Source organism: Elgaria multicarinata, chromosome 13 (genome assembly GCF_023053635.1).
Source record: "Elgaria multicarinata webbii isolate HBS135686 ecotype San Diego chromosome 13, rElgMul1.1.pri, whole genome shotgun sequence".
NCBI lineage: Eukaryota > Metazoa > Chordata > Lepidosauria > Squamata > Anguidae > Elgaria > Elgaria multicarinata.
Genome location: NC_086183.1, coordinates 27,103,663 through 27,225,558, shown reverse-complemented (window position 1 = coordinate 27,225,558; position 121,896 = coordinate 27,103,663). Strand labels below are relative to the sequence as shown.

At 46.7% G+C, this 121,896-nt stretch overlaps 9 protein-coding genes across 15 annotated transcripts; 7 read left to right on the top strand and 2 right to left on the bottom strand.

The window, feature by feature from the left end:
* Positions 1-215: 215 nt before the first annotated feature.
* LOC134408091 (zinc finger protein 239-like) lies at positions 216-3,969 on the top strand. Of its 3 annotated transcripts, XM_063140177.1 has the most exons (4): positions 216-348; positions 755-860; positions 1,903-2,001; positions 2,602-3,969. In XM_063140177.1, the coding sequence occupies exons 2-4, from the start codon at positions 782-784 to the stop codon at positions 3,168-3,170; spliced, it is 747 nt and encodes a 248-aa protein (XP_062996247.1). In that variant the 5' UTR covers positions 216-348; positions 755-781; the 3' UTR covers positions 3,171-3,969. The 3 variants fall into 3 exon arrangements, with proteins under 3 accessions (XP_062996247.1, XP_062996249.1, XP_062996248.1); XM_063140179.1 differs by lacking the exon at positions 755-860; XM_063140178.1 differs by lacking the exon at positions 216-348 and having other exon boundaries at positions 767-1,031.
* A 2,457-nt stretch (positions 3,970-6,426) lies between these two features.
* ZNF576 (zinc finger protein 576) lies at positions 6,427-9,991 on the top strand. Of its 3 annotated transcripts, none has more exons than XM_063140343.1 (3): positions 6,427-6,470; positions 7,526-7,751; positions 9,263-9,991. In XM_063140343.1, exons 2-3 carry the CDS (start codon positions 7,532-7,534, stop codon positions 9,769-9,771), a joined length of 729 nt encoding a protein of 242 aa, XP_062996413.1. In that variant the 5' UTR covers positions 6,427-6,470; positions 7,526-7,531; the 3' UTR covers positions 9,772-9,991. The 3 variants fall into 3 exon arrangements, with proteins under 3 accessions (XP_062996413.1, XP_062996414.1, XP_062996417.1); XM_063140344.1 differs by lacking the exon at positions 6,427-6,470 and adding an exon at positions 6,477-6,528; XM_063140347.1 differs by lacking the exon at positions 6,427-6,470 and adding an exon at positions 6,561-6,598.
* Positions 9,992-14,302: 4,311 nt separating this feature from the next.
* Positions 14,303-22,148, bottom strand: LOC134408186 (interferon-inducible GTPase 5-like). Of its 2 annotated transcripts, none has more exons than XM_063140337.1 (3): positions 22,077-22,148; positions 19,758-20,460; positions 14,303-17,723 (listed from the first exon to the last, which is right to left on the bottom strand). In XM_063140337.1, exons 2-3 carry the CDS (start codon positions 20,450-20,452, stop codon positions 16,556-16,558), a joined length of 1,863 nt encoding a protein of 620 aa, XP_062996407.1. In that variant the 5' UTR covers positions 20,453-20,460; positions 22,077-22,148; the 3' UTR covers positions 14,303-16,555. The 2 variants fall into 2 exon arrangements, with proteins under 2 accessions (XP_062996407.1, XP_062996406.1); XM_063140336.1 differs by having other exon boundaries at positions 22,057-22,120.
* LOC134408187 (interferon-inducible GTPase 5-like) lies at positions 22,091-26,910 on the top strand. 2 transcript variants are annotated; one of them, XM_063140338.1, is made up of 3 exons: positions 22,091-22,250; positions 22,884-23,514; positions 25,175-26,910. In XM_063140338.1, the coding sequence occupies exons 2-3, from the start codon at positions 22,922-22,924 to the stop codon at positions 26,376-26,378; spliced, it is 1,797 nt and encodes a 598-aa protein (XP_062996408.1). In that variant the 5' UTR covers positions 22,091-22,250; positions 22,884-22,921; the 3' UTR covers positions 26,379-26,910. The 2 variants fall into 2 exon arrangements, with proteins under 2 accessions (XP_062996408.1, XP_062996409.1); XM_063140339.1 differs by lacking the exon at positions 22,091-22,250 and adding an exon at positions 22,280-22,377.
* Positions 26,911-31,538: 4,628 nt separating this feature from the next.
* On the top strand, positions 31,539-42,293 carry LOC134408190 (urokinase plasminogen activator surface receptor-like). Its single transcript, XM_063140342.1, has 8 exons — positions 31,539-31,827; positions 32,240-32,398; positions 34,795-34,914; positions 35,670-35,804; positions 37,515-37,655; positions 39,589-39,729; positions 40,796-40,933; positions 41,430-42,293. The coding sequence occupies exons 2-8, from the start codon at positions 32,350-32,352 to the stop codon at positions 41,645-41,647; spliced, it is 942 nt and encodes a 313-aa protein (XP_062996412.1). The 5' UTR covers positions 31,539-31,827; positions 32,240-32,349; the 3' UTR covers positions 41,648-42,293.
* A 1,723-nt stretch (positions 42,294-44,016) lies between these two features.
* Positions 44,017-56,829, top strand: LOC134407795 (urokinase plasminogen activator surface receptor-like). The gene is made up of 8 exons (XM_063139741.1): positions 44,017-44,060; positions 45,294-45,355; positions 46,737-46,856; positions 48,847-48,981; positions 50,547-50,687; positions 51,789-51,932; positions 55,661-55,802; positions 56,585-56,829. The coding sequence occupies exons 1-8, from the start codon at positions 44,017-44,019 to the stop codon at positions 56,793-56,795; spliced, it is 999 nt and encodes a 332-aa protein (XP_062995811.1). The 3' UTR covers positions 56,796-56,829.
* A 9,171-nt stretch (positions 56,830-66,000) lies between these two features.
* On the bottom strand, positions 66,001-76,643 carry LOC134407794 (urokinase plasminogen activator surface receptor-like). Its single transcript, XM_063139740.1, has 7 exons — positions 76,528-76,643; positions 74,089-74,217; positions 71,245-71,382; positions 69,970-70,113; positions 68,692-68,838; positions 67,380-67,511; positions 66,001-66,218 (listed from the first exon to the last, which is right to left on the bottom strand). Exons 1-7 carry the CDS (start codon positions 76,577-76,579, stop codon positions 66,001-66,003), a joined length of 960 nt encoding a protein of 319 aa, XP_062995810.1. The 5' UTR covers positions 76,580-76,643.
* A 5,485-nt stretch (positions 76,644-82,128) lies between these two features.
* Positions 82,129-93,823, top strand: LOC134407793 (urokinase plasminogen activator surface receptor-like). The gene is made up of 7 exons (XM_063139739.1): positions 82,129-82,239; positions 83,686-83,721; positions 84,339-84,485; positions 86,781-86,918; positions 89,052-89,228; positions 91,860-91,991; positions 93,621-93,823. Exons 1-7 carry the CDS (start codon positions 82,158-82,160, stop codon positions 93,821-93,823), a joined length of 915 nt encoding a protein of 304 aa, XP_062995809.1. The 5' UTR covers positions 82,129-82,157.
* Positions 93,824-102,356: 8,533 nt separating this feature from the next.
* On the top strand, positions 102,357-116,319 carry LOC134407792 (phospholipase A2 inhibitor gamma subunit B-like). Its single transcript, XM_063139736.1, has 5 exons — positions 102,357-102,405; positions 112,470-112,589; positions 113,649-113,804; positions 115,121-115,264; positions 116,098-116,319. The coding sequence occupies exons 1-5, from the start codon at positions 102,357-102,359 to the stop codon at positions 116,298-116,300; spliced, it is 672 nt and encodes a 223-aa protein (XP_062995806.1). The 3' UTR covers positions 116,301-116,319.
* The last annotated feature ends 5,577 nt before the right edge of the window (positions 116,320-121,896 follow it).

Sequence of the window (121,896 nt, the reverse complement as noted above, 5' to 3'; positions counted from 1 at the left end):
TTCAGCTCCCCTCCCCCCTTCCATCATCAAATGGTTCATCCCTACGCGCACGCGCAGAACCTTCTCCGGGCATCGCCGCTACCCTTTTTGAGCATGCGCAGACCGATTCGAAGCGTCGTGCGGACCAGTCCGCCGGAGGGCATGCGCACACCTCCCCGTTCGGAGCCGTTCGTGGCTCGCCCATGCGCAGAGCGGACAACAAGTTCGTTCTCGCTACTTTGAGGCGCACGCGCAGGGAATGAGCGCTGGTGGGAGGGCCCGGCCCACTTTCCCTCTCTGCGCTTGCGCAGCTAGGGGTCCTGTGGCCAGAGGGGACCGGGCTGCCCCTCCCCAAATCCGGAGGAACCGGTGAGTGTTAGGGCATGCAATGCATGATGGGAAAGGGGCAGATTTCTCTAGCTTGCCCTCCCTTTGGTCCGTATACCCCTTCCAAGCGCAGTGCATTATGGGGGTCCCCTGTGGCCCATAGAGTTGCAGAGCATTATGGGGTCGAACTCCCTCTGGCCCATGCTGGCACAGTGCATTGTGGGGGGTTGGCCCGCATCCATCATTTCCCCCTGAGCATTGTGGGATTGGGTCATGTCGTGGCAGCCCTATTACACTATGGGATTGAGTCTCCCCTTCACCCCCCTCTTCAGTTTCCCCGGTTCTTTCCCTCCCTCCCTCCCTCCTGGTCATCCGTGGCTTTTGTGGCTTGGGGGAACCAGCAGTGCATTGGGGCAAAACCTTTCAGCTGGTTCTGCTCCTCTTGCAGGTTGGGCTGCTGGCCTTAAGGGGTGCGATGTCTGAAGTACCCAAGCATGTGGAAGCTGGGAGCGCTGAGGACATTGGCTTTGAGGAGGAGGATGGGACTCCGACCGGTGAGCAAAGTGTAGCTAGCAGTGAGGGAGGACTGGCGCCTTGAGTGTGGGGTGGGGGATGCTTGAGGTCCCCCCTTCCTCCCACCAGCAGCTCTGCGCGGTCAGAAAGGAGTCATCAGAAAGAGCGGCCCCGATCTGACCTGGCCTGTGCTTAGATGGGAGACTTACAAGGTAAGCAAGCACGCGTGGATGCTGGAGGAGCCGGGTGGTATTGCAATACTTGCAGGTACCATCCTTGGTTTAACAAATCGCTGGTCTGTTGGCCTGCAAAACAGGAATAACAGTTGGTCTGCCAAACAGGGTTGTTGTGGTGAGACTAACAAGCTCAGAGCTGGATAACAGTGTCCATTGCAACAGTTCCCCTGGGTTTCGCATTCTACAAGAAAGGGTACTGATGGCTTTGCACATAGCTCCATAGCAGCTTTCCCTATCTGGGTTTTGTCCAGATATGTTGGGCTGCAATTCCCATTATTCCCAGCTAATATGGCCATTGGAGAGCCCCAGGTTGGAAAAGTCTGCTCCAGAGTATTAAGAAAACCGTTATCTCTCTTTATTATATTGCTAAGTACTAAACCGGTTTGTTTTGATAGTACATTTGACTCCTCCCTTTTTAGGGTTGGTCTTGGATTGGCTCCTGAACACTGTGTCGCTCTCCTGTGAGGCTTCTGAATAGATCCTCCCACACAGCCCATCTGTAGATCTAAGTAATGAATTAGAGTGACACACCACTCTTCCTTGGAATTCCAGTTCCCAGGTGAAAAGTGCCAATCAGCCTCCCTATCTCTGTAGTGCTCTGCTCAGAATGGCTGTTATTGGTACTGCTCATACATGGCAGCGTTCAATTTGTGATCAGCCTGCAACATAGGGAACCCAGTTGATATATGATCTTCTTGGTCTAACACAAGGCTCCCCCCCCTTTTAGTTCATTATTTATCCAGATCACTTTCCACCATGGAATTTAGGGTAGACTAAACTCTCTCCTCCACTTCTCCCATTGTTTGCAACTCTCCTTACAACCTAAGTTCTGCTTGTCATGGGTTAGGTCTCTCCACCATGCAAGAAGAGGAGGATGAATCTGAAGCAACCTCGGTATCTTCTGGAGACAGCAGCCCCCTAACCCCAGCTGCCAATGGCTATCCAGGTATGGAGACTCGAAAGGGTCAAGTTGCAGGCAGTGCTGCCGAATGCTATGTAGTAAAAGAGTATGGGACCTAGGACTCTTTGATAAAGGGGAATTAAGCTGGGCCTTAATGTGAGTGTGGGTTCCACCACTAGTTTGTAGTGCCAGGGATTTTCTAACCTATAACGTAGCAGTAACGAAGAGAATACCTCTGAACATATTAAGAATGCATTTCCAACACCACTAAGGGCACAATCCTATGCATGTTTAGACAGAAAAAAAGCCTGGGTGGCTGGGGAATGCTGGGAGTGTAGGACATAGGTTATGCTCTTAATAACTAGTCTCTGCTGTCTTCACACAATTGAGATTAGTTGTCTGAGCGTCTTGATTAGAAGGCTGGCTCTTGAGCTTCAGAACACCCCCAGCCCTGCAATTAGTTCTTCCCTTTGCATTCCGCTTGCAGGGTTTGTAAATGTTGGTGTTCCGAAATTGCAGGCTTCTAAGGGGCTGGCAAATAAGGGCAGCTTTTCCCACACCATTGCCGGAGTGGTGATCCGCAGCGGCGGGCGAGCCAAGCTGGGCTGTGTTTGTCTCACTGTGTTTCCCTTCTGGTTGTTTCAGTGGGCCCTCGAAGCAAAGAGCCACAGACAACTGCCCGGGAGCTGTTAGAGGACGTTGGAGAGGCTGGGCAGGATCGCTTGAGCTCTTCGCAGGCCCCCAGCCCTGAGTGGCACGAATGCCCCGAATGCGGACGTGGCTTTGGCACTTCACGGGCTCTGAAGGTGCATCGCAGCTACCACGTGGGGCGCAAGCGGCCACACAGCGGTTCCTCTTCCTCCAAGCCGCCACCGCCTCTGATCTTGCCCGGTAACTCCGAGAGCCAGGAAGGGCGGATAGCCCCAACCTCTGGCCGGGGCAGAGCTTTCCACTACATATGCGCCGAGTGCGGCCTGGGCTTTGCCTCTCCTGCCACGCTGGAGGGTCATCGCTGTGAACATGGCTGGCGCCGGAGCCCCCCGGCCCCTCCCCGAAACAAGCCTTCGCCCTCCCCTGCCCCCAGGGAGGCCAATGGGGAGCAGGACGCAGATGGGGCCGATGGACCGTACCATTGCACCGAGTGCCCTGGGGAGTTTGGCTTGGTGTCGGAACTTCACGAGCACTACATGCTCCATGCTCGCGGAGAGCTGTAGATCATTCTCTGCCCCTTTCCTGCCCTTTCTCCTCCCCAATGTAATAAGTGGCACCTGCCAAGGGATCTGTCTGGCCAGGACTCTGAGAAGTGAAACCTCCTTTCTTTCTTTTTTTTAGTTCCTTGTTTTAGTTCCTTTCTATATTTCTAAAATGAATTTAGCGTGGAGGTGGGGAGGCACAACTGCTCAGACCCATCCCTTTGGCATGCCCTGTCTCCCCAGAGTGGGTGCAGTATCTGTGGAAGCCCCCCTGCCCGCATGCAGAGTGTGGGGAGAGGTGCTGCCTTCCCCCTGCACTTAAGAGGAAGAAGCTCTGGATCTAGCACCTGCAGGTCCTTAGCAGTCATATCCCAAAGGGAGCCCATGTAAAGAGGCTTTTGCAATGGAAGCACTAGCAGTATTGGGTTTGTAGCTTGTTTTCACTGATTGAACCAGGGGAGACTTATTCCAGGCCTGTCCTGAGGTTGGGGGAGGAGGTAGGGATGGATTGAAACCACTTGTCCTGTGTGCAGGGTCCTGCATCCCAGTGCCCATCCTCTTCCCATTAGACATTTCTCTCCCTAATGGGATGCCCGTTGTTGTTGTCATCCTGTTTGGCACCTGGGGCTGTCCATGCTGAACCGAAGCTGTATTCTGTTTGTCTCTGTGTGTGTGTGTGCGCGTGCGTGTGTGTGTGTTTGGCTTTTAAGAGAGCGGCTTCTAGAGATGGCCTTCAATCAGCACAAATCATGAATATTAACAATCTCTCTTCACATTAGCTGGGAGATCTGGTTTAATAAAAGTGATTCTGTATGTGTGACTTCTTATTGTGTCCATCTCTGTATTCACAAATGGGGGGAGTTAGACGGTGTCGGATTAGTTCTAAAGAGCTGTAGGGATCTGTTTTGAAAAGCCTTGTGGCCTGATTTGGAAGAAAATGTTTTCCATGTATAAACAGAGCAGCTTTATTTTCTCAGAGCATGGCACATTCTCGTAATGGCACAGGACCTGTTGGGGGTGTCCTTGTGGGTCTTAATATCATATAGTGTTCACGGCATTGTCACCAAGTGTGCTGCTCTCATACAATTCTCTCAAGTGATGTCATAGTCACTTCCTATAGAACAGCCTTCCTCAACCTGGGGCGCTCCAGATGTGTTGGACTACAACTCCCAGAATGCCCCAGCCAGCTCTGCTGGCTGGGGCATTCTGGGAGATGCAGTCCAACACATCTGGAGCGCCCCAGGTTGAGGAAGGCTGCTATAGAACTAAGAGACAGAGTGATGTGGAGCCTTTACTTCATATCTGAAGGCTGCTGTTTGAGTAGCAAAAACATGAGCTAGGACCGGAGTGAGTAACTTGGGAACTGCAGCCCACAATATCTGGAGGGCCATAAATTGCCTATGCCTTAGCTAGGGGAGCTGCTTCCGTTGTTATCGCCCTCCTATACATCTGATTTGTCTAGCATGATTTGTCACTGCAATGGTGTAGGAAACCAGAAGTGCCAATCAGAAGCTCTAAATACTCTATATTTAGAGTAGGATACCTAATTTGTTCCACTGTTTTGCAGCTTATGCAAAGATCTCTAGTATAACTTAAGACACTGCTGTGCCACCATGCTCCTTATGATTTAGCTTTGATGGAAAAACCAATACGTTTATATCAAAGCAGCCATTTGTCCTAACCTGCACGTAGCTAATTAAGTAGCATTGTCTATTTGCAAATTAGCTCTGCCTCTTTGGTACAGTTTGCAGGTGGCTCTTAATTTAGTGTGGACTTAATTTTTTTAAGTGCTCAAAAGCATTGTAAATAATGGATCTTAACACCAGGTCCTCTGTATATTTCCATGGTGAGTAAAAGCCCCACTGTGCTCAATGGATCCTACAAATAAGTTTGCATAGAATTGCAGCCTGCATTCTTCTCAGCACAATCCTATGTGCATCTACACAAGAGTTTTTTTCCAGATAGCTATGTGTGTAGGTTTGCTGCTTAAATCTATTTGTGCTAGAACTATACTTTCTAGTTAGCGAGGCTGTTTTAAGAGTTTAGTGTGGTTTTGTTACTCCAAACCTTTTTGAAACATGCTCTAATTTCAACAAGCCCCTGCTATTACCCCCTCATGTCCTACCTACACAGCAATTTCATTATTTAAAGTGGGCATAACTTTGCCAATTTATACTCCTACATCATTACTTTCACACTTGCTTCTTGCTCTTTGCAGCCTCGTCTTTTAGAAGAATACTTTAATAATACTTAATCTAAACCGGTGACCATTTATCACACAGTGTTGCGATCACCAAAAATATGGTCAAGCTCCATCCATAAGTTGCCAGTTTAGAGAGCGACTGCCTGAAATATTTATATGCTATATAGTTTATGAGCACTAGTTCTGATTTTTTTTTACTGACCTTTCCCCAGTCTCTTCCTCTCCCACTTTGAACCAAGCCTTTGGAGGCCTGGTTCTGACAGAGGGCAGTATCCCATGTTAGTCCTACTTAAGAGTAGGCCCATTGAAATGAATGGGACTTAGACTAACTGAAGTACCATTCATTTCAATAGGTCTACTCTAAGTAGGACTAAAATGGGATACTACCCAGCGGAAGCTATATGCCAGAGGTGCTCTGTCTATTGATTAGCACACCATTATTCTACTTGCCCCCAATAGCAGGGCTCCTGCGCCTTTTTAACAGCTGGAATGACAGGCAGAATTTCAACGGGTGAGGATTTTCCCACAGCTTCCCGTCAAAAGGTGCAGGAGCCTTGGCAGAAAAACAAACTGAATTGAGTCAAGAGCTCCTGCTGCGCGAGACAGCGCATGCGCCCGCCATCTAGCCCTCGCCAGGGTTGCCGTGTAAGGAGCATGCGCGTAACGCCTTCGGAAGTCTATGGTTGAACCCATAGATTGAACCCATAGACTCTAAGCACGTCCTTAGAGATGAGAGTCTATACGTGCGTTGTAGAGAACTCTATGGTAGAGGAGACCCCCCCCTCGCGCCAACGTCTCGCTAGGACGCATGCGCCGATTCTCTGCCCGAGGGCGGCCTTTAATAGTGCCTGAAAGGAATTACAGACTTTTGCGGGGCGGGAGCTAGACAGAGAAAACGGAAAGCCTCCGTGGCCCTCCGGTCGTTTTCTGTCTCTCTGCCACAGGTAGAGGGTGGCGGCCGTGGCAACGAGACGGCAGCAGACGTATGGATTTTATTCAGGCGGATGAAGGGACGCCTCTTACAGGAAACTGAGGCAAGGGACCTTGGTGGAGGAGGAAGGCCCCCGGAAACGGGGAAAAACACACACACACAGTAGACCAGAGAAACGTTGAGAGGGGTGAGGACTAGTAGTGCCAGTGGTGGGCGGGGAGGAGCCCGCTGGCCTCCAAGGGCTGGTAAGGGAGGCCGGCTGGTGTTTGGGAGGATCTATTTGGTTCAAGAAACGTAGCTGACAGCGAAGAAGAGGTCTGAGGACAAGGGCCACCAGTTTGGGGGGCTTTAAAAGTGGGGGTTGGATAAATTCCCAGAGGAAAAGGCTATCAATGGCTGCTAGTCCTGATGGCTATGTGTTACCTCCAGTATCACAGGCCGTAAGCCTGTGTGCATCAGTTGCTGGGGAACATGGGTGGGAGGGTGCTGGTGCACCTGTGTCCTGCTTGTTGGTCCCTGGCTGATCGTCCATTGTGTGAACAGAGTGCTGGACTAGATGGACCCTTGGTCTGATCCAGCAGGGCTCTTCGTAGGAGAAAGCGAGCTGGTGGGGGTGTCAAGGAGAGGCGAATGTGAGGGATTTGTTGAGGCAGGGGCGGGTGAGGAGCTGAACTGGGAGACGGGGGGGGGGCCTGCATGGGGAATGCTGTCAGTCTATGAATCTCGAGATGGGAGTGGGAGCACCCACTGTAGGGCTTGGAGACATTTCTCCCCTGCAAGAAGGGCAGAGTCAGGGAGGAAATGTCTTTTGTGCCTCTCCTCAAGGAAGGGTCAGAGGGTAGAAAGCGCTCCTGATTATTATCCTACATACAAAAGCCCTGTCAATTATTCTCCCAAACAATTAGTACCTTGCCTGCCAGCTGTTAGTCATTTGTGGTGCATTGACGGTCTTAAACAGCCTTGACCATGCTGGCTGGGGACTGTTGGGAATTTAATTCTAAAACACATGGAAGACACCAGGCTGATTTTCAAAACAAAGCCCAACAACACTAGCTTATGAAAACTTTCTTGGTTGATCTGAGACAGGCAAATAGATATTTCAAAAACTTCTAAACTCTAATTGGTATGGTGTTTGCTGGAATTGGAAGCCATGGCGAGAGAGATTTATTAAAAGAGGTACATTTCACTTGTGGGGTTGGTGGGATTAGAAGTTTTGTTCACTAGTTGGCTTTATGCTTGCAGGAAGCAATGGCTGAGGCTTCTTCAGTTAGCAAGTCACCATTAGCTGAACAGCTTCTTAAGAAAGTGCCGGACTGCAATGGGCTAGATGCTTCGCCACCTCGGGAGCATCTACCAACCTGTAAATTGGAACCTAACAATGTAGAAGAAGAGAGTCCTACAGCGCTGTCACCGGTCTGCCCAAGCCCACATGGCAAAGGCAAAGAATCCCCTAGCAACAATGCAATCTGTGAGTGCTACGATTTGGTTCTTGATTTAAAAGATGTCCTGCAGTTTCTAGTGCCCTGTTAGTTATTAATAACTGTTTAAAAAGTAGCATTAGAGGTTATAACATTCTTTCTTTTATATGTTTCTCTGCCAGCATTCTGAAATGTAAACAAAGATGACTCATTTATTTATTTAAACATTTGTATCCTGCCCTATATCTCTGGGACTGCATGACTTTCTGCATGGCCGCATTTGCAATGCAGACAGCTAGTTCTTGCTCCATACATGCAACCCAGTGTATTGCCCAATTCCCTGGATGTCATAGCATTTCATTTTTAAATGAGGGGAAGCTGTAGCTCCCATGTCTTTAGAGGAAAATCTTAAGCCAGCTACACGATTTGATGCTCACTTTAAGGTGAGTAACAGTTGCCTCTTCGTGAGCAATACTTGTCTGTTCATCCTGTTTACTCCTGCGTATGCCACTGTTATCCGGATAATCTGCTTGTGGTGACTTTCTTCTAATTATTCCTCTGTCTCCCCTCACCCTTCCTGTTGGAGAGGAAGTGTGCATCCTGCTTGGACTTCTTCCTCTTTACAGTGGCCCTGTTCAGAAGACACCTTAACCACCATGGCTTTAACCAATGCTGGTTAGGCCAGAAAGCTGGGCCGTGTTCAGGAGACACCTTAAACCATGACTTTAAAGCAAAAAGCCTTATTCACTATGGTTAAAGCCATGGTTTAAAATGTCTTCTGAACACGGCCTGGCTTTCTGGCCTAACCACCATGGTTAAAGCCATGGTTTAAGGTGTCTTCTGAACAGGGCCACTGTCTCCTAATAGAAGCTGGGGCAGAGAGCAGCAGTAGCAGATGGGGGAGGGTGCAGGTATGCTTGCTTAATATTAGTGTCCAACAAAGGTGGGCAAACCACAGATGTGTAAAGTCTACTTTGCATTCTATAGAACCTCAAGGCCCACCACGTAGAACCAGGTACAAAAGACATAGAATTGAAGAACAGGGTGCCTCTGAGCACATTCAGAGCCCAGGATTTTGTTTTTAGTATCAGAACTGACTGCACGGTCCTTTCACTCCTGGTTACCTCAAGTGTTATTTATTTCAGCAACCTAATTTACGTGGGAAAAGTCATTTTATTTTTGTTGCTATTAAACAATTGGCAGTCAGAAACCCTTGCCAGTTTATTGCAAATTGCCCACACATTTAGCAGTAGATAATAATCTACCATCCCTGGTGTAGAACACCGACTTAAAGCAGCAATCCTTGTGTTGTCTGAAGATTGTGAGGCTGAAGTAGGAAGGTGAACATTTTCAGGGTGTTCATCTTCTTCTCTACAGGGATGTACTATAGCGTTGCTTGTTTAATGTTTGTTTTATTGCTTTTATAACATTTTTAAAAATTATATTTTTGTATACTGCCCTGGCATCTGTAGATATAGGGAAGTATCAAAATATTCCTAATAAACAAATTGTTGATTCTGTCAAGCCCTGTTTGATTCTCGCAATCTTTTCCTTCGTCCAGACAGCTTGGGTGCCAATCAGTGTTTTCACTGCCTGATTACCTTCCCGGATGAGAAATTTAAGGCGCGACACATGAAACGGGAGCACCCGGAGGACTTTGTTCAAGCCAACCTCCGTGATGCCCTTTTTGTCTGCTTTATTTGCAACAAGGCCTTTGAGAGTTCTCGTGCGCTCATCTGCCATCAGCGGGGTCATGCGTCGGCTCCACCCTCTGACTGCTTGCACCCTACCTTTGACTGCCCTGACTGTGGCTGCCGTTTTAGCCAGTTAACCAACTACCAGCATCACCGCCTGGGCCATGCTGCTGGGCACAGCTTGCCTCACCAGTGCCCAGATTGCAGCAAGAGCTTCCGACAACTTTCAAACCTGCGTCGGCACCAGGCTTTCCATCAGCAGACCCAGGAGTTGCTGCCCTCCCGCCCTTATTCCTGTATGGAGTGTGGTGAGAGCTTTAACCAGGAGGCGGGGCTGCATGAACACTATATCCGCCATGCCCGTGGAGAGCTCTAGGAAGAGCTGTAGCGACGTGCCTGAGCTCCCTGGGTACAGGTGGAGGCAGGAAGATGAGGAGCATTATTACTACATGAGATGCAAAGCCAGAACGAGGCAAGGAATGTGGTTGAAGGCCCTTTTCGGCTGGGAAATGGAGCGGAAAGGCCTCTGGTTCCAGGAAGCGCTTTGCTCCATTCTGGAAGAATGGCTAGTTTAGGGGTGTCTGCCTCCATAATGTGAGGGTAACTCCCCCTTTTTTGGAGATGCTGAGTTCCATTGAGTTCCCTGTCAGATTTGTTTCTGACCAGGGAAGCCCCATCAGCTTATTTTTAGTGTTTCTGCCTCTCCCCGTTATTGGATGCTTAGCTCTGATGAGGTTATGCTTTTTGCCGCTGCCCTCTTACACACATCCCCCCAGAATTTTATAGGGGAAATGCAATTCAATTCAAGAAATTCTCAGCTTTCGTTTTTAAAAAGAACACTTTAGCTTTGCCGTTGTCCGGAGAAACTTGAAATCATGATGTGGGCAGTGTACTGCTTAGTGTTGCCACCGGAGCTAGAGAGTGGTGAAACAGTGGCCAGGTGCTGAATGCTTTGCTGAGTCCTTTGCCCCTCCCCACAACTAACTAAAATGTAATGGATTTTGTGAACGAAAGGGCTGCCCACTTGCATACCTTGAATACAATATTCTAGCAGCAGAATCATGGGTCTCTTAAGATTTAGGATATTGCTGCAGAGTTCTAATTTATAGGGTTTTTTTTTTTAAAAAAGAACAGCAACATGGGACTATATGCAGGCTATATGCAGGGACTATTATGAATCAAGCCCTTCAACTGTGAATATCCCTGATACTGAATCCTGTATTCAGTTAAAGTGTAGCTGATATGCCTGTAGCCTTCCAATGTAAATCCTTTTCCACAGTTATGCTGACACAGGAAGAAGCATCTCCTGGGGGCTATCTAGACACTACCATTTATAATCTGGTGTCAGTTTTTCCTCGTCTGTGGGGGAAATGTAGATTCTAACTCAGCTCAGCCTAAGGTTAGGGCTCTTATTCCTGCATCTTAATTTCCCCAGGTAACTTACCCTTAATTTCTCTTACATCTAGGGCAGAGCCTTTTAGCATCATTTAGCTTAAAAGTTCTTACTGACAGTGACTAAATCTTAGGAGAGGCATTTCAACCTTTTAAAATGGGGGGTGGGGGAGAGACATAAAACAAAGGTGGGGCTAGGGAAAGAAGCCATACCTGTCTGGGTTTAGGCCCCAAACTGGAGGTTCTTCTCCCTCTGTGACCCTGAAGGTTTTCAAATTCAAGTGGCAGCTGGACAACTATCTGTCAGGGTTGCTTTAAGGTGGATTCCTGCATTGAGCAGGGGTTGGACTTAATGGCCTTATAGGCCCCTTCCAACTCTACTATTCTATGATTCTATGAAATTAACCAGAAATCAGTATGTTAAAAAAAAATGGCAGTGGCGAAATCTTTTTCTTGAATGTAGGTTCATTTGCCGCCTGACCATTACTGAATCTGACCGCCCCCTGCTGTCCAGTGAGCTGCATTGCTAAATAGAAATTTAAAGCTGAGTTTTTCACATCCAAACCCAAGAATAACAAATGGATCTGCCTTATACTGAGCCAGTCCAGGGGTCTCTTTGGCCCAGTGCTGTCTTCTGCAGCCGGCAGCAGTTCTCTGGCTTCACAGGTAGCCCGAGGAAAAAAGGGGAGAGCACCTGTTTGTAAGAGCTGAGATCCTTTTTAATCGGTGATGCTGTGGATTGAACTGGAGATCTTCGGTGTATAAAGCACGGCTGGACAGCTTGTGGCCCTCCAGATGTATTGGCCAAGAACTCTCATGATCTCTCACCGCTGGCTATGCTGATGGGAGTTGCAGGCCACAACATCTGGAGGTCAGAAAAAGGGGATAAACAGGTTCTCAGGATGCAAAATGTTTATTTTCACAAAGCCTGACGCGTTTCGGTCTGTACTTTGTTCCTTTATTCTGTACTTTTTTCCTCAGGGGGTTGTTAGGAAAAAAGACCCCCGAGGAAGGCTTTTGAATAAAGTACCGACTGAAATGTGTCAGGCTTTGTGAAAATATACATTTTGCATCCGGAGAACCCATTTCTCCCTTTTTCTGACCCGTGTTGGATGCTCTCCTGTTGTTTTTGGCACAACATCGGCAGGGCCAAAAGTTGCCCACCCTTGATATGCTTATACAGAACTATGACTTCCCACAACACACACACTCTCATGCACCTTACCAGATCATGTCTTCTTGATTGCTTCCTGGTCCCTTTCTTATTTCAAAGAGAAGATGGAAGATCCTTTCCAGATGTAAAAGACTGTGCACTTTCTCTCCCCCCACCCCATTCTACTAATGCAAATAGAGCCGCTTCAGTTAAGGTGCTCTACCTATTAAAGAGAACTGCGCCATGTGTGTAGGCAGGCATGCAGAAAGGAAAGCTGTACTCCCATTTGCAGCTTATAACTGTTATTATTTGTTGCTGAAGGGCTACATAAGCTGTCTTGTGTTGGAGTACAGCAGAAATCTTGACATCTGAAGTAGTTCATGATACAAAATGTGAAACAGAACACTGCAAGTATGCACACAGTCCTAAAATTAGAAGAGTTGATGCTCCTTACTGGTTAGTACAGGCACCAGCCAGTATCCACATTCCATACAGCACACTCAACCACAGCAGGTGTTTTGGCTGGAGGAAATAATTTTCTCAGCGAGCACGTTTTGTGGCTCGGAAGCAAGGAAATGTACTACAGCTGCAATTGAAGGGTTACCTGGACAGGATCCCAGGTGTAGATGACTCGCACCTTGACAGAAAGCATTGGTGTGGAAGGGAATGCACGCACCGCCTTTTAGGCTTTGGTAGTACTTCCTTGTTTGTGTACGAAATCTCTGAAAATGGGATCATGAGTATTACGTGAAATGAAGGTCCCTGTCTTTCATAAGGCAACAATAAAAGGTTGGTATTTCCCAACGAAGAGAACAATGTTTGGTTTTGTGTCATGGCTACTGCATTAGTGTTTGAGCAAAATGAGAGACAGACTGACTAGTGTTACTTGGGGTGGGGGGTGCTAGGGAGACACCACTATCCTCCACTGCTCACATCTGAATCGAGGGGGTCTGTAGTTAAGCTATCCTACAACCTTTTGGCTGTTTGTTTTTCTGGACGGTGATTAGTAGCGGCCTTTGGGAAGTTAAAATACTATGGATTTCTTCTGGATGTTTGCTGTCCAAGCACTTGCTGTTTTGAGATTTTATTCGTTGTCGTTTCCGACTCTTCGTGACTTCCTGGACCAGCCCACGCCAGAGCTTTCTGTCGGCTGTTGCCACCCCCAGCTCCCCCAAGGTCAAGTCTGTCACCTCCAGAATGTCATCCATCCATCTTGCCCTTGGTCGGCCCCTCTACCTTTTGCCTTCCACTTTCCCTAGCATCAGCCTCTTCTCCAGGGTATCCTGTCTTCTCATTATGTGGCCAAAGTACTTCAGTTTTGCCTTTAATACCATTCCCTCAAGTGAGATACAAGAATGTAAATATTGCCTTGATCGATCCAGCAAAGAGTCCATGTAGTCCAGGATACGGTTTCCAGTGGCATCAAGACAAGATGCTTCTGGGTGCTCACAAGCAGCTCACTAAGGTGATGACTATTTCATTTTGTTAGAACTGCCTCTGAATATGTGAGTTTTATTTAGCTATCATTACAGTCATCTATAGGCTATACACACACACATATATGTAACATGTGTTTCATACACACAGACATGGCCAGTCCTTAGTCCTCTGCTGATGGATGGGGCTGGAGTGAGCTTCCCTTTTGCAGGGCAGCAGGCAATCAGAGCAGTGTTTTTTCCAGCAGCGAAAAAACCCTTGTAGTTGCTCCTTCTTTGGAAGATGGATGTGGCTAGTCTAGTCTTTCCCCTTGGCATTATATTTTTCTTGGGAGGCTGGGTGTGCAACCTTCTACTAGCCTTTCATCTCCTGGCTGGTGACAGTGGCCAGGACATTCCAGTCCCCAGAGCAATGGGCAGTAATAGCTCATATTTAGACCAATCTACTAAGAGCTGCCATTGGAGCTATTCATGAATTTGTCCAATCCTCTTAAGCCATTAGATTAGTGACCATCACTACATCTTGTGGTAGTGAGTTCTGTAAGCTAATTATGCACTGCACAAAGTATTACTTCCTGTTGCCCGTCCTGAACCTACTGATCAATTCCTATGATGTATCTTGGTTTCTAGCCCTGTCACGCAACTCATAATTTAAATTGTTTTTATAAAACAGGTGATAAATATCTCGCTAAGTATTTGAGCAAGGAATTCCAGAGTGTTTCCGCCCCCATTCTACGTAGACCACTATGATTTTTCTATGGAGGTAGGATTTCCACCCAATCCATGGTAAACTTGCCATTGTTTAAGATCACTTATTGCCATATGAAGGAGAGAAAAGTTACAACAGGTAAATTTTATGTTATTTCCAAACCCAAAGCTTCAGTGTAATATCAATAGCCAAGTAAAGACAGCATTCCCCTCTCCTGTATAACATAATTTCCCACGGCTTTATTTTTTAAAAAATTACCATACAGGAAACCGACATAAATCAAGTCTTGCCTTGATCAGGTCTGTGTGATAGTGTTGTGTAGCTGTGAATAGACTGCTGCTAGCTGCATAAATACTGGCTAGGAGGCGCCTTCAATAAACAGCTGGCTCCACTCCAGAGGCGTCATCCTATTTTCACGCAAGCAATTTGTAGGGAATTATGGCAACTACTTGTAGTGCAATCTGCAATTAACCGAAAAGCCACAGCGGGTGACTCATTTGCTCTGCCGCACCAACAGAAAGAAACGTGCTGGTTCGTTCTTTTGAGCTGGGCTAAACAACATGATGACCCAAGAGGTCCAATTCCCAGTGCACGTTGTGTGACACAGGGCTTGCACCATACGGCTGTAGAGGTCAAGACAGCTCCTTTCTTGCCATCATCACCCTGCCACTGATGCTTTGACATTGGAAAATTCAGGGCTATGGGCTACTCTTGCTCTTTTGAACAAGTTTGTGTTGAGTTGGGATCCCCTAGATGGCTGAGAAATTTCTCTCTCCCCACGATTCATTCACACAGACACCCCCAAAAGCAATCTCAGAGCATGAGCCCAGCAGGAAGAGTGGGCAGTGCCCACCCTATGTTTTGGACTTCACATCCCATAATCCCTGACCATTGCCCATGCTGGCTGGGGCTGATGGGGATTGTAGTCCAAAGTTACCTATCGTACTTGTGCTGAACCTCCACAAAGAATCAAGAGGTCAGCATGGATACACCCCATGTAGAAGAGAGTTCCATGAACAGCCCATCCAGACAAGCTCTTTTCTCCAGGGGCTGACCTCTATCGCTTCCCATTTTGTGGTGGCATAGGCAGTGCGACATGCACAGGCTCTAAATTCTCAACATACATTCACAGGGAACTCTGCTGGCTTGGTGTGTTGGCACAAGGACAGCCACGTATATAAGAAGGCAGGGCTCTTGCACCTTTAGCAGAAGAGGGAATGTTATGCTGAAATTCCCCTTTTTCTGCAACTATTGAAGAAGCGGGATTCCTGTCCTCTTCTGCATGTGACCACCCTAGGATCAAGTGTCAGCCATCCCTTGAAAGTTTGTGCTTCTGCAAAGTAAGAGCACCCTTTAGTCTCTGCCTGTCTAGGCCTGGATCCAATGAACTAAACACAGGAAGCTTTGTGCAAACAACGCAGACTAGGACTTTAGACCCTCCCCACAACACCACCTGCCAAACTCTCTGCTGTTCAAAGTCAAGCAAGGCCTGAGGGCTGGGAGGTTGAAGTGATTCGCTTGGGAGAGCCCCTGTATTCACAAGCAGTTTTCCCACGTGTTTTGCTAGTGCAAAGAACTGGGATGACTGAAAGAGCAAGGCTGTACACAAACACACACACACATTCACGCAAACAAGCAAAGACGAAGTATAAATTAGATGCAGCTGTGCAAGGACAGGCACGTGCTTGAACCTAGCTCTGATTGCAACTAGAGCAATTTCTGCCTGTGCAGTTTGAACTGTGCTGCAAGTAGTTGTTGGAGGTTGTGCCGCTGCACAAACAGATGTGCAAGCAATGGGTTTACAAATGCTGCAAACAGGTACCGATCAACAGCAAAGAGCAAACGAGAGGCTCCCGTCTTAAGCATGCACACGTTGCAGAGCTCTGTAGGATTTGGGACATCAGGTTTTAGGCCTGCTTCTCTCAAAACAGTGAAGAAGGTAGTAAACTTGGATGTGGCCTGTATTACTTCAGGTGGAGGTTCATACAGTGGACTCCGCATCCCTACAGAAAGAGAGAAAGAAAAAGGAAAAGCTCCCTGCCCACAGAAGACTAGCATTGCAGGGAGCAAGATTCTAGCATATAGCCGTCCCCTTGCCATCTAGTTTTGTGCATGGAGGGAATGGATTATGTAGAAGAACGCTGAATCGTATGAGCCTCCCCGCACCACTCCGAAGTGGTCCAGTCACCGGCTTCCCATCTCAACAAGGACCAGGTCTCCGTTTCTACATCTCTTTGCTGTTACAGTGCTTGGGATCAAAGGGTCACAACGGCATCCCCCACAATGTCATCGAATTAAGATTGCTGGAACCTTGACTTTCAAATATCCGTCTTAGTGCCGTTTCACGACGCAGTCCTCGGAAATGTTGATCTTGTCCGGCTCGAAGATAGTTCTCTTCTTTTTTTATACTTGACAGCCGACACTGTCAAGGCGGGGGGCGGGGGCTACTGCTGCCCCCTCCTCCTCAGCCCTAGTCCTCCACGTACGCCGTCTGCAGCACCCTCTCAGCATCTTCGGATAGCTCCACCACGACTTGTTTCAGCATCCTGTAGATGGACTCGAAGGAGATCTTGGGCTCCACATTGGCCCCCCGCCCATAGTACGGCACGTAGCTCCACACCCAGTTGGTCAGCGAGGCTGGCTTGGTGAAGAGGCTGAGCACGTACGCCGAGCTCAGCGGCCTAGCAAAGGGGCTCTGGATCTTGGCCTGCAGCAGCTGGACCGCTCTGTCTGTGGCCTGTGCGGTGCGCTCCAAGGACGCTTCATCCAGGCCGAAGTCAATGCAGAAGCTGGAGATGGTGACGATGAGGCTGTCGGCCGCAGCCAGGTTGGCGTTCTCCACACAGGAGAGGCAGAGCTGCAGGGCCTTGCCCCACACGTCCCTCATCAGCACTTTGGCCTTCCGTCTCACTAGCCGGGACAGGACGGTCGGGATGGCTCTCTTCAGAGCTTTCCTCTTCAAGTCTGGGGCGTTGCTCCTGAGGGCTTCCTGGAGGAGGGAAAGGTCATAGGCTTGGTTCGCGAGGCAGGAGACCAGAAAGACGCACGGTGAGTCTATGCCGTCCTTCCTCAGCGCATCCTCGCAGCTCTTCCGCACCTGTTCCTGCAGCTCCTCTTTGGGGGTGGGCTGACTCCCGGGCCGGGCCTCCAGATCCACATCGATCTTGGTCCGCACGAAGAAGGCCTGCTTCCCCGCAGAGGCGACAGCCCTGGCCAGGCAGCTGTGGGCGTGCTTATAGCGTTCAGAGGCCACCAGCAGGAAGAAGTCGTAGCGGGCGAGGTCCAGGTGGCTCACGTCCTCCTCCGTCACGCCGACTCCCGGCAGATCCCACAGGTACACGTTGGAGACGGTCGGGAGAAGGTAGGCGGTGGCTTTCCTTGTGGTCTCGGTCACCCCGGTGGGAGCTGCACCCGGCTCCCCGCAGCCCACTCCTCTCAGGGCGTTGACGAGTGAGGACTTCCCAGAGCCGGCTTCCCCTATCACTGCGACATCCAACCGGATTTGTGCGGGCTCCTCCAAAGCCGAATGGATCACAGCCAGGACTTCAGACAAGCTGCCGGAATGGCAAATCTCATATAGCTCCGAGATCTTCTTCTGACTTACGGCTGTCAAGTCCTCGAGGGTCCCATCATGGCTTCTAGAAAGAACCAAAAACAGAATCATACGTTTCATTCATTCTTTATTACATTTACATTTATATATTTTTTTACCTCCTTAAGGAACCCAAGGTGGTGTACATAACCTCTCCCTCTCCATTTCATCTCACAACAACAACCTTGTGAAGTAGGCTGAGCTGAAAGTCTGTGATTGGCTCAAAGTTACCCAGTGAGTTTCCATGGCTGAGTGGGGACTAGAACCCAGATCTCCCGCCTCCCAGTCCAACACTCTAGCCACTACATCACACAGACTCTCCACCCAACCTGCCTCACTGGGTGGTTGTTGTGAGGATAAATACCAGATGTGGTAATAGACCTGCATTAGTTAAAAGATTGCAGCTTAAATGCGTTGCTGAATATTTTCTTCCTAATCAAATCCTTCCATTTCACTGCTTTTGGCTATTGTGGAGGGCACAGAGATAGATCTGTATTAGGTCACTACTCAGCCACATCCATGACTAGGGCAGTGTCTACCTTTTTTTTTTAAAAAAATAATGGCCTCAACTGGGTGTGGCCAAGGATGTGGGCTTCTGGAACATTTTAAATTAGCAAGTTTGGCAGAAAGTTTTTCTGGAACTATTTCTGCTGCCCTTATTCAAATGAGCTTGGATTTGGCAAGCTTATTTGACTTGTATTTAGTAAACAAAACTCAAAGTATGCCATGTTATTTTTATAAGCTGCATACATATCTGAAAATGTCCCCCCGCCCCTCCACAATAGCCAAAAGCAGTGAAACTGAAGGATTTGGTTAGGAAGAAAATATTCAGCAATGTGCACTTAAGCTGCAATCATTTTTTCAGGGTTGAGCAACACAGCCCACAGAATTTTGGGTGTCTGGCAGCAGCAAAACAGAGCTATTTTAAGCTTTAACTACAAAAGCCTAAACATCGGAAAGAGAGGAAATGATGCATTCTAAAAGTGGGAAAGTTTCCATGGAAAAACAGAGTACTGGAAAGTTTTCCATCCAAGAAGGAGTAGGTCTCCTTATTGAAAGTGGCAAAACCAGAGCAGGGATTCTTGCAGAGAAACAACGGGAAGGATCTGCTGTGGCTAGATGGTACTGCTGCATTAGGAGCAACTGAATGACCCAATCACACCCAGCTCAGAGATATGCCAGAATTATCACCAGAGGCTGGATGAAAGGCCAGAATGGCAACTCATTCAGGGATGTGACAGGTAGCCTCCTTTGTGGGCTATCCTGGACTCTCAAGAGCCTTTCATTATTTAATTGGAGATCAGTTTCTCCTGTAGCGGAAGCTGGTTCTCAGGCAGCCGGCTCAGGTTGACTCAGCCTTCCATTTTTTCGAGGTCGGTAGAATGAGTACCCAGCTAGTTGGTGGAAAGTTAACCGCGACTGGGGAAGGCAAGGGCAAACCACCCCGCTCCAAAGTCTGCCAAGAAAACGTCAGCGAAAGCAGGCGTCCCTCTAGGAGTCAGTAATGACTCAAGGGCTTTGCAGGAGAGGTTCCTTTCCTTTTTCCTTCTCCTGTATAGGCCACCTCAGTCTCTATGTTCTGAGGAGGTGGCCTTGTTTGCCGTACCCCGCTCTATTGAGGCATGTTTAGCCATGGTGAGGAGGAGGGTCTGCTCAGTTGTGGCACCCACCATGTGGACTGATCTCCCCATTGAGTTCAGGTGTCCTCCTAGTGTGGGGTGCTTCCGCCAACAACATGCAACACATCTGTTTGCCCAGACATTTCCCTGACCACTAGCTTATCAGTTAGCCCTGGTGATTTTAATGAGTTGTTTTATTGTTTTAATGATTGGCTTTGTTGTATTTTATCATGATTTTATCCTGTAAACCACTTTTAAGTGCCCCCCCGCCTCTTAAAAACAAAAAGCAGTTTCAAGGTCCTCTGAAATCAATCAGTAGCTTACTTCCCAAGGCATGCCTGCCGTCTTTAACGGGACACATTGCTTCAGTCACACAAAGCCAACACTGGGAGGTGAACCCAGAAGTCCCGACACAACTCAGGCATCTCTCTTCCCCCGCACCCCGCTACTTCCTTACTCACCTCTTCAAGTTGAGCACCTCTCCTTCCAGGCTGTCCTCAAAGCGGCCAAACTCGTATCTCTCCGTCTCCAGCCCAGACACCAGGAAAATCTTCTTGGCATCTATCCCGTCCTTGGCTAACTTCTCCGCCAGCTCCTTTCGGATCAGCCCCAGCTGCTCGCCGGGGTTGTAGCGGGCCCGGAGCCGCCTCTCTGCCGTGTGCAGGTCCAAGTCCACCTTGGTGCGGGCCACGAGGACGGCCTTCCCCTTTTGCTTGAGGGCCTTGAGGACCTGCAGGTGGGCCGCTCTCAAGCTGGTGCTCCCCACCACCACCACCACACAGCTGTACCTGCCCAGGTCGCCCAAGCGTTTGAGATAGGCAGATGGTTCCTCAGACGCCTCGAAGCCCGGCAGGTCGTACAGGGTCAGGTTGGGGTACGTGGGGTGGGGGTGGGTGACCGCCTGCTTGGTGGGCTTCGGGGCTTCCCGGAAATAAGCCCAGGGGTCCGCCACCCGGCGGGGCTTGTCCACCAGAGCCTGAACCAGCGTGCTCACCCCAGCGCCACATTCTCCCAGGATCCCGACCTGAACCTGGAGGGTGTTCACGGAGTCCAATAGCTCCTGGATCTGGCAGGCAGTGGTGCTGGCGTTCTGGGCCTCATACTGGGCCTTCAGGTTCCTCAGCTGCAATTCGTTCAGGTACGGGGAACCGGACATGGCTGAAGCTGCAAAGAGGAGGAGGGAGGGGAAGTATTAAATGGTGCTTGGCTGTGGCTTTCAAGGTGCAATGCAGGTCTCCGTAGGGATATGTGGGCAGTTGTGTGTGTCTGTCTGTCGGCGGAAATCTGTACTGAGATCTCTCTCTGTGCCAAAGCTGCAAGAACTTCCCAGAGCCCTGCTGGAAAGCAGAAGGGAAGCATATTCCGGCTTCTGTGAAGGGGGGGTGACCAACTTGGAGCTCCATCACACCAGGGGTTAACACACTCCCTGCCTCGCTTCTCCACCCCTGCTGTCCTTCCTCAAGTTACTTCCTCTTTCAAAGGAGGAAGTACCCAAAGAGCACGAGGCCCATTGAGTTGGCTGCTCTAATGGCGCTGCTTCTCCTGCACACAGCAGGAGAGAGCAGCGATTCCGAGTTTAAAAAAACATCTGACTTAACGAGGTTTTTGTTGTTGTTGCGCAAGGAAGGCCAGAAGGGGCGGAAGACGCACGGGAGGCAGACAACCTCATGTGAAGGACCTGAGCAAAGTCTGCGAGTGCCCAGGAACGACCTTGCAATAAAACGCTCATCGGATAGAGCTTTTGGTCCCTCCACCCACAGAAAGAACCGTTGCAGGGAGCTCCCTTCCTCCTCCCAATGTGTGTGTGTGCGCATTAGTCCTAATGAAAGGTATGGGCCAACTAGAGATTTTGGGATCCTTGGCAGCGTGCACCTACGTGTGAATCAAGTGAATCAATATGTTTATTGCTCAATCCACAGATCATTGCAACACATACAAACTTGACATTTTGCTATACTATACGTGATAAAAATTACATATGGTTAAAAATTACAGCTATCAAAAACGTAACATGCATTGCTAAAAGGATAGTAAGATAGGACCACAGCGGACATACAGAAACCTTTAATTGCTTCTAAATGACATTTCATTTATGTCTCTGAATCTTTATAACAACACACTCCAATTGTATCTAAAAACTTTGCTCTACATCTATTAGCTTTCACTGCAAATAGTGCAACCCTTTGTATCACATACGGGTTGGTTGAATATAATAAATAACACAGTTTTTCCTTAGCACCCCAGTATTTCACTTTCTTTAAAAAAGGCTCTAAATAACTTTTCCTTATATCTATATATAAGGGGCAGTCAAATACATAGTGTGTTATGTCCTCTGGAACTGGCTCTCCACAAACACATAACCTGTCTTCTACTGGTATGCCGTGGAATCTCCCCCATTTCATCGCAGTATCCATTTGTTCAAACCTTAAACGTGTAAGGGCTTTCCGGTGTCCCATTTTCATGGGTATTGATAGGTATTTCTCAAGTTGGTGTAGGTATTTTGTGCACCTACGTGTGAGAAAGCCCTACCTTTCGTCCGTCGCGAATCTGCCCACCCCTTCAGCTTCCCTGGTTGACTCCGGGTTCTAAAAGGGATCCCTCCCCCTGAAACCAACAGCCAGCAGCAACAACAATAACCCCACCCCTTTTCTCCAAAGGAACCCAGGCGTCCTGGCCAGCAGCCCAGTGCTAGTCACCCTCCTCCGCTCTGGGTTTGCGGGGAGGGGGCCGGAGAGGAGGGCAGCCAGAAGCGAGACCCACCCGTGCCCAGGAGCGCGCACCTGACCGCTCTTCGCCGCGCGGCTTCGATGCGCCCTTGCTCGGGTCTGGCGGAGCGCGCAAAGCAGCTGCGAGGAAACCGAAACCTCCGTGGCGAAGAAGAACAAGGACGCGGCGGCGGCTCCTCCTCTTCCTCCCAGCGGGCTGCGCCTTGCAGCCGGAAAGGGCTGCTCTAGGTAAACAGATCGGGGAGGGGATGAGATGACAATGACATAAGAAATAGGCCCGAGGAGGGGGACGTCGCCAGGTAGCAGCCCAGCAAGAGGTCCCGGGGCGCAGGCCCGCAGCTTTGCCGTGGGGAGGGTAAGGAAGTCGGTGGGTCTCTTCGGTCCCCTGGACACTAAGCGCCTGCTTCAGCCTGTCCGACCGTCTGATCTGCCCGATCAAACCTCCTGGCTCCATACCTGCCTAATCGTTTGGTCCTCGGCAGCGATCCATCGCCCACCTGTATCCATCACAGTATCCGTCCCGCATCTGCCTATTCCTGTAATCGAAACGTTGGTCCGCGCCCAACAGTCAAGGGTGCCAAGCCGTGGCAGGCCCATAACTCGAATAGGACATTTGGGTGCAGTCTCCCACTTTGCACCTTAGGGTGGGGGAGGAATGTCGTACTCGGTGACGGCTGGGGAGGGATTAAATGCACCGTTCTTGCATTAGAACGGGAATCGTTAAATTCATCATGGACCAAGTGTTTTGGAATAAATGTTCTCTTACGATGTGTTACTATTATTATTATAATAATAATAATAATAATAATAATAATAATTCTTTCTCTGGTTTATGTTTCCCCTTTCCTTATATTTCCACAGCATTTTCCAAGAAGAAGCCCTGTTCGTCTGCCCTGCAAATGTCTCTGAAGACCCCTAAGGTCTCCTCGCCGGGCTCCCCTGAGCAGGGGGATGTTTCGGTGGTCCTCGTGGGCAAATCTGGGGTGGGCAAATCAGCCCTTCTGAATGCCCTGCGAGGAATGTCAGAAGATGATGTTGGGTGTGCGTCAGTGGGCCCCCCGGCCAAATCTGGAGGGCCTGTCATGTACCCTGACCCATCCCACCCCAACATACTGTTGTGGGAGCTGGTGTTGGATTGTGAGGGCCAAGCAGACCGATGGCTGGGGGAAGCAGACCTGTTGGTCGTGGTGACCGACGGCAAGTTCGACGAGACCCACGCCCACCTGGCTGGGGAGGCCCTGGCAGCTGGCAAGAAAGTCTATTTTGCCCGCACCAAGGCTGACCTGGAGCTGCACACTCTCAAGCGACTGATGGGCGAGTGCTACGACCGATCCGAGGTTCTCAGGGCCCTGCGGGGGGTCTGTGCTGAATCGTTGGGGGCCCACAATCGTGGGGAGCCCTTTGTATTCTTGATCTCTGCTTTTGAGCCCTATGAACTGGACTGCCCCCAACTCCGAGAAGCGCTGCTGAAGGACGTTCACAAGTTTGAGAGGTTAGTAAAAACGGCTAGCATGAAAAGGTACTGGAGAGCCAGTGTGGCGTAGCAGTTAGAGCATTGGACTGGGACTCAGGAGATCTGGGTTCTAGTCTCCACCTAGCCATGAAGCTCACTGGGTGACTTTGGGCCAATCGCTGGCTCTCACCCTAACCTACCTCACAGGGTTGTTGTGAGGAGAGGAGAGGAGGAGCACCATGTAAGCTGCCCTTGCAAGAGGAAAAAAAGCAGGATATAAATGTAATAATAAAATAATTTGAAAAATTACGTGTTTAGAGGATCAGACCAAAGGTCCATCATGTCCAGAGTTCTGCTTCCTGCAGTGGACATGATGATGCATTTGAGTAATAAATAAATAATGCTGAGGTTTTTTTAAAAAATTGACCACAGAATAGTTGTTTTAAATGGATATTGTTGTTTTTATGCTTCTGATGGTTTTACATTTTTGTATATTTGTTTTTAACATTCACTGTTTTTAACTTTTGTAAACTGCCCAGAGAGCTTCGGCAATGGGCGGTATATAAATGTAATAAATAAATAAATAAATAAATCTGAGTAGCCCACAAGCAGGGAATAAGAGCCACAGCACACCCCGTCTCTGGGCATTCAGAGGTATACTACCTCCAAAATGGAATTTCTATTTCAATCTCATGGCTGTTGCCACTGATAAAACCTCTCCACAATGAAAGCATCATGGAGGGACAATGAGTCTTCCATTTTTTTAAAAATAAACTTAATAGGTTATTTCTTTCTGGAATGCTTTTATCTTCCTCAGTAGCCCCAGTGCATGTACTGTTATCTTTTGGGGTACACTACCCCTTGCTTTCTCTGAAGCATATGGCCTTTTCTATCCCCTCCCCACCAAGTTTAATTTCCTGACTTCAGATTCTCTCCCCTCTGAAGCTGCATTCCCCCCATAAGATTCCCCATGCTGTAGCCTCCCCCTCCATTTTGATTTTCTCTCTCTAGAGTGCATTGCTATTTTGGCCCTGGGCTGTGGCATTCCTACGTAGGCATGAGGAGTGTAAATTATAGTTCCAGGCTCATACTTATATCCTGACAGAGGGCTGTTGATCGAGTGCCATCACCGCTTTACTCAGAGGAGCAGCATGTGTCAGCAAGAACTATGGCCTGCTAGGCCTCTCGCTCTTCTCAGGCTGATAAATAGGCCTCCACGGGAAAACAGGGTTGCTCATGTTACGAGATACCATGTTTAATGGAAGCTTTTGCATGTTCCTCTTCACCCAGCGTTAACTGGTTTCATCTTTGGAAAAACACTCGCCAATTTTGCTCAGTCATTCAAGTCCATTTTGTGGAAGCCCGTTGCTGTTCAGTTATTTCAAGCTTCTTAGGAACATCAAAAGCTGCCTTATAATCACTCTTGCCTATTCTGGCTGTGGCTCTCGGGAAGAGATGCTCTCCCATTATTTGCTGCTTGGCCTTTTAAAAAAGAAACAAAAGGAAATGGTCGGGATTGCACTGCGTGTAAAATGTGTGCTTTTCCACTGAGCTCTGGTGCTTTCCAGAACTCCGTGGAAAATGAGCTCTGTAATGCTGGCACAATGTTCATTTATGCCACCCTACTATTTAAAATAGCCATATGATATCCATTCTAGTTCTCATTCTAGTTCTCACCTCGCCCTCTTTCTTCCCGCAGGGTCCTGAAGCCCACCCGCTCGGACTTCGAGGTGATTAGCGAGCGAGAGATTGCTGAGATCCAGGAGGCCTACGAGTTGGGAGGCCTCTCCGAGGTGGTGACCCGCATTCAGTGCAGTCTGGAGACCATCTGGAATGCCCAGCTTGATATTGCCATCACGGGGGAATCGGGAGCTGGGAAATCCACGTTTGTTAATGCCTTGAGGGGTGTGAATGACGAGGAGGAGGAAGCAGCTGCAACGGGCGTGACGGAGACCACAGCCAAGCCCACGGCGTATCCCTACCCTGGCCATCCCAACGTCACCCTGTGGGACCTCCCTGGCATTGGCACGCCCAGTTTTCAAGCTGATCATTACTTAGAAGCAGTGGAGTTTTCTCGCTATGACTTCTTCGTCATCCTGGCCTCGGAGAGGTTTAAGGAGAACCACATCCGCTTGGGCCAGGCCATTGTCAAACAGGGCAAGCGGTTCTACTTCGTACGCACCAAGATGGACAATGACCTGGAGTCCATGCGGCGGAGGAAGAACCCACCAACCGAAAAGGACGTTTTGGAGGAGATCAGGAAGGACTGCCAGGAGAAGCTGGCCAAGGCTGAGCTGGCAGATGCCAAGGTCTTCTTGCTCAGCAGCTTTGAGATCAACAAGTTTGACTTCCAAATCTTTGAAGAAACCTTGGAGCAAGAATTACCAAGCCACAAACGCCATGCCTTCCTGTTGTCCCTGCCCAACGTCTCCTCGGCAGTCATAGAGAAGAAGAGGCAACTCCTCCACCAGGAAGTATGGAAGGTCGCTTTGATCTCCAGCTTGGTGGCTGCCGTCCCTTTGCCGGGCCTGGCCTTCACTTGCGATATCTCCATTTTGCTGAGGAAGCTGTCCACCTACCGGCAGGACTTCGGCCTGGATGCAGCCTCCTTGGCCCGGTTAGCGGAGCGCTCGGGGAAACCGCTGGAGGTTCTGAGGGCAGAAGTGCATAGCACTCTAGGCCGGAGCATCAACAGGGATGTGGTGATTGGGTTGCTGGGAAAGGCCACTGGCTCAGGCCTGGTAGTGGCGAATTTCTTCCTTCACCGGATCCCGATCTATGGTGCCCTGGCTGCTGGCGGCATTTCCTTCCACACCACCTACTCCATGTTGAGCCAGTGCCTGGAAGAGCTAGCTGCCGACTCCCAGAAGGTCCTCATGAAGGCCTTTGACAGCGATGTCTGAAGCGGTTCGAAGAATAAGACAGTCTTCCCTGGGCCCCTTGGTGACTCAACCCCAGACACCTCAGCGCTGTTACTTTCTCGTTAAGTTTCATCACGGTCAACATATGCAATGCTACTGACGGACTCTGTGAGGTTGTAAGCCTGATTTGGTTTTGAATCTGGCTTTAGTGTACTGGAATCAGTGACGCCATCTTCACTAGGTTGGAATGCGAGCAGGTTTATAGAGGCAGGTTTGCCCCAGAAGGTCCCACGCTGCCCTGTAACTGCTTGCACCTCAGTATGGCAATGAGGAGTCAGTCAGTCAGTCAAATTTTGTTGCTTTTGGCCAATGGCCCTTGCATAAAACAAACAACAACAATACAATCATCGACGACAAAAGAAAACAAAAGAAATTACGAAAGTTAATCATAATGCATATAAACATATTGCATGTAACACATGATGTACAAAATTTAAAAGTTTAAAAGTATGGAATAGCCTGTCATAGGTGATTCATGTGTGATATAATATAAATCAGATATGGTCAGACGTGATCATCTCTGCTATGTGTTTCTTTCTGATCTTTTTGGCAGCTGTGGCAAACAGAGCTACACACCAAGTCACATATTTTCCCATGTCCACTAGGAGGTAAAAAAATCACTTCCAGTGGGTTCTGGTAAGAATAGTTTTTAATTAAGGGTGTCGCAAATTGTTCCCTTGGGTCATTGTATAGGGGGCAATGCAAAATATAATGGACAAGGTCCTCTGGCTCAGGACGACTACAAATACAAGTACGCTAGTTTATTGGGATGCCCCTGTGCCTCCCATCTCTATAGGCAGTGTCCACCATATTTAGCCTTAGCTCTGTGAAAGCTTTCTGAAGTTGTACAAACGTCAAGTTGTTAAAATAATCTGCACATTCACAAGCCTCTTTGAGTTTAAAGTATAATAATGCACATGAGGATATATAAGCAGAGTTTGCCTTGGATTGCAAGAAGATCAAACCAGTCCATACTCCAGGAGATAAAGCCAGACTGCTCACTTGAGGGAATGGTATTAAAGGCACAACTGAAGTACTTTGGCCACATAATGAGAAGACAGGACACCCTGGAGAAGAGGCTGATGCTAGGGAAAGGGGAAGGCAAAAGGAAGAGGGGCCGACCAAGAGCAAGATGGATGGATGATATTCTGGAGGTGACAGACTTGACCTTGGGGGAGCTAGGGGTGGTGATAGCCTACAGAAAGCTCTGGCGTGGGCTGGTCCATGAAGTCACGAAGAGTCGGAAGCGACTAAACGAATAAACAACAACAGGCCCTTTTTAGTAACAGCCTCCCTTATGGTTCTCCTGATGATGTTTTTCTGTATATCTGATGGGAAGCCTTTAAGTTCTGTCAGTGAAAAAACATATTTAATAGTAAGTTGAGCAGCATGGTGTACCCAATTTTTAATTGGTAATCCATTAGATAATTCTATCAAACGTTTTTTGGGTAGCCTGGTTGTACCTTGAATCAATAGCATATTATTATTTTGTCTATTTGTCTCTCAATACTTAACACACAAGTTTCTAATCTAATCATGGCAGATAATACATCTCTGGGTAAGCCCAGCAATGCTCTCAAAAAATAATTCTGAGGGCGTTCTAAACCTAACACCTTCGAGGTGCCCCAAACCTTGGTCCCATAAAGGATTTGTGCCATTGTTTTGGCTTTATAAACAGCTAAGGCAGGATTTACTAGATTTCCTTCTTTAGAGACAGGAAACTTCAGAATAGCCTTAGCTGATCTAAAAGCTTGCATTTTAATGTTTGACAATTGTTCTTTCCAGGAAGCTGTTTCTAAATAGAACAGTCCCAAATATTTGAATGTTTTTACTTGATATATGTTCATCCAAATGCCAGCCATGCTTTTTAGGGCGCTTCGCAAATACCACAGCCTGTGTCTTAGCATAATTTGTGGTCAAGGCATTTCTCTTACAGTATGAAGCAAGCTGGCAATGAGGAGTTATGATGTGATGTTAATTTTTCTACGGTTGAACTCCATATGGCTTATAAGAAATGTATGGAGCTCACTTTGTTAGACGCCCGACACAGTTTGGAAAGTTCGATAGAAATGTAGAGTATTGTGTCCAGTTCTGGGCACAATTCAAGAAGGACGCAGACAAGCTGGAGCGTGTTCAGAGGAGGGCAACCAGGATGATCAGGGGTCTGGAAACAAAGCCCTATGAGGAGAGACTGAAAGAACTAGGCATGTTTAGCCTGGAGAAGAGAAGACTGAGGGGAGACATGATAGCACTCTTCAAATACTTAAAGGTTGTCACAAAGAGGAGGGCCAGGATCTCTTCTCGATCATCCCAGAGTGCAGGACACGGAATAAGGGGCTCAAGTTACAGGAAGCCAGATTCTGGCTGGACATCAGGAAAAACTTCGTGACTGTTAGAGCAGTACGACAATGGAACCAGTTACTAGAGGCCTTCAAGAGGCAGCTGGACAACCACCTGTCAGGGATGCTTTAAGGTGGATTCCTGCATTGAGCAGGGAGTTGGACTTGATGGCCTTGTAGGCCCCTTTCAGCTCTACTATTCTATGATTCTTTGTTTGGTTAGTTGTGAATTAATTTGTTGTCTTTTGTAGCCGTCCCCAACCTGGTGCTCTCCAGAAGTGTTGGACTACAGCTCCCAAAAAAATTCAGTGGCAAAGCAAAACTTCCATTGCTGCTGCTGAGTTTTGGCACTGGGGTGGAATAGGTATGGGCACCAGGCAAGTCTGGGTGTGTGTGGAAATTTGCCTCTAGAGTCCCTGAAGTTGCCCACCCCAGCCTAGTGGTCTGCTTTTGTCTTGTCGAGGGTGGAGCTGATAGATCCATTGCTGGATACTGATGGGCTGTTTCGGGCCCACAGGCTGCCTGAGGATGCATAGTACTGTAGCCTGAGGATGCATAGCTGCAAGTGTGTAAAGAGGAGGAGAAAAGGTTGGCAAAATATCCAACATAATCACTTGAGTTGCATCCTAGAAGAGCTGATTGTACTTTTAACAGAAATTACTTTGCATGCCAGAAGAGGGCAGTGGTCACACATTTGCTGGAATAAGGGCTGCGGAGTTTGCACAGATGTTGCAACGCTGCTCTCGTATTGGAACTACATGAAATAGGGTGGGGAATGTATGTGCAGAAATGCATGCTGAGGAAATTGCCAGATGAGCCATCATGTAATTACATAGTAAGCCCTTCCCCATTTCCTCCCATGTAATCATCTGTTTCCTTGCCATCATTAATAAAGAGATGTTATAAGAAACCCTCTGTTGCATCCATCATTATCCATGAAATTTCACTCCCTAAACATTTCACCTGGCTGCTCTGGAACAGCTTATCTGAGAATCCTTTTCTTTTCTCTTGGGTTACTAATTGTCTTAACTAAGCCTGTTCCCTTTAGGTTGGGGGAAGGAGTTTCAGGCGATCAATCAGGATCAAATTCTGAAGCAGAAGAGACGGCACCAGAAACATTCCAACCTATACAGGGAGTGGAAGATGTGACTCTCATGGGCTCTTTCACCAGCAAGGAATACTTAGGGTGACCATATGAAAAGGAGGATCGGGCTCCTGTACCTTTAACAGTTGCATAGAAAAAGGTATTTCAGCAGGTGTCATTTGTATATATGGAGAATCTGGTGAAATTCCCTCATCACAACAGTTAAAACTGCAGGTGCCCTGCCCTCTTTTAAATCTGGTCACTCTAGTATAACTCCTGTATCTTTAACAGTTGCATAGAAAAGGGAATTTCAGCAGGTGTCATTTGTATATATGGGGAACCTCGTGAAATTCCCTCTTCATCACAACAGTTAAAGGTGCAGGAGTTATACTAGAGTGACCAGATTTAAAAGAGGGCAGGGCACCTGCAGTTTTAACTGTTGTGCTGAAGAGGGAATTTCATCAGGTTCTCCATATATACAAATGACACCTGCTGAAATTCCTTTTTCTATGCAACTGTTAAAGATACAGGAGCCCAGTCCTCCTTTTCATATGGTCACCCTAGGAATACACTTTCTCCACACCTTATCTCTGAAAGTGTAAACAAATCAGTATTCTGAGGGAGAGAGCACTGAAAGGCTAGCTGATCCCAGAGTATGCCGCAGGCTAAAACAGGCGGAGCTAAAGGAAGGTGTGAGAAGGTCAACCCAGCTAGCTTCTCACCAGAGGCTTCTACAGAACCAGTCTCCCTGAAGTCAGAGCGTTCTGGGAAAAGTCTTCCCATTCTTCTTGAAAGGACAATTGTCTTGCTTAGTTTGCATAGTTTTGCCTAGGGGGAAGTTCCTAGAGCTTAAACTCTCTTCAGGTGGGAAGAGGTGTTTATTGCCTGAATAAAGCTTTGTGGATTATGCAGCAGACCTCTTTGTTTCCCAATACAGCGGGAGGTTTCGGGAAGCACGACAATAATAGTAATTTATTTCAAACAGAGCTTGGGTAACTGTGGCCCTTCAGTTGTTGGATCTAAACCCCTTGTCATGCCTGTCCATTGGCCGCCCTGGCAGGGGTTCCGGGAGCTGGGAGTCCAAAATGGGGGGATGTGAGAGGGGGTTACGATGAAAAAAAACCCAATTCCTGAAGAAATGCACCCCTTCTGTTCAGAGTGCTGTCATATGGCCCACCCTGATTGGCTATGTGGCACGATGATGGCATTGTACTGATTACGTGCTCCCTGACTGGTTGGATCACTTAGCCCCAAACACGGAACGGCCACTGGAACACCTCCTTTCTTCTCCAGCTTGGGAAGAAGAACCCTTAGCGGGGAAAAGGTAAGAAAAAATTAGGGACATGCAGCAGTGCTCATGCGGCAACACACACCGATGCAGCGGAAAACGTGGTGGTGCATAAGGCGGTGGCGGCTCCTCCTTCAATGCAAATCCCATGCTTGCTCCTCAGCATGGGGACAACTCCGCAGGGGCACAAGTGCGGTGTTTGGGGGCTCGCGGTGCCAATGCACCGTTGTCAAGACAGCCGCTTGGTTGCAGCTTTCAAAAGGAGTCTTTTTTTCTTGGGGTCTATAAGATTGCCCAAGATTGCTCATTGGCCAAGAAGCTGCACTTGTAACAGCATGTACACCGGAAATAACGTGCCCTGACTTTGCATAAAAACATAGACGTCTTTTGACATGAGAAATACTGCTGATTCAAGAACTGCGGTTGGAAGAGGAAGGGGTGGTCTTCAGCCAAGCCCTATGTAGACTTTAAAAGGCGCAGAAGAGAATGCAGAGTTCCCACTAAATGCTAAGAAAGTGTGGAGAAAGACATTAGAATTAGCTGAAATAAGTGGTGTTGAGTCTGACCTGTAACAGTTGTGGTCAGGGATACCTCCAGAAGCCAAGAAAACCTGGTTTTTGGTGTGTGTATGTATTAAACGGACACCTTGGCTCTGGCATTTTTGCTAGGGAACTTTGCCAAGACGATCCATTTCTCGCTCTGCAAAATCAATCCCAACAGGTAAGTAATGGGATGGGCCACCTGAGGAAGCCAGGAAAACCTGCTTTTCGCTGGGTCAGTGTGTTCATATCAGACTGACACCTTGACCCTGGCATTTTTACTAGGGTATTCTGTGCAGAAGGTCCATTTGTCTCACTGCAAAATCAACCGCAAAAGGTAAGCAATGGGATGGGCCTCTCAGCCCTTTGCGACAGACTTGTATTTAATCTAAACCTAAAAGGACACGTTCCTGATCACCCTCCGTTCTCTGAGATAGTTCTCTGGACGTTGGGTTCCCAAGTTTTATAAGGAGGGTGGAGAAAATCAGATGAGCACTTAGTGTAAAAACAATTGTCCATTCTCCTAACTTTTTTTTTTTTTTTTTAGCTCTTTTCCATGAGCAGAGTGCCGCCAACATTTCCCATTTTGAAAGTTTGAGACAGATCCCTGCCAAACCTGGAAAACATACATTTCTGAGATCGGCTCCGTGAGAGGTGAAGTGAGCTGGGTTTGTTCTGCTCTTCACCCAGTATCAAAGCTATAATGAAGACTAAGATATCCCTTGCAATTCTCATTTTCTGTCTTGGCACAGGTAAGTTGCATATGTAGTTGTCTATAGCCCCGTTCAGACAACACGCTAAACCATGCTGCCTAACCACAAAATGGTTAACTGAATGCATTGACCTTAATGCAGTCCATAAACCATTTGGTGGTTAGGCAGAGTGGTTTAGCACGTTGTCTGAACTAGGCCTATGTGTCTTTGTTGCAGGGTGGGGAGAATAGCGTGTGATCCACTGCGAACATCTCATGTGCACATCTTACTAATCTTAGGGTGACCATATGAAAAGGAGGACCGGGCTCCTGTATCTTTAACAGTTGCATAGAAAAGGGAATTTCAGCAGGTGTCATTTGTATATATGAAGAACCTGGTGAAATTCCCTCTTCATCACTACAGTTAAAGCTGCAGGAGCCCTGCCTAGAGTGACCAGATTTAAAAGAGGGCAGGGCTCCTGCAGCTTTAACTGTTGTAATGAAGAGGGAATTTCACCAGGTTCTCCATATTTACAAATGACACCTGCAGAAATTCCCTTTTCTATGTAACTGTTAAAGATACAGGAGCCCTATCCTCCTTTTCATATGGTCACCCAAACAAATCTCTGGCAGATTGTATTGTAAATGTGTATTTACAAATGGAAGATTGACAGCTATATACTATGTTTCTATTCTTCATTGTGTATTGGAAGATGTGGGCTTTAGCAGTGCTCCAATTATATGGAGGTAGAGGAGACCCTTACCTTTCATGCTGGCTCTCTTAAGCGTGCAACCCTATATGTACTCACAAGGAAACAAATTCCATTGAACTCAATGGTGGATCTTACTTCTAAGAAGACATTTATAGGACTGCACTATTAGCTACTTAGTTATATGGCCACAGGAGGCGGTTAATATTTTGAGTGAGAGGTGGGGTTTGTGGATTTCATTAAGGGCTCCTCTAACTTCCCTCTTCGGGTACAATGAGAACACTGGGATTTACCTCGAAAAGATTAAGACACAGCTAATTTGTTAGTCCACCGTCCAGATAATCTTGCAGCCCAGTTCTGTGTATGTTTACTCAGAAGTAACTCCTAGTTTTCAGTGGGACTTACTTTCATGTAAGTGTGCTTACATCCCATCAAGATCCATGGGACTTAAAACATTAGGCACAAATGCAATCCTAAAGACACTTACTAGGGGCCACGACCCATTGAGTGTCTGAGTAAAGATGCATAGGATTATGCTGCATATTGTGGCATTGATTGCAGGGGAACTTCAGCACGATAAATTTGGGTTGGATTGGGAAATTAGTTCCATAGGAGCAGCTCTGTGTTTTTGCTCTATGAATTTGTCCCATCCCTTTTTAAAGCCGCCCAGGTTGGTGGCTACCACTGCATTTTGCGGTAGTGGATTCCATAGTTTAACTATGCGCCGTGTGAAGTAGTGCTTCCTTTTATCTTCCCTGAATCTCCCACCAATCAGCTTCATGGGATGACTCCAGGGTTTAGCTGAGGGGTCTCTCGCTAGGGTGCCATCTTATGGGTACTCACTGGCTGCCACTGTGACCGCAACCTTAGTTTCCCCCAAGAAGCAATGACCTAGATATTGTGCCATTCCATGGCATTGCTGGTAATTAAAATAAAATTAAATGTTGGCCACCACAACACATGGTGGCTGCCATAGATTTTTGTCCAAAATGCCAAGGAATGACAGAACTCCTGAGACATTTTGCATTTTGGTAAAACTAAGATGGCAGCTTCAACCTCGGCCACCATGAGAAGTGGGCCCTGATAGCTGCCGGCTGGTTATGCCATGTCCGGGAACTGGATCTTTGACACCTGTGTTGGGCTGGGTGGCCACTTACGAACTGACAAAAAAAAGCGGAAAGGCGTCAGTAGAGGACAAAACAGGACACTGATTTGCACAATGTTTGCCTATGCCAATTTTGATGAATACATGCACATTTATAAATATTATAAATACCAAAAGAAGTAGCGATCCCCATAGCGTGGAAGACCAGGTGTCTAGGTGCTGTTGTCAGGCAACTTCGAGGGACAGATTTTCTTTCTGATGGTTGTTTAACTTTAAGCTGGACTTGGACCGGACAGTCGTTCAAAGAGAAGATAGTTAGTTTTAGCTGCCATTGGCTGTATAGTACAAAAAAACCCACCCCACAGTTGTTTCCTGAAAATTAAGATGAGGAGAAGGTAGGATTATCCTCAGGAAGGGTTTCCAAAAACACATTTGTCCTTTCCAAATTGGGAATCTGGACAGTGGCTGGTTCTCTGGAACCTGCTCAGTCTCTCTGTGACATTAGGAAAATTGAGCCGAATCCTGCTGGAAGCTTAGCTACCAATACCACCTCCTCTTACGCAGAAGCCCTGGCGGCATTCCCAATGCAAAGGACGTAGAATGGAAAGCTGTTACTGACCTTGTCCACTCATCTTTCTCTAGCCAGCAGCCTCAAATGCTGGAAGTGCTTGAGCAGGGAAGGGAAGTGCCCGGAGACCAAAGTGGAGGTTTGTAGTCCTTCCCAAGACGCTTGCTTCTTTGAGATCAAGAACTTCACTGCTTGTAAGTGCTGTTATTTCTTCAGTGGCCTTAGGCGTGATGGGGGATGAGGTTTATTCATTTATTTGTTTATTTATTACATTTTTATACTGCCCAATAGCCAAAGCTCTCTGGGCGGTTCACAAAAACGTTGTCACACAGAAGAGGGCCAGGATCTCTTCTCGATCATCCCAGAGTGCAGGACATGGAATAACAGGTTCAAGTTACAGGAAGTCAGATTCCGGCTGGACATCAAGAAAAACTTCCTGAGTGTTAGAGCAATACAACAATGGAACCAGTTACCTAGGGAGGTGGTGGGCTCTCCCACACTAGAGGCCTTCAAGAGGCAGCTGGACAACCCTCTGTCAGGGATGCTTTAGGGTGGATTCCTGCATTGAGCAGGGGGTTGGACTTGATGGCCTTGTAGGCCCCTTCCAACTCTGCTATTCTATGATTCTACATTTGTAGTTGCTCACTTGTTGTTCCTGCCTCTATGCCTGGGTATAGAACCACAGTCCTGTGGGCCAAACCTAGATTTCCTGGGGTCCCAATCCAGCCATCTGCATGTCCCCAGATATCTACACCTCTTTCCCCCAAAGCCTCTGATATATTCTATCCACCAAAGAATTTCTTTCTAGCTCTCACTCCATGAAGTAGCCACCAGCCATCAAAGGCAACTCAGTGAGAGGCTTCACTTGGCAGATGAAACTCAGCTTAACCAAAGATCAATGTCTCGTTCTGGGAATGGGCAATTCCTGCTTTTTTTCTTCTCTTTGTAGTAAGTGCAGACACAGTGAAACAGGGCTGTGGCACCTTGAGCCAGTGCCAGAGTTATCGTGATGGGTATAATGGATCATTATACCAGGGAATGTATTGTTGCTCCTCCGATCTCTGCAAATCTGTGAATTATAATGGTATGTAAATTAACGTATTTGTACTTTTTACTCAAGCTGCATTTCGGTTTATCATGTATTTCATATAATTCTATCATATATTATATAATTCTGGTGAAAACTGCTGATGTACTTTACTGAGGCCTGCTGAGAAGGCGTCCTTTCACTGGATTGGTGAAACTCTCAGATCTGTTTCAAATTTGGTGTGGCTAAAGCTCTACCTAAATCCTTTCATGGTGCAAAGTTTCATCTCTTTATCTTTAAAAATGACCCTCCCGGATTTGCCATCAAAAACCTGGACAAATCCGGGCAAATCCGGTCATATGGTCACCCTATAGCTGGAATCCTGTGCAGGTTTATTCAGAAATAAGCTATTCTGAATATACACGGACATATTTATTCATTTGTACACATCTATTCAGTTAATGACTTGTTCTTGTTTTGTTTTGTTTCAATTTATCTTTCTGTTTATTCCAGAACACTGTAATAAAAACCAGGGAAATTCAATAATAAAAAGCCCTGCAGGTTTAAGGCCAGAGTTAAGGCTATCTCATATTGTCAAGCTGCACAAGGCCGGGAAATTGGAAGCTTAGGCTGATGCCTTAACAGATGTGACCCATGGTTAATGATGATATTGTGCAATGTCCCAGGCTGTGCTTGCTTACAAGTAGCAAACAAGCATGAGTCAACTCACAGGAATGTTCCTCTAGAATGCAGTAAGGTTCAGATGATTCATAAAGCAATACAAGACCCAGGACAACATGGGACATCTTTACCGTTTCAAGGCACTACACCCTCACCATCTGAATTTGGGCCTGGCTTTATTTATTTATTACATTTTTATACCACCCCACAGCTGAAGCTCTCTGGGCGGTTTACAACAGTTAAAAATGGCAAACATTAAAAAGTATACAAAATTTAAAAACCATCAAAAACATAAAAACAACAGTATAAAAACAACAGTTCTGGGGTCCATTTAAAGTGGCAGTTAAAGCCAACGTGAGATAGAGCTTCATCCCACGTACCTGTTTCCCTTGAATTAACCCCTACAGCATTTAGCTGTCATAGTTGTTGCTAGCTAAATCACACCCCGGGCGGCAGCACTCCTAAGATCCTTTGCATACCAGGAAATGGGTTTAAGGGAGGGAAATGTAAAAAAGCATAAAAAATCAACGGATGACCCAATCCGATTCAAATTTGGTATGCTTAAAGCTCTCCTTAATATCTATTACGGTGCCAATTTTGAAGTCTTTATCTTTAAAACTTACGCAGATGTAAGCATTTGTTTAATTTTTCTTTAAACATATCAAATCCTGCTCCTGCGCCCCAGTGGCTGCTTGGAAAACAACAAATGTTTCACTCGAAAACTACCAGCAAAATACCTCGATTCTTTCCCCTTTTATAGCACAATTAAAGCAGGATGCATGGGAGTACTTCACAGTCAGAGCAGATTATAAACTGGAACACTTCAGAGTCCTTTGCATGCAATTCGCAGTGATTGCACAATGTAATGCTGGTGTGATAAAGCTTATAGTCTTAAACAAGCAAGGTGTGTTTTTTTATGATTGAATATACTCTCCAAATCAAAAGCAAGTAGGCAAAACGCAGATATGCTTTTGTTCTGTAATGGCAGAGGTGTCCAAAGCCAATGAGCACAGCCTCATTAACAATTTGATTAGGGAAGCTGATCACCTCTTTCTCTCTCCCCACTGACCCTGCCGTTTTGAATAGTCAACAGAAAAGGATCCAAAAATGGTGTGACGTGTCAGAGCTGCATTGGGAGCACAGCGGAATGTGGCCTGAATGGGCCTTCAGAGCCATGCTATGGGAGCATGGACCGTTGCGTACAGATTTCCCAGCGCTTTCTACCAGGTACTGCCCAATGATTCATTCAGTGATGGTGATGGGAAATCATGTTCCAGTGTCCTTCCATGTTTCTAAGACCTGATTCGTAGAGATCCCCCCTCCCCAGAAAAATGTAGTTACAGGAAGGAAAGGAAAGGAACCTCTCGTGCAAGCACTGAGTTATTACTGACTCTTGGAGGGACGCCAGCTTTCGCTGATGTTTTCTTGGCAGGCCTTAAAGTGGGGTGGTTTGCCGTTGCCTTCCCCGGCCGTTATTACCTTTCCCCCAGCTAACTGGGTACTCATTTTACCGACCTCGGGAGGATGGAAGGCTGAGTTGACCCGAGCCGGCTGCCTGAAACCAGCTTCCTCTGGGATTACAGAGTTACAGAGCTGTCCTTTTTATTTATTTCAAATGATTTTTAGACTGTCTTTCGGGGACAACCTTCTCTGGGAAAATGTCAGAATGATCTTTAATGGAGACTGTTCTTTTAATTTCTTTCTTTCATTCATTCATTTCTTCCTGTTCAATGTAACTGCAGGATCCGTGATGAGTTCCCTCTTGTTAGACAGCTTCTGTTCCCCACTTGATGGAGCAGGTGGTTAGTTCCTGGTTTCCTGTAAAAAAATTTTGTGTCACTTTCTTGAATAGTGAAAAAGAGCTATTTACCTATGAAAGAAAGGAAAAATAGTTACTGCAAGAAAACCAGGAACTAACCCACTTCCCATGGGTGGGCGGGGGGAGCAGAAACTAAACAATAAGGGGCAATTACGGGGCAATTCACCACTAACACCTAGCCATACTAAACAGAAAGCAATATAATAGACAGAACCACCTAACAGGAAGCTTTTAATTAAAATGATGTGAGACTTTTGCTACACAAGTTTTAATTTTTGAATAAACTGTATAGCTGGATCTTTGCTATGGGCATTGCTGGATGTGCTGTGTGGAGCCCTTGTTTTAATTTGACTTACAGCTCATTTATTTATTGATTATTCAAATTTATATGCCGCTTTCCACAAAGGTATGTAAGTTGTGAACATAAAATGCAATAGCATAAAAATATCAATAAGTATAACAATAAAAACAATACCAATTAATCAGCAATAAAACCACACACACTATGGTCTGCTACAAACAATAGAGATGAGTTTTAAGGTAACGACTAAATATCAAAACTGTGGGGGCTCGTCTAATGTCAATTGGTCTAGTGTTCCCGAGAGTGGATGCTGCCACACTGAATGCTGTACTGCAAATGCCCCTGAGATGATCCTCAGGAGCATGTGTAACCTTCAGAAGTGCTCTTCATAGGGATTGGGCATGGACCTAGGGGTGAGGTCTTCTTAGGGGTCCCTAAGGTAAGCTGGTCCCATGTGGTTTAGGGCTTTATATTTAAACATCAAGACCTTAAACTTGGCCTGGTAACTTATTGGCAGCTGGTGCAGTTATTTTTGCAAGGGTCGAGCCTCCTGTCAGGCCCCAGTTTGCAGCCTTGCCACTGTGTTCTGCTCCAGCTGCAGCTTCTGGACCAAGCCGAAAGGTAGCCCTGTATAGAGCTCGTTACAATAATCCAGTCTTGAGGTTACCAATACCTGCACGCTGCGGCTAAGCTGTCACGGTCCAGGAATGGCCATAGCTGGTGTACCAGCTGAAGCTGGTGAAATGCACCCCTTGTGCAGAATAGCAATATCTCAGCAGTATGGAACAGCTCAAGCGTAGAAGCAACCTTCATTGGGATCCCACGGAACAGCAAAATAACAACTCTGCAATTACACCATTTTAAAACCCACACAACTAGAGAAGTTCTAAAACGTATTTAATGAGGTAATGTTGTTAAAAATGGAGAGGGGCATGAATTGGGGGAGGACTGCACCCACAGCCTTTCTGGCTGTCCTTCGACTAGAACATGAGAAAATGGCACAGTTGTCCTGATATCACTTGAATGGTTACCTTCTGCAGGTGAAGAACTGGAACCCATCATAAAGGGATGTGGAGATAGTTCCTTTACAGAAGCAATGGTGGAATACCAGATTGGCAAAGATTTCGCCTATGTTGATCAAACGGTCTGCAGTCTGTCCAACTGTAACGAGGGTTTTACAGGTAAATATTTATTTATTTATTTACAATATTTATATACCGCTCCACATTGAAAATGTCGGAGCGGTGTACAAGATAAAATCAAATCAAAACAGAATAAAACACTTTAAAATAGATTTTAAAAGAAGCAGAATGTACAGTGAACTGTGGCTGGTCATTAAGGAATGGCTTCCTGGTGTTCAGATAGATCAAGAGTGCAGAACTGTAGGTCTGTAGGCCAAGTCCGACCTTCTATGGTTCTCCAGATGGCCTCTCCCCTTCCCCTGAGTCCAACCCTTTTGCCCAACTACTGATCATTTAGTGGTTTCCCAGGTTTTGTGCAGGGCGGCGGTGAATAATCCCCACTGCAGGAAACAGTGTGGGTTTTCTGGTGGCCATTCGACTTGCTAGGCCCGCCCCCTGAGCTCCGCTTGTCTTCCGGCGACCAATCAGCAGTCGCCATCCGCCCTGGAATGCCCCCGGCTCAATGCTGGAGCATGGTCAGACAGCGGAAGGGCTGTGATGACCTTCCATCAAAGAAAAAAGTCTGGGTAAGTCCCCGACTCTTTTAATATGCAGTTTTGGGGGAAAGCCTCGCAGTAGCTGTGAGTGGGTAGCTGTGTGACCAACACAGCGCAACTGCGCAGCCACAGCGGGGCAAAGAAAACCTATAGACAGCTTCCAAGCTCCTCTCAATCAGTTCATTTTCTGCTGCCCCCAGACTGTGGTATGGCCTGCCGGGAGAGATTCATCAACTTAACACTCTCCTGAGTTTAAGACAGCCATAAAGACTGATCTCTTCTGGCAGGCCTACCCAGATGAATTTTAAACCTAAGAATTTTAAGATGTATTGATTGTTATTTTAACATCGTATTGGTTTTATATGCTCTTTTAATCAGTTTTACACATTTGATTTATATTGTATTATTGTATTTAATGTTGTTCCCTGCCTTGATCCAGGGGGAGAGGTGGGTAAGAAATTATGATGATGACGATGTCAGAGAATAAGTTTCTTAGCTCCCACTTTCACCAACTATAGCTGATAGAAATTACAATCCCTGCAAGAGCCTCTTTCTTTTTCACTCTGCAGAAATAACTCCCAGTGAGCTCAATGGATTGCAATGCTATACATGCCGGGATTCAGGGCGTGGGGAGTGCACCCATGACAGACTGCAGCTGTTGAACTGTGCGGGACTCATGGATCAGTGTGTGGATGTCATAAACAATGGTAAGGAAAGGGGTTTGCAGGACCTGAAGGGGATTTGTGGCATAGCCTGAACAGTTGCAAAAGACAGCAATGCTCCTGTACCTCAAAGGGCTACTTGAAATGAGTAATTTATACTATGCTCATGACTGGCCACTCATGGAAGTTTACGGGTCATTTTGATGACGTCGTGAACCTCCTGCACATCTCCTGCTCCTTCCGCCGGTTATTCCTCTTTAAAAAACACCGCACCTTGGATATCCCGATTCTTCTGAAATATCTCACGATTTCTCACCATGTGCAACCGAAACACCCATTGGAGGGCATTGCCCCATTCAGTTCTTTAACAGAAGTGATCTTTCAATAAAGTACCATGAGTTTCAGGTGGGTCATTTTCTCATTGGAGGAAATTGCTTATTTGTCAGTCTGGCTTGCCTCCTGGTGTCCCATATGGAGCATGCAATGCAGGTGTTTTTTGAAGGCTGCTTCACAAACCTGCCTCTCTTTACCCTTTTTCCAGCAAACAGAGAATTGCCTGTGACCATCCAGAAAGGCTGTGCCACAGAGAGCATGTGCACCAGGTACCTGGATATATATCGCCCCCTGATGAGGCAGGATTCCTATGCAAAGTGTTGCAATACATCTCTCTGCAACCGAGCGGAGAGTCCTTCTGCTCCAGAGATGCTGATGATGGGGACGGCTCTTGCCTCATGGCTGGTGCTGATAGCCTGGAAGTAACTGAGGTTGGCTGGAGAAGCCCTCCAGAACAGTTCACGGCCATTCTACAAAGGCCGGTTTCTACGCGTGACATAGAAATAGATTGTTGTCATTTCTCGCATCTGCAATTCAAATGCAACTCCTGCGTTGGCTACGATGTTTGATTTTAAATGTCTCCCTTATCTCTCCCCCCTATTTGTATGAACAGCATTCGCATGTGCACACAAATACAGTGAGTGAGGCTGAAATATGACTAATGCCATGTCAATAACGAAAGCCCAATCTTTCTGCAAGGCTCCTTTTTCCCTATAGGGGGCGGCAAAACTTGCCTGATGGTATTGACAAAATGAAAACCCGCAGTGGGACGATACCTTTTCTAGGACAAATCAAATGCCCACAGAATTGTGGGGAAACTTTCGTGATGTTCTTCATCAGACAAGTCGTTATGAAATGCCGGATTGCGGGGAGGGGGTGGCATTGAGAGGAAAAGGCTGTCTTGATGCAAAAGCCATGAGCGCCGCATGGTCAGAGGCTTAGACGGAGTGGAGGAATGGATCAGACTCTACTAGGCCTCAAACAGATTGCAGCTTACACTATAGGGGGTGTCTACACAAGGTTGCATTGGCACTTTGAACCCGCACTATCCCGTACTTGCGCTCCTGCCTGGTTGTCCCCACAGCAAGGAGCGAGCGCGGGATTTGAACCCATCACGGGGAGGAGGAGCAGGACCCACACCTGCCCTATTCTATTCTTCTTTGGTGTGCTTTTTTTTGTTAATTGTTACAGTTCTGTTGCAAATCAATTTTTTTAAATAAATAAATAAACTTTTTAAAAAGCTGCTGTTCTGTTTTTTGCTCCTTAATGGGTTTCTTGTGGAAGGAAACGAGATTATGGGTGTCTCTACATTAGGAAGAAATCACATTGCCTTACCGGGCAAAAGCTTTTGTGCGATTGTTATGGGCTGCATTACATAGGCAGAGAAGGGCAACCATGTAGTCTGTAATAGAAAACTTCCCCTCCTCTCAGTGCTCATATACTTCAATGGGACAGCGCCGCTAGTCGTGCTTTGTAGCGCAACTTCAGCTGCACCAATGAGGAAATCCAGAGATATTTCAGTAGAATTGGGATATCCAGTTTTGTTTCGTTTTTTAGAATGGGATAATTAGGAGAAGGCCTAGTAGATGTGCAGGAGGTCGATGATGTCACCTAAAGGACCCACAAACTTCTGTGAGTGTTCAGCCACAAGTGCACCGTGTATCGCTGATGTAGAGACGCTCTCTGTGTTTGAGGCAGGGCAATTGCACAATAATAAGAGTCTCGTCTACTGAGGCTGGTCTCAGTGGGTGCTTGCAAAGGGTTCTCATAGAATGAAAATGCACATTCACAAACAGGTGGATCAACTCAGTTAGTCATGACTAAGTCTCACTGTTGTCAATGGGTCTAGTTGAAGTATGACCAAGACTGGATCCCACTCCCTGTTCTGTAGCCGAAGGTTGTCCAGAATTCTACCACCTCATCCTTTGTAAGGATGTAATCATGGCTGCCTTGTGTTAGACTTAAAAGCAGGGAAGCCAGCCAGTCAGCCTCCATGGGCCTTGAAATCGGGTCTAGGAGAAAGCACATGGCCTAACATTTAGCCAGTTGGGGCTTTATTTCTTGGGATGGCATCAAAACGCCAAAGATGCGAGCATCTTTCTCCCTCTTCAAATCTCATTCAAAGGAAAGTTGGTGTGGGGAGCATATATTTTGGGTAGTTTGTGACTCTCAGCATGCAGTTCTCGAGAGCGTTTTTCTTGGATTTCACAAGATTGCCCAAGATCTAACCAACTAAGCACTACCTGTTGTAACAGCCTGTGCTCAGAAATAACATGTCCCAACTTTTTACCATGAACTCATCTGTATTTAGACATGATGAATACCGCTGATTCAAGAGGTGCGGGTGGAAGGGGAAGTTCTGGTCCTCAGCCAGGCCCTATGTAGACTTCACAAGATGCAGAAGAGAACGGAGGAGCCATTAGTCTGTGAAAGGCAGGGAAGGTTTTGGCCAAGGACTTAAGCAGTGGCTGAAATAAGGCATTGAGACTGAGTTGTAGCCGCTGTGGCCAAGGATAGCTGAAGAAGCAAAGAAACCCTATTCTCTTAGGTGTGTGTACATGCGTGTGTGTGTGACAGAGAAAGGGAGAGAGGAAAGGACATTTTTGCTTTGGTGTCATTGTTGGGGAATTTTCCCCAGAAGATCCATTTGTCTGTCTACAAACTCAACCATAACAGGTAAGCCATGAGTCAGAACTGATTACTATTTCTTTCTTTACTGGTATTTATGAATTAGTTTCATTAAAGAAATTTCTAAGCAATGTACCAAAAACAATGTCAACAAAGTAGATCTTCGTATGGAGGACCAGGATTTCCTTCTTGGGTATGCCTGTTGGAAAAGGTATGTTTTTAGAAACTGCTGGAACCCTAGAAGGGTTAGCACACCTGCCTAATTTGCAGTGGTAGGGAGTTCCAGAGAATGGGTGCTTCAATATTAAAGGGCCTATTCTGAGCTGGGATGGACCAAACCTCCAAAATCTTGGCCACCCACAGTAGCGTATCTCCTGATGGGCACAGCAACCAAGCAGGCTGATAGGAGGTCAGCTCAAGCGATCTCTTAAATATCTAGGTTTTCTATAGGGCTTCATAAACAAACCTTAAACCTGGCCCAACAGCAAATAGACAGCCAGTACAATCCCCTCAGCACAGATGTAATGCTTGTAATAAGCTGCTCCGGTTACCAGCCTGGCTGTGGCATTCTGCATCAACTGCAGCTTCTGGATCAAGATTAAAGGCAACCCCATATAAAGCGGCTCGCAGCAAACCAGTTTTGAAGGTATCAAGGCATGGACCACAGTGATCAAGTTATCCCTGTCCAGGACTGGCCATACCTGTCTTACCTGTCAGAGCTGATAAAAGATAATGCTTATCTTTTGTGATTTGTTCACTCAGTGGAGAGGGTGGAGAACATTAACTGGGAAATTAACTTTCCCTAGGATAAAATAAAATGGTGTCATTTTTTCTGATGATTATATTTTTAGTACTTCTTCATAACCAGCATGACTGCAGCATTTCCTGTCCTGAAGGTTTAAGACAGATCCTTGGCCCAAAACGGAATATATATATAGTAATGGGAAATGACAAGGTTACATTCTAAGGGCACTTCCAGATGGACAACTTCTAGAGATCCAAATCAAAAGACATTGTGCAGCTATTTAATCTTTTTCTCCGTAATGGATTTTGTGTGTGTGTGGAAAGAAAAATGGTGGAAGAAATGCTAGGAAAACATGGGAGGGTTTCAGGAGGACAACTGTGTCGTCTGGATCCTCCCATAAAATTCTGTGAATCGGACAGCGCAATTGCAGAGTAAAAGCTTGGTCTGGAAACACCCAACTCTTTACTACATTGGGTTGGAGGTAAAGACTGTACCCTTTAACTCTTCTTGCAGTTCTTTTTATTTTCCTGTTCAGTTCAAGTTGTTGTTGTTGTTGTTTGTTCTTCAATAAGCAGCATACAATTTGAGGCTCTGCCTTTGTTTAAAGCAAGGAACTTAGCAATACATTTCTGAAGTTGGATCCGTGAGAGGTCCGTGTCTCTGTGGTGAGCCAGCTTTGCTCTGTGCCTCCTCTTCCAGTATGAAGGCTATTATGAAGGCGAAAGTGTCTGCTGCAACCCTCATTTTCTGTCTTGGCATGGGTAAGTTGCAGATGTATTTGTCTGTTGATCCATTGGTAGGGGTTAATCCATTGCAAGCATCTCTTGTACAACTCCTATGATGTCAGTGAGGTTTGTGCACCGGTTGGGCGGCTCATGTGACACCAATACTGTGCCACTGCTTCACAGGTTGGCAGCACATTTCCATGCTCAATGTAAAGTGCTGGTTTTATTCTTTAATGCCTTAAATGGTTTGGGGGCAAATTATGAGAAGGATTGCCTTTTCCCATAGCTGGTGAGTACAAGGCAGAGGGTCTTTTCAGTGTTGGCCCCACACCTCTGGAATTAGCTTCTGTTGGGGATTTGTCAGGCCCATTCTTTGCAGGTCTTCAGGGAGACCTGCACATTCTTCAGTGGGCTGGCTTTTTCTGAAAATCGATGGGACTTGTGGATATTTTTTTTTACTTGTGGTGGTGTTGGGAGATTTGTGCAATTTTGCACTTACCCTAATATAAATTAATGCTAATGTCCACTTATGCAAGTGGAATTAAATTCTTGAATATCTGTAAAAAGTAGGGTGACCCTATGGAAAGGAGGACAGGGCTCCTGTATCTCTAACAGTTGTATTGAAAAGGAAATTTCAGCAAGTATCATTGGTATGCATGCAGCACTTGGTGAAATTCCCTCTTTATCACAACAGTTAAAGCTGTATGAGCTATACTAGAGTGACCAGATGCAAAAGAGGGCAGGGCTCCTGCAGCTTTAACTGTTATGATGAAGTGGGAATTTCACCAAGTGCTGCTGAAATTCCCTTTTCAATACAGCTGTTTATTATTTATTTATTTTATTGCATTTATATACCGCCCCACAGCCGAAGCTCTCTGGGTGGTTTACAAAGATTAAAACAGTGAACATTAAAAACGAATATACAAAATGTAAAGCCATAAAAAGCATAAAAACAGACAATATCCATTTAAAACAACTATTCTGGGGTCAGTTAAAAAAACCCCCTCAGCATAGGCTGTTAAATGCCTGGGAGAAGAGAAAAGTCTTGACCTGGCGACGAAAAGTTAAAGCTGCAGGAGCCCTGTCCTCCTTTTCACATGGGCACCCTAGAAAAAGTCCTGCTCGCACAATATAACCCCCTTGAAAAAGGGCTCTTAAAAATTGAGATGAGGAAAAGTTGGGGTTATCCCCTGGGAAGGGTTCCCAAAACGGATTTGTCTTAGCTGATTTGAGAGTCAGGATCATGGATGGTTCTGGAGCCAGTCTCTCCGTGTCACTAGGAAAGTTGAGTCAGTTCTTGCTGGAAGCTTTTCCAGCAAGACCACCTCCCATTACCCAAAAGCCCTTGCTGCATTCCCAATGCAGGTGATGCGGAACGGGAAGCTCTCTCTGACATTGTCCGCACGTCTTTCTCCAGCCAACAGCTTGACCTGCTGGAAGTGCCTGAGCAGGGAAGGAAACTGTATGGAGACCAACACGGAAGTCTGCAGCCTTTCTCAAGACTCCTGCATCCTTGAGATCAAGCAGTTCTTCGCTTGTAAGTGCTGTTATTTTGTCGGTGGCCTTGGGAATGATGGGAGTACATTTGCAGGAGCTAGGTTGTGGTTCTGGCTTCTATGCACTTGTCCAGGCTCTCCCACTGTAGTGCAAGACCATAAAGAGGTCTGCAAAGTAATCCACAAAACTATATTAAGTAAATAAACATCTCTTCTCACCTGAAGGGACTTTAAGCACTAGGAGCTTTCCTCTAGTCTAAAACCTGGCTAACTAAGCGAGACAATAGTCTTTTCAACAAAAGGGAAGGTCTTTTTCCTGAGTCCCTTACTTTCAGGGAGGATTCCTCTGAAGAAGCCTTTGGAGAGAAGCTAGCTGAGCTGACCGCCTCTTGCCTTCTTTTAGCTCTGCCCGTTTGAATCTGCGGCAGACTCTGGGATTGGTCAACTCAGAAGTCCCTTCCCCCTCTGAGGATTGCTGAGATCTCACAGACTCTGAGCTGTTAACGTTTTCACTGATAAGGTCCAGTGAAGATTCATCCCTGGCTGGTGAACAGCCTGGGACAATCTCCTTCCCCGCTTCCTGTGTAGGCTGGTACATTTCTAGTCCTTTTCTTCTGGTTCAGAATCTGATTCCGATTCATAGCCTGAAACTCCTTTCCCCACACTAAGGGGAACAGGCCTGATCATGACAGTAGGGCAGCTGCCCCATCTCTCACCAGGATTTTCAATTGTTTGGAAGCAGCATACTGGGAACAAACCATATGGGACGGCCATCACATTAGCAGCAGAAGACGTTGGTATCGCCCACCCCATTACGAGATAGTATCTCTCCCCCCACCCCCATATGAACTGATAGAACTAGCCACAGAGTCTTTCTTTAGCACTCGTGAGGGGACACATCCTCAGTCACACCTGACAGCAACTGGCTAGCTCAGGGCAGTGGTGGGAAACCTTTTTCAGCCCAAGGGCTGAATTTAATTTTGGGGAAGCTCTTGGGGGTCCCTGCTTTCCAGTGGTGGGAGGAGCCAAAGGGGTGGGGCCAAAAATGCCAGCATGTTTTAGTTAAAGCTCTGACTGTCAGTAACAAAGGCTTAGGCAATTCAGCTTTTTAGAATGGGGAACAGCACCCCTCCCCGCAAAAACAGCTAGGAAGCCATCCAATGATTGGTGGTTAGAGAAAGAGGGGGGTGAGGCAAAGAAAAAGTTGTGTGGCCATTTGGAGAACTCTGGAGGGCTGGAAGAGTTGGGCCCCAGTTGGGCTGGATCATTTGCCACTCGGTTGGACCAGACTTCGATCCTGTACCTAAGGTTCCCAGACCCCAGAAGAGGGCAACCAGGATGATCAGAGGTCTAGAAACAAAGCCCTATGAAGAGAGACTGAAAGAACTGGGCCTGTTTAGCCTGGAGAAGAGAAGATTGAGGGGAGACATGAGAGCACTCTTCAAATACTTAAAAGGTTGTCACACAGAGGAGGGCCAGGATCTCTTCTCGATCCTCCCAGAGTGCAGGACACGGAATAACGGGCTCAAGTGAAAGGAAGCCAGATTCTGGCTGGACATCAGGAAAAACTTCCTGACTGTTAGAGCAGTGCGACGGTGGAATCAGCTACCTAGGGAGGTTGTGGGCTCTCCCACACTAGAGGCATTCAAGAGGCAGCTGGACAACCATCTCAGGGATGCTTTAGGGTGGATTCCTGCGTTGTGCAGGGGGTTGGACTCGATGGCCTTGTAGGCCCCTTCCAACTCTGCTATTCTATGATTCTATGACCCTGGCTTAGGGGTGGCAGGACAGGCTGACTTGCACACAGTGAGGGCTGGTGGCTCTGATGTCAATGGGGCAATAAATCGGTTTCAGCCAGGACTCTAAAGGAGCTTTGCACCAGCCGTCAAAGGCAACTCAGTGACCGGCTTCACCTAGCAGGCAATACTCAATCAAAAAAATGGAGATAAGATCATTGTGCAAATCCAAGAATACACTTGCAATTGTGCCTTTTACTGGTAATAGGCAATTTCTGTTTCTTCCCCTTTGTAGTGAGTGCAGTCACCGTGAAGCAGGGCTGTGGCACCTCGAACCAGTGCCGGCGCTATCTTGAGGGGCACGCGGGATTATTATACCGGGGGATGTATTGCTGTTCCTCCAATCTCTGCAGACCTCTGAATTTCAATGGTATGTAATTACAGAATGACAAGTGATGTATATTAGAACAACCACAACCACAGTCATGCCTATGCTGATGAGGTCTGGTTCAGTTGCGACTCTATGACTGCTTAGGAGAGAGATTTTTTTTGTTAGAAGTTACAAGTGGGACCTGCAACAAAATGTTGCAGCATGGGATTTTCCCCATCAGTCAGCCATGCCCTCTTCTAGGATATTCCTCTGATCTCTGCAAACAGTATTACATATCATGATGTCGTGGTATGTAATAACAGAATGGCAATGGATGTATATTGGATTATTATTATTATTATTATTATTATTATTATTATTATTATTATTATTATCCTTTGCAAACCGTCCAGAGAGCTTTGGCCATGGGGCGGTATATAAATGTAATATAATAATAATAATAATAATAATAATAATAATAATAATAATAACAACAATATTTTGCAACTGACCAGACATAACAGTCATAGACAAAAAAGAAAAACACACATACCTCATCGACATAGCAATACTGAATGACAAAAATGTTGTTGAAAAGGAACAGGAAAAGAGAGAAAAATATACACCACTGGCTATGGAAGTCAAAGAATTATGGCAACAGGAAGAGGTCACTATTATTCCTTTAGTCACAGCAGTCACCAGCATCACATCAAAAAACTACAGAAAACCTTCGGAAACTGGGCCTACCAAAATACATCCACACCACCATCCAGAAAACAGTCATAATTAAAACATGCTCAGTTGTCAGGAAATTCCTGAATCTGTAAAAGACAGCATGACTTGGCAATGCCCGTAATGTCCATCTAGAAAAACCACCATGAGAGAGAAAGAGACGATGATCACACAAATGCTGATGAGGTCTGAATCTGTTGTGAGTCTATGGGCTCATGTACACCAAGCAGGGTATTTCACTATGAAAGTGGTATGAAAGCCATATATAAAAGGCAGGGGCCACACTACTGCTTTATAGCGGTATTGAAGTGCACTGCAGGATCTACACTACTGCTTTATAGTAGTACTGAAGTACACTGACAACTCTTGGGGCCCATGACACATCTACACGAAGCAGGATATTCCACTATGAAAGTGCTATAAAAGCAGTATGTGGTATGTGTCAATGGGCCCCAACAGTTGTCAGTGCACTTCAATACAGCTAGAAAGCAGTAGTGTGGCTCCTGCCTTTCTTATACCACTTTCATACCACTTCCATAGTGGAATATCCTGCTTGGTGTAGATGAGCCCTATGAATACTTAGCAGAGAGGTTTTGAGGTTGGGATAAATAACTCCCTGAAAATGTCAGTGCTGTGCTGGGGCAGTAGAGCAAAGCAAACCCAGTGTTAGAATTTACAAGAGAGACCTGCAAGAAAATGTTGCAGCGTGTGTGGAATGCTCCCATTCAGGATTCCAGCCCAAGGATGTCTGGTGCTCCCACCAGCCCTGCCTCTCTGCTTAAGCCCAAAATCAATGAGCACAGCCTTATGAACAATTTGATTAGGGAACCTGATCACCTCTCTCTCCCCCCCCTCCCCCACCCTACCCACCCTGTCCCTGCCATTTCGAACAGTCAGCAGAGATGGATCCAGAAATGGTGTGAAGTGTCAAAGCTGCATCGGGAGCACAGCGGAATGCGGCCAGGATGTGCCTTCGCAGCCATGCTATGGGAGCATGGACCGCTGTGTACAGATTTCCCAGCGCTTCCTACCAGGTACTGCCCAGTGGGTGTTAAGGTGCTCAAGCAAGATAACTCAGCAGAGGCTGTGACAAAAAGCACAGTCATGGGGAAGGAGGGAAATGTAATAATTACGATGCTGCAGTCACTAGCCAACCAAAAGCTAGTGGTTGGGAAATCCCATTCCAGTGTTTTCTGGGTTGTTTTCCCATGTTTTTAAAGACCTGATTTATGGAGATTTTCTTGATATTGCAGTAAAATACAATCACAGAGTTGTCCTGTCCTGTTCAGGGCAACTGTTCCTTTAATTCAATTTTCTTTCTTTCTTTTTTGTTCTGCTCCTCTTATTTATTCCTTTTCAATGCATCTGGGGCATCAATGTTGAGTTGCTTGATGGAGTAGGGAGTTCATTCCTGGTTTTTTTTCCTCTTCCTCTTCTTCTTCTTCTTCTTCTTCTTCTTCTTCTTCTTCTTCTTCTTCTTCTTCTTCTTCTTCTTTTGTTAACTTGTTTCTTGAATAGTGAAAAGTGAATAGTGAAAAAGACATATTTCTTTTTCACTAGAAAGAAAGAAAGGGGGAAAATAATGCAAGGAAAGCAAGATTAACACTTTTGCTGAAGGAGGAACAGAAACGAATGAATAAGGGGCAATTAAGGGCAATTCATCATTAATCCCAAGCCATACTGAACAGAAAGTAATGAAATGGGCACAGCAACCTAACAAGAAGCCTTTAATTAAAATTACAAGAGACCTTTGCTATAAAGGATTCACTTTTTGTAAACATTATAACTGGATCTTGACCATGGGCTTGCTGGATAATATAAGATTATATGAAGTGCTTTGTGAATTTGACTTACAGCAAATTGCAGAAAAGCAATGTCTCAGCAATGTTGAAGACTTATGGTAGCAACCTTAATAGGTTCTCATGGAAGAGCAAAGTAAGAGCTCTGCAATTACAGCATTTTCAAACACACACACACACACACACTTCAAAGAAGCTCTAAAATGTATTTAATGTGGTAATAAATGATGTTAAAAATGGAGGACTGCACAAAACCTTTCTGGCTGTCCTTGAAACAAATCATGAGAAAATGATCCAGTTGTCTGGATGCTACCTGAACATGTTTGCCTTCTGCAGGTGAAGAACTGGAACCCATCATAAAGGGATGTGGAAATAGTTCCTTTAAGGACGCAGTGGTGGCATACCAGATTGGCAAAGATTTCGCCTACATTGATCAAAAGGTCTGCCGTCAGTCCAACTGTAACAACCGGAATGTCACAGGTAATTACAATAATAGATTTTGGCCAGAGTGCAAGATCCTGTCTTGGGGGAATCCCATCCCTTTGTCATATAATAACTATGTAGGACACAATCCATGGGAAATTTCTCCGAACCTAAGCCCCATGGCAATGGAGGGGCACGACGTGAGACTAGTTTTGTAAACTGCTCAGAAAGCTTCGGCTATTGGGCGGTATATAAATACAATAAATAAATAAATAAATAGTTGTGCCTATTCGTATTCAGGATGGATTGCAAGACGAAAGCAAAACCCAAACAGTACTATGCACAAATAGTACTATGACACTGCCCATGAAGTTGACTATGCAAGTCCAATACAATACAGAATCCAGACTAAACCAATAATTAGATGCAGAATTCTGCATTAAAACATAGGATCAAAAGGCCAATCTGATGCAACTTGGGGGCTGCCTTTATGGCACTGGGTTGTTGCTGCATTAAACAAAAGAGACTGGAAGAACTGGGCATGTTTAGCCTGGAGAAGAGAAGATTGAGGGGAGACATGATAGCACTCTTCAAATACTTAAAAGGTTGTCACACAGAGGAGGGCGAGGATCTCTTCTCAATCATCCCAAGGTTCAGGACACGGAATAACAGGCTCAAGTTACAGGAAGCCAGATTCCAGCTGGACATCAGGAAAAACTTCTTGACTGTTAGAGCAGTACGACAATGGAATCAGTTACCTAGGGAGGTTATGGGCTCTCCCACACTAGAGGAATTCAAGAGGCAGCTGGACAACCATCTGGCAGGGATTATTTTATTTATTATACCGCCCAATAGCTGAAGCTCTCTGAGCAGTTCACAAAAATTAAAACCATGAAGAGCATAATAAAACAACCAACAATTTCAAAACACAAATACAAAATACAATATAAAAAGCACGACCAGGATAAAACCACACAGCAAAAATTGATATAGGTTGAAATATGAAATTAAAACAGCAGAGTTTAAATTTAAGTTAAATTAGGTGTTAAAATACTGAGAAAATAAAAAGGTCTTCAGCTGGCGACGAAAGGAAAACAATGTAGGCGCCAAGCGAACCTCTCTGGGGAGCTCGTTCCACAGCCGGGGTGCCACAGCAAAGAAAGCTTTAAGGGATGCTTTAAGGTGGGTTCTTGGATTGAGCAGAGGGTTCTATGATTCTATGAAAACCCCAGGCTTTCTCTAGCACGGGGTGACAGCGGCTAATCCTGATGCAGAGAGAGGGTGTAGGGGTCCCAGTGGCTATGAGGTTCGCAGTCCCACCCCCAGCCAGGGCTTCCAGGGACCAATTAGGGCTTGCCTTTTGCCCGGGACCACCTCCGCATTGACTCTGGAGCGAGGGTAGACCGCAGAAGAGCTGGGTTCACCTTGCTCCAGCCTAAAAAGTTGGTGAAGTCCCTGATTTTTTAAATGCAGAGCTTCGCAGGAAAGCCCCACAGTGGCTTTAAGGTGTCTGCTGCATCGTATAACCGACGGAGCGCCACTCAGGTCTCTGGGCTTAGGAATAATTAAAATTGTCTTATCTTTGAGGCTTCCCAGATGGGAGACAGAGGTGCCAGGCACGTATTAATTGATGATTGGCTCATTATTCTTCTTAGCTGATTCCAGATAAAGGGTGGTATTTTTTGCACTTGGGGGTACCAAGGGCTCAGTAATAAACTCTGCACTCTGTCAATGCCCTTGTTAGACTTCGAGTGACCTAGTACTCATGGAATTGGAAATAGCCCAATAAAGCAATTAGGTGGACCATAAAACAGGATGGTCAGATAAGATAACAAGGAGGAACTTCTCAGAAAGTAAATGTGAAAGACATGTTTTGACAAAACACGCGGGACAGGATGGCCTCAGAAACAATTCTTATGTCACATAAATGTCTACAACATGTCATGGGAATCTGAAATGTTTTCATAGGTATGCTATTATCAGCATCAATCTTTCAGTGATAACGTTTAGACGTCGGCGATTTAAGAATAGAAAAGTACCCTTAGGAATGTATCTTAATGGGACATAAATAAATGAAGTGAAAAATAGTCTAGACATACTTGATAGCCTTCAAAGAGTATATAAAAGAGATTCTGAACATGCATCACAGGAATTATCCTTTTGGATCATCTACCCCAACGTTGCTTGTAGGTGTGCCTGGTAAGCCTAAAATGATTGGGTTTTGCTCTGTTTTGAAGCCGTAAGAAGATTTTGAATGCATAGAGTCAAACACATGATATGAGCATAAGCGTTGGATTAAATATTGTTATGTTGATATTTTATAGTAAAGAAATTAAAGACAAATCTGGTCCAAGAGAGTGATTTATATATATAAAAAGTAGAAAACTGTATGTTTTACTCTTACGCTAAGATTAAGATGGACAACCATCTTTCAAGTATGCTTTAGGGTGGATTCCTGCATCGAGCGGGAGGTTGGACTCGATGGCCTTATAGGCCCCTTCCAACTCTACTATTTTATGATTCTATGGCATCTTGTTGTCTGAAAGATCTAAATACGTTAAGTGAAATAGGTTTGCCTACATACTAATAACATATTTTGAGAGGAACTCTGAGCCAGGGCATGTGCTACACACTGCTGTGCTCTTGACAATGTGCTAAGTGACTATTTGCTACCCTTTCATAACACCCCAAATCGGTTGCCTGAGGCAACTGCCTCACTCTACTAGTTGTCTCCATGGGAATGGCAGAACAACATACCTGGAAGGGACCAGGTTGGGGGAGGTTCCCCTACCAAAGGCCTCCTAACTCCCATTTCCCCAGCCACAGCTGATCGAAATAACACACCCTGTTAGAGCCTCTTTCTTTTCAGCTGATCAAAATAACTCACCCTGCTAGAGCCTCTTTCTTTTCAGCTGATCAAAATAACTCACCCTGCTAGAGTCTCTTTCTTTTTCAGCTGAGCGAAATAACACACCCTGCTAAAGCCTCTTTCTTTTCAGCCGATTGGAATAACTCACCCTGCTAGAGCCTCTTTCTTTTCAGCTGATCAGAATAACTCACCCTGATAGAGCCTCTTTCTTTTCAGCTGATCGAAATAACTCACCCTGCTAAAGCCTCTTTCTTTTCAGCTGATCAGAATAACTCACCCTGCTAGAGCCTCTTTCTTTTCAGCTGATCAGAATAACTCACCCTGATAGAGCCTCTTTCTTTTCAGCTGATCGAAATAACTCACCCTGCTAAAGCCTCTTTCTTTTCAGCTGATCAAAATAACTCACCCTGCTAGAGTCTCTTTCTTTTTCAGCTGAGCAAAATAACACACTCTGCTAAAGCCTCTTTCTTTTCAGCCAATTGGAATAACTCACCCCGCTAGAGCCTCTTTCTTTTTCAGCTGATCGAAATAACTCACCCTGCTAGAGCCTCTTTCTTTTTCAGCTGATCAAAATAACACACCCTGCTAGAGCCTCTTTCTTTTCAGCTGATCAAAATAACACACCCTGCTAGAGCCTCTTTCTTTTCAGCTGATCAAAATAACACACCCTGCTAGAGCCTCTTTCTTTTCAGCTGATCAGAACAACTCACCCTGCTAGAGCCTCTTACTTTTCAGCTGATCGAAATAACACACCCTGCTAGAGCCTCTTTCTTTTCAGCTGATTGAAATAACTCACCCTGCTAGAGCCTCTTTCTTTTCAGCTGATCAGAACAACTCACCCTGCTAGAGCCTCTTTCTTTTTCAGCTGAACAAAATAACACACCCTGCTAGAGCCTCTTTCTTTTTCAAGCCACAGATATATCTTCCCGTCAACCCAACGGATTGAGATGCTACACATGCCGAGGTTCAGAGGATGGGGAGTGCGCTCGTGACAGACTACAGCTTTTGAACTGCACGGGAGCCATGGATCAATGTGTGCATGTCATAAAAAAGAGTAAGTTGGGGCGGAGGAACATACGAGTTATAGCCTGAGCAGATGCAAAAGATGGCAAAGCTCCTGTACCGCAAAGAATTGTGTCGAAGTGGGGATTTGGCAGTTCAACCTTTGACGTGTGCATCAGGCCCTGAAAATTTGCGGGGGCATACAGGCATCTGCAAAGAAGTTCTCAAGAACCACCATGTGATCATGCAGCCAAATGACCTGCTCCCACGGGAGTCTGACCATTGCGTCTTTGTGCGAGTTGCCGTTCTAGGCTTCTGCCTCCCGCAGAAACCTACGGAGTGGGTACCTTTGAGTCCAGAATTCTTACACATTCTGAAAGTCTCTAGCTTTTGGATGGATAATTGTGGCTTTAGTATGCATAGTTGGTGAAAGCACTATGTCAACGGGACAGGAGCTCTATCCTTTTTTTGCATTCTGTCACCCAAATCTCAGGCTTCCCCTGTGAAATATTTAGATTTCACCAGATCATTTTGTCTTGAAGGGAATTGCTGCGCCCCCTAGTGTCCCATGTGTACAATGCAATGCAGGTGCTACCTCCAGTATCAGAGGTAGTAAGCCTATATACACCAGTTGCTGGGGAACATGGGTGGAAAGCACTGTTGCACCTGTGTCCTGCTTGTGGGTTCCTAGTCAACAGCTGGTTGGCCACTGTTTGAACAGAATGCTGGACTAGATGGATCCTTGGTCTGATCCAGCAGGGCTCGTCTTATATTCTTAGGCATTTTTTTTAATGCTGCTTCACAAATCTGGCTCTCTTTACTCTTTCCCAGATAACAGAGGATTGCCTGTGACCATCCAGAAAGGCTGTGCTACAAAGACCATGTGTGACAGCAACCAGGGTATATATTTCAATCTGATGAGGCAGGATTACTATGCAAAGTGTTGCAAAACACCCCTCTGCAACCGAGCGGAGAGTCCTTCTGCTCCGGTGATGCTGACGATGGGGACGGCTCTTGCCTCGTGGCTGGCACTGATAGCCTGGAAATAGCTGAGGTTGGCTGGAGAAGCCCTCCAGAAAAGTTCACGGCCATTCTACGAAGGCCGTTTTCTACCCATGACGTTGAAACAGGTTTTCGTCTTTCCTGACCTCTGCTGTCCAAATGCAGCTCCTGTGTTGGCTACGATGGACATTCGATGTTAAAATGTCTCCCTCCTCTTTTTTTTCTGTTTGCACAAGCAGTGTTTATATGTGCACACAAACGCATGTGGCTTTTAAAAGCCACGTCAAAAACGAAAGCCCGATCTTTCTACAAGGCTTCTTCTTCCCTGCAGGGGGCAGCAAAACCTGCCTGATGATGATAAGAAAATGAAAACCCACAGTCAGGCGATACCTTTCCTAGGACCAGCCAAATAGGCACCCAATTGTGTGAAAACGTTTGAGATTTCCAAACAAGATGTTACAAAGTTTGCCAGGGGTGAGAGGAAAGAAGAAAAGGCTGAGCTGATGCTAAAGTCATGAAGTCTGCATTACCAGAATCTTAAGATGGAGGAAGATTTGCAGATGTAAATGGACCCTTGAGAAGTTTTGGCCTGCAACTCCCATGATCCCTTACCATTGGCTATAGTGGCTGGAGCTGATTGTAGCTAAAACTGCTTGGACCAACTGACACATAATGAGTGATTCCTCCATTTTGGGCAATATAGGGCTTCATCCCATGTACCCGTTTCCCTCGAATTATCCCCATAGCGTAAAGCTGTCATTGTTGTTAGCGAAATCACACCTCGGGCGCCAGCGCTTCTAAGATCCTTTACATACCAGGAAAAGGGTTTAAGGGGGAGAAATGTAAAAAATCATTAAAAAATCAATGGATGACCCAAACCAATTCAAATTTGGTATGCTTAAAGTCCTCCTTAATATCTATTACTGTGCCAATTTTGATGTCTTTATCTTTAAAACGTACGCAGATGTAAGTATTTGTTTAATTTGTACTTTAAACATATAAAATCCTCCTCCTGCGCCCCCAGTGGCCGCTCGGAGAATAACAAAAGGTTCGCTCCTAAAGAGGTAGTAAAATAGATCGGTTCTTTTGCCTAAGAAGCACAATTAAAGCAGGATGCATGGGAGTGCTTCACAGTCAAAGCAGATTATAAGATGGAAAACTTCTGAGTCCTTTGCAGGCAATTCGCAGTGATTGCACAGTATAACCCTGGTGTGATGAAGGAGTAGCAACTGGTTGTAATAATTCAGACCATTTCAATCCAGAAACTGGATTGATCAGAGAGCCAAATTGAATGCCGAATGGTGAATCTAACCCTCCTCTCAAACGTGGTCTGTCATTAATTCCCATGGTCAGAGATGCTTCTCCTATCAGATGCTTTACCTCTGCACTGGACAACTTTTTGTGGCAGGTGGGCAAGTCGGCCGGCAGGCCTGGCCCTCAGGCAGCCAATTTCTGGCCAATGTTTGAGACCCAAGGACTTTCTTGTTTTGTTTTAAAGGCTTCATTTTGGCTCTTGGATTTGACAAGTCTCCCGCCTCCAGGTGTGGATTGCAATCATTTCAGGTAGATTGTGACATATCATTCCATTAAAAAATAAGTGTGTGTGTGTGAGAGAGAGAGAGAGAGAGAGCTTGGGAAGGAAGGGAGGGAGGGAGGGAGGGAGGGAGGGAGGGAAGGGGAAAGGAGAAAACACAGCAAGGTAATGGACCACCCAAACGACATCAGTCAAAGGAGAGTGCTGGGGCAAAAGTTGATCTGAACAACCTCAATAACTAAATTGGAAATGGGTTTGAGAAGAGGGCAGGGGTAGATATACTCCCCCAAAGCAATGGCAAGTATCACACAGAAAGCAGAAGCAGCTCCTGTGTCATTGCATTGAATTGAATGAACATCACTGTGGGCAGTCATTTGGGATCCAAAAGCTAGATAAAAACCATCATCATCATCATCATCATCATCATCATCATCACCACCACCACCACCACCATCATCATCTGTAAGGCAGATGACCTTTTTCCTCCCTTTAGAATTGAAGGCAGTTTGAAAGAGGGATCACTGCTGTTTGTGGTGTGTAGTTTTTGCCTCTGAACAAACAGGTTTGGCAGGATTTTGTATTGCTCCCCAAATCTGGAAAACCTGTTTGACTAGCAGCGGTAGTGAGCCCAAATAATGATGTGTGTACACAATGGGAAGTGAAACCTGCTTAAAAGCCTCATCACATCTAGTCAAATGTGCAGCTCCCATCACTTCTTCTGCCGCCGCTCCCACATCACTTCCTGAAAACTGGAAGTAATTAGGCCCATTCAGTCCGGTAGGAGAGAGCAGCAACCGGACTTAGTGAGGTTTTTATTTTGCTGCGGAATAATGGCCAGAAGGGGTGGAAGACGGGCGAGAGGCAGATGATGTCATATGAGCAATCCCTGAGTGACCAGTAACGACTTGAGCGCGCAGTAAAATGCTCGTCGGATGGAGCTTTCAGACTGTCTGACTCTGGCCTAACAAATTCTTTTTGCGTGTGTGTATGTGCGTGTGTAGGCAAAGGCATTGACGTGTGTGTATTTATCTGGCCTTTCCCACCCCTTCTAACATTTGGCAGTGGAAAACAGGTACCGCTTGTTGGATGTGATGTGAGCGAGCAAAGGGAGTGAGCAGGTCTTACGCCATCTTGTGCCAGGCCTCAACTGCAAGCTTGGAGAATGTTAACTCCAGAATATTTTTGCATACAACCATGAATGCACCATTCCCTTAAACATTGTACATTTTTACACATCTATGTTCACTTAACGTCTCCCCCTTCCCCCAATGGCTGGACATGGTCAGATGGACAAGAACCAGGAAAATAACAAGATCCAGTTCTAAAAGCTGCCTTGGACTGAATCAGACCATTTCCCTGTCTAGACCAGTACCGTGTCTGGTCTGACTGGTAGCAGTAGCTCTCCGGCAGAATGAAGAGGCTATCCATTTAACTGAAGAGGCTATTCGTTTGTGCCTAGGAGTTTCTGGATTCAAAAAGGCAGGTGGTACTGAACCCTTTAATTCAGGGGGTATTGAACCTCAAGCTTGTGGGACAAATCAGGCCTGCCTGGTATCCCAATCCAGCCTTTCGGTTTCTGCAGATGGCCTCGCCCCTTCCTTCCAACTGCCTATCCTTTGGTGGCTTTCCAGCCTTTGGACAGTTTCCCCTGCCCCATTTCTAAAAGCTTGAAATAACAACAACAACAGATTTGTGTACAACATTAGTACAGGAATCAACTCATCTTTAAAGTTCTTGATTTTACATTAATCTGAGTAGGCCTGCCAGGAAAGGCTAGTCTTCAAAGCTGCCTTAAAATCACAGAGAGTTAATATCACGAATCTCCTCCGGCATTTTAATCCAGGGGCGACAGAAGAAAAGGTCCTCTGGGAAACTGATGTCAGCCTATTCTTGGGTGACTGAATTAAGTTCTCCCCAGAGGACCTGAGTGTGCGGGGCGGACTATATGGGAGAAGGCGATCCCGCAGGTAACCTGGACCCAAACCATGTAGGGCTTTAAAGGTAATGACCAACACTTTGTACTTTGCCCGGAAACTAATCGGCAGCCAGTGGAGTGATTTTAATGTTGGGGTAATATGCTCACGCCTAGATGTACTGGTGACCAACCTGGCTGCCATATTTTGAACTAGTTGGAAGTTTCTGAACTAGGTACAATGGTAGCCCTAAGTACAGTGTATTGCAGAAGTCAAGCCTTGAGGTTACCAATGTGTGCACAGCCATCTTTAGGTCTTCTGACTTTAAGAAGGGGCTCAGCTGGCGTATCAGCCGAAGCTGATTGTAGGCACTCCTGGCCGTCATGTTTATCTTAGGAAATGCCTCTCCTAAGGCTTAGTTATTAGCAGTAAGAGCTTTAAGCTAAAATCTCTTTTTGCCTTTGGCCCCGCCCACCACTGGAATGCAGCCCCCTCCCCTGAGAGCTCTGAAATGGAATCCGGCCCTCGGGCTGAAAGAGGTTCTGCACACTTGCTTGAAATAGATTCTGCTGGCACCTAAACTCCAGAATTAGGCTCAGAACAAATGAGCATGACCAATAGTGAGAGAACAGGTACCACACCTATGAAAGCTGCACAGTGGGATGGTAAGCCCAAACAAGGCGGAGCTGTGGGTCTGATGATGATGGAAGCCCAAAAGTACGGCATCAGTACAGCATTGCAATATGGTATGGCAACTGCTTGGCTTATGATGTGACAAATATGAGAAAACAACAGAAAGGAATAGATTATTAAAATGGCAAAAAAATGACAAATTATAGAACTGGCAAAAAATGACAAATTATATAAGAGCCAGAGAAAGACGCTGAGGTTAGCTTGTTTATGAACAAACAGGAACTGTGTATACAGTTTTGTACATAGTTTTCTCTCTTCCCAAGTTTCACAGCGTTGCTTTAATTTAATATCAGCTGAATTAATTTGTGGACTAGAATCATAAACCGTGGAATCCTGGTGACTTTGACTGATGTTTTATGTCTTATGAACTATAGACTACGGCATTTCCTTTTTGTTTGTTTGTTTGAACTGATTCACACACACACACACACACACACACACACATGTAATAATATTAAAAATATTTTAAAAATATCCAAACTCCATATTAGAGCAATGCCTTTATTAGGCCAACTTAAAAAAACCACACAACACAGACGGGGAATCTACACGTCGTACTGAAGGCACTTGCATGCGCCTCCAGTACGCCCCCAAAACGAGGGTGTAGATGGAGAAAGAAGAGACGGAGGAAGAGGCGGTGGAGGAGGTGGCTGGGGAACCGGCCGCATCCTTGCCGCCGCCGCTGCCTCCCCGCCGGCCTCCTGCTGCCGGGGTAAGAGCCACCCAGGTCGGAGAGCTCAGCGGAAGCGGAAGCCGAGCTCTCCGACCCACGTGGCTCTTACCCCGGCAGCAGGAGGACGGTGGCGACGGCGGCAAGGACGCGGCCGGTTCCCCAGCCTCCTCCTCCTCCTCCTCTTCCTCTGTCTCTTCTTTCGCTGCCGCCGCCTCCCCACCGGCCTCCTGCTGCCGGGGGCCGGAGAGCTCGGCTCTCCGGAGTTGTTTTGTGGGTGTGGGTTGTTTTGACCCGTGGGTTGTTTGTTGAACCGCGGGTTAGCGTGTTGTCTGTATACAGCATGTTTTCAGCAGGGTGTATTATTGTGTTGTTTGAACGCAGCCAGGGTGGCTTGTTAAACATGCAGTTTGGACGTGGGGCAGGGGGTGACCTGGGGAAACCTGGTGGGCTGAATTTGATCCCCGGGCTTGAGGTTTTAAATCCCTGTTTTAACTGAATCATCATAGCCTACACTATTTTCATTTGCATTTGATCTTGATGTATACATTTTTGAATACGCATGCATGGATTCATGTGTATATGTACACACGCACACACACATACACACACACACTCCATTGAGGATAACATTTCATGCATCTCACGAACTGACTTGTAGCCCATGAAAGTGTCTGCTACAATACATTTTCCGCAACCGATTTCTCAATAAACGTTTCCGTGGAACTCTTCCTTTCTTTTTGCTGCAGCAAACTGACACTCTGTCTCCTCCCTTGCCGGCATCTGCTCCTTGGCTCAGAATTCATTTTAGAGTTCTCAGGACTGAGCTGCAGCCCAATGGCATGTTTCATAAGACGCCTGTGTGCTCCCATGATGCAAGGTAATTAGGGTAATGATGAGGTACAGCTCACTGATGATGGGAGGGCCCTGCTGAACCCTAGAAGATGAAAAGCAAACTGTGGGAGTCCTCAGGGTTGTAGCTTGCTCAGAATTGGAGTCGCTCAGAGTTGCAAACCAGAGTTGGAGGTTGCTGGTTTTTTTAGAGCAGCCCGAGCCAAACGTTGAGAGCCTTTGTCCAAGGAAGGAATGCAGGGAACCTCCTAAGAACTGGGAAATGGAGTCGCTCCTGGGTAGAAGGAATCCATCCAGAAAGCATTGTGCTTGAAGCCTGCGTCTAAGGTAAGAGACCTCGGATAGATAGGCCTCAGCTGAGCCACCGCAGTGGCGGACATGAAATTATCCTCAACCGAGGCATAAAGTTCCCTTGTAAGAGTTGCCTCAGCACAGTCTCCTCTAAGGCTGTCTGTCTTCCTTCGGCCTTCTTTCATTGCACAGAGACATTGGCCAATGACCCTTTGGTAGGCAGGAGGAGCCCACACTCCAAAGCAAGGAGCCAGGAGGGGCCGCAGCTCAGTGGTAGAGTACCTGCTTTGTGGTCAGAAGGTGGTCAGAAGGAAAACCACCTGCCTGAAAAGGGGGCAGGATAAATTCTTGGAGGAGAAGGCTATCAATGGCTACTAGTCCTGATGGCTATGTGCCACCTCCAGTATCAGAGGCAGTAAGCCTATATACAGCAGTTGCTGGGGAACATGGGCGGGAGGGTGCTGTTGCACCTTTGTCCTGCTTGTGGCCCTTGGTCCACAGCTGGTTGGCCACTGTGTGAACAGAGTGCTGGACCAGATGGACCCTTGGTCTGACCTAGCAGAGCTCCTTATCTTCTGAGAATGGCCTCATACGGTGGCCACCACCAAAAAGAGGAATAGGAAAGACATCAAAATATTAGAGCTGCACATTTCAAATGGCTTATTTGAAAAGACGTGTCCTTACCCCCTTTCGAAAGACCAAATGACTGCACAGGTGGGTGGATGAGAATTGTAGTTCTTGAGGAGCCACTGGCCACAAAGGCAAAATGACTTTTGCACTTGCCTGATAAATAGGCCTCTCCTGAGTATCTTTATACCTAGACAGGTTCATAGCATGACACATGGTCCCTTAGATAGTCAAGTTCAAAGCCATTTGTTGCACCTCAATTGTCTATTTATTTATTACATTTATATACCGCCCCATAGCCGAAGCTCTCTGGGCGGTTTACAAAAGTTAAAAAACATTAAAAAGTATACAAAATTTTAAACCATCAAAAATATAAAAACAACAGTATAAAACAACAGGATCCATTTCAACAACAACAGTTCTGGGGTCCATTAAAAAACAAACAAACTTAGCATATGTTGTTAAATGCTGTTAAATGCCTGGGAGAAGAGAAAAGTCTTGACCTGGTGCTGAAAAGATAACAATGTTGGTGCCAGGCGAGCCTCGTCGGGGAGATCATTCCATAATTGGGGGGGCCACGACTGAAAAGGCCCTCTCCCTTGTTGCCATCCTCCGGGCTTCCCTTGGAGTAGGCACTCAGAGGAGGAACTTAGATGTTGAGTGCAGTGTATGTGTAGGTTCATGTTGGCAGAGGTGTTCCATAACGCTTCCTCCCCTCATCATGTGAGAACGCACCCGTAAATATGCCCAATACTGCCCCATGGATCTGGGGAAAAAAATAATTGTGGCGGGGTGGGGGGCATACTTGCCTTTCAAAGAAGCTTTCTGCCATTACTCATCTTCTTACAAGGAGCTACTGAGAGATTTAGGAGGAACCGTACCATTTCTACAAACACACTACTCCAAAGTGATAGGCTTCAGCCTCTCAAAACCCTTAACTTCAACCTGCAATATGGCACCCATTTTAATTTCTTTTCTTCTCTGTGTTATTTTTGTCTTAACTATTACTTATGTATTTAATTGAAGGGTTTTTTTTATCCTTTTCCTCAGCCAAAAAGGCTCCCAGAGAAGCTTACATATAATCATGAAAACAACAGAGTTCTTGCCCGCAGGCTTACCATCTGAAAAAGATACAGCACATAAGGAAAGAGGCATGTGGAGGGAAGAGGGGAAGAACAGTCTTTCAGCAGGGCTGGTCGAATGGCCTTGCTTCTCCCTCCCATCTCCCTTGGTACAATCAGCCGGAAAGGCTGCTGCTGGTGATAGTTGAGGGAGGAGGAGCCTTCTCCCTCCCTATTTCTCTCTGGGCACATCTACACCAAGCAGGATGTTGCACTATGAAAGCAGTATATGAAATGCAGGAGCCACACTGCTGCTTTATAGTGGTATTGAAGTGCACTGACAACTGTTGGGGGCCACTGACACATAACACATACCACTTTCATACTACTATATCCTGCTTGGTGTGGCTCCTGCTTTTTAGATGAGCCCTTGGTCAATGATGAGCCCTTGGTCAACATTTCTCTTTGTTTTATCTTTGTCTTTGTTTATATATTCATTCGTTTAGTGACATTTTTTACCCCAAGGAACTCAGAGCAATGCTCATGGTCTAGCTCCCATGTTAACGTCACAACAAACCTGTGTGCACTGGCATGACCCAACTTTGGTCAGATTATAACCCAGTTGCCTGTAACAATTCACCAATGAAAGACAGAGGTTCTAATTTTTTCAGAGGGAAAAATAAATAAGAATATTGAAAAGTTTCACATTTTGAAGCCCCTCCTTTAGAGCCTTGGTTTAAAAACACCCAAGAGTTGGAAACCATCATCAGCTAGAGCCAAAGGTGATACTATCCAGAAACAGGACAGTGGGCGTGAAATCTGCAGAAATGAACTAGAAATTAATCTCCCCGTGTCTAAAGGTGGAACTAAGACATATCTGCCTTCCAGCCACGACCGTCTTGGTTTTCTGTTTATTTCTCCTCTTACCTCCAGTTGTCTGAGATGAGTTAGAGGCGGACGGTATGGCGGTTTAATTTTAAAATTATAATTAGACTTTTTCGAACGCCTAATGACCCCAGTTCTCATTCAGCCTTGGCTGTTAAAAGCTCTTTTCACGCTCAAGGAGTTTGTGCACGGCCTTGAGAGACAGTCTGGTTTTTCCAGTATATAATCTCATTAAACCTCCTGGGGCGAGTAATCCCAGGTTGCTGCACAAACCGTGGGTGGAAAGAAAACAAATGGGACTGCCCCCTCCAAGTTGTGGGCAAGGGGAGAGGCAGAGATGGCTAAGCCGCATGAAACTTGGCAGGGCTAAGGTGGAGAGCATTATGGATATTAGAACTTCTGGGAGGTATGTTACCACAGGATGTCAAGGAAGGGCACACCTGGATGATCCAGTTTGGGTATTGTCACCTGCAAAGGACGGTGCCATCTTTCCTAGGCAGCTGCAAAAGCAACGGTTTCTTCTGTTCTGCTTCTCCGATATCATTTTTCTCCCCCAGCTCCCACGGAGCAAAACGAGGGCCCAGCAGGTCAGAGGGGAAACTGGACAATAGAGTCAGAGGCAGGAGGGAAAATGGCAGAACCTGATGTGATGCCGCCATAGGGCTGCTCAAGAGAAATATGGTTCTGTGACTTGGGTGGCAGAAAGTGTAAGGAGGTGGTTGTGGGTTAGTTCAGTGCTATGAGTAGCAAGGCCACCAGCAGCGCAAGGCAGGCTTGGTTGCCTCTTTGGGCACCCTGGTCACGCTCTCCATTGCAGAAGGGCCCTTGGCAGCAGGTCACGTAATTGACGGGCAGTTTGGGCATCAAGGCTCCATAGAAGGGGGAATCTTGGCATAGGTGCCGGTGGGCGCAGCCGGCTCGGATTCTGGCATTGCGGAAGTAATCTGTGTCAGAAGAAAGGAGCAGACATAGGAGGAAAGTTGTTGCATTGTCTTTATGTTCTTGGGGTAGGAAGGCGAGATGGTCACTACACTGGCGTAGTGGTCAATTCTGATTTGTTTGGTTGTTTCTGGGCTTCTGTGGAATGTCAGTACATACAAGGCCCTGGATAGAGATTCCTAACTATTCATGTGGTTGAACAAGGCCTGTATGATTTGCTGCTTAAGAGTCAAAGGTCTCCTCCCAACCTTATCTACAATGTCTGCTACAGTGGTATAGTGGAATTTTGAATTGCAGGCACTCATCATAACAGTCCCCTTAGCCACACCCCCAAGGAGAGTCCCCAAATGCAGGCAGCTGCATTGATCCAGATCAACAAACCCTGGGCGCGCATGACAAAGCTGCATTGTGTGGGATTGTTGAGGTGTGAGGAGTTCCCACTTTCTTCCTGCCAAAGGTATTATTAGGCCTTTAACAGCATGACAGGCAGGGGTTCAATGGGTTCAGTTTCCACCTTGACTACAGCTCTGGATTGGGAAAGGATGCACCCGTTGAATTTCTGCCTGTCAGAGGCACAGCAGCCTCCTGCCAGGAAAAAAAAAGTAGGAATTTGATTTGTGTTGCAAGAGAAGGGCGGAGGCTTCATTGGTGGAGAATCTGTAGCTAACTTTATAGAAGTTATCTCTCTTGAAAACTCTGAAAACGCCTTGAGCGCCTTCCATTCAATTCAGTCGGGCTTGATCAAGTGAACTTCCTGGTGGATTGCGGTCTATGTTAATTAGTGTGAAAGTCTAGCTTGTGTGTATATGCACTGCTCTGGTTTTTTTCACTCTTGGAACTAAAATGGGCCTGTTCAGACGACATGCTAAGCCATGGTTAGGCTCTTAACCCTTTTGCAACATATGGTTAGTGAGCATGTTTAAACCATGGTTAATAGCTACCATAGTGAGGAACGGTTCACATGACACTCTAAGCCATAATGTTTAGCTCAAAATGCTTAAAAGCCGTGGCTTAGCGTGTCCTCTGAACAAGGTCAGTGTCTCTGGCCAACCTTGGCCAAGGTTCCTATTTGGAAGTTTGGACTTAGGAGGACCTGGTCAGCCACCCTGAACCCCAAAGCCTCCACCAGCCATTCTCTCTAGATCATGCACCATCTCTTCAGTTACCTATGACATTCATGCATTGGTCCATGGTCCCGACGCAGTTCATCGGTCGCAGGTTCTCTGTGCTGCATTCACTGTTTCCAGTGTCCAGGCAGCTGTAACATTCTAGCCCGTTGGGCTCTGTGTCAGAAAACTCTGAAACAAAGAGGGGATGTGGTCCAGGAAGGGCCACATTGGACGTTACTTGAAGTGCATGAATGCAATTCACACGCATGCTTTGCGTCATGTGAACAGAAGCCACAGGGAAGCCTGAGAAGTAGGCTTCAATACATCCGCTTGCCATGGCGAGCGTGGTTGTCGCACGCTGGCGAGCATGACGAGAGATCAGCCTTGGTCCAACTCTGGAGCTGGGAAGGCGGGTGGTGATTTTCCGGACAGTTGCATGGTGATCCTTGCCCCCTCCTCAGCTCCGAAGTTGGGAGGAGGACTGGGGATTGTTCGGTACGTGGATGACCAAGGTGTAGAACTTTGGCTGCCTGAAGGTGCATGGAGTGCCTTAGGAAGCACAGCCCAATGGGGTGCACTCTCTCCTTCTGCCCAGTCTTTCCCAAGGGAAAGGCCACCACTGGAGGGGTGTGTGGTTGACTCAGTTCCAGCTCTTTTAGCACCCCACCCTCAGCGAGTCTACCCTTCACCGCCATGGTCACCAGCTCCTATTGCTCTTCATCCTCTACGCTCAATGTCTAAGGTCCTCCTCCAGGTGCCTACTCCGAGGGAAGCTCGGAGGATGGCAACAAGGGAGAGGGCCTTTTCAGTGGTGGCCTCCCAATTATGGAACGATCTCCCCGATGAGGCCCGCCTGGCGCCAACATTGTTATCTTTTTGGCGTCAGGTCAAGACTTTACTCTTCTCCCAGGCATTTAACAGCATATGTTGAGTTTTTAACTCACCCAGAATAGTTATTTTAAATGGATATTGTATCTAATCTGTTTTTATGCTTTTTGTGGTTTTAAATTTTGGATATTGTTTTTTAACGTCCAGTGTTTTAATCATTGTAAACTGCCCAGAGCGCATAACAACAACAACAACAACAATTTCTCAACATTGCTACCGCTTGCTTGCTTGACAGGCAGAGAGCCAGGGAGGCAGTGGTACCTCCTGTTCTTTCTTCTTATCACCATCATTGTCTCTCTAAGCATCCTAACTCCAAGAACATCCACTGGGCCCAAAATGTTAAATCCAGAGAACACCCCGCACTCCCACCACCATCATGCTGCTGCTGCTGCAAAGTTGAGTTAAAATTGGATTGCAGTTCCCATCCTCCCCCCAAAGTGTGTCATCTTAAACACACGCATGCATTTGAACACAGCATCACCTGTGAAAGAGCTGTTGTTGCACCAGGATCCTTTACAAACACGCACAGTCACGTAGCTGACGTTGCCTCCTACGCTGTACGCCAGCAGTGTTTCCTCTTTAGGGTAATACCCACAGCCTTTGATTATGGGCTCCACCAGACCAGTTCCTGCAGAAACACAGGGCATAAAAGGTCCTAGCCAGTGGCCATGAGACCAGAGAATGCTTTGGAGTGAAGGGGAGGATTAATCCTTATTCTGTAGAGAGGAGGACAGTGGTTTGTGGTCCTAGAAACTCTTTGGCTTCTCATTTCAGAGGGCTCTGCAATGAGAAATCACTCATGTTGGACGTGTTTCTGTGACAAACGAAGAGGAGAGCACCAATGGTTGAACACCCTCTCTGCCCCCAATGCTCTAAGATACCCAACTGCATTTGATTATGCAATGAGGTCAAATGCAATTATGAGTGGAAACACTTTATTAAGAATGTATCATCTTCTGCGCACTTTGTAAGCACGGTCCAGGTTTAATTGTATCCTCCCTTTTTAATAAATAAATAAATAATGAGCTTTATTGTGCTGTACCATGCACACTTGAATGTTATCTTATTGTATAATAAAATGCTCATTTGAAATGATTATTCATAACATAACTGGGTGCTTTATAGCACTTTTTCGGGTCACGTCTCTCTGACAGTTTGTCCATTGTCGTCACACTTGCCTTGCAACATGCACTCTCAGTACACATCGGACAAAGGAGAGGCCCAGCCAGCATCCCACATCAACGAAGTTTCTCGAATGCAGCCTACAATATTTTGAAGTGAACAGTGGATTCTGTGGCAAATATGCAGGGCTCCTTCAGCAGAATTTGAGCTTCTCTACACACAGAAAACAATTCTGCGTCTTACCATGGCTTTCCTCCTCAAAGTAATCCCACCATTGTGACATGCTTCTTTACACATGGCCACGTGATTAGTTCCCTTCTCAAAAAGGCCCTATTGTGTTTTAATGAAACAGCACCATCTAGTGGTGGAGAGATCACACTTTCCCCAGATATTACCACATTATGTGTGTCTTGTTTTCAAATCCGTGATTTCTAAGGGATAGAGTGAGAGATGTCCTGTCTGTTACCAGTGGCGTGTAATGGGCCCACAACCTCCATGAGTGGCCAATCATGAGCATGCTATAAATCGCTCATCTAGAGAAGCTTAAATCTCTTTGTTTCCATGATGCCACCACCTCCTGCAGACCATTCAGCTGCAAGATCCCACCAAAGAAAACATAGATTCTTGGATAGATTACCTGGTAGCCACTGGCGAGAGATTTCCACGCAGTGATTTTCTTTACCTCTGCACTGGGCAGTAGGAATGTCTTTGCCGTTACACTCCTGCAAGCTACCGATGCAGCTGTAACACTCCACTCCATTGCGTCCCGTGCTGTAAGTGACTGCAGGGAGGCGAGAAAGAACAGGTTCACTTCCTTAATTCTGGAAGTCAAGTCTAGTGGTCAGAGCAGGAGGGACGTGGGTTGTTCAAACTAGTGCAAAAGGAGAGGGGATATGTGTGTAATGGCATCAGTGGTTTAAAGTGGGGCAAAATGGGGTTGTGAGAATCAGGTCAAGTCTTCAGCAGCAGGAATCCAGGAGACAAGGGAAAGCCAATAAAAATATCTGGACCTCTGGCACGATGTACTCGTAATGCAGCTTGCCATTTTCTCTCTTTGACAGGGCTCCAGAACCACTATTTATTTATTTATTACATTTTTATACCGCCCAATAGCCGAAGCTCTCTGGGCGGTTCACAAAAATTAAAACCATGAAGAGCATAAAAAACAACCAACAAATTTAAAACACAAATACAAAATACAATATAAAAAACACAACCAGAATAAAACCACATAGCAAAAATTAATAGAGGTTAAAACATGAGATTAAAACAGCAAAGTTTAAATTTAAGTTAAATTAGGTGTTAAAATACTGAGAAAATAAAAAGGTCTTCAGCTGGTGACGGAAAGATATGTAGGGTACAATAAGGAGCCTGTGTGCCTTGGCTTCATTTACATATCCCTTGCGGCAGCCTTTGTATTACTTCGCCTTAGAATCTGGATTCTTGCCCCACAGACACCCATGGACACCCACACTCTCCCCTACACCCACACTCTCCCCACCCCGCAGACACACACACTCAAAATCTAAAAATCCACTGGCACAACCAAGCTGAAATGAAGCACTTTTACATCCCATAAATTCTAATGAGGGAAAGTCATGCAGTTGCATAACTCTCCTAGTCGGAATGGAAAGTGCTGAAAATGGCTGGATTGTCCATGCCTTAAATAAACTATGAACACCCCCATGTTGTAAGTCCTAGAATCTAAGAGGTCGCATATTTCGTGGATGCAAGACTGGGTTACCCTAGGTTAGGAAGAGCAAAGGGGACTGAGCACGTCAGGGAATCCCCTCCCCAATTCGAAGGGAGCGTGGCACACAGGGAAATCCCCAGGGTCATCTCTGACCTGTGATGGGAGATAGCAGCGAGGATTTCTTTCAAAGCGGTGTTCCTTGCTTCCCCAGGCCCTTACCATTGTAGGGGACGGCATTGCACAGATCATCGGCGCAGCAGTAGATGCTTCGCGATACAAAGCCCCTGCGAATGGAGAAGAACGACTGGCAGTACTGGGGTGTGGTGCACCCTCTTTTCAAGGTCTCGCTTATGGGGCCTAGAGAAGGGAAGAGAAAGGGAAGAGAAAGACCAATTTGGCAGCTAAGGTGTCGGACGAGACTTACCGGCAGCGAATCACATGGTCGTCTCCATGCAGCCAAATAGGAGACATTTTGCAAACTGGAAGAGAGCCACTTCTCTGCTGAACTGTCTGTATCCCTTTCGAGACTCGCCACCTCAGTGAACACATGCGGGTGGGTGGGAACAAGACCACACTGGCTAGCCACACCCAGGGCCAGCATCAGTGGTAGGCATGGTCACCCAGGGCCCACACCCCAGCAGGAACCCCCTGGAGTTGCTCCTCCTCCTCCTCCTCCTCCTCCTCCTCCTCCTCCTCCTCTTCACCCTTGCAACCTGCTTGTTCGCCTGCCTGTCGCTCTGGCCCAGACAATGGTGGTAGTGTCATGGCCTCCTTGCTCCCTGGCTCTCTGCCTGTCAAGCCAGCAAGTGGTAGCCATGATGAGGAAGTGGATGAGTAGCAAGAGCAGCTAGGGACCAGGGTGGTGAAGAGGGAGACTCACGGAGGAAAGGGTGCCTTGTCCAAGTGCCTTTAAAAACCTGGAGCTGGCATTGTCCGCACCTCTGACTTCTTCTCCGGCCAGGAGGCTTCTGATGAATGCATGTTCAATTGAATGAATGCATGGTCATTTTTTTTTCTTAACAAAACTCCGCAGAGGCGCAGAGCCTTGCTCCAAGCTAAAAAAAGTTGGGGTAAGTCCCCGACTTCTTTAGTGTGGAGCTTTGGGGCTTTGCCCCCGGATAGCTTCAGAGTGGCGGCTGCATCATGTAGATCACCTGCTGCCACTCTGAAGCAATCCATGCGCAAAGCACCTGTGTGGACAAGCCCCTTGTCTGAGGACTTCCAAGCAGCCAGAAACTGTGGGTTTTCAGTCGACATTCTTAATCATGTGTTCAACTGACATGGTTAGGGGAAGAGGCCCAGACGTCCAACGGAAGGGAAATCTCAAATTCCTGGCAGATCACCGAAGGGGGGTTGCTGAGCTCCTCTTGGAACACGTTCAGCTTTGTGGGTCACAAGTTGCGCAAGTCTAGTTTGGAGTCCAGCCAAGAGGCTTCTTATCTCAAATCCATTCCTTGTTGCTATGCTCTGTTGTGACCTTGGTTAGTTAGCTTGGCCTCTGGGCAAAGGGAGCCATTAGCTTCCTATTTAAGGGCTTCCCAACCTAGCATTTTATGCTTTATTGGTTGCTTGGACTGTTTATGTGTTGTTTGCCTAAAGCAAGCACATGGCCAACCTCACAGAAGCACCTCTGTAGGTTACCATCGGGTAAAAAAACAGAGGGCAACCCAGAGAAGGAGGGGGAAAATGGATTAAAGACGTTAGGAACAGAGGCAGATGCATCACACCAGGTGGGATTGTTTGTCCATCTCTAGCCCAGCCTTCCCCAACCAGGTACCCATTAGTTATGCTGGACTACCAGCCAGCCATGGCTGATTTGCTTTCACTGGCAAGAGCTCTCCACGGTCTCAGGAAGAGATGCTTTACCATCACCTTCTACCTGATCCTTTTATTTGGAGAACTTTTCTACATGAGGCTGTTAATCCACTGCATCTACTTTCGGTTTCATCACAGGATTGAGGTCCGAGCACTACACAAAGAGAATTTATTTTCCTGCTTTATTTTGCTACGTACCCTCTAGGTGGCACTGTGGCATAGCAGAATAGCACAATTACACAAGTGGATTTTTTTGTTTTGTTTTAACAAACAATACCACATTTTCCCTGATCTAAAAAAAAAAACACCTTACTGAAAGTGCTTTTAAAAAATGGAAGCAAAATTGAAGGGTCACATCATCGTCTAAAGTGTAAATAACCACAAGCAGGGAATGATGAACACATGATAAATGCCTTGTGTAGAAAAGCTCAGAGACACCAGGATCGAACATGGGTGAAGTGAAAATGCCCACCGAAGAGTGGCTCAATTTTTCGTGGAGTGGACATTTTGGGGAAGGGACCATAGTTCAGTGGTAGATCACTTTTTTTTTTTTGTACAGAAGATTCAAGGTTCAATCCCTCCAGTTAAAAGGATCCGATTGCAGGTTATGAGAAAATACTGCTGGAGACTCTGAAGCATCGAGTGGGGGGTTGGACTTGATGGCCTTATAGGCACCTTCCAACTCTACTATTCTATGATTCTGTGAATGTTGCCAGTTAGAACAAGCAATATTTAGCTGCCTCTGTTCATCATGAAAAAACAGAAAATTTGCAACTTTACTTGGACACATCACAACAAGAACAAAATAAAAATAAAATAATAAATAATAATGTTTATTTATTGATGATGATGGTGACAATAACAACAACAATAATCAGTACTAAATCAATACTAATTATTCCAAAATAATGGTGAAAGATTTTTCATTTTCACTTGCATCCATTGAATAGCATCCAATATTAGTTTCATAGGGCTGAAATTAGTCATGACATTTATTTCAATGGGTCTGTGTAGGACAAACATTGGATACTACCCATGATTTATTACCACTCCCAAGCAGGGTTGCCAGTTTTTGAACTGGCTGCTGCAGCTGTATCTTTAACAGCAGCAAGATATCTAAATATTAGCTGGGGTTAATGCAAACATCTCTTCAAACAGCTCTACCTGTTGATTTCTTCAGGTCAAGCTACTTTCAAAGGGGCGGGAGCAGACCAGGTCACTCAGTCATCACTCTCCTGGGCCACGTACCATAGGTAGCGCGTGTTTCCTCCATGCAAACAGTCTCATTGCTGCTACAGATTTGCTGCTGGTCAGTGCAATTCTCCCGGGTCCCCAGACAACTGCGGCAAGTGAGGCCCAAAGCTGCAGGAAGCAACACTGGAATGACAATTTGCAGATATTCAGCATTTTGCAAACGGTGTGGGGATTTATTCCGCCAACGGCAGATTTTCCTATCACGGCAATGCAATGACTGTGGAATTCTCTCACTTGCCCTTAAAAGTACAGGAGACTTCTCTTAGTCTAGACCCACCTATGCTATACGATATATTGAAATTTGAGCAAGAATTCCCCCCTCCTCGCTGTGTTTCAAAGGATGCTAAGGCAGTCCAAATTAAATACTGGCTAAACTGATCGAGGCAATGGGCTCATTTTAATCCCGGGGCAATAGCTTTCAGGTTGGAGGAGAAAGAGTTAAGATTCCTTCACTTGGGTGTTGTCTAGTTTGGCTGGGTAGTTTGGTGTTTCTGAGATTGTTTTCAGAGAGACTCATATTTCGGTCTGTGAAAGACAGGATGTGAGCTGGGCCTCTTCCCTTCTTTTCTCAGATTGGTTCCGCAAGAGACAGGAAGTAAAGCTAGGAATCCTGGCCCCCATCTAAACAACAACAGGATTGCTCCTCTTTAAATATATACCTGCATTTTCATTGATTCGAATCTAGGTAAAGAGCTTCACACTGCAGCAGCAGCAGTGATTTATTTCCTGATTTTCTTATAGTGTAGTTATAAATGCGCACATGCGCATATACTATGGCACGGAGGAGAGACGATGGAAGCTATAAATTTTATATGCGGAGCTCTGCAGATTCATATAACAGACAAACCGGGAGCAAGGGGGGAAGGAATGAGGCAACAGAATCAGAGAATTCAAACTAAAAACAGTGCGCGAACGAATGAAGCAGCTGATAGGTGGGAAATCGTTCAATCACGTTGACCTACCCTTAAAGCTCTGCCCACATGTCAAAATGCGATTTAACTCCCCCAAAGACACATAACCATAACGCGGTGCAAACTTGGACGTGATCTAAAAGTCGCAGTAAATCGCAAATGCGAATATGCGCATCATCGTGTTAAAATCCTGGCGCTACTGCGAATGGATGGCTGCATCATGTGTCCTGAAATGTGACAAGCTATATAGACAAGACCCTGGATTCAAATCCCATGTCAGTAACATATTGGGGATTTTGTATATGGGGGATTGGCAAGTCACCTACAGTGGGGTCTCTTTCACCTGGAAAAGATGGGATGTTAAAATTCAAGGTTCTCTCAGTCCATCTCTGATCCTGAGTGCTTGATATGGACAAATCCATATAAAATTTCACTTTCTCCCACATTCTAATTTCTTAGATCTCAAGTTCTTTTTGTCCCACTTTATTTGCAAATTTGGGTAAACGCTGATCAAAAAATGAACTAACCCCGAATTCTTTCCCATCTGTATTGTACCAGCCAAATCCAACAGGTATAGCTATTCCTAGCATGGAGAAAGCCATGTCGTACCTGCCTGCCATATAGGTGTTTAAAGATGAGGATCCTGCTAGCAAAAAGCAGGGGGAAGCCCTAACTCAGCACTGGAAACCTGGCTGAAAGCAGAGGGATATGGCTTCCTCCCACATTTGATTTTTTGTTTTTAAATCTCAAGTTCTTTCTGTCTCATTTATGCTTTTTTTGGGGGGGGGGAAGTTTATTTTAATCAAAAATTAAACCAAACGATATTCTCACCCACTCGTAGTGCTAGGGGCAAGAATGGATATGATGAGGGGTTGTGATCCTTTGCTTGACTTGAGCCCCCCCAATAAATGCCCCACCTGACCATCTTCTGGAGCTGCCCCTATTCTCTCCCCCCCTTTTTTTTTTAAAAAAGAAAGAAATGTAGGAAAGAACTGTGAGTCAGAGTGTCAGGGAAACCAGGCATGGAATCTGAAAGTGTTAATGGGGACAATGTATGTTGCTAAGAATCAGAAGGCATGATGGTTTTTCTAACTCACAGAGGGAGCACATCCAGTTGTTAGCAAAAGAGGTAGGATTTTAATGCAACCTTCAGGAAAGGCCTGGAGTGCAGTGGTTAGAGCTTCAGGGAAGAAAGAGACAGGTTGCAAAGTTCCTATTCTAGAATCAGGAAACGGATTAAGTCAGGGGTAGATGAAAAAGAGGAAAAGGATGCAGTGCCTTTAATTGTTGTGCGGAAGAGGGAATTTGGGCAAATGAAGCTTTTCCTCCACTCTTTAACAAGTGTAACTGGCCAAGCTAGCCTCTGCAGGAATCTTTTCTTCTACCCAACTTTGATAGGGACAGGAACCTCGGCCTCGATTGCACTTGGGGCAGATGCAAGTCGGAATGACTGCCTTCTATCCCTGGTACAAAAAGAAAACGTTATTCACAGCAGCAGGGAGTTCCCCTGGTGCCAACCCACCTGTGACCAGCAAGGCAAGCAAGAGGACGGTGAAACCCAGGGCCGCCTTCATTGTCTTTTCCTTTTTCTCACCTCTCCAGTCTGTCCCGTTCTCTGGCTGGGCTCGGCTCGCTGAGATGTACCCTCCCAGCTCTGTGCCCCGATCGCCTCTGATTAAGAAAGCCAACTTGGCCTAAAACCTGCTTGGCAGCTCCAGGAGAGGAACGGACAAGGTGATGCAACCACCCCATCCAATAACAAGGTGGTGCCTGGGAACCTTGGCCGGTTTTCTCTGGACCAGATCAAATCAGCGTACTTGAGGATGGGACAGGAGGATCGAGCTATTCATAAGGCAGAGGGCAGCAAGTTCAAATTTAGGGGGATCAGAGGCAAAGGAGGGCTGTCATGTGCCCGAACCATTACCAGGGGTGGAGAAAAGAGAAAATCTTGACAGGCGTAGCTTGTCCTTTGAGGGGAAGGAAGGGGAGAGAAAAGCTGTACCTGCTGAAAAATTCCTCTTCTACACAGCTATTAAAAGGACAGGAGCCAATTTGACTGGGCCCCACATGGCTCAGGGATTTCCAAGAGGGAAGCTAGGCAAACACTGGCCAAGACGTTATATTGCATTGCTAGGCCCAGTTTGGAGATGTGCATGCTTTAGGGTTGCACAGGAGTGCTGTCACTATGATGCTGCACTCAAAATAGCATTCAAGGGGACTAGCAACAAAACACAGATAAAATAACAAAATTATAATTCGAACATTAAGACTCAAATAAAAGCACATAATTACGGAAGAAGTAGCAGCAGCAACAACCATAATGTAGGGTGACCATATGGAAAGCAGGACAGGGCTCCTGTACCTTTAACAGTTGTATAGAAAAGGGAATTTCAGCAGCTGTCATTTGTATATATGGGGAACCTGGTGAAATTCCCTCTCCATCACAACAGTTAAAGCTGCAGGAGCTATACTAGAGAGACCAGATTAAAAGGAGGGCAGGGATCCTGCAGCTTTAACTGTTGTGACGAAGAGGGAATTTCACCAGGTGCTGCATGCATACAAATGACACCTGCTGAAATTCCTTTTTCTATACAACTGTTAAAGATACAGGAGCCCTGTCGTCCTTTTCATGGGGTCACCCTACGTAATGCACCTCTCAGAAAGCACAGAGGGGAGATGGATACGATTTAAAACGCAATTTGGGGAGTGGAAATTTTTGGTCACAGAAATGGAGCCTTGGGGTGGGAAGGGGCTGGGTTAAGACAACAGCTCATTAACCTTTATGAGCAATAACTTCGGAAACAGCTCCATGGGAGCTGAGGTCACGTCTTGCTTCGTCGGCCCCATGGCTTCTTCTTAACTGGAGTGTTTTTCACCCTCTGTATGATATTGCCCAATTTGCCCACATTCCAGGAGAGTTTGGGTGTGTTGGGAAAAGGCTCCTTTTTATTGCTATAAACAGGCAACTGTTGTTTTTATAGTTGCACATCGGTGGTACCAGCTCAAGATGTTTTGCTGGCAGAAATAGAGTGCAAATGGCAGGGCCCCGCTAAACTCAGCACTTTTAAAATTCTTGCTGCACCAGTCAGCCACCAATTCTAGCCTTCATCAATTCTCTCCCTCCTGCCCCCGCCAGCCCCCGGGGGCTACCTGATGAAGGTCACCCTGGTCCGTGCACAGTGTAGCGTGTGTGACAGGCGCAAGAAGATCGTATCAGTCTGATCTAATAGGCTTGTGAGAGAAGGGCAGAAATCGACCTTGGTCAGCCACTTGGAAACTACGTGTCTGTCGTAGAAATGATGTGGCTGTGAAATTCACCAGGTCTCGTTGATCTGGTCTGCCACGTCAGGTTGATGGTGCATTAAGTTGTGGAGGCCAAATCGTCAGTCCAGTTTGCCTGTCCCCAAGCTTTTGGGGTTGGTGGGCACATTTGGAATTTTGTGGGTGCTCCCACAAAATGGCTGCCAATGTGGGTATTTGCCCATTCATAAAATGGCTGCCAATGTGGGTGTGGCCTGTCTCAAAACACTCATTTCCCAGAAGGCAAACTGGTGAGGTTGAAAGAAAAGTCACTTACCCAATAACCTAAGTGCAAGGTGTGTGTGTGTCTGAGCTCCAAAACACAAAACCACTCTTTTGAATCCAAATAAAGATAGCACTGGAGGGCAGTGCTTCACTTTGCAGTGTGCCATCCTCAATAATAATAATAATAATAATAATAATAATAATAATAATAATAATAATAATAATAATAAAAATCAGGTGGTGCAGAGAGACTGCTGGACACCGAGAGTGGTGGGAGTGCTCCAAGTGGGATGCAATGCCATCTCACCTGTTTGGAGACAGACCTTGAACCATCCAAGGTCTTTTCCATGGATGTATAACCGAGTCTATTGAAGTCCCACTTCAAGCACTGGTGTGAGCCAAAGGCCATGGCATCAGGAGCAAGGGCATGGCTCAGGTGCAGAGCACCTGGTTTGCATTTAAAAGGTTTCAGGTTCAATCCCCAGCATCTCCAGATGGGGTTTGGGATTGAACTCCCCCATGGCAGCCATTTTGTGAGAGCACCCACAAAATCCTAAATGTGTCCATTGTCCGAAAAGGGTTGGGAACCTCCAAATTAGACTGATGATTTGGTCTGTCTGGAACCCAGGAGAGATGCTGCCTTTCTTTCTTAAAAAATAATCAGAGAGCCAGTGTGGTATAGTGGCTAAGGTGTTGGACTGGGAGTCAGGAGATCCAGATTCTAGTCCCCATTGGGCCATGGAAGCCCACTGGGTGACTTTGGGCCAGTCACAGGCTCTCAGCCCAACCTACCTCACAGGGTTATTGTTGTGAGGATAACATGGAGGGGAGGAGGAGGAGGATTATGTATGCTGCCTTGGGTTCCTTGGAGGAAAAAAGGCAGGATATAATAATAATAATAATAATAATAATAATAATAATAATAATAATAATAATAATAATAATAATACAGCTACACCACTGTGTGGCTGCCTCTCCTCTGCCCCTGGTGTAACAGATTAAGAGTGAAATCCTATGCATGTTTAGACAGGGAAAAAAAAGTCCGGCAACTCTCAGCACTACTGACTGGGGTCTGCTAGGAGCTGTAGGACTTTTTTCTGTCTACTGTAAACAATGCATAGGATTGCATCCTAAATAACTGCAGCCCAGTGAAGACCCATAACACACCATTGTTTTCAGAGCACCATTCAGACAGGCTGCCGAGTGAAAGGCATCCTTCGAAGCCTCCGTGTACCTGTGGCTCTCTGTAGGCTCCTTTTGAATCCCTGCCTGCGTTTGGTACCCAGAGATTAGATTGCATTTAGAAGGGGTCCGCAAGGTAAAAAAAGAAAGAAAAAGGGGTGGGTGGAAGAAAGATGTTACAAGCTTGACTGTGCCATTATGTTTAGCAATGAAACTCTGCTTTCTGTTGGTTTTCATTCTAGAGGTCAAAAGGAGGCCATTTGGAGGATATCTCCAGAATCTGAATTCCTTTGAAAAGAAAGAGAGAGAGAAGTAAATAACCCATCTGTTTGCTGAGCAGTGGAAAAAGCTTGGGTTAAGTCGGGATCTCGCTACTGTCACCATCCCATTACGCTCTGGAGACCGAGGGGGGTGAATTCTCCAAGAGGAGTTGACTGCCTTTCCCACCCCGCTCTTGGACAAAACCAGCTTTTCTCTTCCTTGTATACGGAGCCCACATTTGGCTTTCGGCCTCTGAGCAGGTTCTCCGGTCAAAGCGAGCCTGAGTGGTTGTTGCAAACGCACCTTTTGGGGGGGGGGAAGTGAGGGAACCGTTTGCCTAACGCAGGAAGAGGATGGCAGAGTGGGACAAATGCTGGCAAGGGATCAAGGTTCCCCTGGCGATAACTACCACCACCTTCTTCTTCTTCTCGATGCTGGAAACAGGTAAGAACGAATCAATCGATAGGAGCAGATTTTATCTGTAGAATAAGGAAGAGCAGAGTAGAGCTGAGAAAAGCATCCTTTCCGTGACACCCATATCCTGTCTCTGCCACTGCATGTCCCGGGACCTGCTCAAGGATCATGTGCCTACAAAAGAATTTGGACTGCAGCCCCCTTTTCTCTGCCCCATAAGTGAATGGAGAAAGGGGAAAGGACTACAGCTAGAGGGAACTTGTGGCAGGTGACAGAAACCCACGGAACTGCCCGAGATCTGGTATTCCAAAGGATCTACCTGGGTGCAAGTTTCTCCCTTGGGAGGTTCCCAGAATGGCCTGGTGTGTCTTCCTTGAGAGTTTCCCAGAATATCTGACTCTACAAACAACTGGTTGCACTGCCCATCGGGTTGCGCCGGTCCTGCCCCTTCCTTTGTGGTCGGCGGATTATGATTTGTAATTGCATGATCAGGTCAGGCTTGGTGGCTCTTCTTTAAGTTCAGAGACATGCCTTTGAAATAAACAACCTGAAATTCTGCACCATACTAGTCCGGATTCTGTTGAAGGAACCCCAATGTCTCATGCTCTGAGTGTATATTACACAAATGTGCTTGTATTCTTTTCCCAGTGGGGGGAGATTTAGAACGGGGAAATAGCATGGGTGAAAGTTTAGCCCCCACCCCTGCTGATCCAGTGTGTGTGTGTGGGGTCTGCTGCTGATTTTTAAGCGCTCGTATCTATATTGGGAGATCCACTCGCAAATATCCCATGGAACGTGTTGTTTGGGCCTTACCTTGCAATCCTATGTACATCTCCATTGAACTCAACGGGCCTCACGCTGGAGATGTTCCTGGGATTGGACTGGTGGTCTTCTTTGCTTTTGTGTTTTGGGCCTGCAATGCAGGTGGTGCAGGCAGCGAGGGAAAAGGTGCCCCTCTTTGGAGCAGCATGAGGAATAAAGTATACATTACGTTCTTCTAGGGTGACCAACTGTCAGGATTTCCCCAGATTTGTCCTGGTTTTTGTTCTTTCCATGGTGTCTGGGGGGATTTTCTATAATTTTCAATAATGTCCTGGAATGACACACCTTCCCCTTTAAGGCTGCCATTAGCATGGCAGGAGGGAGTGACATGCTTTCTTGAGGCACATCATTCCCCCTACCCGAGCTCCAATTGAGGTCTTAAAGGGGAAAGTGGGTCATTCGTGGACATTATAGAAAAGGCCCCAATTGGAGTGGATGGTGGTGGTGCAGAATGAAATCCTTTCCCCTCCTCCACTCCAATCGGGTTCTTTAAGGTGGCGGGGGAATAACGTACTTTCTGCAGGACTCAGAAAGCTGCTTCCCCACACACACACTAGGTGACCTCTTTTTTGGTTTCCCAAATATGGTCACCCTACGTTCTTCATGCTTCTTAAAAATGAACCCGTCTATTGTTACAGAGGGTGGTTTTGCATGTTATGGCAACCATGAGTGAGCCAGTGTGCAGCTCAATTGCTCCTGCTTAGCTCCTCCTGCTAGTGGGAGTGGCTAAATAAGCCAGGGATTCTCCATCACTGGCTTGGTTAGTGTTATGTCCAAACTGGGAACTCTGGATTGTCTCTCCCCAGACACGCTAGAGCTGTAACCGAGGAACAAACCCTGGGTTGCAGCCTGAAGTTGCAGCCTTGTTTACATACCATCGGGGGTCCTCTAATCTGTCAAGTATTTATTTTTGCAGTGGGCAGCTTGCGTTGCTACCAGTGTGTGGGGATGTTCCATGAATGCGTCCAGTCGGAGCAGCTGTGTATGCCCAGGGATCGATCCTGTTTCTCATCCACCATCAAACTTTTCTGTAAGCTTTCTACTCCGAGACAAGCACATGCGAACAACACACCCCAAACCCTGCACATTCCCAACTCTTGATTTACTAATGCCTTTTCTAACACAGGCTTTGTCCAGATTTCCCAAGAAGGCTCAGTAAGCGGAAGTCTTTTGGAATATTATTTCTGTGGGATCCATTAATGGATTAATTAATCCATTAATTGAATTCAGCAAAGTTAAATCTACAATTAAAGTAAGCAGTAGAAAAATAAAAGACAGCATCCTAATACTGTAAACAAATAAAAGCTGAAAAGAACAAGGACAAAAAGATTAATGAAAAAAGAAATGGAACACTAATAAAACTAACATGCAAAAACCTTTCTAAAAAGGTTTAATAAGTATTCCCTCTTTCCTCAGACCAATTGGAACTATAGTTCTATGAGGTTAGCTACTAGCTAGGGAGCACAGAGAGGAAATTCCCAGCAATAATAACTCCCAGGATTCTCTGGGGGAAGAGAATTCATAGAATCATAGAATAGCAGAGTTGGAAGGGGCCTACAAGGCCATCGAGTCCAACCCCCTGCTCAATGCAGGAATCCACCCTAAAGCATCCCTGACAGATGATTGTCCAGCTGCCTCTTGAATGCCTCTAGTGTGGGAGAGCCCACAACCTCCCTAGGTAACTGATTCCACCGTTGCACTGCTCTAACAGTCAGGAAGTTTTTCCTGATGTCCAGCTAGAATCTGGCTTCCTTTAACTTGAGCCCGTTATTCCATGTCCTGCACTCTGGGAGGATCGAGAAGAGATCCTGGCCCTCCTCTGTGTGACAACCTTTTAAGTATTTGAAGAGTGCTATCATGTCTGTCAGAAAAGCTATATACGTTTGTAGTGTAGCTAGGCCTTCAGAGGTTGGGTGAATTTATGGCCCACTTAATGTGGGTCAAGGTTGGCCCTAGACATTTTGTTGCTGGAGACAAATGACAAGACGGCACCCCATTTCACTCCCAGAAGCTGTCTGGAGTGGCAGTTGACTCTTACTCTACCTGACCTAGCTTATGAATATTATATTATGGTAGTCCCCATAGGGAGGCCATGTGCTCTGTCCAATTCCAGTTTAAAGATTAAAAACCCATCAAGAGCTAGCACCTGGACAGCAGAATGAAAAGGCAGGCGCACCTGTGACCCGGTCACAATCTTCTGAGACGTACTGTATTTCTATATGAATTATAATAATGATGTCTAACTCTGCATCTATACATGTAAATTGGCATATGCAAAGTTTATGAAATCACTGTCATCTTTTTTGATGACGTCTTTTCTGTTTTGGAGTGATTCGTAAGTGGTCACCCCTCCTTCACTCTCCCACGTTTACAAAAATGGATAGGCCTAAGATTTCAGCCCAGTGCTATTGTGAACCCCTGCCTAACATGAGTTCCAGAATGGTTTTCTGATTCTCTGCCTCTAACTCTTGTGCAGATTCAAACAACTACAGTGGAGTGTTTATGCTGCCAGGTTAGTGAAACAATAATCTATCTATCTATCTATCTATCTATCTATCTATCTATCTATCTATCTCTGAAGAATGTTGGGGCTCAATCCCTTCTGATGTGGAAGATAATCTCAGATGAGCTACTGGGGGCTCCCAGTCTTCTCAAATGCATCTCTCTCTGACTCTCATCAGGGACTCTGTAGCTTTGTCTTGTTGCTAGCTTTAGTGGTGAGTTGGCTGTTGTGATCTCGGCTACCCAAGAGGCTTCAGGGGTAGGGAGTCAGGGGACCTGCCACTTATCATCTGTAAAGTGGCTCTCTCTCTCTCTCTCTGTCTCTGTGTGTATGTCTAGAGGAGTACTTATGAACAATCAGCCAATTAGCTAGAGTGGAGCAGGAGTCCAAAAGGCAAAGAACAACGCAATTGGCTAGCTGCAGTGGTGCATTTTACAGACCCCAAGTGGCCTCTGGTGGCAGTGCATGGAGACAAAGTGGTTCCTGCTGGAAACCAGGAGAAGGGAGTGCCTGAGCCCAGGAGGTGGTCAGGCTCATTCATATATTGTTAAACCATAGTTTAGTGTGATGTCTGAATGCAGTGCCTAGCCCCCTGCGTTCATAACCCCCTGCATTTCTTCCCCCAGACCTGGAAATAGCTGAGTACGTAATGAAGGGCTGCTCAGCAGAAGGCGTATCCAACCGCACAGCCAACGTGTACTCAGAAGATGATCGGGAGGTGCACAACACCTACTATTGTGACACGGATCTCTGCAACATCCGTTTCACTGGTGGTAAGTGGGTTGGGGAGGATGCAAATTCTTTGTGCGATCTGGGTGGTGTAAATGAGTGATAACGGCGGAGGTGTCGTGAATCCTGGGCTCCCAGGGGCAAAGAGGCTGCACTTTTTGATTAGCAGGGACACTGTGTCATTTGTGACCTTCCCTCTTCCCTCTGAGTTTAGCTGCAATCCACACAGTAGTTGCAGGGGATGAATGTTCTCAGCAACAACATACAGTTGTGAGCTGTCCTTGTTGCAATGCAATGTATTTTGGGGTGCTTTGGCTTGAATGGGAAATTACGGCCCGTTAGTTTTACAAAAGACCAGCTCCTAGTGAAGATGGAAACTGCTAGAATTGGTTTGTTGATCTGAACCAACGGAGCTGCCTGCATTTTTGGACTCCCTTGGGGGCATAAGTGCCTGAAATTCAAAATTTACTGCTACACCACTGGATAACAAGACAAGGTCGGGAGAAAGGTCGGGACAAGGTCAGCACCATGTACATTGATGGTGCTATATAAATAAAAAAAATAAAATAATAATAATAATAATAAACCCTTGGCTCTTTGTCAAAATAGAAGATTTCTCAAGTCCTTGTGAACCACTCTAAATAGTTGACGTGTTCACCTGAATTGTGTGTGTTTGTGTGTTGATGGGGTGGTCTCAAACCATGCAGGCCTGATCTAATCACATGAATAGCTAGGGATCTGTAGTCAGGGCCCTTGATGTCATGACATTCTACAGAAACACAGAAACCAAATGACCAACCAACCTTAATGCTGTACTGGGTGTGGAATTGATCTCTCCCCACCCTTTTAAATAGCAAATTGCTAGCCCTTATGCTAGCTTAAAACCAGAATTCAGACTGGAGGTTGAATTAGGCCTTTGCTAGACCTACTGTCAAATCTGGGCATGAGGAGGGGTGATCTCGCGTTGTAAATAACACAAGATCCCGCCCTTGTCTTGACGTCAGGCGAGGCTACTCTAGTAGAGATCCGTCGCGCCTGCCATTTTTTTCTTTTTCCAAGTGGCAGCAGTGCAGGAGCGCTGCTGCAACAAATGGTAGTGTTTTTTTTTTTAAAGAAAAACTTCCCCGAACTTTACCCCCCACCCTGGCCCCGATGGGCGCAGCAAATACCGGGCTACAAGTGGAGCCCATTACCCCGGTGCCAGGGAGGCTTGCCCCCTGCCTGAGCCCAGGATCCCCTGTGTGTCATCTGGGTGCACAGGGGCAATCCCGGGTATCAGCCCAGGCTAACCCATCTAGCTAAGGCCCCAGTTTTTCAGTGGCTGGGGCTTCAGTCTCCTCGTCCTTCCCGTGATCAGCAAAACCAGAATGAATTATACAAAATAGTGTAACACAAAACAAACAAACAGAATAAATTATGGAAAATCAGACAAATCATGCAAACTGGTTCAGTATGCTCCGTTCCTGCAGGTCACAGGATTCACCTTTTCTTGGTGCAGAGTTTGGATTGTTTGGGCACGTCATTTTAATAATGCTGAATATATAGACACTAACCCTGTTTGTAGCCTCTGGCTGAGCAGTCTGCTGCCTCCTAGAGCTCTGCTAAGCCTTGGAGAAAATGAAGGGGGCTGGCAGGGTGGAAATAGGTAATGAAATATATTGCACAATGACCCTGTTTGTGGCTTCTTCCTCCACTACCACTGCCAGGTGTTACACTCTGCTACTTTCCCTCCATCACAGCATGCACATGGAATGAAACTCCTCTCTGTGTTGTTGATCTGAATTTGAGCTCTCCTAGGATGGGCCCTGGAAGCTAGTTTATTAAACAAGGTTATGTACGACTGCCTGGTATAGTTCTTAAAGCAGGCCTGCAACAGTTTCTCCCTGTCAAAAGGAATGGTGGAGTCTACATGCAATTAAGGGTTAATTCACTGTGTACCCAAAGAGTCAGCCAGGAGGCTCAGCCCATATGCCTGGATGCTGCTTCCCCTTCCTTGCCAGGCAATGTAATGAATCATGGAAGGAAGGAAGGAAGGAAGGAAGGAAGGAAGGAAGGAAGGAAGGAAGGAAAGAAAGAAAGAAAGAAAGAAAGAAAGAAAGAAAGAAAGAAAGAAAGAAAGAAAGAAAGAAAGGAGGGCAAATTCAGCTCGTTGGATTATGTCCCAGGTAGCTCCATTATTGCAGGGAACTTCTGCAGACCGCCTCGCTTCTCTCCAAAGCAAGAGGGGAGTGCCATGGGTCTGAGGCAGCAAGGTGGTGGGGTTGGCTTTTCCAGGGCCCAAAGCATCTCTTCAAGGGCCTGTTGATTTGAAAAGCCAACCTCCTCCTTTGCCTCCACAGCTCCTTCTAGCAGCCCCCAGGTGGCCAACGGCATGGAATGTTACAGCTGCTTCGACCGTGGCACGGGCGACTGCACCGAGGGGAACGCCACCCGGATCAAGTGCTTGGGAGACATGAACCAGTGCATGGATTTTACTGGTAAATGGGGATGTCTCTTGAAAACGTCAAGGGATGTTTAAGGGAGAAAGGTGGGAAATAGGGTGACCATATTTTGGAAACTAAAAAGGAGGACGACATGGTCGGCCCCCAAGGGGGCATGTCCAGCTCCAAGATTTTGAAAATAATAATTTTAGAACCTCAAACTTTAAAAAAAATCCTAAAAAAATCAATGGATGAATAGAACGGTTTCAAACTTGGTTTGGCTAAACCCTCCTTAAGAGCTACCACAGTGCCAAGTTTCATATCTTTAGCTTTAAAAATGACAGATTTTAAAAATAATAATTTTAAAACCTCAAACTCTAAAAAATTCTAAAAATCAACAGATGAATGGATCTGTTTCAAATCTGGCACAGCTAAAGCCCTACCTAAGTGGTATCATAGTGCCAAGTTTCATCTCTTTATCTTTAAAAGTGACAGAGTTGTAAGCATTTTTGTTAATTCCCATTAAAGTAGAGTTGCCCTTTGGGTGGGGAGGATGGGAAAAATCTGGATTTTTCTTCAAATTTCATAATTCCTCCACTTTCCAGATTTGCTACCAAAAATCCTAACAAATCCAGGGTTTTCCTGTCATATGGTCACCCTGGTGGGAGATGAATGGCAAAGTATACCAGGGAGATGAATGGGAAATTCATTTTTTTTAACACGATGTGGAAATAACTTGGCAAGCATGCAATCAATCGCTAAGGCACAGCTGTGTATTTCGGGGTTGAAATTGTGCTTTCTTGGTGCTCCTTTTCACCCCTTGCACCATTCAAGCTGCTCCCTTGGTGGAGGTCTGCCACAGGTTATACTGTAAATCGTTCTGTGTTTGGACTTACCTTAAAGTTTTGATAGAGTGCTGAAGAGTCAAATGGTTTGGCGGGAGCAGATGCCTTAAGGATAATTAATTCAGTGAGAAGGAATCTGTTGGCAATGGAGCTAGATACACTGTGGATTGAAATACGTGGTTTGATGTTGGGAGAATTTGTTGGGGGGATGGAGTAAGGGCATGCTGGGATTTTTGGTGTTTAAATCCATATTATAATGAGTTAAGTGTTTTTGTGGTGGGTGGTGTGGGTGGTGGTGATGAAGCCTCTGGCAGCGATTGGTTGAGTTGCTCTAATGTCACAGAGGCTAGTAGAGTCCCTGGCTGCCATTGGCTGAGTTGCTCTGAACCTAGATTGAAGAGCAAGGCAGGTAGAACGTTCTAGGTAGCAAAGGTTAGAAGAAACAAGAGCCTAGGAAATGGAGCCTGTGAAGGTTTGAGGTCTATTGAGGCAAGGTCTTAAAGTCAGGCCTTAGAGGCCTGGAGTTTTTGTTGGGTGGGGCAGTTTCATTTCTCCAGTTAAGATTCATTCCCTGGTTAAGTTTCATTTCTCCAGTTAAATTTCATTTCTTCAAGATTGAAACAGTACTTTCTGTTCTGGGGATAAGGGAATAAAAGAATGAGAGAGCCAGCCAGGAGAGCGAGAGCAAGAGAGAGAGCGCAGACCGTAAGGAAGGAGCAGAAAGATGAAGCTTGAAGAAGTCTAGGTGCAGCTTAGGGTAAAAGAACTTTCCTTTTTGCAACTTTTATTTACTTTAAATGCCTTTTGTATCACTCAGTCCTATTGACTAAATACCTTAATTGAAATTTGTTTGTTTTAATTCACTCGTAAATTGTTTTGTTAAGCCACAAGTGTCTGGAGTGTCACTCACCCCACATTTACAGTCTGAACTCCATGTTACTGAGAAGGGGAAGGTAGAAGGGAAGTGGGTCTCTTGAGGAGGCAGAGATCCTCAAGGAGTTGCTCAGAGGGAGACCAACTCATAGGTAGAACCCTGATACGGCCATGTACGAAATACCCCAAAATGAGGAAATGCATCACCCAATAAGAGACACAGATTGACATAAAATGTGCATAAACAATATGCAAAGGCAGGAAGGAGGAAAGGAAGAAGAAAGTGGGGGAGACAAAATGTAAAGCAAGAAGAGGTGCCCAGTGGGCAAGAGCATATACGGGATGAAGAAATCTGAAATCTGCACATAGATTTGAAGCAATCGGACAATTTAGCCATAACCAATCATAAGATCCCCCTTCTTTGCAGCCTGTGATGATGGATGATTCTGTGTCCCCTTCCTTCACTTCCCAGTGATTGACGGTGCTTGGAAAATGACCTACCGGACGTGCGCCCTGGAGACGCTGTGCCGCCGGCAGTACATGCTACCAGAGCTCTCCGGGAGGCTGGAGATCAGCTGCTGTTCTACCCCACTGTGCAATGACGGCCGGCCCGGGCTCAAGAGCATCTGTAGCCACTTTTCAGAGCAAGGTAATTTCCTTGCCTACCTGACCCTTGGGCTCAACATCTGACAGTGGTGTCAGAAAACTGGGTACAGTGAGATATGGACTGAATTTAGGGAATGAACAGGAGTGCTGCTGTGCGCATCAATCCTGCTGGGTCCTGCTGTCTATTGATTGGCTTCTAGTGAAGGCACCCAAATGTCTTCTGTTGGAGGCACCAGTCTCCTGGGAACTATTAATCGTACTGGTGGATGCATTCTGTGGGTTTAATATATAAAGTGTCCTTAAAAGTAAACATAAACAAAATGAGGGAGCAATCTTACGGCTCCTAAACAGTGTCCGATGGGCCATAGGGTATTTCAGATTCTGAGCTCCGAGGTCAGAGACAACATTCCCACCTCGGAGCTGGGAATCGGAGCCTGGCTTGGTGCACCATGGGGATGCTGTGTGTGTACCCTAAAACATTTCCTAGAATCCTCTGCAATACACACAAGAGAGAGAAGGCGAAAGAGCCAGTGTGGTGTTGTGGTTACACTCTCAGCTTAATTTAATGTGAGTCAGAAGCCCAAAGAGAGAGAAGAAGGACAGGGGGCGGGGGAGGAAAAGCTGAAATGGATGGAGCCAATAGAAGGAGGAATGAGCAGGGAAAGCCTGCTGTACACTGTCAGTTTAGTCTTCTGGAAAGGAATGGAAAGAGTAGGATATTTATTTATTTATTTATTGCATTTCTATACTGCCCAATAGCTGAAGCTCTCAAAAATTAAAACCCTTCAAAGCATAAAACAAACAGTATATAAACATGATATAAAATACAATATAAAAGCGCAACCAGGATAAAATCCGGCAGCAGTGCAGGAATACAAATTTAAAATACAAATTTAAAACAGCAAAGTTAAAATTAATTTATAGATGGTTAAAATACTGAGAGAATATAAAGGTCTTCACATGGCGTCTAAAAGAATATAGTGTAGGTGCCAGGCGAAACTCCTTAGGGAGCTCATTCCACAGCCGGGGTGCCACAGCAGAGAAGGCCCTCCAACTGGTGGCCACCTGCCTCACTTCCTTTGGCAGGGGCTGCTGCTGGTGGTGTTGGTGTTGGTGTTGGTGGTGGTGGGAGAACCAAACTGGATGGAGGGATGGAAGAAGGTGGAGGGGAATACATTTGGACCACCCTGGCAAGGAAGGGGGAAATGGGGAGGGAGAAGTTGAATTGGATGGAGAGATGGAGGGAGGAAGCAGAGAGTGAAGGGGGAGGAGGAGAAAGAGATGGGATAGCCGAGAAAGAGAGAGAGAGGAGGGTGTCTATATGAGTCCATGTTGGCTCTGGGATCCCTTGAAAATCTGGAGTTTCCTGGCTGTGAGTCCAGAGCAATAGACTTCCACAACTGCAGCCAATGTGGTTGATCTGTGCTGGGGGTCGTCTACATGGGCGCTTTACCCGGGGTAGCTTCGGATGGGAGGCAGGTGAGTTACATGACGCAGCCGCCATTCCGAAGGGATCCAGAGGCAAAGCCCCAAAGCTCTGCACTAAAAAAGTCGGGGACTTACCCTGACTTTTTTTTTTAGCTGGGAGCCAGGCTCCGCGCCTCCGTGGAGGCTTTTTAAGGAAAAAAATTAAAGGGGGCAGGGGGCAGAGAGGAACGGGGCAGCCAGAGCGAGCTCAGAGGTAGGAGAGCCGGCTGCCCTGTTCCTCCCCGCTCCCCAGTGCTCCGGGCAGCGACAGCTGGGGAGAGAGGGACGAGGCAGCATGGAGTCAGCTTCCTCTGCCTGGAGCACCCGGGCAGGGGGAAGAACAGGGCAGCCGGGTCTCCTACCTCTGAGCTTGCTCTGGCTGCCTCGTTCCTCTCCCCCCATTCCCATCCCCGGTTTTTTTATTTTTATTCTTTAGATCTGAAGGATCGCATCTCCCCTCCTCCCCCCCCCCCAGTTAGCTGCAAATGCGATCCTTCGCATTTACAGCTAAACAAACCCAAAAACCCCAAAACACTTTTCCCATTAACCCCCCCCACTTACCATAGAGGAAGGGGTGGAGATGCTCGCAGGTGCCTTGGGTGGGCGGGTGCAGCGGCACCTGTAAACCCGCAACTGTGCTCCTTCCCATAAAGATGCTGGGAAGGAGCATCAATGCAGCTGCGCCCTGGTTCACTCCGCCGGGCGCAGCAATTCCGCTGCCGTCGTATAGACGAGGGCCTGGATAACTCGCAGCATCCTGTGTTACATGAGCTGCATGTGGAGCAAAGCTGCCGCGGGTGGGAGGGAACCCGTTCCCCCCCTCTTTTTTTTTATTCCCACGCAAATGCAGGGAGACGCAGTGCTGCAAACTCCGCCTGCCATCAACACACACTCCATCCACCGTTGGATGCAGCTCCTGGCTTAGTCTTCCCTTCATAGAAAAAGATTCCCCACTCCTGATTGGAGTGTCAGACAGGGACCGTGGAGTCCTAGGTTCGAACCCTGAAGCTTCACTGGATGGTTTTGGGCGAGTTGCTATCTCTCAGCCTAACCTACCTCAAAGGGTTGTTGTGAGGGATGAAATCAGGTGGTTGGAAGCTCCCCAGAGGACTGGCGTGACAAATGAATAAAAGAATTACACGTGGAAAGGGTTTGCCCCAATGCTCTAAATCACAGCCTAGACTGAAGGTGCCTGTTTGTTTCCCAGGGATCAAGCGGAAGCCCGAGAATGGACTGGAATGTGCCAGCTGCTGTGAGTCCGGACAGGGCGAGTGCGCCCCTGGAAATTGGACTCACATCAAGTGTGTTGGGGACCAGAACATGTGTGTGAATGTCACAGGTGAGGTGTGTGTATATAGGTAGGGAGTAGGGGGAATTCAGGCTACAGCAGCCTTGCACAAACTGGTGCCCTCCAGGTATGACAGACTACAATTCCCATAATCCCCAGCCAGCATGGCCAACATGCCTTTACTTGAATGCAAAAGTACAGGGTTTGCGTTGGTGAGAAAAGAGATCCTGAGCATATTCACACTAGCTATGTTAGATGCATGACAGAAAGCAGAGAAGGGGGAAAATGAAATCAGACATAATGGGCTTTTCTACATGAGGCTTTCATTGTGCGCTCATCATTCTCTCCTGACGGTTATTTATAGGTTCTTTAGATGATGTGTTGACCTTCTAGTTTAGCTTCCCTGTCTAATCAGCACTTTCTGCGAGTCCTTTTAAAACAGGGAAATTGCAGCATTCAACTGTGAAAGTGAAAAAAGCACGATTTCCTCTTGTGTATTTGTGCTATACCACAGTACCACCTAGAGGTTATGTAGCAGGAAAGCAGGAAAAGAATACTCCTTGTAGTTTCAGTTATGCAACTAAACCAAAAGTAAATATAGTGGATTAACAGCCGATTAGCAGTCCTCTGTGAAAGCATTCTAATCAATGTACCTTTTACATTTGCACGAAAAGAATGGGGAGGTGTAAAAATGGGTATTGTGTGGAAACAGACAACCAGCTGTGGTCATAGAGCAAGATGAGATCTTAGCTTTTTGTGCTTCCTTCTCATTTCTCTCCACAATCATGAGACCGCAAATGCTTGCTAAATTAGACGTGTGGCAACATCTCCACATTTTGAAGCAACCGTAATTGATATTTCAAAAGGGCCTCCGTGGTTGATAAAATTCAGTAACAATGTCAAGATTTGAATTTTGGCATCTTGGTCCCAAAACCTGCATTGCAAATGTGCTGAAATCCCACTTCTGAGGTGCGCAACTTCACAATCTGTAATCGCAATTCAGTGTTGAGATTTGCAGATTTTGCAAATCCAGGTTGTTTTAAATCCTTTCAATTCCATTTCATTTCTAACTTTAGGGTAGCTGAATCCTAGTCTTCCAATGCCCCTCAGTCCCACCCAGCAGTCCCCCACCCCTTCCCGGGTAGGGAAGTACGGATTTCGTTAAGTCCGTTCTGTCTGTGGTTCACAGATTATCAGACGTCTTTTGTTCTATCATCTGCTCATTGATGGAATTGGATTGTTCCCAAATTTCCTGAGCTTGCATTCACATTGGGAAGTGCACACTGGTGCAGATGTGCACTTCTGAAAATGCGTACTTGCGCAAATCCACCCAAAATCTGCATGCATATTTTTGGTCAGTGGTTTTTTGGTCGCTCTTACCCTGGCAGCAGGAGGCTGGCGGGGAGGCGGCGGCGGCAAGGACGCGGCCGGTTCCCCAGCCTCCTCCTCCTCCGTCTCTTCTGGGCTGCCATCTACACCATCGTTTTGGGGTCGTACTGGGGACGCATGCATGCACCTTCAGTACGGCGTGTAGACAGGGCCTGGGTTTCTCTTCCATCCCTACCCATAGGCATAGAGAAACCCCACGAGTGCACGATTCCCTCCCCGTAATTGTATGTCTTAATCTGCCGGTCCCCTCCCTGCCTGGGCATTTGGTATCACGACTGTCTTTGTTTCCAGAGGGAGGCCAAACACTGCTGCGTGGCTGCAGCTTGGAGAAGCTCTGTTGGGAGAAGCCGCAGCTGCTGGGCCTGGACCGAGATGCTTCTATCCGATGCTGCTCTGACTCCCTCTGCAACACCAGCGCGGAGCCACTGGGAGGCGCTGCACTGGGACGGCTGCTGTGGCCGACTGCAGCCCTGCTGATTACGTGGCTGCTCTGATGCGCGGCTGCGGAGGCGCGGACTTCAGGGAATCAGCAGGGTACAAGTGAGGGGCAGAAAGCTTGGACCGGCATTGCATGCATGGATGCGTTCTAGCAACCAGCATCATGAGATCACTTGGGGCATTGTTCTTGGGTGCCATGTGAGCCTTTGCATCATGGTGCAAGACTGCTGTGTGCATGGGTGCATTCTATGGGGCAAGCCTACATGACGACACCTTTAGTGATCCACACTCTCCGCTTCCCTAAGTAGGAAGTTTCAGGGAAGTCTTCTGTAGGGTCACTTCCCTTAGGAGGAGGAGGAGGAGGAGGAGGAGGAGGAGGAGGAGGAGGAGGAGACATCTGTTTACAAATTCAGCAGGGCAGGAGCAGCAGGCAGGTACGCAGGCACCCAGACAGGCAGTACGGATCTTGACATGACATCAGTCCTCCAAAAGCAACCACACACCTGGGCAACTCCTCAGGGCGGCTTCGGCTTCTTTCTCTTTCTCTGCCCTGCCTGGAACTGCAAAGCTGTTTCCTTTGCCCCTTACGGCAACAGGTGCGTGGGGATGGGGTGGGGTCTGACACGTATTTCAGTAACCTGGCAGAACCACTGCCCATCTGAGACCGGTAAGCGAGTGCCCTCGGCGCTCACCAAAGCCCCCAAAGGGAGGGCTGTTTTGCATAACCAAACAGCGTGCTTTCAATCTCCCTTCCATTTGTTGTTGTGGGTGCCGTTTCGCGTACTGCCTCAGGGTTGCAGGCATTGTGCCACACCACTGCCACGGCAATATTTCATGCTACTGCACCTTCTGCAGGGTGTGGTTCCATTTCGAGGCTGAGAGCAGGGCTGGCCTATTAAATAGCATGGGAAGCTGCCCGCAGTGGAAGAATGCAAGAAGTGTTGGGCTAATAGCAAAAATCCTCAGGAGGAATACAATTTGCCCCATGCCAGATCCTTGGCACCAGAGGGCCAAGGGAACCTTATATCCCACCCTACACTCTACTCCTCCCCCACCCCAGACTGCAGCTCTGTCCCCTCACTCTCCTCCATTCTATGGCACAAAGTAGGGGTCAGCCATTGGATTCACCCTTGAGAGCCAGGCAGAATGGCAAAACCAATGTTCACCAATTCTATTCTATTATTTTCCTTATCGCCTGATAGCCAAAGCTCTCTGGGAGGTTTACAAAAACTTTAAAAGCTTCAATATACAATATAAAACACAATATAAAAAAAACCATTTACAAAATCATTTAAAACACTCAACAATAAAACATCCCAGGACCAGTTAAAACCTTGCCGCCATGTTGTCAAATGCACAGGAGTAGAGGTCAGCCTTAACCTAACGCTAAAAAGGATGACGATGGGCAACAGGTGAGCCAATGAACTGCAGGAGTGGCAGGTTCTCAGTGAAGTACCGTCAGCCCCTGGACTGTCCCCACCCACCTGGCTGCCCATTGGATCCTCCTGGACAGGAAGGAGTATAAGAGACTTCCTGTTCCAGCTGAGCCTTGCTTGAGCAACTAGGTCTTCCTGTGCTCTGGTGTGTTCCTGTCTTCTTCAATCTTGACTTCTGCTCCTCAACGCTGCCTCCTGCTTTGTCCTGGCTACTGGCTTCGCCCCACGGCTCCTGGTTCCCAGTTCCTGGCTCACCACAGACTGCAGCCCACAGCCTGGCCCCGATGTAACAACAAACCTGGATAGACTGGCATTTTTCTTCTCCTCCCTCATGATAACAGTAGAAGCTGGGATCACCGAGTGAAGATGATTTGCAGCAGACAGACAGGAAACAGAAGGAACCACTGCTTTGCAAAAGGGACATAATTAACTTGTGGAATTTATAACCCCAAAACCGGATGATGCCAATTGATGTTGAGCAGGGGTATGGGTCCTCCAGATCTTGTAGGAATACAACTCACACTATCCCTGACTATTGGCCATACGATGTGTTGCTGATGGGAGTTGGAGTCCATCAACATCTGGAAAGACACAAGTTCTTCACCTACATGTATGGTTAACTGAAATGATGGCATATTCTTCCTTAGTTTACCCCTCCCTTTATCCATTTCCCTCTGCGTCTTCTGTTGTCCTCTATATGCCAATGTCTAGATTGTAAGTCCTCTTATAATTTGTAAAGTGCCATGTACATGGATGACCCAATAACAACAATACAAATACAGTGGAGAGAAGGAAAAATGCACACACTGCCAACTGCACCCCCGTAATTCGTAAGTACTCCTTTTCTTAAAAACGTCGCAGTGTTGGGCAATGATTTCTGGGGCCCCTTCCAGTTTGAAGAGGCAGAGCACGGAAACTGGGAACCCCCTCATCTTTCCTCTGATCGTCCCTTGGGTGCTCCACTTGGTGGTTCTGTTGGAGTGATGAGCTTGTTCCCAGTCTTGGGAATGACTGTAAAACTTTCTGGAAATGACCCTGCAACATTCTAGAACAAGTGTGTTGTGTGGGCAGGGCAGGGTAGGGATTATTATTATTATTATTATTATTTATTTGTATAGCACCATCAATGTACATGGTGCTGTACAGAGTAAAACAGTAAATAGCAAGACTCTGCTGCATAGGCTTACATAGGCTTACAGTAGGGGTGTGCTCTGCTCCATTACAGATCCCCGGATCCAAAGCAGAGTGGGCTGATCTGGACCTTCGAAGCCCAGTTCTGGAGCAGATCGGGGCAGGTCTGGATTGGCCTGAAGTGATTTGAAATGGTCTGAAGCAATTCGGACCTTTCTGAAGCTTCGGAGCCAGATAAGTGGGGAGGGGAGCTTACCTGGCTCCCCTGTCCGCCGCTGTGGTCCATGCGGAGACAGTGGCAGAGCCGGGGAAGGGGGGAGGGGGCTTACCTGGGTCCGCTGCGGTCCGGGCGGCAGCTTCAACTGCAGCCCAGGCCTAAGGCCGGAAAAAGGTCTGGATCGGGATCTGAAGCGGTTTGGGTAGGGGGTGCACAGCGCTAATACACAGGTATCAGCACAGCAGAAAGCCAGTATGGGATCTGGACTAAACAGGTCCCATTATTTTATCGTTATGTCAAAATTTGAGAATCCTGGCCTGATATCTGTGTGGCCCGTGTTGGCCTGGGAACTGATACCTGCCCGTGGTGTGGATATTCTTGAACAGGAGCAAGCAGAGGCCAAGGAGGCTTGCAAATTGCAAACTGGGGGGTGTAATGGGTACACATCCCGCTCTGCTCAAAACTTGGTGTAGAATAGATGATGCATTAGCGGATGTGCTATTCTGGTAGGATTTCACTGCCCTCTTGTGGTAAGTGAGGGCAGTTGGAGGGCGAGTAGATCCATTCAGGCAATTCCCCCCCCCCCCCGCCCTTTCTCGCTATTGCAAGAGCATGAAACTCCTGTCCTAGGTCATGACTTGGGAACATGTCAAAAAGTGACTTTTACTGTGGCGCATGGAGGTGCAGCTACTGCAAAAATGCAGTAGATGGGCTCTTGTGAATACCCGAAGAGGGGAGAACTGTACAGGAAAGGGCAGAAATTCAACTTTATGCAAGCAGACTTCTGCTCAAACAACACAACTTTTCCTTCCCCTCCTCCCCACTGCAGCCCCTCATGTGCCCCCCAGATTTGCTCTGGAGGGTCCCTCAACCCTCTGGAGCAGATTTGGGGTTGGCATGCAGGGTTTATGGGTATGGGTGGGGGACAGTGGAAATTCAATCTATTGGTGGTGTCCTTTTCCAGCAGTATGCAATTTGCCAGCAGTGTCCGTTGGGTGGAAGGACACTGCTGGGTACAACCCACTAGATTACCAGAGATCTAGACGTGATATTGGCTGGGTTCACACAACACACTAGCCCACAGTCAGTGGCTGAGTGTGGGTTGTTTTGAACCATGGGTTGTTTGTTCAACCATGAGTTAGCACATTGTCTGAACCCAGGTCATTTTCTGCAGTGTGGTTTGTTTTTCCTTGAATAAGCCGCCTTGAGAACCCATGGTTTGTTGTTGGGATGTTCAGGGTAGTTAACGAGCTACCCTGCATGGTCAACAAGCCACCCTGCAGAATACAGCCTGGGTTTCAACAACATGCTTACCCATAGTTGAGCTAACAACCCACAGTATTGGTGGTATAGAAATATAATAGATGAATAAGTAACAACCTTCCAGTCCAGAAATTTCTGCCAAGGGTAGGCGACCCCCTATGTCTCAAATGCAGCTTTGCAAGGTTGTGGATCTGCTTCCTCCATTGAAATGAATGGATGGTTCTGGACATCTACCTGCATGTTTTCATGAGGGACAGAAACTTGATATGGAAGCAACATGAGCAGAAATGCTTATGATTAAGGCGCCCAATTACACACTGAAAAGGTCACCAAGGGCCCAGTCCTTGTCACATGTCAACGTATGGGAGTCTGTGCTAAATTAAAGTGAAATGCACCTGACACGCTAATCTTCTTATAAATCTTATCCAGGAAAGGAAGCTCAGCAGAGCAGATTCTGTTGCTCTCCTTACAGGTTTGACCTCAATTTCCCGCAGCCTGGCATAGAATAATATTTCTGGTTGGACCCGTCTATCCGCATTCCCAGTATCTTTTGCATCAGTGCATTATATGGGAGGGGTGGTTTCATTTGGAGATGAACAGCAACGAGAGGACTTATTCTGCAGGTCCAGACTTCTCATTTAGGAGCCTGCATGTTGGGGGTGGCCAGACCCAGCTGCCCTCCAGTTGCTTGGGCCTGCAACTCCCATAAGCCCTAGCCAACATTGTCCATGGTGAGGCATGCTGGGAATTGTAGGCCAACACATCTGGAGGGCCACAAGTAACCCATCCCTGTATGGCCTCCATCTAGCCTGCTGGTTTTCCATCCGTGCAAGCCGGTTTCTGGATTTCCACTTAGAGACGGCACCTGCCCTTTTTAAAATCTCCCAGGGAACAGGAGTAGATGGCGTTTCCGCACATCTTTTCTGCCAGTCCTTTTGTTCATCCCCTTTTTATGGAGTGACAGAAATCCTGGCCTTACCTGGGAGAGTGTAAGGGCAAAATAAGATGTAAAGCAGAAGAGTTACAATTAGGATTTCCGGGAGGGGATCTACACAGGGTCGTCGGGGCGCCCTGAAGGCGCTTGCATGTGCCTCCAGGGTGCCCCGAAACTCCTAGTGTAGATCCTGCCTACTACCTGTCCAGAAGAGGCGGAGGACGAGGTGGCGGCGGCGGCCCCGCATCGCCCCTTGCGGGGACGGGGCGAGAAGTTCCAGGGCTCGGCAGGATCTACACTAGGAGTTTCGGGGCGCCCTGGAGGCACACACAAGCGCCTTCAGGGCACCCCGACGACTCTGTGTAGATCCGCTCCAGGTGTTGTTTTTTAAGGATTAGTATCCATTGAAATAGGGTCGCAGATTGAGATGTAGCAGTAGAAGAGGGTGTCTCTCCCCCTGCCCCGAATTAAAAATCCTCCCTAAAACTGCTGCTTGACGTATGGGTCAAAATATACTTGAAGCCAAAAAGGCAAAGGGAAGATGTAGTTTTATTACAAATATTACCGACATGTTTTAGACTCTAAGGTCCTTCCTCAGGGTAGTTCAAACAAAAGTGATACATCAAATCTCATATGGACCCACAGGAAACTGTGGGTCCATATGAGATTTGATGAAGAGCGGAGTGAAAGGCCACCTTGAGTGCCCTTTTTTTTTTGTAGAAAGGCGAGATATAAAACAAAAACAAATGAGTGAAAATACTGTAAATAAATACATGAATGACTCAACGGCAGTGTTTGCTCTAGCTGTGTGCTGTCGGCTGGCTGCTTCGTTGCTGCCACCTCCTTCTATTGGGGAATGAGGTACCCTACAGCCGGTTCCCTGAGATAGACCGCCCCTCCCACCCCAGGACTCAGCAGCAATGGGAGATGATTTATTTATTTATCAGATCTTTACCCTGCTCCTCAGACAAAAATGGCTTTCGGAGCAGCTTACAATCAATTAGGTAGCAAAGAAGACAGTCCCTGCCCTCAGGTTTACAATCTAAAAATAGACAAGGAAAACACAAGGAAAAGGGGATGGGGAGGGAAGAGGGAAAAAAGAGAGAAATAAATAAAGTAGACCAGCAAAAGGTCTGTCTAGATTGTCTTGCTCCTGAAGGAGGGGAGTCAAACTGGTGCAGGCCCTGGTGTTTCCTCTGCCTTCTCCTGCCCCCTTGCCCTTTCTTTTAGGGTGACCATATGGAAAGGAGGACAGGGCTCCTGTATCTTTAACAGATTTGTGGAAAAGGGAATTTTAGCAGGTGTCCTTTGTATGCATGCAACACCTGGTGAAATTTCCTTTTCGTCACAACAGTTAAAGCTACAGGAGCCCTGCCCTCTTTTACATCTGAACAAGTAAGCAGGGCTCCTGCAGCTTTAACTGTTGTCATGAAAAGGGAATTTTACCAAGTGTTGCACGCATACAAAGGACACATGCCAAAATTCCCTTTTCTATACAACTGTTAAAGATACAGGAGCCCTGTCCTCCTTTTCATATGGTCACCCTACTTTCTTTGTCCCTACAGGATCAAGATGTTAGTTAGGGTGACCATATGAAAAGGAGGACAGGGCTCCTGTATCTTTAACAGTTGTATTGAAAAGGGAATTTCAGCAGGTGTCATTTGTATATATGGAGAACCTGCTGAAATTTCCTCTTCATCACAACACTTAAAGCTGCAGGAGCCCTGCCCTCTTTTGTATCTGCTCACTCTAGTATAGCTCCTGCAGCTTTAACTGTGGTGATGAAGAGGGAATGTCACCAGGTTCTCCATATGTACAAATGACGCCTGCTGAAATTCCTTTTTCTATGCAACTGTTAAAGATACAAGAGCCCTGTCCTCCTTTTCATATGGTCACCCTATGTTAGTTAGCCCTAGCGAGGGGGGCGGGGCGGGGAAAGAATCCAAATGGAGCAGGCCCTGATGTTTCCTCTGGGAAGAGCGGTGTCAAGGGGCAGGTGAGTGAGTTCCTGTGTAAAACGGGTGAACGGGACCTATGATGGGGTGGCCCCTTATGGCTAGCCCCACCCTGAAAAAGAGGAAATGCACCACCAAAAAAAAGAGGGCAAGAGAGGAGATGTGCTAGCGCAACATTCACACATGCTAATTCATATGTACAGGTGCAAATTCAGAAATAACAGCTACCGTTTAAATAGAAGTCCAAGACATCTCAAAGCTCCCAAATCACATGAGGTACTGGTTCCTCTCTATTCGGCCCTGGTTAGGCCTCATCTAGAGTATTGCGTCCAGTTCTGGGCTCCACAATTCAAGAACGATGCAGACAAGCTGGAGCGTGTCCAGAGGAGGGCAACCAGGATGATCAGGGGTCTGGAAACAAAGCCCTATGAAGAGAGACTGAAAGAACTGGGCATGTTTAGCCTGGAGAAGAGAAGATTGACGGGAAACATGATAGCACTCTTCAAATACTTGACAGGTTGTCACACAGAGGAGGGCCAGGATCTCTTCTCGATCCTCCCAGCGTACAGGACACAGAATAACGGGCTCAAGTTAAAGGAAGCCAGATTCTGGTTGGACATCAGGAAAAACTTCCTGACTGTTAGAGCAGTACGACACTGGAACCAGTTACCTAGGGAGGTTGTGGGCTCTCCCACACTAGAGGCCTTCAAGAGGCAGCTGGACAACCCTTTGTCAGGGATGCTTTAGGGTGGATTCCTGCATTGAGCAGGGGGTTGGACTTGATGGCCTTGTAGGCCCCTTCCAACTCTGCTATTCTATGATTCTACATTTGTAGTTGCTCACTTGTTGTTCCTGCCTCTATGCCTGGGTGTAGAACCACAGTCCTGTGGGCCAAACCTAGATTTCCTGGGGTCCCAATCCAGCCATCTGCATGTCAGGGATGCTTTAGGGTGGATTCCTGCACTGAGCAGGGGGTTGGACTCGATGGCCTTGTAGGCCCCTTCCGGCTCTGCTATTCTATGATTCTATGACTTTAGTTCAGAAGACGGAGCAACTACTGTTATCTAAGAAGACATTAATAAAACATACACGTTATCTAAGAAGGCATTAATAAAACAAACTTTCCTTAGGTGTTATGCAACAGGGTTATGCAGGGCAGGTATATAACTGCACTGCTTTTCACATGTGACGTCGATAGGTATTTGGTCGCATCAGTCACCGGCCAATGCAGATGAATATATACAATACTCCACACCTGCAAAAACAACAAGTATTATTTTTTTGGGGATGGAGCAGGGATGGGAGTTTACGTGACCACAATAGGGTGACACGTTGAAAGAAGGTGGGGTGTGCGGGATGGGCCTTTTAGACGGGTGACATGGTTTATGAGCAGTGCCCGGAGGGGGGGGGTGACCCTGGAGGCTGGGCTGAAATAAAGGGACTGAAGAGGAAGAATGGGAGGGGTGGTTTGATGACTTGAAAGGCCAAGAGTGATTTGCCTCTGGCGCCACAAAAAGCAGGTCTGTTGCTCAACCCTTTTCGCTCCTTGAGTAACCCAAGCCCGCCCCTCCCTGGCCCAGGTGTATAATTCCCCAGGGGAGAGGTGATTTCGGGCTCAGGCTCCCAAGAACAGCTATGATCCCACCTGACACCATGCATCGGCTGGCCGCCTTTTGCTTCCTGCTCACGTTGCTGGCTCCAGGTAAGTCGCTGTCTGAATTGATCTTGGCAGATTGAGCTCTAGTTGAGGACCGGGGGGTGGGGGCACTGCCACTGCCCCCTCCTAAAGGCTTTGGACCCCATCCTCCTGCAAGCTCGTTCGGTTTCTTGCGACTCGTGCCTAAGCTGCGCTCCGAAACAGGTTTGCAACAAGAGTTTGCCAACTTTTGAACTGGGCCCTGGTAGGTTTTCCTTGTAATTGCAGCTTGATTGGCAGCAATGAGTGGGTGTTCCATGTTTAGCTCCTTGCCATGAAAAAAGCTTCCCACACTGATTCCTGCATCTCAAGCCTGTCTTAAAGAGACAAGGGCAAAGCAGGTTTTTTCTTTTTCTTTTTCTGGCTGGTTGGCAACACTAGTGGCGGTATTTGTGCCATCTGCCATCATTTTGATGCAGGTTTATGGGTGCAGTGGAGATACTATTTCCATGTTTCTGGCTATTGGTAATTCTCCTGGATTAAACTTTGTGAGTTATACTAATCAAAGCTATTGTGTCTCAGCCTCAGCTCTATCTGCATTTATTATTATTATTGTTGTTGTTGTTGTTGTTGTTGTTGTACTTGTGCCTTTACTAACTTGACATACAGAAATTTTCTAGGCAAAGCCCACCCCCCCCCCCCCCAGACATGGAGCTAAAAGAACAAAAATGCTTTTTTTCATATCAGGCTGCTCTTACAGGAATAGGAGCTGGTCAGGAGTGTGGATCATGTGGTCTTCTGGATGAGGCTGGACTCCAACTCCCAACATCCCCAGCCAGGGATGATGGGAGATATAATCCAGCAACATCTGGAGGGCTCCAGTTTCCCAGCCCTAGAACAGGAGCAGTACTGGTGAAAGAGTTAAGAACCTTGCCAGATAGGCTTGGTGTGAGGATTAGTGAGATAATGGAACCTAAACTCTCTAAGTACCATTTATTTATTTATTCCATGTATATCCTGCCCTTTTTCCTCCAAGGAACTTAATGTGGCAAACATAATCCTCCTCCTCTCCATTTTATCTTCACAATAGCTTAATGCTCTCTCTGAGTTTAAGACAGCTGCAAAACCTAGTCTCTTCCGGCAGGCCTACCCAGAGGAATTTTAAACCTAAGAATTTTAAGATGTTGTGATTGTTATTTTAATATTGTATTGGTTTTATGTGCTCTTTTAACTAATTTTATATATTATATTTTATTTAGTGTTGTTCCCCGCCTCAATCCAGAGGGAGAGGCGGGTAATAAATAATAATAATAATAATAATAATAATAATAATAATAATAATAATAGTAGTAGTAGTAATAATAATAATAATTACAACAACCCTATGAGGTAGTTTGGGCTGAGAGTCTGTGACTGGCCTAAAGTCACCCAGTGAGCTTCCATGGCCATGCAGGGACTAGAACCTGGATCGCCTGACTCTCACTCCAACGCTCTAACCACTACACCACAATGGCTTTTGATTGATAATACTAGGATCCTTCTCTCTGGAAGCACCCAATGCATGAAAAAGTACCTTGAAGACCCAATGCATGAAAAAGTACCTTGAAGACCCAATGCATGTAAAAAGTACCTTGAACACCCAATGCATGTAAAAAGTACCTTGAACACCCAATGCATGAAAAAGTACCTTGAAGCACCCAATGCATGTAAAAAGTACCTTGAACACTCTGAAATGCTATATAAATACTGAGTCTTTAAGTGTACGTTTACAAGAAACAATAGCTCATTGTGTGAACTAAAGGGGAAACAATTTCCAGAGGATAACTGTATGAGTCTATTGCAGCAAAAACAATGAAGAGTCTTGTGGTATCTTAAAGTCTAACAAATTTATTCTGGTATAAGCTTTGGTGGACGCTGTACACTTCTTTACAACCAGTCAGAATTCTAAAAGAGCCATCCAAGGTTCTGACTGAAACCCAGGCCCTTTCTACACCTAAGGATTATCCCAGGAAAATGGAGGGATCATCCCGTGTGGTGTAGTGGCTAAAGTGTCAGGAGATCCGGGTTCTAGTCCCCACTCCGCCATGGAAACCCACTGGGTGACTTTGGGCCAGTCACAGACTCTCAGCCCAGCCTACCTCACAGGGTTGTTGTTGTGAGGATAAAATGGATAAAATGGAGAGGAGGAGCAGGGAAAAAGGAGGGGAAAAGGTGGGATATAAATGCAATAATAAAATCCCTGCCTGCTCCCGGGATCCTCAGTGTGTCATTTGGATGCACAGGGATGATCCCGGGACGATCCCAGGAAAAAAGGCAGGTGTAGAAACGGCCCCAGAGTGGTTTCATCACCCCACTGACATCAGTGCCACCAGCCTCCATGGGGAGAGGGGAATGTAACACATCTGTACTCAGCTGCTTTAAGCAATTTTCTCCTGGCTGTAGGGGTTTTAGTTATTTATTTAAAATATTTCTTGGCGTCCTTTCAGGGCAGGAACCTTCCCTCAGCGGCTTACAGCTGGGCGGTGGGAAAATTGCTTAAAATATTTTAAACAAACAAACACTGCATGGTAAAGAGAGGGTTGGATTGCCAACCCTCCAGGTAATCTTGTCTTCCTCTTTTGTGGCACTGCTGCCTTCGCATCCAGGACAGCACTGAACCACGCAACCGTCAACACAAAGGTGCTGCTACCTTGACATGCACTGAGGAGGTTTCATTGTGTAAAAAAGCAGGCCCTTCTTCTGCGTTATGTGTCGGCAGCAATCACATGTCGATGGATTGATTGATTGATAGAATTTCTTTTTTCTTTTATCCTGAACCACAGCCCCAAAAGGCCTCTGGTGAGGCTTGCAATGCAGTCGGCAAAGAAGACAGTTCCTGCCCTCAGGCTTACAGTCTAAAAAAAGACGTGTCACACTGTTGTCCCTCAAAACCAGGGGTGAAAGGCTCGCTACCCCGGCGCGTTAGTAGCCAATCAAAACACACGAGGCTGGAGAATACACTTAATCCATTTACTTCCGATACTGCAGTATGGGGGTGCTCTCGGGTTCCACAAAATGGAGGCACCAAGAACAAGGGAATCTCACGGTATATATAGGCCCTGACTGCAAGAGGGTGTTAGTCTCTTTCTAAGCCTTCTATTGGTCAGATCTGGATTAGCAAATTAAGTTACATTCAATTTGCAAGTTAAGGTGCACAATCTCAATGAGTCATAGGTTACATTCGATGCTCTATTGGTTAAAATGTTTCCCCTTTGTCTGCTAGCACATGATGTCCCCCATTAAGGAATGCAAATCTGGCATGTAGCCACCTGTAGCCACCCTTTGGCAGAGAAGCCATCTTTAACCCTTAGTACATTACATTCATCAGAGAGATGAAGAGGGAATCTACACAGCGTACTGAGGATGCTTGCATGCGCTCCCAAAACGATTGTGTAGATTCTGCCCATTAGAGACGGAGGAAAAGGTGGAGGAGGAGGAGGCTGGGGAATCCGGCCGTGTCCTTGCCGCCACCGCCGACCACCTACCTCCCTGCCGGCCGGGTCAGAGAGCTCGGCGGAAGAAGGCAGGGCGGAGAGCGGAAGAAGCTCTCCGACATGGCTGGCTCTTTCGCCGGCAGCAGGAGGCCGGCAGGGAGGTAGGTGGGCGTTGGCAAGGACGCGGCCGGATTCCCCAGCCTCCTCCTCCACCACCTCTTCCTCCGTCTCTAATGGGCAGAATGTACACGATCGTTTTGGGGGCGCACTGGGGGCACATGCAAGAGTCCTCAGTACGCTGTGTAGATTCCCTCTAAATCTCTTCCTGGGTCTACCAACACAAGAGAAAAGGAGATGGGGAGGAAAGAGGGGGAAAAGAAAAAGAAATTAAGTCAATTGTTCAGCAGGCTGGTGGGAAGGCCCTGTTCCACCCCACCAAGGAGGGGCAAACCAACAGCTCCTTCTTCTCCCCCTCAGGGTCATGATGTAGAGGGAAGGAGGGGGGGGCGTTCCCAGACTTACCTGCTTCTGGGATCATCCCAGGGCATCCAGATGGCAACGTGACGTCCTGGAAGGGGAGAGGGGCATTGCGCCTGGTGCAGCCACCATTTTGCTTTTTAAAGAAGAGGAGCTAAGTCCCGACCCTGCTTCCCCACCCTAATGTCCCTGCAGTCCTCCTGGCCCAGATCCTTCCCTCTGCTGACCCCCATTACTCAAGGGGAGGAGGGAAAGAGCTGGGATGGGCGCCCACACTGCCCATGGTCTGTGGGATGCTCCCGGGACTGCAGGTAAAACCAGGTTTTCCCAGGGTTCCTTTATCCCTGGGAAAACCCGTCCCCATCCCTCCCTCCCCCCCCAGGTGCCAGGAGTCCCCGTGGTTTATTTGGACACACAGGAACTCAGCCGTGACCAGCCCAGGCTATCAGGCTGGTGTAGAAATGGCTGATGTCAGTTAACCCTGTGGGTGGGGGTCCGACTGGAGCAGGCCCTGATATCCCCTCTGCCTCCTCCTCTCACCCTCACTCCTTCTTCTTCCCCACAGGGCCACGATGTTGGTTAGCCCTCGAGGGGGGGGGGGACTAGCTGGAGAGGCCGTGATGTTTCCCCTGCCTCCTCCTCTCTCCCTCATTCCTTCTTCTTCCCCACAGGGTCATGATGTCTGTTAGCCCTGTGGGTCGGTGGGTGGGTCCAACTACAGCAGGCCCTGGCATTCTCTCTATGGCTGCCCTGTCACATAGAGTTTGCCAGCCCCGCTGGAGGTGTCCTTACAGTTCTGTGGACGGGGAACAGGGTCTAATGAAAGAAGGAGCAGATAAAATCTGTATCTCTGCAGGCATGAAGACGGCGGTGTTTCAGCCTCTGGCTTGGTGGACTTTTCCATGGTTTTTTCCACTGAATCAAACCTTTCCCCTCCCAAGTCTATACCTAGCACGAGTTCCAGGTGCAAGGTTGCATTAGTCTGTTTTTTAAAAAAGAACTAGCAAATCCAGCTGAAATGACAGTGGCTAGGTATGGTGGGATCGTAGTCCAACACAGGACCGGTACATTGGGGAAGGCTGCTTTTAGGCTGGCAGGGGCATGCTGGGCCTTGTAGGCCTTTTTTCCTGTCTAAACATGCATAGGATTTGGCACCCTTAATCAACCAAGTGAGATTTAAATTTGCACAGCGGTAAAAATAACACTCGTGAAGCAAGGAGTGTACTTTGTTTTTAGATGATGTCTCCTAGTGCTCCTCTAAACGAGCTGTTTATAGCAGGTCCATGACTGGCTGCTCATGAAAGTTTCCTGGTCAGTTTCATGACGCAGCAATCCTCCCGTGCCAGTCTCATGATTTCTGGGAGATAATTGATAACGGAAAAAAAGTGGTAACAAAAAGATCCCCTTTCTGTTTCAGCACGTGAAGAGGAAATCCATCATAAGAAGTAGCATGGTACACTGATGGTGCTATATAAATAAATAATAATAATAGCATGAGAATGAGGCAGACCAGCGCCATCTTGCGGCTGTATAAATGAAACAGAACTCCTGGGAGACATCTACACGGGCACTTTGCCCTGGGGTAGCTTTGGAGTGGTGGCAGGTGAGTTACATGATGCAGCCGCCACTCCGAAGGGATCCAGGGGCAAAGCCCCAAAGGGAAGGAAAGGAAAGGAACCTCTTGTGCAAGCACTGAGTCATTGCTGACTCTTGGAGGGACGCCAGCTTTTGCTGACGTTTTCTTGGCAGGCCTAATAGCGGGGTGGTTTGCCGTTGCCTTCCCCGGCCGTTATTACCTTTCCCCCAGCTAACTGGGTACTCATTTCACTGACCTTGGAAGGATGGAAGGCTGAGTTGACCTGAGTCGGCTGCCTGAAACCAGCTTCCGCTGGGATCGAATTCAGGCCTGGGGAGAGTTTCGGCTGCAGAAACTGCTGCTTAAAAAAGTCAAGGATTTACCCCGACTTTTTTTAGCTTGGAGCCAGGCTCTGCGCCTCTGTGGATGCTTTTTAAGGGAAAAAAAATTAAAGGGGGAAGGGGATGGATGGGTGTGTGTGTTCTGGCTGCCCTGTTCCTCTCCCCTTCCCGATGCTTCCAGCAGCGGCAGCTGGGAAAAGAGGAATGGGGCTGCATGGAGTCAGCTGCTGGTACCAGGAGCACCGGGGATGGGGGAAGAACAGCACAGCTGTGTCTCCTACCTCTGAGCTCACTCTGGCTGCCCCGTTCCTCTCCACCCATCCCCATTTTTAATTTTTTTTTAATCTTTAGATACAAAGGATTGCACCTCCCTCCTTCCCCCAGTTAGCTGTAAATGTGATCCTTTGCATTCACAGCTAAACAAAAACAAAACAAAAAACTTTTCCCATTAAAAAAAAACCCACTTACAAGAGAGGAGGGGGCGCAGATGCTCCGAGGCGCCTCGGCTGGGCGGGCACAGTGGTGCCGCCGCCTGTAAACCCGCAACTGCGCTCCTTCCCATGTAGACACTGGGAAGGAGCGTCAATGCAGCTGCATCCCGGCTCGCTCAGCCGGGTGCAGCAATAATGCCGTCGTATGGACGAGGGCCTGGTTAAAGGGGGAAAAGGTGAGCGGGGAAGGAAGTGAACGTGAAGGGAAAACGTCGTGAGCGTGGGACGAAAATGGAAACTAGGGAGCAGGATTTTCTCCTGGGGTGGATCTACACAGCGCACTGAAGGCGCCTGCATGCGCCTGCAGTGCGCCCCGAAAGCGATTGCGTAGATCCTGCCCTGGAAGAGGCGGAGGAGGAGGCGGCGGCTGGGGAATCCGGCCGCGTCCTTGCCGCCACCGCCGCCCACCTCCCCGCCGGCCTCCTGCTGCTGGCGAAAGAGCCACCCGGGGCGGAGAGCTTTTTCCGCTCTCCGCCCTGCCTTCTTCCGCCGAGTAGCTCTTTCGCCGGCAGCAGGAGGCCGGCGGGGAGGTGGCCAGCGGCGGCGGCGGTGGCAAGGACGTGGTCGGATTCCCCAGCTGCCTCCTCCTCCGCCTCTTCCTCCACCTCTTCCAGGGCAGGAACTACACAATCGCTTTCGGGGCGCACTGCAGGCGCATGCAAGCACCTTCAGTGCGCTGTGTAGATCTGCCCCTGGTGTAGAAATGCTCCTAGCTGGCATCATTTTAGGAGAGGCATTCCTCTCTACACTTTAGAGAAGGGAGGAGGACTCCTTTGAGGTGGCGCCGTGTTCGAACAGTTGGGGCCAACATTTTATCTGGCTAAATGTTTTGAAATCGATGAATCTAACTGAGATAACTGATTAAACACTGCAGCCCTTGTTTATTCTGCCAGCTGAGGATAACATCATGCATCTGAAGAACGGGGCTTCAGCTCACTAGGGTTGCAAACATACACTTAGCTCAGAGTAAGTTCTATTGAACACGGCGGGACCGACTTCTCAATGGGCGTGGGCAGAATGATGCTCTCAATGCATTTAATGTGCCACAAGACTCTTTTGTGTTTGCACAGAATCAGTGTGCGGGCAGCAGTACCTTGCACCGATAACTGTGTGGTTTATAGAATCATAGAATAGCAGAGTTGGAAGGGGCCTACAAGGCCATCGAGTCCAACCCCCTGCTCAATGCAGGAATCCACCCTAAAGCATCCCTGACAGATGGTTGTCCAGCTGCCTCTTGAAGGCCTCTAGTGTGGGAGAGCCCACAACCTCCCTAGGTAACTGATTCCACCGTCGCACTGCTCTAACAGTTAGGAAGTTTTTCCTGATGTCCAGCCGGAATCTGCCTTCCTTTCACTTGAGCCCGTTATTCCGTGTCCTGCACTCTGGGAGGATCGAGAAGAGATCCTGGCCCTCCTCTGTGTGACAACCTTTTAAGTATTTGAAGGGTGCTATCATGTCTCCCCTCAATCTTCTCTTCTCCAGGCTAAACCTGCCCAGTTCTTTCAGTCTCTCTTCATAGGGCTTTGTTTCCAGATCCTGATCATCCTGGTTGCCCTCCTCTGTTTAGTATTACTGGATGTCAAGAGAGTAAGATCGCAAAAGAGAAAGGCAAGAGGGCTGCCTTGATGGCACTGCATTGGGGCTTTGCTCCCCCAAACCCTACATTTTCCCTCCTGCAGGGTTGCACTTGCTAATCCACATGTCAAGGAGGGGGAGTGTGGGGTTTCTGGCAGTCATCCGGAGCTCTCCTGCCCTCTTCTGGGCTTCTGGAGAACAATTGTCGGTCACCATCTGCTAGGACACCCCCCTTCCAAGTCAGCCAAGGAACAAGGTCAGATGGTGGAAGAGGTGCACTGACCTAGCTTCAGCTCTTTGCCCTTGGGTGGCGCTGAATCAGAGGCTGCATCATATAACCAACGCACATGGATTTGGAGCCAACACATAGACAGGTCTCAGGTTGCTTAGGACTTTGCACAGCAATCCTTCCACGCCGGTCCTTTTCGACTTTGGCATCCATCCTAAGTTAGGGATTTACAAGAAGGTTCTCTCTGTCTGGAAAACAGACGTATGCAAAAAAAGTCAAACAGCAATGGGTGGAACCTAAAAAAGGAGTTCTTGAAGAATGTTTATTCAGATATGCCTTTCTTGAAATATGTTTATTCAGATAAGCCTCGGGTAAGCCTACGCGTTTCGGACTCCAAAAACTAGGGTGGGGGGATCTACACTACTGCTTTTAAAGCGCTTTAAAGCACTTTGAAAACGTTTTGAAAACTGTATATGCAGTGTGTTCTGGGCCCCAACAGTTGTCAAAACTGTTATAAAGCGCTTTAAAGCAGTAGTGTAGATCCCCCCTGGGTCCTTCCTCAGGGCAGTTCAAAAAAGCAGTTTTAGTTCCTTGTTCAATTGCAGTAAGTTCCTAAACATGATGGATAAAGAGAGGTGTAGAATATACAGAGGGAGAGAGCCTAATGATTAGTCAGGAACACGTTTGAAAAATGCATGCTTTAAAAAGTGCAATTTTCAAAAAGATGAATTTTCATGCTTTAATCATGGGTGAAATTGCACATTTAGCTGCATACTTGAATTATATTTATTTATTTATTATTTAATTATATACCGCCCCACAGCCGAAGCTCTCTGGGAGGTTTACAACAGTTAAAAATAGTAAACATTAAAAAGTGTACAAGATTTAAAAAACCATCAGAAATATAAAAACAGTATAACAAAACCAGTATCCATTTAAAAACAACAACAATTCTGGGGTCCATTAAAAACAAACTTAACATTGTTAAATGCTGTTAAAATGCTGTTAAAATGCCTGGGAGAAGAGAAAAGTCTTGACCTGGCGCCGAAAAGATAACAATGTTGGCACCAGGCGAGCCTCGTCGGGGAGATCGTTCTATAATTGGGGGGCCACCACTGAGAAGGCCCTCTCCCTTGTTGCCATCCTCCGAGCTTCCCTCGGAGTAGGCACTCAGAGGAGGACCTTAGATGTTGAGTGCAGTGTACGGGTAGGTTCATGTCAGGAGAGGCATTCCATCAAGCCAATTTTTTTTTTCATTTTTCCTGTCCGAGAAAGAAAAAAAGATGCTTGTGTTCAGGGTTGAGAATGAGGTGAAACGAACATTGAAAGGGAGGACACAAAGAACCACAACAATTTTGAGCCTGAGTTCTTTAAGCCTTTGTTCCACCATCAGGACGAATGGTTCAACAGGAGGATTGACTGAGTTCTTGAGTGGCAAAGGAATGGACGTGCTTGCTGAATTGGCAGGCCTAACCTCTGAGTAATCATCCATTTGGGTGTGTCCTATGATTTCTTCAGGCAGAGTTCATGAGCTTTTAACAGTTGGGTGACTAGCAGCAGTCCAGCGAGAAAAAGTCATCCTGCTTTGCAGAGCCCAGGTTATTTTGGGGTGTGCGTGACGGAATGGTCCACATCCCTATGGTGAGAAGGCTTTGCTCAAAGCTTAACTTTGGGTTCTGCTTGGTGGGATGCCATTTAGAAAAGAGTGCTTCTGAGTATGCCAAAAGTGCACCTTCCACAGGGATTGAGCTACACTATAGCCATTTCCTATACATCTAAGATTTCAGGAAGGAATATTTTAGGGATCATTGAGGGAGTGCTTTTCAGGCAGACTTGAGACTTCCCAAATTCCACTTTTTGGAAACAAGCCTGTATGCTGTGATCAGGATGGACATTGGTACATTCTGGAACAATGCTGGAGGCAATCTCAGTCCCAAAGGCTACCCTTTTTTCTATGTCCATCCACAGGCAATGCCATCTTCTGCCACAACTGCACCAGCACTACAAGCTATAACTGCACCACGGACCAGCAAAAATGCAGCTCCACTGTCAACAGCTGCATCACCATTGCCCGGGATGAGGATACAGGTAATCATAGAATCATAGAATAGTAGAGTTGGAAGGGGCCTACAAGGCCATTGAGTCCAACTCCCTGCTCATTGCAGGAATCTACCTTAAAGCATCCCTGACAGATAGCTGCCTCTTCAAGGTCTCTAGTGTGGGAGAGCATACAACCTCCCTAGGTCGTGGGTTCCATTGTCATACCACTCTAACAGTCAGGAAGTTTTTCCTGACGTCCAGCCTTAATCTGGCTTCCTGTAACTTGAGCCCATTATTCCGTGTCCTGCACTCTGGGAGGATCAATAAGAGATCCTGGCTCTCCTCTGTATGACAACCTTTCAAGTATTTGAAGAGTGCTATCATATGATAGGACTTCCTCTAACAGGCTCTTTGAGACCTACACACCATAAAAGATTGCTTCAGTAAATCTCTCTATTGTTTGTAGTATGCTGATAAATGGGACCTGCAACAAAAAGTTACAGCGAGGAGTGCTTTTGTGCAGGATTCCAGCCGCTCTCTTCCATTCCCCCTTTCCCTGGTTTTCCATTCCCTCCCTAATGACCAGGCAGCAGTCTGTGTCCAGTGGGCTGGTCCTCAATCCCCTCCCACCTTAGGATTCTTTCCCCTAAAGAAACCTTGGGGTTCCCAGTGGAGGTAGTGGCTCCAAAGTCCATGGGTCAATGTATCTGCTCTGGGTTTCAGTCTGGATTTCAGTCATAACTCTAAAGGTGCTCTGCGCTGGTTCTGACTGAAACCCAGAGTGGATTCATCTCTCCATCGACATTGGAGCTATCAGCCTCCACTGCCCAAGCCTGCTGATCTGCCCCCCCTTATGCGTGGATGGTGTCGTTTGGGCTATAAAGGCAATGACATGCATAGCGTGGACGTTGGAAATGGAGAGAATGATGATGACCGTTATAGTCAATGTGTGGGGACTCTATGAACATCCTTGGGACTTCAAAGTCATTTCCTTTGTCCAGTTGCCACAGTAGTGAAGGTGAGAGGCTGGATCTTTCTCTACCTTGCACATGGACACACATGGTTTAGGGGCTTGCTTCCCAAACTAACTGTCTCTTCCATTCCTAGGGGATCTGGATATAGAAAACCCAGTTTATGAGAAAAAGTGCAATTCGGATGACCGCCTCTGCAACCAGTTCTATGGGTTGGTGGCGGGGGATTTTCGCATGCGCTGGAACTCCAGCTGTTGCCGTGCTGACCGCTGCATCACCAAGGAAATTATTGGTATGGAACTGGGGTTGTCTCATGTACAATTTGCTGGGGTGGGCTCCTGTATAGGGCTGGATTAATTATTATCCTAACTATATCTTAGAGCAGAGTTCCAGTACAACAGGTTCTTCTATAGCACAGGGGTGGGGAACCAACCGCTGTCTAGATATTGTTAGACTACAACTCCCATCACCCATCATAATTGACCATGCTTGCTGGGGCAAATTGGAACTGAAGTCCAAGAACATCTGGAGGGCCCACAGTCTGTTCTATGCTATGAATAGCTGTGTCATTTTCTGTTGGATGCAAACATATCTGAGGTTTTGAGCAGTATGAACATAAGGAAAGCTATGCTGGATCAGACCAAAGGTCCCCACTGTGGTTAAAAAAACCCCAAAAGCCTCTAGGAAGCCCACAGACAGAGTCTTCATCAGTAGATCACGAGGCTGTGGGACACAAGCCCTTGAAAGGCAAAAAGGGATAGCAGTGTTTCTTTTTCTAAACCATTTCTAGGATGCCAAACAGAGAGATATTTGCAAAATAATAATAATAACAGTAATTAATAATAATACAATTATTTCTTACCTGCTTCTCCATTTGGATCAAGGCAGGGAACAACACCAAGTATAAAATACATAAAACTGGATTAAAAACATAGTATACATTATTAAAACATCCTAAAATTCCACTGGATAGGCTTGCCGGAATAGATCAGTCTTTATAGAGTTCTTAAATGCTAAAAGACTGTTAAGTTGACAAGTCTCCTCCGGCAGGCCATTCCACAATCTGGGAGCAGCCGTGCTGAAAGCACAGACACAATGCACATATTCCTTAGATTAACCTTTTTTAAAATCTATCTATCTATCTATCTATCTATCTATCTATCTATCTATCTATCTATTTCATTTGGGTTGGAGGGATGGAAATATTTGCAGTGTACTCTTAGCAGAATCTGGCTGTGGATACAGCCAAGCATAGTCTTGCATTCATTGGCTATACAGGTTACCTTATATCACCCAGTTTTACTGGATAGAATAGTGAACTGCTGACTGGTTGGCTGCCCTAATGCAGAGGTTGACATAGTAGGGCTCTCACACCTGTGACCCATCTTGCCCTTTCCCCCCAGGTGAGGCCTCTGTGCGTAGGCTGAAGATCTGGGCTGTTTTGGGGAGTGGGGAGATTGTGAAGGGAGACGGGGCCTTCACCCACTTTGCTCCTATCAGCAAGCTGTCTTTGGTTGCAAAGTTAAAGTTAACCTAAGGAACATGTGCTTTTAGCATTTCTGTACACATCTCTACTGAACTCTTCCTTTTCACCTTCTCCATCCACAGTACAAAAGGCATCTTTGGAGCCTAACGGGGTTCGTTGCAATTCATGCTTCGCCCGTGGCACTAATGTGTGCCTGAACAAAACCGAGGTGGCCTGCACTGGGCGCCTGGTACACTGTATCCACTTTGTCACCACTGCGAAGAAAGGTAGGTGGGGGTAGCAGGAGGTTTTGGGGTGCAGAAGCTCTTAAAGCCCAAAGACCACATTCCATTTCGAAGAAGTTTTCGGGGCCCACGTTCCAGCGGTGGGCACGGCCAAAAGCAAAAGGGGTGAAGCTAAAAATGCCAGCCTATTTCAGCATTATTTATTTATTTATTACATTTATATACCGCCCCCCATAGCTAGAGCTCTCTGGGTGGTTAGAGCTCTCTGGGCTCTAACCGCCCAGAGACTCAGCCTTAGGAGAAGCACTTTGATGTTTCGGAATGGAGAAAAAAACACCTGCACAGACAACCAATTGGGGATTACCCCTACTTCTACATTTGGTGAACCCATTGCCTTTGCTTATTTATTTATTACATTTATATACATCCCCATAGCCGAAGCTCTCTGGGCGGTTTACAAAAGTTAAAAACAGTGAACGTTAAAAACAAATATACAGAAATTTAAAACCATCAAAAGCATAAAAACAGACAATATCCATTTAAAACAACTATTCTGGAGTCAGTTAAAAAAACACAACTCAGCTTATGTTGTTAACTGCCTGAGAGAAGAGAAAAGTCTTGACCTGGCGCCAAAAGCCTCATTGGGGAGATCATTCCATAATTGTGGGGCCACCACTGAAAAGGCCCTCTCCCTTGTTGCCATCCTCCGAGCTTCCCTCAGAGCAGGCACCGGGAGGAGGAGCTTAGATGTTGAGCATAGTGTACGGGTAGGTTCATGTCGGGAGTGGTGTCCCGTCAGGTATTGTGCGAGAGGGAGATGTGACGGCAGCTTTGTTAGTTCAAATCAACTAACTCTTTTCTCCCGCACCCCACAGAGGAATTCAAGGACGAGCAGGTGGCCTTTACAGGATGTGCCACCAAGAACATGTGTGACATGGGAGCTGTGGCGCTCTTCGCTGCAGGCCGCAACGTCAACGTCAAGAACAATATGTGCAGTGGTGCACCGGGAGTCCCCTGCCAATGTAGCCTGACTATATTTGTCCTGGCAGGATTGTTCTTCCTTGCCTTTTGGTCCTGATTGTTCTTCATATCACTCCCCTGCCCCCTGCCTGCCAGCTGGATTTTTTCTGTGGACCCGCCTTCCTTCCTTCCCTGTAGGTCTGCCCTCAGTTCCCCATGTCATGAATTTGTTCCAGCTTCCACAAGATTTCTGTCTGTTTCACCTTTGATGAATGCTATGGTCTGAGGAAGGGCAGCAAGCTCTCCGTCCCACCATGTAGATTGGACTTCACCGGGAGGCTTCCAAGCTCTGAAGGAAGGAGTTCTGTGTTTAGCCAGGCCTTCTGCATCCAGCCCTTGTTTGAAGGGAGACCAGTTAATGCATAAAGGGGAAGATCTATGGAGGGTCAGCAAACTCATGCATGAGAGCCAGTGGTGGTGTAGTGGATAGAGTATGGGACTTGGACCAAGAAGATCACGGTTCAAATCCCTGCGCACAGCCATGAGACTCATAGGGTGAGCTAGGGCCAGTTGCTGGCTCATAGACCAGGGCCGGCCCTACTGTTAGGCAGTCATGTCAGGCTGCAGATCTATTCTGCAGCTCCTAGGAGGAAGGCCAGGATAAAAGTAATGTGCATAAACAAATGGCTCCCACTGAGTACCAGACCTCATGCATGTTCTCTTGCACCCCTCTTTCCCTCAAACAGAAATTTGTATTGAGGAAGTGAAATGAATGAATAAAAGAAATGAAGGGGGGGGGAATTGATGATCCAACAGAAAGGTATTTGCAAATGTTTGTCACTGACTAGAAGAAAGGATAGTTATAGAGCTTCTCTACATGAGCAATTTATTGCATACTTATGATTGGCCACTCATGGAAGTTTGTGGGTCAATTACATGATGCTATCAAGCTCCAGGATGTCTTATGCCCCTTCTCACTCTAATCTTGCTAAAAACACACACCAACCACTGAGATAAAGGAGTATTTAAAATAATCATGGGATTAATTCCACCACTAGATGGCATTCTTTCATTTAACTTTATGGAACATTGGCCAGAGGGTAAGTTTTCAATTACAAATCATGTGGTCGCTGTTGTTCACCATCTAAAGATGCCTGTAGAGAACATGAAAAGACCCGAGGGGAAAAAATCTGGGTAAGACTGCATTTCCCCCCATTCATAGAAGCAAAGGGAAGATAACTCCTGTAAACTACCAATCTCCCAACCCTCCTACAATAGCCAGTTCGTTCTTTCTTCAAAGATACTGCAGGAAAATCATTGAGCTTCTCTTTCTATACATAAAGCCTTCTTTTAAAAAAAATGAAAGCTGAAATTGCCAGTATGTCAGATTATGTTTTCTCATGCATCTGGCAAATATGAGAGATTTTCCAGAAGAATTTTAGAGCCAGAGTGTATATACCGTATTTCTTCGATTGTAAGATGCCATCGATTGTAAGATGCACACTATTTTCAGTACCACCAACAGAAAAAAACCCTTAAGACACACCCATGATTCTAAGACGCACCCCGTTTTTAGAGATGTTTATATGGGGGAAAAAGTGTGTCTTAGAATCGAAGAAATAGGGTATGTGTAAGGTTGCACATAAAACAATATTGCACTGTGGTTCCATCAGTGAAATTGATCTATAAGAAAGGAAAACCATTGCTACTTAGAATGGCCTCTCAGCCTGCTATGAATTTATTGGGCCAAGTTCACATGTTATGAAGGGTTATGAATCTTCTATAAACATAGCAAACCATGGGTTGTATCTAGGCATAGCCACAATAATAATAATAATAATAATAATAATAATAATAATAATAATAATAATAATAAATATATTTGTTTCTTACTAGACTCTCCCTTTGGATCGAGGCGGGGAACAACATTAGAACAGGAATCAATACATCTTAAAAATTCATGATTTAACATTGATCTGGATAGGCCTGCCGGAAAAGGCTAGTCTTTAAAGCTGCCTTAAAATCACACAGAGAGTTAATTTTACGAATCTCTTCCGGCAGGCCATTCCACAATCTGGGGGCGACAGAAGAAAAGGTCCTCTGGGAAACTGATGTCAGCCTAGTTTTAGCTGACTGAAGTAAGTTCACCCCAGAGGACCTGAGTGTGCGGGGCGGACTATATGGGAGAAGGCGATCCCGCAGGTAACCTGGACCCAAACCATTTAGGGCTTTAAAGGCAATGACCAACACTTTGTACTTTGCCCAGAAACTAATTGGCAGCCAGTGGAGTGATTTTAATGTTGGGGTAATATGCTCACCCCTAGATGTACCGGTGACCAACCTGGCTGCCATATTTTGAACTAGTTGAAGTTTCTGAACTAGGTACAATGGTAGCCCTATGTAGAGCACATTGCAGAAGTCAAGCCTTGAGGTTACCAGCGCATGCACTACTGTCTTTAGGTCTTCTAAGAAGGGGCACAGCTGGCGTATCAGCCGAAGCTGATAGTAGGCACTCCTGGCCGTTGCATCCATCTGGGCTGTCATTTGGAGTGACGGATCTAGGAGCACCCCCAAACTGTGAACACAGTCTTTCAGGGGGAGTGTAGCCCCATCCAGAACTGGCTGACACACCTCCAAACCTAGGTCAGAGCCCTTGACAGCAAGCACCTCTGTTTTGTCTGGATTCAGCTTCAGTTTGTTTTTCCTCATCCAGCCCATTACTGCCTCCAAGCATTCATTCAGACGAGACTCACTATCCTTAGCTGACGCTGTTATTGAAGGCATCAAGAAATATATTTGGGTGTCATCAGCATACTGATAGCACCCCGCCCCATGCCTCTGGATGATCTCTCCCAGTGGTTTCATGTAGATGTTAAACAGCATTGGGGATAGGATGGCATCTTGTGGTACGCCATACAACAGCTCCTTTTTTGAGGAGCAACTATCCCCAAGCATCACCATCTGGAATCTACCTGAGAGGGAGGACCGGAACCACTGGAGCACAGTGCCCCCGATTCCCAAACCCCTCAGGTGTTCCAGAAGGATACCATGGTCGATGGTATCGAAAGCTGCTGAAAGGTCCAAAAGTACCAGCAGGGACACGCTCCCCCTGTCAATACTCATGCGGAGATCATCCACTAAGGCGACCATAGCTGTCTCAACTCCGTATCCTGCCCTAAAGCTGGTTTGAAATGGATCTGGAAAATCTGTATCATCCAAAACTGCTTGAAGTTGGAAGGCAACTGCCCTCTCAATCACCTTGCCCAAAAATGTAAGATTTGATACTGGTCTATAATTATTTAGGTCCAGGGGATCCAGGGAGGGCTTTTTGAGAAGCGGCCGTACCACTGCTTCTTTTAAACATGGTGGAAAACTCCCCTCCCTGAGAGATGCATTAACAATATGTTGTAGTTTAACTGCATCTCCTTCCTGGGCGACCAGCCAAGAAGGACAGGGATCGAGAGGACAAGTTGTCTTCCTTACTCGTCCAAGCAGCTTGTCCACATCATCAGTACTCACCAACTGAAACTGATCCAGTGTAATCCTACTCATGGATTTGCTGGACACTTCAGCTTCAGCTTCTGTTATAACGACGGCATCTAAATTGGCTCTTATCCGAGAGATTTTCTCTGTGAAATGATTATTAAATGCATCACAGTGAACTACCGAAGGCTCTAAAACTGGGTTCAGGGGAGGAGGTGCCTGAGTTAGACCCCTCACCACCCTAAACAGTTCTGCTGGACGTGAATTCGCAGACGCAATGCGGTCAGAGAAGAAAGCTTTCTTCGTGCACATATTGCCACCCCATAGGAATGAAGATGTTCTCTATGACGTGCCTTGTCGGATATGAGACGAGTTTTCCTTCATCGGCGCTCTAGTCGTCGACCTTCCTGCTTCAACTTCCTGAGATCTTCTGTGTACCAAGGTGCCTGATTGGAAGCAGGTCGGAGAGGACGTTTGGGGGCAATCGTGTCAATAGCCCTAGTTAGGTCTTGATTCCATCTATTGACCAGGGCTTCAACAGGATCGTCGACAATACCAGCCATAGCACCCTTTAAGGCTTTCTGGAATCCAAAAGGATCCATCAGCCTTCGAGGGCAGACCATCTTAATAGGTCCGCCGCCCCTGCAGGGGCGGATGGCAGCCATGATATTAACCCTGACCAGAAAATGGTCTGTCCATGACAACGAAGAGGTATTTATCACCTCCACCCACAGATCTGTCTGTTCGTAACTGAAAACAACATTGAGGGTGCGACTTGCTGAATGTGTGGGTCCAGAGATCAATTGGGATAGGCCCATGTTTGTCATGGATGCCATGAACTCCTGAGCTGCACCTGACAAACCATTCCAGAAAGGGATGTTGAAGTCACCCAGGGCCAAAAGCCTGGGTGACTCCAACACCAACTCCCAATTAGAGTAGACTCATTGAAATAAATGGGACCCAAGTTGTGGCTAGTTAAGCCCCATTGATTTCAGTAGCTGTACTGTATGATTAAGTCTGCATCCAACAACTTTCCTGTTCCTCTATAGCTTCTGCACCTTGGAGAGCTCCTTTAGAGTTCTGACTGGAACCCAGAGTGCACTCACCGGCCCACTGATATCGGAGCCACCGACCTCCACTGTCTTTATCCCAGAGGTGGGCAACTGGTGACTCTCCAGATGTTTTGGCTTATAATACCCATGAGCCCTACCCCCCCAAAAATCTTTGTGAAACATTAGTTAATGATGAGATCTCCCAATCTATTAGCCCCTAAAAGCACGACTCTCCCAGATCACTTCTGTATCAGCCAGCAATCAATGCAATCTCATGTTAGGTGAATGGGAGCACTTGTACGTTGCTGTATTCTGCAGTTGACAATTCCAGATATTTTGGCCTACAAAATCCATCAGCCCTAGTCAGCATAGCCAATACTTCAAGACTGGAGCTAGTGCAGAACACAGCAGCTCGGCTGTTGTCAGAAGCTGCCTCTTTCCAGCATATAACTCTTTTGCTGAGGGAATTGCACTAGCTACTGGGCCAGGTTTAAGGTTTTGGTACTAGTGGACAAAGCCCTAAACAACTTGGGAGCAGTATATCTGAGAGAGTGACTTCTCTGTTACCATCCTACCCAATCACTGAGGTCATCGGAGGGCCTGCTCCTGGTGGTTCCACGTGGACTTGTGGCCCGATTGGAGTCCTTGAGGAGAAGAGCCTTTAGTGTGGTGGCCCCTTCCCTGTGGAACTCTCTGCCCCTGGAGGTCAGGCAGGCACCAACACTAGTCTGCTTCCGGTGCCTCCTGAAAACAACTCTGTTTCAAGAAGCCTTCCTCAACTGACTAGTCACTGTTTTTCTGATCCCTTTGTTTTTAAATTGAACTATTTAAATTTGCTATTTAAATCCTCTTTCTTTTACTGTTTGTAACTATGTTCACCGCTCTTGAATCTGTGTTAGATAATTGAGCAGTATATAAATATTGTAGATGATGATGATGATGATGATAAACAATGATGATGATGGGAGTGGGGGGGGTCAAAACATCTGGAGGGTCAAATGCTGTCCATTCCTACTCAAGTTGCACTGTAAAACCCAAATCCCTTTTCTGATTTCTTAGGAGTGGCAAGGTCATGTTCCTTTTGACCTTGACCTAGGGCAGTCTCCTACCACCTTCTGCGTCTCCTTTCCCTCCCCTTTCCTGAAACAGCCAAGGCTGTTCTCCACGCATATTGACGCC

Bases quoted from the DNA above. Each gene is read 5' to 3' on its own strand.
- LOC134408091 (XM_063140177.1), top strand. From the start codon at position 782: ATGTCTGAAGTACCCAAGCATGTGGAAGCTGGGAGCGCTGAGGACATT. The intron at 861-1,902 runs GTGAGCAAAGTG...GTCATGGGTTAG, and splicing joins GGAGGATGGGACTCCGACCG to GTCTCTCCACCATGCAAGAA. The intron at 2,002-2,601 runs GTATGGAGACTC...TGGTTGTTTCAG, and splicing joins AGCTGCCAATGGCTATCCAG to TGGGCCCTCGAAGCAAAGAG.
- ZNF576 (XM_063140343.1), top strand. From the start codon at position 7,532: ATGGCTGAGGCTTCTTCAGTTAGCAAGTCACCATTAGCTGAACAGCTT. The intron at 7,752-9,262 runs GTGAGTGCTACG...TCCTTCGTCCAG, and splicing joins CCCTAGCAACAATGCAATCT to ACAGCTTGGGTGCCAATCAG.
- LOC134408186 (XM_063140337.1), bottom strand. From the start codon at position 20,452: ATGTCCGGTTCCCCGTACCTGAACGAATTGCAGCTGAGGAACCTGAAG. The intron at 17,724-19,757 runs GTGAGTAAGGAA...GGTTCTTTCTAG, and splicing joins GAGGTGCTCAACTTGAAGAG to AAGCCATGATGGGACCCTCG.
- LOC134408187 (XM_063140338.1), top strand. From the start codon at position 22,922: ATGTCTCTGAAGACCCCTAAGGTCTCCTCGCCGGGCTCCCCTGAGCAG. The intron at 23,515-25,174 runs GTTAGTAAAAAC...TTCTTCCCGCAG, and splicing joins GACGTTCACAAGTTTGAGAG to GGTCCTGAAGCCCACCCGCT.
- LOC134408190 (XM_063140342.1), top strand. From the start codon at position 32,350: ATGAAGACTAAGATATCCCTTGCAATTCTCATTTTCTGTCTTGGCACA. The intron at 32,399-34,794 runs GTAAGTTGCATA...ATCTTTCTCTAG, and splicing joins CATTTTCTGTCTTGGCACAG to CCAGCAGCCTCAAATGCTGG. The intron at 40,934-41,429 runs GTAAGGAAAGGG...CCCTTTTTCCAG, and splicing joins TGTGGATGTCATAAACAATG to CAAACAGAGAATTGCCTGTG.
- LOC134407795 (XM_063139741.1), top strand. From the start codon at position 44,017: ATGGAGGACCAGGATTTCCTTCTTGGGTATGCCTGTTGGAAAAG. The intron at 45,356-46,736 runs GTAAGTTGCAGA...GTCTTTCTCCAG, and splicing joins CATTTTCTGTCTTGGCATGG to CCAACAGCTTGACCTGCTGG. The intron at 51,933-55,660 runs GTAATTACAATA...TTCAAGCCACAG, and splicing joins TAACAACCGGAATGTCACAG to ATATATCTTCCCGTCAACCC.
- LOC134407794 (XM_063139740.1), bottom strand. From the start codon at position 76,579: ATGAAGGCGGCCCTGGGTTTCACCGTCCTCTTGCTTGCCTTGCTGGTC. The intron at 70,114-71,244 runs GTAAGGGCCTGG...GCCTCCCTGCAG, and splicing joins CAATGCCGTCCCCTACAATG to TCACTTACAGCACGGGACGC. The intron at 67,512-68,691 runs GTGATGCTGTGT...TCTTTGTTTCAG, and splicing joins CAACAACAGCTCTTTCACAG to AGTTTTCTGACACAGAGCCC.
- LOC134407793 (XM_063139739.1), top strand. From the start codon at position 82,158: ATGTTCCATGAATGCGTCCAGTCGGAGCAGCTGTGTATGCCCAGGGAT. The intron at 84,486-86,780 runs GTAAGTGGGTTG...TTGCCTCCACAG, and splicing joins CAACATCCGTTTCACTGGTG to CTCCTTCTAGCAGCCCCCAG. The intron at 89,229-91,859 runs GTAATTTCCTTG...TTTGTTTCCCAG, and splicing joins TAGCCACTTTTCAGAGCAAG to GGATCAAGCGGAAGCCCGAG.
- LOC134407792 (XM_063139736.1), top strand. From the start codon at position 102,357: ATGCATCGGCTGGCCGCCTTTTGCTTCCTGCTCACGTTGCTGGCTCCA. The intron at 113,805-115,120 runs GTATGGAACTGG...CTCCATCCACAG, and splicing joins CATCACCAAGGAAATTATTG to TACAAAAGGCATCTTTGGAG. The intron at 115,265-116,097 runs GTAGGTGGGGGT...CGCACCCCACAG, and splicing joins TGTCACCACTGCGAAGAAAG to AGGAATTCAAGGACGAGCAG.